We start from the raw sequence: 108,661 nt of genomic DNA on the forward strand, positions 1-108,661 counted from the left end.
CATCGCATTCGCAGTAGAAAAAATGAGGAATTATGGAGAACACAGAATTTTCCGCCCTTTAGCAACGGAGAAGCGAACCGTGTGTGGCCTTGTCGAAAATGCTATATCCTTTAAAGGGTATTTAAGGACACTGCATAATGTCAGATCAACCTCATTAGGCAGAGGTGTAGCCTACATTAGCATATTTCATCAAAGGAATATTTAGGTCGCAGATTAAATTCAGACAGCTGCCCCTGTGTTTCAATCAGCGAGTTGGTAATTTTTGTAAATGTTGATTCTTGAAGGACACGGGGACACAGTGGCAGTGTGACCTTTTTTACAGTCGAGTGTGACACAAAAGGAAGTTGTTTCAATGGAATTTGTATGGGTGGATTTCATTTATTGGAGTAGAAAAAGAACATTAAAAATTACAAATCAAGGAAATATAACGCTGGAATAATGTTGGAAAACGTAGACTGTTCTGACCAAATACAGAGTTAATTGGTTAATGAGATGAGCGAAACTGTCAGGTAAGATTACGCTTGTGATGAATAAAAATGACTTGTCCTGGGTGCAAATTATACAACTATTTTGAATGAATTCAAGTTTTAAAGAATTTAAAACACCTGCTTAATGATTAAAATATTTTCAAGCATAGGCCTACTCTGTCGAGGTTTGTCTGGCACAATGCAAATGATCATTTCGCGCCACTATCAGTAGGCTATAATAATATATATCATAACTAAAGCTTGTGCTGTAGGCCTATAATAAATAGATGCATAATGACATTATATAGGCTACTACGTGTAATGCTTTATCGTAAAACGCGTTTGCAGGTAAAAATACGCCCTACTTGTAATCTAACTAGAGAGAGAGAGAGAGAAGTAGGCCTATGTTCTTTAACTCTGACTCCCAATTTTTTTACGTTTCTAGTGCATGTTTAGGGGGTCTGACCCCCATAAATCATTCCTTTGTGGCAGTTCTTCTTTTCTGTCTTTTTATACAACGATGCAACTAAGCACCATCAGTGTAATGATCCATTCAGTTATATAATAGGGAGAAACTGAAATCAAACCCACACACAAGTCCACTAATTTCTTTGGTTCTTATTTTTTACATATTAAAATATTCGTAGTATAAATATGCCTCGAGGTTTAATGCGTTTTTATGAAACAAAGATCTGGCTCGAAATAAAAAGGAATGCTCCACACATTATTACATCATGAGAACTGAAATTGTACCAGGCCACGAATGTGAGTGAGTTTGAGTGTGTCCTCTCTCACCCCAACACCTTATGGTGTCCACAAGGTGGCGTTGTTTGACAGGTGACTATTTATTATCATATTATCTAGTGAATGCCACTGATAAGTTATTAGTTTGGAAATAATATATTAAAAATATGAAGCACAATAGGCATATAGCCTTCAGAAAGCTTAGAAATGGTATCACACATAACAGTTCAACAATAATTCTGATTCATAAAATATGGACATAATGTTATTTTTATTTGACTTGAATATTAATTTAAAATCTCTTCATACAAACGTCCATGAGAACACTGACAATCTTTATAATATAGTTCGTTATTTATTTGTGTTTAAATATCAAAATATCCAACTCATATGAACTAATGGAATATGTATAATAGTTACAGATATTCAAAAGAAGACATTTCAAAGGCTTTCTGTAGTCAAGCAAATTTAACACACATTAAATGACCTTCAGGCACTGACCTTATGATACTTTAGATATAAAAAAGAAAAGGCCAGGGAGTGATGACAAAGAAGTGAATATTGCCTTTGGATAAGAGAATGAAAAAGGCTGATTAAATGTTTAAGCAAAACAGCCGAGAGGCGAATGCAAGGAAGTGAAGAACAGGATGATGACAGATAGAAAAATAGATAGTGTGCACCTCTCCCGATCTTAGTGGAAGGAATATCCAGCTGACGGGAGACCTCCACACCACTGTGTGATAAATTTCAGCACATCTTGACATTCTGGACTGTGAGTGGTCTGAAGGGTGAAACAAAAACAACCATTATGATCAAAGCACCACAGGCGACCCTAGGCAGGATGGGTGGGGAAAAAAACAGTGAAGTAATGCAAAAATTGTAAATGCACCCGCAAGGATAAAAAAAAAAAAAAAAAAAACCAACGATGATGATGAAATGCATCGAAAGAGAGCATTTACATTTACTTCAACACAACACATGCTGATAAATTCAGTCCTGAGAGTTAACTTTTGATCAAGAGAGCATATTAATTATAATTTCAAACGATTGCAGTGTGCTTGAAGACTAATTGTGAAAGCTCAAAGGTAACAATGACTAATTTGTACCTTTGTAGCCATTAAGAATTTATTCCAGTCATCTTTATTTGCTGCCATCCCTGGTCTTTTGAACTCAATTTTGTTGCGCAGGACAGGGTAACCTGTGTTCCAAATAAAAAGAAGAAAAATTAAGAAACTTTCATGTTAGTTGTATAATTCTACTCTTAAAAGGAGCCCTTTAAAAGAGCTTGTTTAAAGGGATAGTTCACCCAAAAATGAAAAATCTTTCATCATTTACTCACCCTCGATTTTTTTTTTGAAGAATGTTTCAGCTGTTTTTGCCCATACAATGAAAGTTAAAGGGGTCTAAAACAACACTCATTGTATGGACAAAACACACAAAAGAAATTCCTTTTGAGTTCCACAGAAGAGAGAAACACATACAGGTTTGGATTGACATGATGGTGAATACAAGATGACAAAATTTTAATTTGGGGGTGAATTATCCCTTTAAACGAGCCAGTTTACAAGCCATTTAAAGGAAACATTGATCCAAGTGTCCCTGCACACACTGGAGCGTCTTTTGTGCAGACTGCCTCACCTGTGACGACGCAAGGTAGGGACCGGATGCCAGTGCCGGCAGCCACTAGGGAGGCTTCATATGTGCCCCTCTCATCCTTCGGCAGCACCTGCTCCACCCGCTGGTCCATGGACACAGTCAGAACCCATTCCCTAATCTCCTCCCTCTTTTCCACCTAGAACACAGCCAATGGAAAGAGCTTGCTCAAACAAAACAAAAACACTAGCAGCGGTGCAGTTTTCGTGGCGAAGGCTTACAGTAACATGCAGCTTCGTAGGTACGGGGACCTCAAATGGAATATCTGTATCCTGGAAGTCTGTGTGATCTAAAGCATCCAATGTGCCCTCGTCGATGCCCTGGAAATGTAGAAAAATGACAGAAATTAAATGACAACACTTAATTAATCAACACAAATGAATCTACACTACCATTTAAAAGTTTGGGATATTTTTGAAAGAAAAGGTTGCATTTATTTAATCAAAAATATAGTAAAAACATAAATACTGTGAAATATTATATAATACTGTGAAATTATATATTTTATAATGTAATTTATTTCTGTGATGGCAAAGCTGAATTTTCAGCATCATTACTCCAGTCTTCAGTGTCACATGATCCTTCAGAAATTCTTCTAATATGCTGATTTGCTGCTCAAGGAACATTTCTTATTATCATTAATATTGAAACAAATTATTCTTTTTGTGGAAACTGTGATACATTTTTTCCCAAGATTCTTTGATGAATAGAAAGTTCAAAAGAACAGCATTTATTTGAAATATAAATCTTTTGTAACATTATATATGACTACGTTCACAGGGATTTTTGAACATTCGTTTTTTTGGGGGATTGACAACCGAATTAACTTACAGGTGTGAGTCTCGCAATGTCCCGTTAACACAGCAACTTACAGCAGCATCTCGAATACTGTCTGTACGAATGTGCGACAAGTGCGAAAGTGTCAAGCCTGTATTCTCTTACCAGTAACCATAGCAACAGTGACCAAAGTAATATCAAAGATGGCGACGTCCATAAAACAGAAAAATCGTATCACTTTTGAGTCAATAAGAGTTCAATAAAGCCACGAGTTCATCCATCAAATCTTCATTAACCTAAAGCAGCTTTTATATCTGGGTGGAGAGAGGAGCATTTGAGTCGCACGTAGAACTCAAAACTGACGGGAGCTTCTCTGGTGGAGACTGGATCTAAAACCTTCAGATGACACACAGCTCAAATCTCAGTCACCGTAAGCTACCAAAACCACAGAACGGCTCTCTCTCACTGTATGACGTGATGGACAACTAGTTGTCCAGCCCGGTTCCGTTCACACAGCGAGGGTTTTATGAGAATGTGGTTGTGAGTCCTGGGCTCACACACCCTGGGGGTGTGAGTTCGGTTATAGAATGGGGTTGTCACTCCCGTGAATAAAAAAAATTGTGTGTGAACGTAGTTCAGGACTCAACTACAAGACAGACAAGCATATTCTGCTGCTGTCTTTACTGTTACTTTTGATATACTTAATGCATCCTCACTTAATAAAATGATTATTTCCTTTCAAAATAAAAATGCCTTTTGAACTTTTGAACACCTTTCATTGAATAACTGGGGCAGCAAGAAAGCTACCGGTCTACAAGCGGTCTGTAAAGTTTAAGTTTGTTTCCAACTAAAAGGTTGGTGGCACAACTGATGTTTTGCGGTCTCTGTAACTGTCTCATTTGAAAGATACTCATCAGACTGCACACACAAGCAAAAGCCTTTTACTTACATCAGCCAAATCCAAGAAGCGGTTGAGGAAGATAAAAGCCATGTTCTCCCATCCCACAGCCTGCATGAGAAATATTCATCAGTGACATGACATGCAGAACTGAAACAGCTCAAAATAAAAATGAAATGTTTAAGAAATATTTAAAAGAACTCCAGAAAGAGGACACATTGCTGCTTCGTCTTCAGAACGCGAGATAACGGCTCTGCGAATCAAATTACTGGAGCGAACAGAGGAGAATTAAGCCCATTTCCCAGGGCTCTTAGCTGCCCTCCTGTGTCACATGAATAGTTGAAGCAGCAATGTGAGTGTGTGTTTGGAGCTGGGCTCACTGTGAGTTCACCTTTGCAGCCAGGCCAGCCTCATAAAAGGCCTTGTCAGCTGGAAAGAGCTCGGTGTGCCTCAGGAGAGAGACGGACAACTTGGCAGCCACAGAACTCTGTAGACAAGTAAACATGTATGTAATTACATTGACACAGATAACATAAAAGAGAAGTGCTTTGACTGTTTAACATTTTTCTAAATAAAATAATGTGAGACGGGCTTTATTTTATCCATTGGCATTTGATTGGATGTGAAAAATAGGCTATGATATTATCGGTTAATGTTGTTCCTCTCCCTATGGCCATTTTTACATTAGCAGAAAAGTTGATGCAATTTTTTTATGAATGATTATGAAAACATTTTTTTTTTCTCTAGAATAACAAGCACTGATGAATCATGATCATGCGCAATAAGACTAGAGACATTCAAATTTCCAGTTTGTCTGTATGCACTACCGTTCAAATGATTTTTTATGTTTTTGAAAGAAGTCTCTCGTGTTGCTTATGCATTTATTTGATCAAAACAGTAAAAAAAAAAAAACATATATTCTGAAATATCCTTGCAATTTGAAATATTTTCTATTTTAATATAATTTAAAATGTAATTTATTACTGTGATGCTAAAGATGAATTTTCAGCATTATTACTCCAGTCTTTAGTGTGTCACATGATCCTTCTAGAAATCATTCTAATATGCTGATTTGCTGCTCAAGGAACATTTCTTATTATTATCAATGTTGTGTAACAGTTGCGCTGCTTAATGTTTATGTGAAAATCGTGATTCCTTTTTTTCAGGATTCTTTAATGAATAGAAAGTTGAAATGACGAGCATTTATTTGAAAAAGAAATCTTTTGTAACAATATGTATGTCTTCACTGTCACTTTTGATCAATTTAATGCATCCTTGCGGAAAAAAGTATTTATATCATAAAAAAAATCTTACAGACCCCAAACTTTTGAACAGTAGTTAATAAAAAGGGTTTAAGTGGTATCAAAAAGCATATACAATACTGTTTGCATATAATAAAGATCATCTTGAAGTGTGTACACACCAGCTGGTCAATGCCTTGGGCTGCAGAGCGGGTTGCGTAATAGTGAGCAACCAGCAGCATCTGCTCAAACTCCTCATGGGCTGGAGAATTAGCTTCTGAAGACTTGGTCAGGTTTTCACACTGCACAGCACAGAGACACCGTAAGATTCACCATTTCCCACTTGAGTATAGAATCAATACTGACTAAATCTCCCAAGTGTAAGCTGCCATAGTAACCCAGAGCTCACCAGCAGTAAAAGGACGTCCCTCAGATCGGCCCACATCCGATAAGCTTCTGCACAATCCCGGTCCCTTAGGCTCACCAGCTCCAGGAACATCCGCTTGTAAATGTTAAAGTTCTGCAAGATAGGAAAGAAGATGTTGCTGAGGAAAGATAAAACACTATATGCTTAGTTTGAGGGGACATTTAAAGGAAAAAACTTTCTGCTTTCTTTTTAAAAACAAAAGATGGACAAAGGATTTTAAAACATGGATTGATTTACCATGCATAACTGCATGTACCTGCGAATAAGCTGGCACACCGTGCTGGGCGTACAGGTCGAGCACTTTCTCTGCCCCACCCTCTTTGATCAGGTGAGTGGCGTATAGGGCAACGTACTTGTGCAGGATCTTAAAGTTCTGTTGAAGAATAATAAGGCAGATACTCTGTGAAAATGATGGCACGTTTTGTCTCCACACTAACACGCCTGGGGTGGCAGAACAGATGAATTGGCACCTGTTTTGAGGCTGTGTCAATACATTTCTCCCACTGTCCTCTCTCAGCATACATGTCCAGGGCAGCCACCACATCTACTCCAACCAACTGATTGAAAAATAAAGAAAAACTGTTAGGACAAATTAAGATTTAATTAAAACAATTAATAAATAAATAAAACTATTACAAATAATATACAAATTTAAATAATATGCATACAAATATCATATATTATCATTAATAAAATACTACCAAAACTAATAATTGTTAATTATAATAATGACTATTATTATTTTTGTTATTTTTATTATTAATAATAATAATAATAATACTGACTTATAAAGGAAAAGGAAAAATAAAGTAAAGTCATTAGGACAGATTAAGTTTTAAATAATTAATTAAATAATTTAAACTATTACCTATTACAAATAATTTTTAAAACAATTAGTTTGAAATATTTTTTTAATAATAATATCAAAATAAAAAATTGTGTTAATTATAATAATGATATTTAGTATTATTATTAACATTAATAATAATCATATCCCTTTAACACATGTCTCTCATGGCTTATTGCTTCAATCTATAATCAAAACTTTCTTCTCATTCATACACAATATTATAGTATATGATATAGCACCTCCTTGATTGGCTACGTTTTATTGTGAACATGTACATTTAACTAGTTTCCTCATTAACATTCTATCTTTCTTTTGAATAAAAAGCCCTGACCTGCATCATTCAGCGACAGTAAATGTAACTAAACTGCCAGTAAATCATTGCAATGAGAGGCAAGCGCTCACATCAATTTGGTGAGTCATATCTGTTATTCTAAATTGAATCAAGCAAATCGTCTCCATTTTTCTCCCCTCACAACAATAACTGAAAACAATGAAGTACCGGAGCGGAGGAGCTGCAGTCTGCGGTATTGTGCTATGCTCATTTAATGCATTCTTTAACCTCAACTTCCATTGCTAGGAAATAGATTTACATTTTTCAGGCTTAAACACGATTCTGACAGCTAGCAGTTCCCTGACATTTTGGGCCATGCTGCTCATGTGGTCGGGCGACATGAGTTCGATTAACAATCCTGTTCCCTCCCGCTCTCCCAAGGAGGTCTGTGATACCTGGAAAAAGCTATCCGGTAGCATTCTCATTTATCTCAATGGCAAGTAGCAACTATTCTGAGCGGTAAGTCAATTCCATGCTTTTATGAGCCGTCAAAAAAAAGAAAGAAAAGAAAATGCAGTCTTTGGCAAACCAATATAACGATATAGTCATATTTATATGCTGCTTGCAAATTTATTTTATTTTATATCTACGTTTGATGCTACTTCATATGCTTTTTGCCTCCATTATGGTGTAGTTCCAGCATCTACCACAAGGCTAACTGGCCCATGCTAAACAGTCCAAAACTTGACCCTTTGTCCTCTCCCCATCATTTAAAGTCCTGTATTTAATATATCTATCAATAAAGACAGATTAATCTGATATAAAGAACTTACAGAGTCAACTTTGCCTTGATTTTTCAAGTGATCTTTGTAGCGTTTGTCCACATATTCCTCTAGCCTGTGAAGAGAGGAAAGGTCATAAAAACTAATTAAAGGCAAATTCTTATAAAGAATGACATCACAGTATTCTCAATAAGGCATAAATATCAATTCTATACCACCAGTTGATCTTTAAGAATACACCTCATGCAGCAACCGGAAAGCATTTAGACTTGATTCCTAAACCTTTTTAGGAACCGTGCCTAAATAAAAGACAGTCAGAGATAAACAGCGAAGTCCATCTGCACCTCTCTGTCCTTGTGCTGTCGTGCACTTCATTTGTTGCACTGAGTGATTTTTCTGACAGCGAGAGAGTGATTTCACCGCCTCCCTCTTACATTGTTGGCTGTAGCGTTGTTAGGGGCGACCAGTCTGCTAAGGGCTCACCTTGGATCGAGCTCCTTGGCCACTCTTTTGGCTTTGTTCCATTCTTCTCCCTCAATGAATGCATCTATGGCGTTCTTAATGAGGTCCAGGTTGAGGTAGAGCTCAGCAGCCTGAAAAAAAAAAACATTTTGTACCTCAATAGGTCCACGGCTCAAGGACGCCGAGAATAGACGAAGTCTGTGAGCTTTTGTGTCATATACACTAAATATATACTCACACACATGGGCACACTAACACATTGAAAGTACCATTTTCTCTCTCAAAACACAATACTTTGCGAGAATAAAAAAAAAGGTAGTATTTTTGGCTTTTTTTGTTGTATTTCTGCTTAAAAAAACATCTAAAAATCTTTGAGGAAAATAAAAAACAAATGTCAATGTTGAGTTTCATATACTGAGTGTGTTTCTATACCTGAAAAAAATAAAACAAACATACTTCGCTGTACTTTCTGAGCTGAATCAGCCGTGGCCCGACAACCTGACTGACGTCCACAGCCTTGTCATGGGATAAAAATTTAATGGTCAATTCTGCTGCCTAAAGGACATGAAAAGATGAGAAAACCTCAGTAAAACTGTAGATGCAACTAAAATCCAGCTCTTAAGGAGCATAAAAACATACTTACAGCAGGTAAGTGAAATAGTTGACAAACATTTTTATGCAATTCATTTTGAAAGGAATGCACTAAATGAACAGACATTTAATGGAAATGGAGTACAGCTCTCTAATGGATGACACATACAACAGTCGGGGCAATTGAAAATTTGCAGTTGATCTAGGTTGAAAGATCAATGTTTTGATTCCTTTTTTTAGTTCAGCTTCTTGGCTGAAGCTTCAATAGAAGCATGTTTTTTTTTTTAGATTTGAGCCATTAGTCTAATATACTGCTAATGGTATTCTGTCTCTGTTGAGTGAACAAAAACTGATTTTTGCAAGACCTTCAAGCTAAATAATAAACCTAAACACTCAACACACCCTGACTTCAATGCAAAAAAATGATCAATCAGTACAAATGTATAAGGGATGCAGATGAAAACGCAATGTCTAGTCTTAAATTCACAGGGTAATTGAAACATCTGGGAACCTTTCAAAGAGGCAGACAGCTTTGTCAAAATAACCAAAGCTTTTATAATATTTATAAATATAGTTTTTTAATGTATTTGAAGAGCAGAGAAGAGTGTCTTAGTCTAGCATTTGTTGTTGAGTCATACCCAGTGTTGTGTGTAATGCATTACCAAGTAATTAATTACTATAATTTAATTATTTCTTCCTTTGAAAAAGTAAAGTAATGGATTACTCTGAATTTGTCCTTAATTTAATAATAGGTACTTCTGATATAATTGCATTAAATACTGTACAGACTATAGAACAATTCTATATAAAACAATAGAGGATTTAACATTAAAATTAAATGTCTTATGATAAAATGTATTTTTTTAAAGTAATACTTTGGTCAGTTCAAGAATAATTTGCGAAATTCCTTGTATTGTTCAACTGGTCAGGTTGATATGGGATTTAGAAAGTAATTAGTAATAAGTAATCCAATACTTTTTAGAGAGAGTATTGCATTACTAGCCTGGCTCCACCCTCCTACATACTTCCGCTCAATTTTAATTTTCCTTCAGTACTACGTGTGGGATTGTGCTGAATATTCTTAGGTTTTCTCCGGTCAATTTTTTACCGGGTCAATCAGCGAACAGAGGGAGTGGCTGAGAACGATGACGTTGATGTCGTGTTCTAGTTTGAGTCGTCAAACGTCACGACCAAACGTTAGCGATTGGTTATGGCAGATCCAGAGTGACTCTGGGCCGATCCAATAGTTTTAAACTTCAACAGAGGACCCGCCTTCAAGGAAGTTAATGCTTGTCAATGGAGCGATGCCATACTCTATGTACAAATTAAATGTACGAGAGTCTGGTGGGACCAGGCTAATACAGCAAGGATATGCAAATATATAAATAAAATGTATTAAAATGTAATTATAATGTAATGTGATCAATTTTGTCTTTTGTAGTTTGGTTTAATTTATTGTTGTTGGCTCTATTCCAGTCATGATTTAAAGTTTTTTGTTTTAACCTTTCAAAAAGTAAATATATATATATATAATATATATATAATAATATTCAAAATAGTATCATTAGTAAAAAATAATACTACTAATAAAAATTCTCAAAATAATAAAAAACTAATGTCTTACTGTAAGATGCAGTCGCATTAGTGAAATTTTACAGGCAAAAAAGCACAATTGTCTATTGTAAATAGTGTAGTGATGTATGAAGCAAGCAACGCTCACACAGGGGTCACTTTCAAACTAAGCTGCTTTCTATTAGTCAACACAGCAAATTTGAATGTCTATCTGAACCCGATTCCTATTGAAATTAAAATTCCTTTATTCATACCAGCTGGCACGTTCATAAAATAAATGATTTTTCTACAGAATGATTGAGAAAATTACAACACAATGAATATTTAAAAAAAAGCATGAAGTCAAAGGTCTTTATGAAGTTAGATTATATAGTGACTGCTGCCAGGTGGCTCTGAGTCTGGACTTTACCTTCATCCAACACTTCAGCAGCAAGTCCATGTTAGATGAGTCCTTAACTTTCAGATAGCAGTCCACGGCTCTGGTATACTCTCCCGTCTGTTCCCACTCCTGAGCCTGCTCAACCATACCTTCCACACCCCTGTAAACACACATATACACTTATTTCTCCTAGACTTGTAAGACATTGTCATTTGTTTACCATTTCCTGCTTTCCTTCCACCTCTATTAACCTCATAGTACTCATGAGAAGAAAAAACTCACTGCTTTTTCTTATTCTGCAAAAGCAATAAGTGATACCATTTTATTAGTGCTGGCTACATAGTGTGCTGATTATTTTGCTATGAGTGTTTTAATTAAAGACTTGAAACCCCTATTTATGAAAGGTCTTCAGACTTCTGTGCTTCAAATCTTGAGATGACATGGCGGTTAAAGACCATGAAAGCTACATGAAAAACATTCAGCTTTAAAAAAAAAAAATCTAGTAGCATGTTTTGTGTGCATAAATGTTTAGAAATGATGGCTTTAAAACTGCCGGGAATTGAATTTCACGGCTGTGAAGTCTAGCACTCAACCAGTATCACTTTCTGCCTCGTACTACGTAAGGTTTCGTCAGAATGGACAGGGGCAAAAGAAACCAACATGGCTGAAGGGACACCTAAAGAGACACACGTCCTACACCTCTGCCTTTGGAAAGAGAAAAAGACATTTGGGATCATAAAGTGACCAACTGAGTCAATCATAAAACACAACATGGCAAGAAAGTTCAGACTCTTGATTGAAAATAGGTTAATGATAATACAAGAAGCCTATATTACTGCTGAGTGGGCCTTGAACTGACTATGCAAAATGTTTCTCCTTTTCTTCCCAGGGAAGACAGCGAAGAAGCCTTTGATGTTTTCCCACAAGTCATTAAAAATAGGAAAATTATCAGTGGAGACGGATTTGCTGCGTGTCTGCGCGTTAATGAGCGGCTCATTATGGATTTAATTTAGGATAAAAAGCTGCCATGTTCTAATAAAGGAGGGAAGCCAAGCAACGAAAAGAGGATCTGAATGTAGTTCAGAGCTGCAAGCTTTTCCACACAACTGCAGAGCCCTAGTTTCTGAAGGACAACAAACAAGGGAGGATTTTCTGGTACAGCGAATGAGACGCAAATGAAAGTAAGGCAGAAAAAAAAAGAAACAGATAGTAGAGGAGTTAAAAGAGAGTTCTTTTACCAGTTGCCCTCACTCTCATATTCCTTTTGAAGGACGCTCAGCTTGCTGGGCAAATAGTCTTTACAGATCCGCATTGCATCAGTCCACATCCCAGCATCCTGGAAAAGGAAAATATGATTCTTCAAAGCCTGAACTTAATATTCATATTTTCATACTAAGAAGAAATCTTACATTTGTTTTTTTTATAATAACTATTTATTAAAATATAATTGTGATCAATTTTGTCTTCTGTAATTCTAAAGTTACATTTATTACATGTATTCTTGTTGGCTTTATTCCTGTGAAGTTGGAATAATTTTGGTTACATTTTTCTTTTTTAATTACAATTTAACATGTTATTTCAATGCAATTAATTCTATAAAAAACGAATGTCTTTATCAATCTTGCTGATACGCTGCTCATAACAAAAGGGATTTTTTTTTATTTTTTTCTATCAAACAAATAAATAAAACAATAAATAATGTAATAAGAAAATATCTCACAGAACTTTTAGAATTTTACAATCAGATAAAATATCATGAAAATCAATGATAAAACGTCACCTTTTGTGTTTGACAGAAATAAAAAATAAAATCAGGGAGAGTAAATGGCATTTTTGGGTGAATTATCCGTTTAACCTTTGGTAAGATTCTTTTTACATTTTGGTAACTTCAGAAAGTAGCTACTACCCTGAATTTTTCTTAAAAATGTTTAGAAAGTTTAGATCTCTTTATGCTTTGTGAGGATGTTGACTGCAGCATGGGCATTTTCAAAAGGCATCAAATCCATTGTATTCTACAATGAAGAACACTTTTGTTTTATTGTCTAAGTACAGATTGTGTTTTAAGAATTGGGAACTCTTACTTTGTAGTATTTAATAGCCAGTTCAGGCCTTTGTGCCCTAAGCAGGAAGGCCTCAGCTTTTTGGAATTCCTTCTGGTCAAAACAGAACTTGGCCTGGCTCACTAGAATGTCTGCCACACTTTCCGGATCATGAGCCTCTGCCACTCTCTGGGCATTACTCCAGTCCTTGTTATGGACGTGCCTGCAATAGAAATAGACACAGTCATCCATATTTCAAACCTAATTTTTTAGAAATTCAACAATACAATCTATATACAATGACGACATAATAAATCATGAAGTAGTTGGATTAAAGACATTGAGACTATTGAAAAACCAATGAAATAATTGAACAAAGTTTAGTAAAATATGCATGTTCTTTGTTGCACTTGGATATATATGGATTTATCTTTTATAAATGTAGTTTATAAAGTAAGTAATTTATAAGTAAATTGCAATGAAATAAATTTACCTATTGCCTTTTTCATTACTGCAAAGCTCAGTTAAGACTTAATCAGTATTTTTGTCTTGTTTTCCAGTACAAAAATATCTTAACATCGTCGAAACAAGATAAAATAACTTGCATAATAGGTTCAAATGAAACAAAAAAGTTTTCAGAGAATACGCCTCAGTTCATTTTTCTTTCTCCATTGGGAGATGTAGCATAAGCTTCACAAAATATTGTTATATTTGTGTTTACAAGAACAAAAAGTGGTTGGCCAAATATATAACATATACACTCACCGGCCACTTTATTAGGTACCCCATGCTAGTAACGGGTTGGACCCCCTTTTGCCTTCAGAACTGCCTCAATTCTTCGTGGCATAGATTCAACAAGGTGCTGGAAGCATTCCTCAGGGAGTTTGGTCCATATTGACATGATGGCATCACACAGTTGCCGCAGATTTGTCGGCTGCACATCCATGATGCGAATCTCCCGTTCCACCACATCCCAAAGATGCTCTATTGGGTTGAGATCTGGTGACTGTGGAGGCCATTTTAGTACAGTGAACTCATTGTCCTGTTCAAGAAACCAATTTGAAATGATTAGAGCTTTGTGACATGGTGGAAGTAGCCATCAGAGGATGGGTACATGGTGGCCATAAAGGGATGGACATGGTCAGAAACAATGCTCAGGTAGGCCGTGGCATTTAAACGATGCCCAATTGGCACTAAGGGGCCTAAAGTGTGCCAGGAAAACATCCCCCACACCATAACACCACCACCACCAGCCTGCACAGTGGTAACAAGGCATGATGGTTCCATGTTCTCATTCTGTTTACGCCAAATTCTGACTCTAACATCTGAATGTCTCAACAGAAATCGAGACTCATCAGACCAGGCAACATTTTTCCAGTCTTCAACTGTTCAATTTTGGTGAGCTCTTGCAAATTGTAGCCTCTTTTTCCTATTTGTAGTGGAGATGAGTGGTACCCGGTGGAGTCTTCTGCTGTTGTAGCCCATCCGCCTCAAGGTTGTGCGTGTTGTGGCTTCACAAATGCTTTGCTGCATACCTCGGTTGTAACGAGTGGTTATTTCAGTCACTGTTGCCCTTCTATCAGCTCGAACCAGTCTGGCCATTCTCCTCTGACCTCTGGCATCAACAAGGCATTTCCGCCCACAGAACTGCCGCTCACTGGATGTTTTTTCTTTTTCGGACCATTCTCTGTAAACCCTAGAGATGGTTGTGCGTGAAAATCCCAGTAGATTAGCAGTTTCTGAAATACTCAGACCAGCCCTTCTGGCACGAACAATCATGCCACGTTCATAGTCACTCAAATCAACTTTCTTCCCCATACTGATGCTCGGTTTGAACTGCAGGAGATTGTCTTGACCATGTCTACATGCCTAAATGCACTGAGTTGCCGCCATGTGATTGGCTGCTTAGAAATTAAGTGTTAACGAGCAGTTGGACAGGTGTACCTAATAAAGTGGCCGGTGAGTGTATATTATAGTAGTATTATATAATTTCTTGGAGTCATCAAATCATCTTTCTTTCACTGAAGTGACAATATTCTTGTGCCACAGTAGCAGTGCCAGCTCACAACTCCTGCATGAGCTCTACGAATCAAACACTCTCAATCCCAGCAACACCTGCTTCCAGTCACTCATTGCTTGTAATGTGAGAGAGTGCAGGAAATCTATCAGTAACCTAAGCAGACAAAAAGTTCTGAAGCGATGCAATCCACCCTATTGAGTGGTCTCTGTGTGTGTACTAAGGTAGGAAAGTGTGAAAGCTCACTCACATTAGCACAGCCTCCTTGGGTTTCCCAGCTTTGATGAACTCAGTCTCAGCCTCATTGAATTTGCCCTTAAAATAAAAAAATTACAATTAATATAATGTGCACCATCCGATCATTAATAACTAGAATAATAAACTCTGGGTATTGATAATAAGAATAAAAACTTGGTGTGGGCCTGTCTTAGAGTAAGTGTAGAGTAATATGTCATAATAACAAATTCTAATAGAGCAATATTTTCAATCAATTACACTTTATTACAGGCAGGTGGGAAATTAACTTTTAAATATTTTGCCCACTAGCTACATTGCCTGGTGAATGTTAATATTTTTTAGTAAAAAAATAAGTATTTTTTATACTTATTACTTTATACAATTATATTGTTCTATAAAATATTATTTATTTATAATTATTATATCTGTATTTACATGTATTAAATAAATTCAAGTAGGCCTGTATAAAATAACTATTATAAAATAGCTACTTTCACATTGAAGTGTACATTATAATAACCAAATCAGACATCTTTATGTTCAAAAACTGAACAAAGTGGCAAAAGATCCCAGTTTAAATTGCATTCACAGTCTCTGACCTTGAAAATGGACTCGAGTCTCGTTTTGGTTGTTTCTATCTACTTTACAATCACACCCCCATTTAACAGTGCAGAAAAGGGGAATCATTTCTCCCCAGTCAGTAATACCTGGTCCTCAAGGAACATGGCATTTTTTAGATGGATATCAGGAATCTTCTGTTTCATGGAGAGTCGGGCCAACTCAAAGGCAAAGTCAAATGAGCTAAAGAAGACAAAGAGCGTTTCGTTAAATAGTAAATAGATACCAGTTTTGCTATAATGCATTGGTTAATAGTAATCTGTATATACCAATTATACCTGAAGAGAATTAAAGGACAGAAACACACTATTAAGTCCTATCATTAGGTCTAGACTTAGCAGAGACTTACTTATTATCAGCTGCAAAGTCAATGGCGGTTTCCAGAAAGCCAAATTTGTTGAGCAATTTAACGGCTGCCTCTCCTCCAAGACCTTTTGCCCACAGGTAGGCCACTTGCTTATGAGCACTCGCTCCTCCATGGGTCTTTGCTATCTATGGTAAAGACATGAAGAAGAACTTACAATGTTTGAATTTCTCTACATTCTACATGCTATCAACTCAAACATCATATAAGACCATTTAGTGTGCACACACACCCGATAAGCTTCCTCCCACATATCATTGACTCTATACATGTTTACTGCGGCTTTCCAGTCCTGACCCTCTAGGTAGTGATACTCTGCTTCCTGAAACCTGGATTCAGCCTCTAGCTCCTGTGATAAACACAACAACCGTAAACATGTGGAGGACTTAGTGAGCCATGAGCAAGACTAAACTGCACCAAAAGATATTTGGGTGTTTTGTAACAATGTGAATAGGAAGAATAAAAGAATGGCCCAAATGTTAACATGAACCTTGGCCAGGTGAATGTGCGTTTCCTGAAGAAGGTCTTTGTGATGAATAGCGACTAAACGGATCATGTCATCATACATCTTGTTCTTCTTGTACATAGTGATGGCCAAGTCCGGTTCATCTACTGTGGTAAAAATCCTATAGACAGAGAGGTAAACAAAGATTCTTTAGACAGTGAACAAATTTAAAATATGTAAAAATGCACACATTAAATATCGTAGATGACAGTCTCTTAATTCAGAGTCAGAAAAAGGCTGTGTGTGTGTGTGTTTACCTTTCAGCTTCTTTGTACTTTCCCTCTTTCTCTAACTCTTGTGCTCTGCTGATATAAAGGGCAGACACATCCTCTTGTGTCATGCACTTCACAGCAAGCTGAGTTGGAGATGGACAGAGAGAGAACAAGAGAGGAGAACAAAATGATACATAATAATTCAAATGTAAATGGATCGTGATTAGTGATAATTGAAATGTAAATTGTTCATGATTTGAATTAAGAAAAAAAACAAATGCAGTTGTGTTCTCAGCTTCCATCCATCAGATTTATAATTACCACTACACTGATTTATTAGCATGTTGCTATGCCGTTGTTAGAGTGTTCCTGGTGGTTGCTAGGCAGTTGCTTATTGGCCAAAGTCAAAAACCTCAATGCTTATATACGTTTCGATTCTCTCATTCAATGTAAATCTATAGAATTTTTTTCAGATGTTTAATAGCAGACAAAAATACTGCCACTAAAATATACAGCTATTATTAATTAATGTACAATTTGCAGAAGGGCACAATGTGACACTTACCTTATGAGCTTGCTCCCATCGCCCAATCTGAGTGTACATATCTATAGCATCTTTAGTATGATCACCTTTCACAAATAGACGTTCTGCCACCTGTAGCTCAGAGAAATAATGAGTCAATAAATCAGCAATTCTTTTTCCAAAAGGTTTTTTTTTTGTCTTACCCTAATTCACTATGGTAAGCCTATAACTGAGTATATACATCATCTCGTCATATCCATAAATAGAGAAAAGTTCTCCAGTTAGGTTGACATGGAGCAACTAAATCTCCAACCTTCAGGGAACTACCCATTTAAAAAATGGCAAACAGAGTCTGCTGGCAAAAAGAAAATGCGACAGAGCTCGTAATAAAACGAGAATCAACATTGGCTTGGAGAAGGTCATTTCATTATGGTTGTTGTAGCGCTGGAATCGATTTTCAAGGAAGTACCATGTCTATTAATGGGTATAGCTACAGTAATGTCTTCAGCTAGTCAGCTTGAAATCCTTTCCATCTAAACTGGTTATATCTCTTAAGCCTCTTAGTAAATGTTTTATGAGCAGTAGATAACCATATTCATCCACACACTCACACAGAGCCGAAGCACAACCAAAAAAATGTTCTTCCGCAAAATGCATGAAGTTTTGTTTTTTAACCGCCAAAAGTTACATAGTGTACCTTTAATATTCAATAGCTGAAATGTGCTTTTTTTCACCTCAAACTCCTGTACAGAGGCATAGTGCTGGGCAATCTTCAGGTAATATTTGGCAGCAGTCTTGTCCTCCTGTAGCTCCAGTATGTGCAATGCTTTCTTCCACTGGCGTGCTGCGATTGCTGCATCTATGGCCTTGGTGGAACGTCTTTATTAGGGAAAGAAACATCAGTTATATAAGGACAAACAAAATGGCGCCTGCCATGGTTAGGGGTGGGTAGCCCTAATAGGTGACACCACAATAATAATAAAAATGTGGACACAGCAAAATTATAACGCAATCATCTCTGGGAAATGTTGTTAAGGCTATATGAAACGAATTAGAGCAGAAGGAACAATTTGAGGTTCTATATGAAATTAAAACTAATGAAAAAAAAGAAAGAAACACAACTATACATTTCCATTCAAAAGTCTGTGGTCTGTAAGATTTTTTTCTAATGTTTTTGAAAGAAGTCTCTTATGCTCATTAAGGCAGCATTTATTTGACCAAAAATACAATACATATTATTACATAAATATTATTACAATTTAAATAATTTTATAGACCGTTTTTTATTTAATATATTTAAAAATGTATTTAAAATCCTGTGATGGCAAAGCTCCAGTTACTCCATTACTCCAGTCGTCAGGGTCACATGATCCTTCAGAAATTGTTCATTTTTTTTATTATTATCAGTTGAAAACAGTTGTGCTTAATATTTTGTGGAAATCGTGAAGCATATTTTCAGGATTCTTTGATAAATAGAAAGCTCAAAAGGCTGTACATGTCAGTAGGCTATTCATATTTGTCTTGCTGCATCAACATTTTTTTAAAGAAATTAGTAAAACAAAAAGTATTTAACATATGGTTTCAATTCTTACAAAAACATATTAAACTGCACATTTGTGACAACATATCTGAGCAAAAGTGGTTGCATGCATAGTAATCTGTATGTATGCAAAAAAAATCACAGTGAGCCACTGTACGTGCATTGTGCATTTTTCTTAAATTAATAAATAATAATAATGAACTAAAGTGCACATTTTAAAGAGAACAAAGGAAAGTCCAAAAGAGGAGAAAATCTGACTGCACAGAGTTTCATGCATGCACCAGTCACTCTATACCTTGCATCAATGACTAATGAGAAAAATAAATTTGATCTGCCAATACTTTCTGAGACAGTGGTGCAGGTGTTCATTGCTAAGTCTGGTGCGGTATTTGGTTTAATAATGTTCATTGTGGAGAACGCTGACTCACAGCAGTTTTTGGAAACAAACATGGTCAGGATGTGTAGTGCCATTTTGTTTAGAACAGGGTAATCAGCGTCAGGCACCATCTTTCCCCAGAAAGTTGCAGGGTCACAGTTACCAACCTACTCTTTTAAAGCCACATTTTCCTGCAGTTCAATCAACTCCATTTGTAGTAATGCAGAATTTACCAATCTGAAGATCTGTTTGGCTTCTTCTGAAAACTTACAGTTGTCCTACAAGTACAAAATCATCAAAGCGAGTCTTAAAGTTCTTCATCAGCTTCTGCATGAAAACAGCATGGTAGGTCATATCTTTCTCTCCCTGGGTTTGCTCCAAAGGTTTGGGGAAGTGGACAATTTCACCTTGGAGATCAGTCTTGAAAATCTCCAATTTCTTCTGGAAAACCCGGACTGCTGTTATCAAATCACATACTTTGTTGTTCTGTCCCTGCATCTAAAGTTGAGCTCATTAGGATTTGATGTAATGTCTGCCAAAACTGCAGCTGTTTGCATCTTCTCTACATCTTCCAAAAACTGAGTTGCCTTGTCACTCTTTTGCTCTGATCTCCTCCCGAATGGCCCAAAAGCGCTCCAAAGCCATGCATTTGCTGTGCCATCTGACATTGTTATGCAGTACTAAGTCATCATAGTTGGCAATGACCTCTGTCAGAAAGCCTCTTAGCAGACGATGCTGAAGGGACAATGATGCTCTCAAAAAGTTTATCAGTTTCATTATTGTTGTCATGGCATACTCTGGGCCCAGATTGGCAAAAAAAATTGGCACAGACTGGTGTATAATGTAGTGGTAAGATATCAGGTCAGTGTGCAACCAGTCACCTACCTCTTCCCGTCATGGATGGAGCTCCATCTGTGGTGATAGAGACCACCAACTTAAAGGGATAGTTATACATCGTCAAGGGTTACTCTTTTGGTGTAGGTTGACTTGCGTACGGCCGTCTGGCGGAAGCTAGTTATTTTAGCCGATTAAGTTTTAAATATGGATATTTTCTTACACGAACGCATCGCTTCACTTCAGAAGGCCTTTATTAACCCCCCTTTCTGCGTACTTTTCTGTCCACTCGTCTTTGAAAAGGCAATACTTGTTATCAACTTTTCTTTTCTTTGAACAAGCCATAATCACATTCGCAAAGTCTATGTCTGATATCGATGGACGTTCGGTTTCTGTGTGTCTGTCCGTTGCTTGCTCACAGTTGCAACATTGTCTTTCACATGTGAAGATATTTACATATAATGATGCGTTTGGATGAGACGCGTATCTCTTCATGAGAACAATGTGCATAAACGCATGTAGTTGGATAGGACGCAGAACTCGTCATGGTATCCATTTGCAGAAACTCAGGTGTGGCGAGCAGGACGAGGTCGAGGGCCATGGGAGGACGGCAGGACGCACCTGAACCCCGTTACATCAGGCAATCAGATCGGACACGGTTTCTTCACTGATAGAGAGCGCGAGGCTGCGCTGGCATGCAATCATGTTTGAAAGCTGACTAAAATTATATTGTTGACTTCGATATTGTTTAATCCTCTTTGGTCAGTATTGCCCCTTTTCTGGGTCTGGACACGGCCCGCGGTCCGCCATTTGTATATGACTGCTCTAGAAACTCACCCAGCTTCTATGTAATGGTTGATAGCAGCATCCAATTGTTTCTGTTGCACTAGGTAGTCACCCCACACTTCCTCCAGCTTTACAACTTCTGCAGGAAAGGCAATACGAGCCAGATCGACCGCTGTGGAAGCACAGTGCAATCAGCAGATGTCAATAAAGGCAATGAATCTATAGCTCTAATGCTTTGCATTACAATTGGCTTGTTCCAATTGTAATGTAACACCCTATCCTGATTGTTCTTACCACCTATGCTCACCTTTCTTAAAAGCATTTCCCTTGCGGTAGCACTCCAGGGCTCTCTGATTATTTCTTGTCCTTTCAAACAGGTCGCCTGCCTGTTGAGTTCAATAATAATTAGAATTACAACAGTTTCCCTTTGGAACAATACCATGTCAGTTACTTGGGCGAGTGGATCTGCTACTCAGATGAAAGTTATGAATGCAAGGATCTTAACAGTAGCCATTTTGTCAAGACACATACCGCTGCAGGTAAAACTCACCCTCTCATAGAACTCTCCTTTGATGAGCGCAGCAGTGATGCGGCTGATGATGTCTTGGCTTGATAAGAGCTCATCTCTGCTCATGGCCAGCCAAGCAGCTTTGGCAGGAAGTCCCGCTTTCAGGTAGAGATTAACAGCACCAGTGAAGTCTCCTTCATTCTCCTTCACCTCACCGGCTTTCTCATTCTGATTGGTCTCCATTAGGTAAGAATAGTAACTGCGTCTCAAATTGTCCAACTCTGGGTGGCCCTTTATGGGATAAACATTTAATATTAGTAAAACGTAGATTTTTCAGCATCATAGACAGCTGCTAAATGCACATAATAAACTGCAACTAACCACATAATTGGGCATAGTTAAGATAGCAGCATACAAAGGCTTATCAATTTTTATAAGGGATGAGAAAACTCTTCCCATATCATGGGAAGTTGGGAACATGGATAAGTTGTGGGACATTCCCTCATCCTAATATCCATAAATAAACATGGTTTGTGTTGTCTATAATATGTTTAGTGCTGTTAATTTTTGACTGCCGACTGCATGAAACCATCACAAGAGACATTAAGAATCCAGGCAATAATTTTCTATATAGTTGGCCATGTGCAGTTCATGATAATATTAATAAATTGAAATGTTTGATTTTGTTGGACATTTTGTTTGCTTTTGTACAATAAACAATTATGGTTCTGTGTTGGATCGCCACTTGAGTTCTAATGCCCATCTGTATTTCTGGGCAAAACCTATTGAGAACCCCTGTTTTAAGCTAAATAAAATACCAAAAACTGTTGACAAGAAGTTATGAAAATTATGTTAAAAACAGATACCTTCGCCTCTGCCACTGCAATACATTCATCCCACATGTGGAGCTCCTGGTACATTTCCATCACTTCATCCACTGCATTCTGAAGGGTTACAGAAATATTACTCGGCAATCGAGAAATAACTAATTTTACCTCCATTTAACTCAATTGGTAAATAGATAAAGAAGGAAAAATGATTTTTAAAACTGCAATTTGAAAGTTTTAATTTTAATTAGGGCTGTCAAATGATTAATCGCATCCAAAATAAAAGTATTTTTTTACATAATATATGTGGGTGCACTGTGTATAATTATTTTGTATATATATAAATACACACACATGCATGTATATTTAAGAAAAAAATATAATTTATATATAAAATATTTATATTTATATATAATATAAATCATATATAAATCTATATACAGTATATACATGAAAATATTTCTTAAATATATACAAGCATGTGTGTGTATTTATATATATAAAATAATTATACACAATGCACCCACATATATTATGTAAAAAAAACTTTTATTTTGGATGTGATTAATCACGATTAATCATTTGACAGCCCTAATTTTAATGTTTTTAATTGATTTTTTTATTATTAATTATTATTTTTTTAAATAATAATTTGATTGTTACATTTAATGTTTAATTATTTTTAAACATAAACGAACTTAATACGTTTATTTGACATTTTAAATTGTATTCATTTATTTTAATATAAAGTGTTGAATTTAATACTATGGTAAATGCATTTTTAAGTCACAATCCTAGTTGCAGATATTAGAAATTGTTCCTTACCTGCTCCATGTAATACATCTCTGCAAGTTTAAAGTTCTTATCCAGCATGGCCAGCCGAGCTTTCACCTGGTAGTGGTCTGTACCATCACCACCCTACAGGAGAGTACAGTAACATTGCATTTTAAAATGCATAAGTACAACAACAGAAATGTACATTCTAGAAGTGTACAGACATAACTAGTTTGATGCAATACATACATTTTCCTTTGAGACAGCATCTGCAATCTTGTTGGTCTCATTTAAGAATCGGGCTTTGGACACATCCCCAAGGGCTGCAAAACACCTGCAGAAAACCCCAATACCACCTCAGATGAGAAAGAGCAAACAAATACAAACAACATCACACGGAGTATCATTTCACATTCGACCACCAATGCTGAAATAAGTCATGGCATTTAGATTGGACAGCGCTTATCGGTCATGATCAGATGACCAAAAGTGAGATCAAGCAAACAGGCAGTAGGAAGAGTATCCAAGCAATTTCTTCATTTGCATTCTCCTTGACGGTCAGAGCACTTTTTCTCTGCATGCTTTATGCAGATGAGCCTATTCATAACAAACCAATCCTCTCTAATTTAAATTCCAGCTTCAAACACTCTTAAAAATGCTTATACAGGAAAAGGAAAACTCTAAACATGCTCACTGCCACCTAAAGCAACTGGAAGCCTTTTTAAGAGGACTTTTGGTGCTTAGATCTAAAGCTTTTATCCTCCCGCACAAGCTCAGGTGAACATTTTTTGCCCTTTAGCACAAGATTACACACATTTTTCTTTAGGCAGAATATTATCTGAGACACATTTCAACATTTAAAGTGCAACACGCAGAGCAGCAGTGCAAAATAGCAGCTTTCTTTATGGTTCTTTTGACGAATGCTTCTGGCATGTATTGTAACATTTTATTATTTTATTCCTGAGATCCATTTATAATTTAATTTATTATTAATAATATAAAACAAAAAAAACATGACCACCTCTTCTCTGAACCTTGGAATTCAACAGCCTTTTTTTTGTCTCAAGTCAAATATGGTTTAACACTCCCAAAATCAAGTCTGAATTACCTTGTGACATGTTGTTGACATTTACAAGATAGTTCTAAACAATAAATGTTTAAAGGTTAGTTTCAATAAAATATATATTTTTAACTTATCGGGCAAGATATTTTAAGCACAGTGTGGCTGCAGTAAATACTATCATTTCAAATGATCAAGTAAAATTATATATTCATGATATGACCCCTTTAATAATGTATCGCTACTTTGTTGATTCAATGTGTTTTTATTTAATTTAGTTCTTCTGCAGTGCCAATGAAATGCTGCATTTTAAGAGCAAAAAAAAATAAAAAAATCAAAGATGCAAAAATAAATGCAGCAATGCTATAAATAGAACAAGATAATTGTTAAGAAAGAAGTATTGTGTTTACATAAAATGGTATTTCTGTACTGCCAGTACAAGGGCTTTAATTAATACAAGTTTTAAAAAAATTATGCCAAGATGATCTGTAAAGGAATTCAAACTAACTACAATATTTCCTAGTTGTCAAGGTTAGACACATGATTCGGACAGCTATGCTGAAGTCATCGCAGCAGTAGCTGAGTCATAGAGGTGGGTGGACTGTCTTGCTTGTCTAACCTCTCAGCGATGTGGAGCTGTCGTGCCTCTAGGGAGAGTTTACTCAAAGTCTTCCACATGGCCTCTGTCTCTGCCGACATCTCCAGGGTCTCTAGGAATGCGGTTGCTCTGTACGCACACAAATAAAAGTCCAGCTATACATAATTGAGGTCTAGTTGATGTTTTATTGCAGGTGGCTATGGTGTTTTGTTTTTACCTGTAATGGTCACCATCATCAATGGCTGTGCCAAATTCAATCAGCCCCTCATCTAGAGTGTAGGAGACAGAGTTAACCCCTTCAGTCACAATGACTTCAGTTTTGCCATTGGATCTCTCCAGGTCTACAATATCACCCTGTTGCCAAAACAAAGTTACATGATTAAACTCACAGTCACCTCAAACAAGAAACTAAGACAACGAAGAGTGAATTCATTCAACAAAATCTGTGTCTTATTCACCTGCAGTTCATTATACCACTTTATTATTTTTTTCTACTAATTATGGCTGCAATAATTCATCATGATCAAAAAAACAATGTTACACAACCATTACACCTTTTGGGTCAATAAGATTTTTTTAAAGAAATGAATACCTTTATTCAGTTAGAATGCATTAAAGTGAACAAACGTGACAGTAAAGACATTAGTAATGTTACAAAAATAAATCCTGTTCTTTTGAACTTTCTAGTTATCAAAGAATCCTGAAAAAGTCCATGTTTCCACAAAAATAATGAGCGCAACTGTTTTCAACAATGATAATAAGAATGTTTCTTATTTCTTATAGCACCAAATTAGCATATTAGAATGATTTCTGAAGGAACGTGTGACACAGAATACTGGAGTAATGATGCAGAAAATGTTTAAATATATTACCATAGAAAACGGTTATTTTAAATTAAAAAATTTTTTTTAAAAATTTAATTAAAATAATTGTCTGGGTGAACATGGGTGAGACTTCTTTAAAAAAAACACAAAATCTTACCGACCCCAAACTTTTGAACTATAGGAGTATATCAAGACATTTTTTGCTTTTTTAACAGCCAATTTGTGTCTGAATTGCAATGGTGGAGCAATTCTGTGAGTTGTTTCCATTGTTGCTGATTTGAATAGTTCCTTTAGTTAATCAGGTGCTTAAACAACATAGACAGAATGTGCAAATACAATCACTATTCACTCTGAGTGACCTGTAGCTTCAGCTCACCTTGAGGGGAAACATTGTGACCCTCTCTGGGCTGTCGATGGTGTACCAAACACACAGGTTTCCTCTGTTCTGTGCCACAACTACATCACTACCCGGTACCCACTGAACGTAAGGACAGAAACTCAGCATGGTGCTCTTCACGCTTCTCTCGATGTCATACAGGTGGAGCTGAACATGGAAAAAGAGACAAAAGTGACACATCGTTCTGATTTTATTAGCGATATTAGAGATAAAATAATAATGTTCCCCACTTACCCTTAATTTCTTGTCCCTGAAAAGCAGTTTACGCCCCGTTTCATTCAGCTCCAGCCAGTCTATCTTGGAGTTGTGGCTTATAGTGCCCAGATTATACCCACCCACCAGGTCCACTGAGAAAAACAGGAAAAAAGAGAAGGATCATGGGAGATGAATGCACCAAATACCAGATGCAGATTCTTTTCTGTTGATCCAAGGTCAGAAATGAAGCATTACAGTTAAAACTTGAAAAAGTAAGAGGCTTTTAGACAATGTTTTAAAAGAACAGATGGAGTATTTTCCATCCAAAAAAAAAAAAAAACTGTAATAAGTAGAATTATAAAAATTTGGAGATCCATTTACTGCCATGAAGGTCACCATTTAAACATACACAAAGACATGCTGCAAAAAGGGAGGCATTGCCTTTCATAAAGACCCTGTACATCCGTGCCCTAACAAAAAATCAATGAGTCTTTCATAAATCACGTTGTGTGACGCTTCCCTGCATTTCTGGCTCTTTGTTCACAAATAACCATTCTGATGGGAAGCATCACTTATGAAGGGGGGCGGAGAGGGGAGAAACAAGAGGAAAAACACTTTCCAATTTGCACTTTCTGAACAGGTTTTAAGCACATGGATCAGTGAGGGGGAAAAGCACTCTGCTGTCTGTCAGAGGAAAATAAATTGGATGAAAGTTGTTTCTCATTTTCACCACCTGAAGAAGAAACAAGGCAAGCAGGACAGAGGGAGCATGCCAGGACTTAATTAGCACAGGAAGTGGTCAGAGCCGTGGCAGATGGCTGGCGGTAGCCGGTGAATGAGAGGGCTGTGATGATGACACAGCAGGGTAACCGTCTAATTGAAAGGTAATGTCCGAACTGACTCAACATCAAAACACCTTCCTATTGACCCATAAATGATCATTTCTGCGGAATCAAATAACGGGTCATATGGAATAGGCGTCCCATTTAGAGTGGAAACAGACGATTATGTAATCAATACCATCGATGACATAATTTCTTTTAGCTGATGATGACAATACACTTAGACTGTCCTCTATGAGCTAATGTGACTATAATTCCGTATAATTGCGTGCATTTTTGAATTCACTCAATGGGCTAAATGTCTAAATTAATCTTTAATCACCGAAACTGTCGGGAGCAATAAGAGCAGGAAGACGTGATTAGTCAAAACTTAAATAAAATGATGTCATCCCTAATTACCACCTGAAAAGCACTATAGAAATAAATCTTGAGTTGCATACAATTCTGTCACTCAAAGTCTTAAATCATTCAAAAGTCATTTAACCGTATTCTCCTCAATGATAATGTGTTATTATCCTTCAGCTACTAAAATGATTATTTCATTTTAGTAAATAATAAAGAGATCATACCCCTGGCAGAAGTAATGGGCAATAACTTACCAATGGCAATAGTTTTGATGTCAATCAGGTAGGCCAACTTTTTGTTGTTCTCCACTCCCCTCTGCCTCCTCTCATTTAGACGCACGCTGCATACACAAACACACAAACCAAGGATTGAACACTTGTTGTGGGTGCTGAGGGACCTGTCAGTGCTCCATCAAGAGGAACCAAGCACTGCAATCTGACAGCACCTGAAAGGCTTTTTACATGAATGCTGATTTGTGATGACTAGGTCTGCACACTAAGAGCCAGCTGTATGCATCAACAGCAATAGTGGTTTTCAGAGCAGAATGACAGGAGGAAAACTGGGAAATCTAAGGTAAATCCCGCCATCTAGTGGTCAGATTTATACATGACTTTTGTAGGCAATGTAACCTTGTCTGATATCCGCTCAAAAATGTTGATTGCTATAAAATTATGTTATACATTAAATGGTACAACAGAAAATAACATAGGGTGGGGCTTGTATCATACATAAAATGATATAATGTATATTTTAATAGGAAATACAATTGCAGAGGCAAAGAAGGTTTTTACATTATTTTGATTAAGGATTATAAAACTAAAAGTGGTTAAAAAAAAAGTAAATCATTTTGAATTTACTTTGCCTTTAAACAATAGCTTTTGCTTTCCAAAATGTAATAACGGCAAACCTGATGAGGTGTGGGTTCATAAACTCTGTTCGAACAGATCCCAGGATTTCATTGCTTCCGTATTCCACCAGTGCCAGCTCTCCAGCATTGAAAATCATGCACACCTACCAGGAAATATAGCCATTTACAAGTAGCCAGCAATGAGTTTAATTATATCATCTAGAGCTGCATGACTCATTAAACCCAGTGGTTTTCCTTTGTACAATGCTCATAAACAACTGAAGCATCTTAATAACACACAATAACACCAAAAAGACTGTACCGTTTCATTTTCAAAGAAAAACTTTTCATTTCCCCCAGAGCCCTGCCACGCCACCTGAAATTGGAGAGTGATGTTATTTAATGGAGTACATCATTGTTGTCATCAACTTTTGCTTTCCACTACATTACACAGAAAGAAGCAGACAGACTCCACAGCCAAGGCACTTCGCCATTATCCTGTTTGTCACACTGAACTTTCTTCCAACTCCCATAAGAGCACTTTGGAAACTCAATTAAACATGGATTAACACAGTGAACCATTAAGCCCTTGAACTTTTAATTAGACATTTTAAACTTTTGTTCACCCAAAGAAGCCGTTGACTCTGCTAAAATTAAAAAAAATGCCCAGAAATAGATTAATCCAGACAGTTTGATCTAAATAGAAGCATTTTCATTCTGACAAAACTACACAACAGAAATAAAGCAACTGTAATAAATCAAACAAGTCCAAACCAGACATCCTACCTCACTTAGTTTGTTGGACAACAGGTCTCCCAGCAGCAGTGTGTCAGAGGTGTGAGCCACAAGATATCGATCCTTCCCCATGACTTTCACCTCATCTATCTCATAACCATACTGAGACTTCAGCACCACTCGTGTGCCAGAGGACAAATTCTTCACAATCACCTAGGAGGGTTTAAGAAACAAGGTTCTTTAGTTTGTAGGATGTAAACAAGATTAAAAACAACAGTCACTACTGAAATGAACAGAAACTGTGCACTTTAAATATCTTAAAGTAATGCTCACCTGACTTAGTCCTACATATGTCATCTCAAATTTGTTCTTGTAAATACTCCTGCGGAGACAGCAGTCAAACATCTCGACACCACCACACAGTGTGCCCTGCAATTTACAGAAGGACATTTAATTACACATCACCTCCACAGCCCCTCAGGTGTCCCAAGTGGCAAAGCTGGACCTCAACATCATTGAGCCAATGTTTTTGCCATCCTGCTTATGTCTTACCAAGTTACCAAATTATAAACATTGTGCAGACAAACTTATGAGCAGAACTGATCTGGGATATTTTCAGGATTAGTGATTAAATAGAAACATTGGGCCTAATTACACTTTTCACTTAGTGCGTTTTTACTGATCAGATAGCCATCCAAATTGTTAAAACTGTTTAGTTTACACTTGCAAATGTGTCTCCACAAGACGAAAATAAATCCGATCTACAATTCCCACGCTATATGCAAATTCAGTGTAGTTCACATCATCGAAAGCAAAAGATCTGCGCTGCATTTTATTTAGCATCAGCTTATTTCAACACCAAAGATGTGTCAGCAGCACTGGTGAGGGAATATAGTGTTTACCACTCACCACTTTTAATAAAAATTGCTATGTGCTAAGCTTTCATGGTGTCACACCGAACATTACATTTCATTTGTGGCAATTTGCATCTGCTTGCTAAAGAAAGATGCTTAACTTTTCATCACTTGTGGGCCATATCTGTGGCGATGTGTTGCAACAGCGCTGTCATATTTGACAACCAGGAGCTGGTATAACAAGCATTCACACGTTTATTTTTTTTTTTACCATTTTAGGAGTCGTCAAATTTACACGTGGTTTCAACAACCAGATGCATTTACACTTGTCCAGTTTCGTCTGGAATGTGTCTCAAACCGCCTCCTGAAGTGGTGATCGAATTGAAATTGTCTCGAAAGGGCATTTACATCTGTTCTTTTCAAGAGTGGATAGCTATCCGATCTGAGAAGATGCATGAAGTGACCAGTTGTAAAAAGGCGTTAGGATTTTTCTGAAAGACATTGAGGTTCGGAAATCTTTAAGAAATTGTCCATCCAGACTGACCACAGAAAGCCGAGAGCCGTCTTTCTTCCAGGATAGAGCTGTGATGGTGTACAGGTTTGGAATTTCTTTGGGAGAACCTTCATCCCAGGTACCTTTTCGAGGACTCCAATTGAAAACTCGCAATCTTAAGAAAAATGAGATATGTCAAGACATTGGCTGAATGTTTTTGTTTTTCGATTTAATGTGTTCTCTCACCTGTCATAGCTTCCTACAACTATGGACTGGCCACTGGGGCTAGATGCTGCAACTGTGAATTCCTTTTCAGAGTGATCTCGGCTGTAGTCAAATGTCTGAAGCACGTGGCCCTCCCTCCCATAGGCCACGATCTTCTTGTCACATCCAGCCACAATTATGCTGTTGGTGCCCCATGCCAGGGCATATGGTGGGCATGCATGAGTCAACAGTTTGCCCTTTCAACCATCAGAACAAATCAGTCATTAATTCGCTTGCAGATATAATATTTTAATTAACATCTGTATATTATGTTGTAAATACATTTCAATATAATAAAGCAAACTTTTTACCTGAGATTCTCCAGAACCTTCATCGTCAAAGAAGTACCGAACGACCGTTCCATCTGCATGACCCGAGAGGATTCCCTTCCCTGAGACACTGCAAGAATGGATCAAGAGAGATACAGTGTTGTTAAAATTCTAAATTGATTAAAACGAAAATAAAAAGAAATCTATATAGAAATGTTAAAAAAAGAAAACTTATAAAAATAAAAAAAAGCACACAACCCAATTACTAAAACTTAAACTAAAATTAAAATGAAAACTTAAAATATAAAGGCTAATTCAGTTTTGTATATAATAGTATACACTGATAAAGCAAAACATTATGAACACACACAGGTGAAGCAAAAAATGTTGATCATCTCCTAACATGGTCACATGTCAAGGTCTGGGTTGATCAGATGGTAAGTGAACAATCAGTTCTCGTAGTCAACATGTTTGATACAGGAGAAATGGGCAGGCGTAATGACCTGAGATACTTTGACAAAGGGTCAAATTGTTATGGCCTGATGAATGGGTCAGAGCATCTCTGAAATGGCAAGGCTTGTGGGGTTCTCCTGGTCAGCAGTGCTGAGAACGTGTGCACTGTTTACTTGGGGAAGTGATGCCTTCAGAATGCACTGTGGGAAGATGACAGCTGGTCGAGGGAGTGTGATGCTCTGGGCAATGTTCTGCTGGGAAACCCTGGGTCCGGCCATCCATGTGGATGTCAATTTGACACTTGCCACCTACCTAAAAGTTGCAAACTAGGTACATGCCTTCATGCCAATGGTGTTCCCTGATAGCAGTGGCCTCTTTCAGCAGGATAATGCACCCTGCCACACTGCACACATTGTTCAGGAATGGTTGAGGAACATGACGAAGCGCCTAAAGGCGTTGCCTTGCCTTCCATATTCCCAAGATCTCAATCTGATTGAGCATCTGTAGGATGTGCTGAACCAACAAGTCCGATCAACTTCAGCTCCACCTCACAACTTACGGGACTTGCCAGATACCACAGGACAACTTCAGAGGTCATGTAGTATCCATGGTTCTGCGGGTCTGCTCTGTTTTGTCGGCAGGTGGTCATAATGTTTTGGCTCATCACATCAGTGTATAAATAATAGTAAAATAACACTAAACAAACCGGAAAAGGGTACTTGGACAAAGAAGCAAGCATCATAGGATCAGGATTTTAAATAAGTATACATACTTTGTAGTTAGTGAGACAACATAAGAGTCTGTTCCATATATCGTGGAGGACTTGCTTGTTTTTGTATTGGCTTGTCGAACCTGAATTTGACATTAAACATTCACAAAATGAATCCTCACAAAATAGGAAATTCAGCTTAAGGTGTAAAACAGAAAATGCTATGCGCCACACACTTACTTTTCCCTCTGCAAGTCCAAATATTATTGCATGCTCTGACGGCCAAACCAGACATGTCACAGCACTCTATAGAACAACAACAAAGTTAATGCGCACAATATATAACACTTCAGCCTAATGATGTATTTTATTTATCATCAGAATACTTACTGTTTGAATAAATTTGTTGCAAATAACCTTTTTATCTCCCCTGGGAAAGAAAACATATAAAATAAATTAAAAAATAATACAATAAAGCATATATATATATATATATATATATATACAGATACACACACACATATTATTAGTATATTATATTAGCACTAATTATTAGTAGTATACTGAGATTACTTACCACTCTTCTCCAATTTTGTAAACAAATATGATGTTGTCTGTTTGAGCAACAGCTATCTTGGTTGAATCAGGGGAAAATGCCATGGACTTGACCACATAGGCTTTCTTTCCATACTGCAACAAATTAATCATGACTTCAAATACGTTTTCCTGCCGTACTGACATACGTATGGCACTGGCAGGATACAAAATTAATTTAGAATATTTAAATTAAATAAGTTGCTGATAACTTACTTTGGGGTCTGCAGGCTTTGTGGTAAATCTGTCTCTTTTCTCTCCCTGCTCATCATACAATATAACCACTCGGTCAATAGTGCACACTGCAAACTTTGCATTGTTTGAAGCCCAAGCCATACAGGTGACTTTAGCAGCTCCATCCTACAGAAAAGAAAAGACAATACAGACACAACACTAACGTTACTTTTAAAGCAGAGTCTTGGAGTCACTCAGATTTAAATAATATTCGTTTAACATTCGGAATAGTTTGGATTTATATTACTGTTTCTTTGCACAACTTAATGCTTTACTTGGTATCAGGCAAGATACATAAGCAGTGTTGCTAAGCTAAGAAGCGTTCTCATGCCTGTATTGATAGCGGACTGCTGAAAGCTAAGCTAGCGTCGCTAAATAACGTGGTAACGGTAAATGTTTTACCTGAGGCGTTAGAAGAGTCTTCAGGTACTTTAGCTGCATCCTTTACATTTATACAAGACTCAGTTATAAGGACGTATTTCTTGATATAGCCATGTTTTGGGTAATAGTTGTCAGGCTGAAGACATTTTGGTAAACATAGCTTTCTCCCTGGTTACCGTCGCCAAGGAAAGAACGTATGACGCAATTACGCAGAATGAGATTAAACGTGTTTAACTCTTTAAAGCCGTTCTATTTCAAAACATATAATAATAATTTATGGATCAATTAAATACTGTGTTTGATGACAGCTTTTACTAATCTTACATTTAGATTTAAAAAAAAATACTGGAGATGCCGGGGATTGAACCCGGGGCCTCATACATGCAAAGCATGCGCTCTACCACTGAGCTACATCCCCTTCCTGTATTAAATGCATGATTATATATCATATAGACTTTTATACACACACACACACACATATATATATATATATATTCAAAGGTATCATACAAATAACTGCATTAGTTTTAATACAGACATTTATTAATCACACAAATAATTCCTCATAATAACATTATCATGACATCAAACTGTGGTCACATGCTGTAATAATTACAGCATCATGTGACCACAGTTTGATGTCATGATAATGTTATACCAACATCTAAAATTAACTACACTAATGTGCTCTAGGACTAGGTGACAGGTCAAACAAACACCATTGTGACTGGAAAACGACAGATGTGACATATAAAGAACCTCTAGATAGAACAAGCTGTACACAAGATCCAAACTTACTGAAGCATGTTCAAGGAGAAGAACCACCAAAACAGCTATGTAAAAACACAGATCAAATTAGATCGGAGACATGCATAATCAGGTTTTTCAGAGCTTTGAGAGGATAATTCAGAATCTCTGGTTCATAAAAGACATTTTTGAGCTCATTCTTGGAGCAGTCTTTTACTTTTTTGAAGCCTTTGTTCGAGTCTTTATTCCACATTCCAAGAAAGATGTTGAGGGAGAGATAGTCTTGGTGACTGGAGCTGCAAATGGGATTGGAAAACTGATCGCCAAAGAACTTGGACACTATGGAGCAACATTAGTCTTATGGGATATCGACTCGGAGGCACTGGACAAAACAGCAAAAGAATTAAAGCAGGTATTAGATGTGCGAGTGTATGCCTATACCTGTGACTGCAGCCGAAGAAGTGAGGTCTACAAGGCTGCTGAACTGGTAAATAATTAATAATTTTATATATATAATTTATACTTTATACCTTTTAAAAAACATTTACAGTTTTAATGATGGGTAAATAATATGAAGGTGTATTTTTATGTTAAAAAATTTCAACAGGTTAAAAGGGAGGTTGGAGATGTGTCAATCTTGGTGAACAACGCAGGCATGGTAACAGGAAAATACACTTTTGTTGAAGCCCCTGACAGTCTGGTGGATAGAACACTAAGGGTCAATGTTGCTGCTCATTTCTGGGTAAAGTAAAATTCAGTGTTTTCTCCATGTTTTACATTCTTTAAGCCTCTGTTTTTATGTTATGGGAACAGTGAGCTTACCGTTATCTCAAATATTTGAATTCACAGACTTACAAGGCGTTTCTCCCAGCTATGTTGGAACGGAACCATGGGCACCTGGTCTGTGTGGCATCCCATGGAGGGTTGTTTGCAATGAATGGCCTTGCAGGTACATTTATAGAGAGATTTTAGAGATGTTGTACATCATTGTGCGACACTAAACTTTAGATATTGCACATTCATGATTTAGTTTTAAATTGAGGTGTGATTTAAAAATAGAATGGGATTTTCCAATACGTTTTGTCCACAGACTATTGTGCAAGCAAGTCTGCAGCAGTAAGCTTCGCAGAATCTATTGCACTGGAGCTGCTTGTCCTTAAAAAGGAAGGAATCAAAACAACAATAGTGTGTCCCTATCTAATAAATACCCAAATGTTTTGGGGATGTCAAACAAAGTAAGCCAATACAGTTTCCATTTATGAAACATTAATTAGAGATTTGTGCTCTGGTGATGCAGTAACATTGATATTTTATTTTGTTAAGGAGACCATCTTTTCTTCCAGTCTTGGATCAGAGACATGCAGCAAAACAGATTGTGGATGCCATACTAAGGGAGAAGATGTACTTGCTGTTACCCTCAAGTCTATATTTCTTGATGGCACTTAAGAGGTATTTTAGGCCTCTAAATACTTGTTATTGAAGATATAAAATTTGTTAATTTATATGCCTTTCGCCAACCTTTAATAATTAAAAAACAAATAAATCAAACAGTTAACAGAAAATAATTGTATTCAATGTAATAAATGTCTCAATAATTTTAATATTGCACAAAATGATTGGCAAGATTTAACTATATTATATATCAACTTGACCCACCTATTCATGTTCTTGCAGTCTCATGCCTGCCAAACTGGGCATCATCTTTGTGAACTTCTTTGGTGGGATGGATCTGATGGATCACTTCAGAGGGGTCCCTGTAACCATCAACAGCTACAAAAAGCCTCAGCGCCAACAAAATGACAGTGCCAGTGATCCACATACCACTCTTGTCTATTACAACTAGCAAAAAGTTGCAAAACACAAAACATTGTAAATCACCAGTGAGTAATATCAGTCTGCTCAAATGTACCTATGAACGGAGTACAGAATTGTTAATAAATTTCCTTTTTCTCTGTGGTCCATTTGTCTTCAAATTTTTACATATATATATATACAGTATATAAAGATTTACCTAATATCTTAATTTTTGAATGAAGGGAGTGTGTGTGGGATTCCATGCTATCAAAGCAAGCTTTCTATGGACTCTTTTCACAGACTGTGATGACGTGTTTTATTAGGTCATCAGTATTGTAATTCCTGTGCAGTTTTTAATATACATATATATATATATATATATATATATATATTTAATCTATGAACATTTACAACACTTTACTTATTATTTTATTACCTTTGCATCAAATTACAAAAAACTAGTTAACGCTGCTGTGAGGGTGTTTCTATTACAGTGGCTATGGGAGTGACAGTAAAGTTGACATCTTTCTCTCTTCTGACTGCATCTGTATGAATCTCTCTCTCTATTGAGTTTTCCTAATAAAAATTAAGATATTTAGTCTCTCATTCACTGCTATAGAAGTTTACCCAACTATTCCGCTTTTGAGAAACCTGGAAATGTGAAAAGGGTCGCTTCGAAATACCCTACCTTGAATTGAGAATACCAATAGTTCTAGAGCTGGCATTATATCTATTAAATATAACTTTTTCACTTGTGTAGTTATAAAAACACAATATAATTTGAGTTATATTTTTGGGGGTGGATCCCACTAGATTCCCTTACTACAGGTTAAAATCCACGAGATACATTATTATTTTTTATTCCCCGACCATGCCGAGATTGCCCACACAGGTCAAATAAAGAAGGTAACTTTGTTTTGGTTTTTTTAAAAGAAGGTAAAATCGGTGATTTTTGACAACAAAGTACAGCATTGGGTCAGGCCTTCCCCCTCCCTTTGACGTAGTTCTGACGCGTAGTAGTTTGTCACGCTCGTATAAAACCAACTGAAGTTCACACGCACGGCTCCACGCTGCTGTGACTGGAGCAGAGCGTGGACTACTCTAATTGACCTGACCTCTTTTGGCTTTAACCTAAATAAAACATCGTTACCGGCCAATGAGCTTCTTCTACATCAGGACAGCATGGTTTTTGGCCTAGACAGCGATATCTAAGATCGCATATATTTAACGTTACTCCGCATCCGGGTGAACATCATCTTGAGCAGCGTGGTTTTCACGTGGGAACTTCGGCGAAAAGGAGAAAACATACGCATTACGCACCACTGGGCAGCCACCTCGGTTCACAAACTTTTAAGCGCTAGATATTCGCTGTGGTTCTTTTTTGCTTTTAGAAGTACTAACACTGCAGCCATGTCGGAGAAAATTGCATCTTTAGTATTGGAGGACGGGACAGCATTTAAAGGCCGTCTGTTCGGTGCCGTATCCTCAGTGTCTGGTGAAGTTGGTAAGTGAAATCAAAGGAAATGTACTGGAAATATGTCTCCCTGTCAGCCCTATTTTCTTGCCACTGCTCCTTATAATACACTTGTCCCTCCTGTCCTCTTACCGGAAAGTGCTTAATAAATAAGATGAGCAGGAAGTAAGTTACACGTGTCTGATTTCGCGCTAAACGTTTTAAAGTGAACACTCACCAGTAGCAACTTCCTAGGGCATGCTGGCGCCACATCTATGACATCCCAGAAATTGTTTCTGGTTCAGTGGTAAATCGTTAGACAAAAGTTCGTGATCTTTTGTCTTGCCATATTATTTTTTTATATGTCTACACAGTAAGAATTCTGTAGTCACCATTATTTAAAATAAAATATTTTTCAATAGAAAAACAATATTGTTTAAAAAGCACCTCCAGTTTAGATAAGGATTAGGGCTCAACAATAGGAATTTCACTGGCCCCATTATAAAATTTTTTTATTTTATTTTGGCAACACTTTTTGTATGTGATTTTAAAAAGAAAAAGAAAAAAGAAAGAACAAGTAGGCGGTGTTTCCAAAAGTTTGGCCTGAATAAATGTTTTTCTTTGAAGGCTAAGACCAATTAAATGCAAACACATTTGCAGGTCAGAGCAGACGTCTGACTTGTTCTTGCTCATTATTCATTTAGACATGGATTTTTGCAGGATATATGACTGACAAAACCTGCCCCCAACCAGTAGTCATACTAGTATAGTCATGATGTTAAAATTTCAATAACCTGTAAAATTTCACTGTTCTTGATACAATTACATAGTACCACAGCAATTAATATTCTATTAAGGCCTCTTTATTAAGTTTAATTATAACAAATTCAAAAAAGTCAAAACAATGGTATGTTACCATACATACACACACACACACACACACACACACACACACATATATATATATATACTCTATACATTGATTGATGTTTGTACTGATGTACCAGTACTTTTGATATCCCTAAGTCATACATTGTGTGTCCTCAGTTTTCCAAACAGGAATGGTGGGTTACCCAGAGGCTCTCACAGATCCCTCTTACAAGTCTCAAATACTTACTCTGACGTACCCGTTGATTGGCAATTATGGTGTTCCTGAAGATGAGGATGGAGAGTTTGGACTCAGCAAGGTTTTTTCCTTTCTTGTATCCACATAGTCTTCTTAATAGTACATAATTCTTCTAAAACAGATTATTATAATACTACTGGTATGGTTTCTTCTAAATATTCCTCTTTGTGGTCTAGTGGTTTGAATCTTCCAGAATCCATGCTGCTGCTCTCATTGTTGGGGAGGTGTCAAAGAATCCCAGTCACTGGAGCTCCGCCAAGTCTCTGGATAAGTGGCTGCGAGAGCAAGGCATCCCTGGACTCGAAGGTCAGTCAGTGCAGGCGTCGCTTGCTTCGCTTTGACTTATACGAAGTAAAGCAAGTAATTTGGTTTAGATTTTAGCATTAATTGGAAACACAAATTCCTGTAAAATTAGGGGTTGACACTCGAAGCTTGACCAAAAAGATCAGAGAAAAGGGAACCATGTTGGGGAAACTTGTGGTGGAAGGAACTTCAGACAACAACATTCCCTTTGACAATCCGGACACCCGCAACCTTGTTAAGGAAGTTTCCATGAAAGTAGGTGGCTAGCTTTGATAATGTTTTCAGATCAATTTTAATATGATTTCATTTTGTTTAAAGACATTTTATTTCCTGTGTTGTTTATGCCAACAGGAACCAAAAGTTTTTAATCCAGAGGGAACAGTGAGAATCACTGCCATAGACTGTGGCATAAAATACAACCAGATCCGTTGCTTGTGCCAGAGAGGTGCCCGGGTCACCGTTGTCCCCTGGGATCATCTTCTGGACTGCAATGGTGAGCCATGGTGCTGTTCTCCACATATTGTCATGTTGAAATCACAATTTAACATGATTATTGTTGGGCGAAAGTCTTAATCCGTGATATGAGTAATGTTATATATCAGTAAAATTATCGATAGCCTACTTCAGCAAAAAACTAATTACAGAAGACAAGTTAACAGTCAGCAATACAAAAAGAACAAAGAAACTAATTACAAACAAAATGGAAAAATAAATACAACAGAAGAAGAATACAAATTAAATAAATAGTGCTTTAAGTTTTTCAGGAAGATGTACTAACAGTGGTATTCAGATAAGTAATAGCCTAAAACAGAAACTTAATAAAGTAATCAAATGTAAAATAACACTGCATAGTCTTCACTAAATACATTAAATATAGATTAATCTTTGTTAAAGTTTTGAAAGTTATTCATTCAAGAGCAGTGAGTGATTTTATCTTTGCCTTTTGTTGTTTGATTAACATTAATGACAGACTGAAGCAGTAATATTAGGCTGTTGTCACTTTTAGTGTGAATGCATGGATCCAATATACTGTTACACATGCGGTTTCTTTCTCAACTGTTTACATTCACTTAAGACATAACTGACTGTTTTCAAAGATATTTACCAAAACGACATTTTTGTATGCATGCTATTTGACCGTTTAGGCGGCTTCATGCGCTTTTCATGACACTGTTTAATATCAGTAACGTTCCGAAGTTTAACAACTCTATACTGCTTTTTACAACTCACGTATTCAGCTGATTTGTATGTTAAGTTTGACTTAGGGAGGAACGAAAGCGCACAGCTGAATGTGGCAGCAGCACAATAATCGCTTTACCTCGATTACCTTTTTCATAATTGTTGGAAGGCAAAATAAAAATCATTTGCGATTACTTGCACAGCCCTAGGAAGGATGTGTTTTGTTATTTTAGGAGAATGAAAATGTTATCACTTCGGTATTGCTTCTGTTTTTCTCTAGACTTTGATGGGTTGTTCATCAGCAATGGCCCTGGCAATCCAGAGTACTGTAAGGAGACCGTAGAGAACATACGGAAGGTGGCATGTGTGGAGAATCCCAAACCTGTCTTTGGGATTTGTCTGGGCCATCAGCTGCTATCTTTGGTCATTGGTGCAAAAACATACAAAATGAAGTAAGCAATCCATTCATCTTTTTCACTTTCCGCTGAGTATTAATGCAGATTTCTTATTAAAGGGATAGTTCACTCAAAAACTTAAAATTCTGTTATTTACTCACTCTCATGTCGTTCCAAACCTGCATGCATTGTTATTCTTTGGAACAATATTTTGAAGAACATTGGGAACCAAATAACATTGGAGAGGCCATTGATTTTCCATTGTATGGACAAAAAATATCTTCATGTTCCACATAAGAAAGAAAGTCATACAGTTTTGTAATGACATGAGGGTGAATAATGGCTAAAAAAATGTAATGTTATCTCTTTAATAGACATTTATCCTTGCATGTATTATCCATACATCAAAAGTAAAATATTTATTTCAAATGCATTTTAATGCCGTTTTAACACTTGCATCTACAGGAAAATTTAATAAAAAGGATTTTTTAAAAAATTATTCTTTTAATAGTATGTTATTTTAGCTATATAGCTAATATAGCTATATAGAGCATAATAGCTCTTATGTTCAAGATCTTTGTAGTTAAACAAGATGGTTACAGAAAAAAATATAGGATTTTTGCAGTTTTGCTGAACCAGACAGCAACACGCTAAGGTCAGTGGATTGTAGTTTTTGCAGAGGAACAAAAGACTGGTTCGTTGGCCTTTTCCATGCCATTCCAATTTTCATGACAAACCAACATGGTGTGAAATCTAGTTTATGCTGAGCTCAGCCGTCTAGACAGGAGCCACTGCGTTACTCCTGGGATAAGCGTTGTTGTTTTTCTAAGAGTCCTGGGATAGTTGTTTTGTTTGCATGTGCTCAAGGCTGTGATGCCAGTCTCAGGCATTCTTTCATGCCCTTTTCCAAAAGTGGATTGTCAGCAGGTTCATTCAGAGATGGTTTAGGTCTGTCAAGTAATGTATCTTCTTATTGTGAATCTTAAAAGATACAACTTCATTCATGGTCCCTATGTATTTTAGGTATGGTAATCGTGGCCATAACCAGCCCTGCATCCATAAAGGAACAAATCGCTGTTTCATCACGTCTCAGAATCATGGGTTTGCTGTGGATCCCCAAACTCTCCCAGAAGACTGGGATGTACTCTTCACCAATGCCAATGACCAAACCAGTGAGGGCATTGTTCATAACCACAAACCACTTTTCAGGTTTGCCTTCATTTCTCATTTGTGTGTATTGTTTATATTTACATGAATACAGTAAAAATGGGTATAAATGGTTTTAATGTATTACGTTGATGAAAATTTATATCTATTGATATCATTTTCAGTGTCCAGTTCCATCCTGAACACATGGCAGGTCCCACAGACCTTGTTAGTCTCTTTGATGTGTTTCTGGATACAGTCAAAGATGCAAAAGATGGCAAAGCTGGAAAATCAGGTGATCTGTTATCACGTATGCCTGTAAAGCTATCATAATTCTTGTAGGGTTGTTTGCATACTTGTTTGTCACTTCTGCAAATGTTCCTATAGTGTACTAATGTTTACATGACTAATTATTATTCATAAACTAATCTTTTATACAGTTAAGCAAAGGCTAACAGAGCACCTCACTTACCCTGGATCTCCTGACCCGGAAGCGTTTGTTCGGCCTCGTAAAGTTTTGGTTCTAGGTTCAGGGGGGCTTTCCATTGGACAGGCTGGAGAGTTTGACTATTCTGGGTCTCAGGTGCGTATCAAAGAAAAACCCTTGAGACTGTGTGGAGTGCAAATTAAGGAGTGCATCTCACAAGCCAGCTGTTTATTATTGTTTTCTCAGTTTCCTTCATTAATTTGAAACTTGCTTGGTCTATGTAAAAGAAGCTTCTAACTGAATATGGAAAGCCACCATTAAAGGATAAATCTAATCATCAGTGTAACAAATTAAACCAAAATTGTTCAACTTAACAAGCATCTTTTCCCCAAATACATTTTTTTTTCAGGCTATAAAAGCTCTAAAAGAGGAGAACATCCAAACCATTCTTATCAACCCAAACATTGCCACAGTACAAACCTCAAAGGGCCTGGCAGACAAAGTCTACTTCCTCCCGATCACACCAGAGTATGTCATGCAGGTAGGAGAAAGCTGTCCATCCCCGAGTAATTCACTAGGTATTCTTTTCATGACAGATTTTGAAAACTGAAATGATGCTTTTAACACAAAGTTTAGGTTTGACTTAAGAGCTTGAAAATTGAGCTCAACCCTCAATCCTTCTACCCTTTAAATAGGTGATCAAGAACGAGCGTCCAGATGGAGTGTTGCTCACATTCGGAGGTCAGACGGCCTTGAACTGTGGTGTGGAGCTCACTAAGCAAGGAGTGCTGGAACAATACAAAGTGCGTGTGCTTGGAACCCCAGTAGCCTCCATAGAGATGACTGAAGACAGGAAGATCTTTGTGGAGAAGATGGAGGAAATCAATGAGCATGTTGCCCCCAGTGAAGCGGCCATGTCTGTTGAACAGGTTAGCTCATTAATCTACTGTACATTAGGGAATCTCATAATGTTTTTATGTCTAGGACTTCCAGTTATGATGATTCATTTGCAAGAGACTATTTTCCTAAAATACTAAGCCTTATAATATATTTTCATGTATAGAGACCTATTTATGCTTTAGGAAATAATATGGTATTATAAAAGGCAACATACTTTTGCCAATACTAAATAATTGGCTTTTATTTGTCTTTCTACTAAAGCCAAAAAAATGTTAAATATCATCTAGAAAATATCTATTCTTTACTAAGTTGTTTAAATGTTTATATACACTCATACGTATATACTGCGTGTGTGTATGAATATACATGTGTATGTGTGTTTCAATGAATTTTTTTTTATAGAAAATTGTCCTTCGACAATACATTATTACATTATATCTCCATTATATTCTGCTTTTATTACTATTAAAATGGTTAGTAAAATTTTCTCAATGTATGCTTAGTCCATCTTTTTTGTGTTTCGGATAGGCAGTGGCTGCTGCTGAAAGACTCTGCTATCCTGTTCTGGTCCGTTCTGCGTTTGCCCTGGGTGGACTGGGTTCAGGCTTTGCCAATAATAGAGATGAAATGATCACGTTGGTTACCCAGGCCTTTGCTCACACATCACAAGTCCTGGTTGACAAATCGCTTAAAGGCTGGAAGGAAATTGAGTATGAAGTGGTGCGGGACGCCTATGACAATTGTGTTACGGTACGAGGCGCCTAGAACAGTGGTTTCCCTTTTCTGATATTTAGACTTATACTTTAATCCAAAATGATTAACAATGCCTTCACATTTTACCAGTATATATGGTCCCATGTTTTCTTTTCTAAATTGATATCTTTTCATTTAGGTTTGTAACATGGAGAATGTCGATCCTCTAGGAATTCACACTGGGGAGTCAATAGTGGTGGCTCCTAGTCAGACACTGAACGACTATGAATACAATATGCTGAGAAACACGGCCATCAAAGTTGTTCGGCACTTGGGCATTGTGGGAGAGTGCAACATTCAGTATGCCTTAAATCCTGAATCCGAGCAGGTAATTCAGTCACTTACAATCTTTACTACAATCTTTCAGTCACTTACAATCACTTACACTAATCTCATGCTTGTCTTGGCAGTACTACATCATTGAAGTCAACGCTCGTCTCTCACGAAGCTCTGCATTGGCCAGTAAGGCCACCGGTTACCCTCTGGCCTATGTGGCCGCTAAACTCGGCTTGGGAATCCCTCTGCCTGTGCTCAAGTGAGTTCTTTCCTTAAAATGAGCTATTATACTGAATGTAATTGTACATTTGAGTATTATTTTCAAAGTTGCTTAAAAGTGACTGTTTTCCAGGAATTCAGTGACGAATTCCACTACAGCCAACTTTGAGCCTAGTCTGGATTACTGTGTAGTGAAGGTTCCTCGTTGGGATTTGAGCAAGTTCCTTAGAGTCAGCACTACAATTGGCAGTTCCATGAAGAGCGTTGGTGAGCATCCTACATGGAAATAAATGGCAGCTGAGATCTGTATATTATCATTCTCAATATAGTGTTGTTATTGTTAACTAAAACTATTAAATTAGTTTTTGTTCATTTTAAAGTAACACTATGTAGTTTTTCAACCTTCATAATATATTTCCAAGACCCTTGTGATGGTCCATCGACTTACAATAGGTTAAATGACACGTCTGCCATAGCCTGACGTGGTCTGTATCGCTTTTACTTGCACTATGTAACTTCGGGTTTCGGGTAGTAACCCGAGCACAAAAAGAACTAAAAAATTCGACTGCTTTACGGCATACGTCACTTCCACCACCACTTCCTCAAATTGTCTGTGGCCTGGGAGTCTCCCGCATATTTATAGCGTCTCCCTGATCCCCGCACATTAGTTCAAATCTCCCGGAATCTAGAGCGCTCATGCGAGACAGAACATACTGCGTGCATAACATACATAGCGCGAGCACGGCAGAGAGGGAGAGAGCGAGAGACCTTGCGAGTGTGCCTCACGAAAGCTAGGCCTTTTATATTAGCATATATTACTATTCAAAGCCTTATTGCTCATTTGGTAAATGTGATGTTAAACCTTAAGTTGATTTGTTATTGTAAGAGGCACTTCTTAAAATCTTTGCATTTTAAAGGCCATTTATCTTTTTAAAATTGGTATTTTTTACAGCATACATGTTATTCAAATGTGTGCATTTTTAAATGGTGTAGTTTGAATTCTTTAAAAGTTTTAATTGACAAAATGGTATGTTGTGATCTCATTCAGCACTCTCTTCCATCTTAGGAGAAGTGATGGCCATCGGCCGCAGCTTTGAAGAGGCCTTCCAGAAAGCTTTGAGAATGGTGGATGAGAACTGCGTTGGGTTCGATCACACAATCAAACCAGTGTCTGAAGAGGTTTGTACTGAAGATGCAGATCCTCCATCTCACTCCCATGTCAGATGCAACAGGCTGAAAAAATTATGCATGAAAACAAAACGCTCTCTGAAATATTTTGTCTTGTATCTCAGGAGTTGCAGACACCCACAGACAAGCGCATCTTTGTTCTGGCAGCTGCGCTGCGTGCCGGCTACACAGTTGAACGTCTTTATGAGCTGACCAAGATAGACCACTGGTTTCTGCATAAAATGAAGAACATTGCAGACCACGAGAAGCTTCTGGAGATGTATAATCAGGATGAGAGTGCAATGCCACCTGAGGTCATGAGGAAAGCCAAGCAGCTGGGCTTCTCGGACAAACAGATTGCCCAAGCTGTGCAAAGGTACCCAGGAAAAGTGCTCATGCAATAACTCACAGATGTAAATGCTTTCTGCGTTTGATGTTTCTTTTGCAAAATCAAACCGTTTTAAGTTTCAAGACTTGTTTGTACCAGGAATAGTTAAAATGGCCTGCAGTAGAACTGTAGAAGAAAAACTGTAAGGTTCCTGCTCTGTCCCCCACTGCAGCACTGAGCTGGCTGTGAGGAAGATGAGGCGAGACTGGAAGATTCTTCCGGTGGTCAAGCAGATTGACACAGTGGCTGCCGAGTGGCCCGCCCACACCAACTATCTGTACCTGACCTATAATGGCTCAGAAAGCGATGTGGTCTTCGAGCAGCCCCATGTCATGGTGATCGGCTCTGGGGTTTACCGCATCGGAAGCAGCGTGGAGTTTGATTGGTGCGCTGTTGGGTGTATTATGGAGCTGAGGAAGGTGAAGCCTACCTGTATTAAGCGTAAAATGTGGCTTGAATTAAAGCAGGAACTATAAAATCATGAATTCGTGAAATTTCAGTGTGTATTTGTGAACTAATCTATTTCACAGATGGGATACAAAACGATTATGGTGAACTACAACCCAGAAACAGTCAGCACAGATTATGATATGTGCGACAGACTGTATTTTGATGAGATCTCCTTTGAGGTAAGAGATTAATGTGGATCTTGTTTATCAGCAGCAGTTGTACTGATAACTGAAATATCTACTTTAAATCTCCTTAGGGTACCAATATATTGTGCATCACTAATTCGATCATTTAACTGCTGATATTAGAGATTTTACTTTGGAATCTTAATTTTCCATATTAATTTAGATTAATTTTCAGTCATATTTATAGACAATGGCAAAGGCAATCTTTTAAACTCTTTACAGTGTTATTAAATTAATAATGCAATCTTTTGCAAATCTCAAAATGAATATCCATCTGTTATACTGTACCTTATAATGTGTGTAAAGTAGCATTTATTAATGATTAGTGCTATTTTAGTATCATTGAGATTGTGTTTTAATTATTTGAGTACACCTGCTTTTAATCACAGGTGGTGATGGACATATATGAGATGGAGAACCCAGAGGGAGTTATTCTGTCCATGGGTGGACAGCTGCCCAACAACATCGCCATGTCCCTGCATAGACAGCAGTGCAGGATCCTGGGCACCTCACCGGAGTTCATTGACTCTGCAGAGAACCGCTTCAAATTCTCCAGGATGCTGGACACAATAGGAATCAGCCAGCCCCGATGGAAAGAGCTCTCTGATATTGAGGTACGTTATAAAAAGAATTCATTCAACTTCAAGGAATACCAAAAACACTCTAAAAGTTCTTCTGTAATTGCTTGTAACTTCAAATGTCCCCTTGACATTTCTTTTGTAGTCTGCAGTAGGTTTCTGCAAGACAGTGGGTTACCCCTGTCTGGTGAGGCCGTCGTATGTTCTCAGCGGGGCTGCTATGAACGTTGCCTACTCGGATAGTGAACTGGAAAAGTTCCTGACCAGTGCTGTTGCCGTGTCAAAGGAACACCCTGTCGTTATCTCCAAATTCATCCAGGAAGCCAAGGTTAGTCAACACAAAGAGGGAGATGTTTTTATGGGGCTTTTTGAGGCAGTTCCAGTTCTTTGTAAAATATGTGTATATATGGGAGAGGCAGGAGTTAATTACTGGGTTATACAGTCATTTGGTGCAAAATGAAACATTGCTTGTTTGAACAGGTTTTTCACCAATGCCATCACCTGAGCTGTAAATCTTGTACAATAACTTCATTCCATGCCAAAAGTCTTATTTTGCTTTTCTAGTTGCTCAAGTTGGGAATGGAAGAGAAAGATTGTACTTCTCATATGACTGTGTAATTAGGCATGCACAATATATCCGTACCATACTGTTATTAACAGTGGATATTAATTGAGTCTAATGTTGTAATGCCTACATTCACTTTTTGCTTTTAAAATTATACTTTTTTTCTTTTTTTTCTTCTTTTTTTAGAGCAAATATTATAGAATTTGAATATCAGCCATTTATTGGTTAACCAAAAAATAAAAATAATTGGCCATAATTTTAATATCTGTGCGTCCTAAGAGTAGTGTTATTCTACTATTATTAACATACCACTATAGTATTTATTAATATTTAAATTATCTTTTATTTTTTATATCTTCAGTTTTAATTTTAGTTTCAGTTTTTTTTTTTATAATCGGCCATAATTTTAAAATCTGTGCGTCCTAAGAGTAGTGTTATTCTACTATTTACATACCACTATAGTATTTATTAATATTTGAATTATCTAGCTTTTATTTTTATATCTTCAGTTTATTTTATTTTCAGTAATTTTTTTATATGTATTTCTATTTAGCATTCATTTATTTTTATTAATTGTAGTACTTGTTACGTTAATTTATATTATATTTCCACTTTTTAAATAAATTACTATTTTGAGTATAAATAAATATATACTGTACAAAAAAATATAAATAATTTTAGTTAACAACACTGATCCTTAGCTGTAAGCTTTGAATTAGCTTGGCTTTCTGTAGTACTCTAGTGGTATTGCTGTGTAAGCTATTGTGGTGGCAAGCTTTGTGCACTTAATTTTGTGATGATATATGGCCATCAGGAAATAGATGTGGATGCCGTGGCCTGTGATGGAGTGGTCATTGCCATAGCTGTGTCTGAGCATGTGGAGAACGCAGGGGTGCATTCTGGAGATGCCACACTGGTGACTCCCCCTCAGGATATCAACCAGAAAACCATGGAGCGCATTAAGATGATCGTTCATGCTATCGGCCTGGAGCTTCAGGTCACCGGGCCCTTCAACCTGCAGCTCATTGCCAAGGTGTTTAATTGTAATTTTATTTTTTTTAATAGCTAGGAAGAGTATGTTTAAAAATATTTGCTGCTGAAACTAAATTGCATGTTTGTCAACAGGATGATCAGCTGAAGGTGATAGAATGCAATGTGCGAGTTTCACGCTCCTTCCCTTATGTATCCAAAACACTTGGTGTCGATCTTGTTGCCCTAGCAACAAGAGTCATTTTGGGAGAGGAAGTTGAGGCTGTTGGGCTCATGAAGGGGACTGGCATTGTGGGAGTTAAGGTAATGAGCTTCACAATGTCTGTTAACTCTTGATGATGTCTGTTTTTGAAGGGAATACCTGGAACTGAACTATCCCAGTGTTTTCCAAGATCTACATAAGCTTGATCTGTGTGTGGCCCTCAGGTTCCTCAGTTCTCCTTCTCACGGCTGGCTGGAGCAGATGTGGTTTTAGGTGTTGAAATGACCAGCACTGGAGAAGTGGCCTGCTTTGGAGAGAACCGATATGAGGCCTATCTAAAAGCCATGCTCAGCACCGGCTTCAAAATCCCTAAAAAGAATATTCTCCTCTCTATTGGTAGTTACAAGGTAACGAGTTACTTTACAGCATATGCTGACTCAGTTGACTCACTTGAGTTTGGTTGCGTATAAGTCCACTTTTTGTCCTTCCCTCACTATCTTTCCTGTCGTTTCCTTCCGTGTCGTTCACTTGGATGCATATCATTGCTTACTTTGCACTTGGTTGTATGTCATTGCTTACGTTGCACGAGTGCCCACTACTGGCGGATTGCTTTGAATTGGTTTTTAAATGGAACACCCTTGATCTCTTGGAATCTGCTATGGAGCTGATTTATTTTTAGTTTGTTTTGTGCACCATTCTATACGCTGATTTCACGCAGCCGCCATTTTGAAATCGAAAGCGAGGCTCCGGTGGGAAGAACCCCGGAAGTACAGATAGACAACAATGCCTTGGACTACCAACCTGAAGCTGCTGCTGCGATTTACACTATTGGATGTTAATATCCAATATAGGATATGTCTATAGTTCGTTCCTGCTTCTTTTTTTACGTTCTGAATATTATTTATATATATATATATATATATAAACTTTTTTTAAATGAATTTCACTGTATATAGTCTAAAGTATGAAAGAAATGTATGTACATTTTTAAAATAACTAATTTCTATATTAAACACAACAATAAGCCATCGCATTCGCGACTCTCCTATGATTAAAGGCGACCACTTCCGGTTTTCTTCCCACCGGAGCCATTTCATAATGGCGGCTGCGTGAAATCAGCGTATTGGCCGTATGCTTGTGTATTTTGTTTAATTCTTGCCAACAACCCAATCGTGTTGCAATGTGATCCGTGGATCTGCCTGAAGTGTACATATTGAGTAGACTCGCTCACTTGATCAAAATTGAGGGGTCGAGGGTCTGTCCAAATAAACTTCCCTCACCTACTTAGAAGTTGAACGCACTTCAAAATGGAGGTGGGGATTCGCCCGAGGGGAAGGGCTTGGGGAAGTTTTTGAGTGCATGTCTAAAAGTGGAGTTAAACGCAGCTGTGATTCTCTAGAGTTATTCTCTCTAATAATTTGTTTTCATAATCTAATTCACATTACTGAAAGCTGTGGTTTGTATTATTATTTTATTATTATACTATGGCAAGCATCACTATTAAGGTTAATTTATACTTCTGTGTTGAACCTACACCATAGCTATGTCATAGGCTGTGTAGCACGCGCAGCCTATGCTGTAGCTTGACCTGCACCTGTAATGTAATGTAATGTAACAACTCACTCTCATGGTGTTCCAAACCTGTATTTTTATTTAACCTGGAGTTTTTCTTCTGTTGAACACAGAAGATATTTTGAAGAGTGTCAGTTACCAGACAGTTGATGGTAGCCATTGACAATGGAAGTCAATGGTTATTTAAAATGTTCTTTTGTGTTCAAAAGAAGAAACGCATTTAGGTTTGGAACAACTTGAGAGTGAGTAAGTAATGACCGAATAAAACATTTTGGGTGTACTATCCCTTTAAGCAGTTGGGCTTCAAACAAATCACATAGCGATGCTTTAGCAACCTCCCAGATCACCTTAGCATCTGCATATCAGCATATTTAAAACCACTTGGAACACATTAGCAACTACATGGCAACAGCCAGGAAAGCTGTATTATAGTGCTGCACGTTTTGCACATTCACTCTCACTTTCTCTAGAGAATGTATAAATCAAGTTTCTGATTGTAATGGAAAAAATGTATTCATTTTAAATTCTTTCAGAATAAAAGCGAGCTTCTGCCCACAGTCCAGACTTTGGAGAGTTTGGGTTATAACTTGTATGCCAGTGTAGGCACCGCTGACTATTACACTGAACATGGAATTAAGGTACCGTGAAATAACACAACATACCATTACTTAAAATGTCTAGTGCTTAACTTTTTAAAAAAGTGTTTGAGCTTGCAAAATGTTGTTTTACTATTACATTTGTTTATCTGTCTCTGATCAGGTGATGGCAGTGGACTGGCCATTTGAAGAGGAGAGTGACTGCCATAATAAGGACAAACAGAGGAACATCATGGACTATTTAGAGGAGAACCATTTTGACTTGGTCATTAATCTGTCTATGAGGAACTCTGGTGGAAGACGCTTGTCCTCCTTTGTGACCAAAGGTTACCGCACTCGTCGAATGGCCATTGACTACTCCGTACCACTCATCACTGACATCAAATGCACCAAGCTGTTTGTTCAGGTGAGTAGTGACACTCTCACACTGCTGACGACCCCACAAAATTAAAAGTTTTTATTTGCTTTGAAGTCAATTACATGCTGTTGTACCCCTAAAAATTGACATATTGAAATGTATGTGGGGTTGGCAGGCGCTGGGGCAAATTGGTCGGGCTCCTCATGTAAAGACTCATGTAGACAGCATGACTTCACAGAAACTCATCCGTTTACCTGGTGAGTATGGCAGCGTCTCTTCAGATCTTATTGTTTTAATTTGTCAAAACAAATAAATTAAGATGGTTAATTGTGATGGTTGATGGCATTCATACTTGTATGTCGAAAGGTTTGATTGATGTCCATGTGCATCTACGGGAACCTGGTGCCACCCATAAAGAGGACTTCTCTTCGGGCACAGCTGCCGCCCTGGCTGGAGGAATCACCATGGTGTGCGCCATGCCCAACACTAACCCTGCAATCATTGACCCCAGCTCCTTGACTGTTGCACAGAAGGTAACATCAACAAATTACAGATTTGGTTGGTTATTAACATGAAAACAAATGGGCAAGTTGTTTATGGGCTATTTTTCTGTCATGAATATGTCAAGCTTGCCAAGGCTGGTTGCCGCTGTGATTATGCTCTTTTCGTGGGGGCGTCATCTGACAACGCTACTCTACTTCCGTCCATTGCAAGCTCTACAGCTGGTCTGAAGATGTACTTGAATGACACATACTCCACTTTAAAAATGGACAATGTTTCTCTGTGGATGGAGGTAAGAAGACCTGAGGAGGCTGAGGAAACCTGTTTGACAACAGTTTCATTTGAATTTATTATATTTTTATTTTAAATACATGTTTTTATTTTAAATAATTTTATTTTAAATAATTTTATTTTAAACCATTTATTTATTATATTTAATTATTTTTTTAAATACAAAATGCACAAAGTAAAAGCATAAATTTAAGTTTAAATTCTATTTATTTTAAATACGCCTTTGCTTTTGAATATTTCATTTATTATTTTATTTTTGGTGATGCAATTTGTCATGTCACATCTTAAGTATAATTTTCTTTGCATGCAGCACTTTGAAAAGTGGCCAAAGCACTTGCCCATTGTGGCACATGCTGAGAAGCAGACAGTGGCAGCAATCTTGATGGTAGCGCAGCTGTATCAGAGACCTGTTCATATTTGCCATGTTGCCAAGAAAGAAGAGGTAAGAATCCTTGTTATTTGTGGTGGTCTAAAAACTGCATTTTATTTTACCTTCATAGTCAAGTCTTCATTCGGTTTCTTTACATGTTCCTGTGATTTGAAATCATGCGTTGTTCCTCAGATTCTGATCATTCGAGCTGCTAAACAAAAGGGTATCCTGGTGACGTGTGAAGTGGCACCTCACCATCTCTTCCTGTGTGAAGATAATGTGCCTGCCATTGGGAACGGCAGAGCACAGGTGCGGCCCATGTTGGGCACACGTGAGGACATGGAGGCGTTGTGGGAAAATCTAGACATCATTGACTGTTTCGCAACAGACCACGGTAATAATAGGATCAGATTTCTCTGCTATGCCTCACATCTAAAGGCAAATATTAATGTTGGCTTGACAGTTTCAAATACACTAACCTGAGACCAAAATTGTTTTAAAAATTAAAATCAGCTTGAACATTAAAGCTACATCTAGACCCTGTACAGACCTTCGGCCTGTTCTTTCCCTAGTGTTCTATATCTTTTTCTAATTGATTAGACAGGCATACCTTCCTGTGGTTGATCAAAAAAACAAAACAAATAGACTTTCAAGCTATCCTCAGTCCTACAAGCTGGCACAGTCCTACATGATAATCTATTATAATAGGCTTTATTTTTTAGTTCAAACTACACCTTCAGATCCCTTTTCAAACTATCCTGACATTGAAGCTAACTAGACTTAAAAAATTTAAACTGAGTACATAAGTATTTTAAAGGGTAAAATACCCAAGTATTTTACTACATAAGGGCTAATTAAACCCTTCTTGTTGTCAGGCATACTTGTACAATACCATTTAAAAGTTTAGGGTTTATAAGATTTTTTTTGTGAAAAAAGTCTTCTGCTCACCAATGTTACATTTATAAAAAATAAAAAAAACAGTAATTTTGTGAAATTACTATTTACTAGGGGTGTGACGAGATCTCGTGCCACGAGATCTCGCGAGACTAAAACATGACGAGATTTCTCGTCGAGTGAAAAGCTGTCTCGCGATATCGCCATGACTGAGCGTGAGTGTGAGATTACCATAGAATATTCCACCGCTACACTCACATTCGCCTAAACTATCATTTTGCTGTTATTATATTATAAAATAATGTAAAAGTCTGCTCTGCTCATCCAGCACGAGTTGCCGTTGCAATCAGTGCAGCACGAATCACAGTTCACTGATCGCGTGAGGATGGCGGAGGATTCGTTGCGCAACATAGACTAACGTCTGATTTAACGTCCAGTAGAATGCACGCTCAGCACAGCTGCTCTCTATACACAGAGTACGCGCAATCACGAAAGTGAAAGTAAAACACAAGCTCCCTGATGTGCATTGCGCACAAATTAGGCCGCGAACATACAATAGTCCGTCTCCTAATACCCATCTCTGGACTGTTTATTTGCGGCTATGGTCTCAGTTTGCACTTCGAATATATTGAGAGAGTACTGTAATGTCTTAAGGACAACAGACAAGGAAGGCTCTATTTCTGAACTTATAATCGGAACGCAAGAACAACTGTAGAGACAAACACACCAGCCTCGTTTCTCTCTACCCGGCCTTTTCCGAACTCACCGCATTAACCCTATAACTGCCGGTGCAAAATAAAACAGCAATTTGAAAACAATTATAAAGAGTCTGTGTGCTAACTTTGATTATGGTTGCACTTGCACTTATTGTTTGCACTTAATAAGACTTCAAGGAGTTCAGTTAGGAGGTCACACACAGCCTCAATCAGAAATCAGCTCTTAAATGTACAGTAAGGGCTGAAGAGACTAATGTGAAATCATACAGAGAAAAGCCAGTCAATAAAAACCTTTTACAGTGCTTGTATATTGTTTTCTTTCAATGCATTTGATAATTCATACTCATAATGTATGTCATTTCAGGTCTACTTTATAAGATTATTAGTTAAACATTTCAGAATGCACCTGCATACTATTTTTCCAGTCATGAATTTTGTCATTGAGGATTTCTGAAAAATTGTGCAAAAATCTCGTCTCGTTCTCGTGAACCCAATCTCGTGTCTAGTCTCGTCTCGTGACATAAGCGTCTCGTCACACCCCTACTATTTACAATTACTTTTCTTATGAATTTTGTTGTACAGTTGTGCTGCTTCATGTTTTTGAAAACAATGATACATTTTTTTCAGGATTCTGAAAAAACAGCATTTATTTCAAATATAAATATTTTGTAACTATTTAAAACTCCTTTTGATCAATTTAATGCAACATTTTTACTTTTACTGCCCCCAAACTTGAATGGTCGTGTACATCAATTTATGATGGCCACGTCATAAATTGTTCTTGGAAGCTTATATTAAGTATATATTTTTTGCAGCCCCTCATTCAGTAGAGGAGAAGAACTCTGAGAAACCACCTCCAGGTTACCCGGGTCTGGAGACCATGCTTCCTCTACTGCTCACAGCTGTCAGTGAGGGTCGCCTTACCATTGATGACATCGTCAAGAGGCTCTACGAAAACCCCAGCAGAATATTCTCTCTTCCTGCTCAAGAAGACACTTATGTAGAGGTATTTCAGAGTTACAAAGTTCAGATAGTAAATTGCTGCCTGAAAACTCAATGTTTTTGATTTTCAAAGTGATGCTTGAATTTTCCAGGTGGACTTGGAGCAAGAGTGGACTATTCCGAAGCACATGCAATTCACCAAGTCAAAGTGGACGCCATTCGAGGGCATGAAAGTGAAGGGAAAGGTCATGAGGGTGGTGCTCAGAGGAGAGTTGGCCTATATTGATGGACAGGTAAAGAACTAATGGTTGTATACACTACCGTTCAAAATTTTGAGGTCAGTAAGGTATAGATGTGTAAAACTAATTTTGTTGTTGAACGAAATCTCTTATGTTTTTCAAGACTGCGTTTATTTAATTAATATTGTGAAATATTACAATTTAAAATAACTGTTTTCTGTTTTAATATTTTAAAATATAATTACTCCAGTCTTCAGTGTCACATGATCCTTCAGAAATCATTCTGATTTGCTGCTTTGGTGCTAAAAAAGTCTAAATGTTGTATACAGCTGAGCTGCTATAATTTGGGTCTTATAAATTTTTTTCAGGATTCTTTGAATAGAATGAACAGCATGTATTTGAAATGGAAATCTTTTGTAACAATGTATAAGTCTTTACTGTCACTTTCAATTAATTTGATGCATCCTTGCTGAAAGTATTTCTTTCACACACACAAAAAAACTTTTGAACCATAGTGTGTGTGTCACTTGGTACCTTTTCTCACAAATGTAATTACTAGCTGCCCAGCTAAATTTGTCTGGAGCACATGCTCACCAATTTCTAGGTTTAATTGTTCCTCTTTCTCTTAAGGTGTTTGTACCTCCTGGTTATGGTCAGGATGTGAAGTCATGGTCAACAGCCCTGCCTGGAACAACTGATGTGATAAAGGATGCTCCCAAGGTAACATTCAATAAATGTTCAACACCCTGAACATGCATTGTTCACAGTTCAGCTCTTGCTTTTTAATGTGTACTGGCTAACAAACAACCATGCTTGTTCATTACAGCGTGTGAGTGAGGCAATAACTCCTGAGCGCCCCCGTCAGGCAGCACCTGTTGATGTGGTCCGTAGCCGTGCCCCGAGCCCACGCCGTTCAGCTGGGGATGGACGCTTCATTCTCCCTCCTCGGATCCACCACGCATCTGATCCTGGTCTGCCACCAGGTACTATGGGCCTGCTGTATATTCGCTCAGAGATAGTGCATGAGTTTGTGTGCCAAATAAACCACTGTACTGACCGTGATCGGTTAACAGTTACTTTTTTATTTTGTTTGTCTGTTTGCGCTTGCATGTCCCATAAACTTGGTTCAGCTGAACTATTTGCTAATCTAAAATAACATTTCAAGCAAGACATGTTTTTGATATGCAGGTTTCAAAAGATCTACCATACAGCGCCAAAAGGCATTGGGTAACGTCCATGTGATGTGTATAGCTTAGCTTCATCAAATCAATATGTCTCATGATTCTGCAACTGTGTCTGAATTCATTCATATCTGTTTTTTCCATCTTCCTTATTTTCATTCAAGGTCATTAAAGAAAATTGGATGCATGCAAAATACTGCTAAAGCCAGATTTTTAAAATTTATTAATTTGGTGATTTTTACATATTGCATATTATACTGGGATAAGGCAGATATTTAAAAATGTGTGTTAGAAATGAAACTAACAAAACTGTGGTCATGTTGGTCACTAAAATAGTCACATGACATTTTCAATGTGCTGGAAATGTTCAAAAGTTACTGATACACACACTGAAATCATTTCACAAAGTCTTGACAATCAAAAAAAATCAAAAACAAATCAAATTAGCATCCGTATGCACTTTGTTTGCATGAATGCATTTATTATAATAATAACAACGAAGGCCGGGTTTCAAATGAGCTAATAATATTAATAAGTTATCTAAAAAGCAATTTCAGTTTTCCAGCTTTCAAATCGTTTTTTTTTGGAAAAATAAAAAATAAACATTTTACAAAGTATATTGGCAATTATATATGAAACTTAATTTTTTAATAATTATACAGTTACTAATCGATTTCTTCAAACTTTGTGCCTCAATGAAGAGCTGAAGAGGTGGTGTCATTTTGAGCACCGTATAATACAGGTTTGACATTTGTAGTGATGTTAACCAGAGCTTTGCCACCCTTACCTTTTGTTTTCTCTGCCAATCTGTGTTTGTTCTATTTGGCATATTTTAGCCTTTACAAAAGCATAATCAAAACAAGACATGATGGTCTGTTTATCTGTGTTGCCCGTGCATTGCTTGCATGCGGTTCCTTGTGATTCAGGTTGATCTCAATGAGCTCTTATGCAGTTTATTGGTGTAAAGTAAGATTGACTGCTACACACGGCAGTGAAATATTGTGTGCTGATTGTGTCGTTCTTTTGCTTCCATTATCAGAATTGGCTCCTCCAGCAGAGCCATACGCACACCCTCCTCCCCTGGCCAGGATCCTGTCACCTCAAGCTGGGCAGCAGCAGATCCTGCCCCACCCCCAGACCTCCCCGCTGCTGCACCCGTTGGTGGGCCAGCACATCCTGTCCGTGCGCCAGTTCAGCAAGGAACAGGTGACATCATGTTATCTGTCCTGTTGTCGAGTTCTGAAATATTGCTTTTGTGCATGTAACAGAATTGTATTTACAGTGATTCATCAATCTTTCCTTGTCTGTCTTGGGCTTTCAGATGTCCCACTTGTTCAATGTGGCACATACTCTTCGTCTCATGGTGCAGAAAGAGCGACCCTTGGATATTTTGAAGGTACACGTGGCTATTAGTAAAAAAAAATTGCCACTTATTTTTATTTTAAAATATCAAGTGATATTTGTTAAAACAAAAATAATGTAGTAAATTTGTGAGTCTGAATCTGGTTCTTTTCTATGCATGTCAAAAAGATTCAAATCAGCTCATGATTTGTTAGTTAGAATCAGTCTAATGACTCGCTTGTTGACCAGGGGCACGAGAAGTGTTTTCACGGTTGTAAATGTAACGCAAATTTTTGTTCATTTACATTTATTTATTTTAAGCATTTAGTAATTTATTTGTAATAAACACTTAAGTAGGCTATTTAAAAAGTGTTAGGACTATTTATATGTTTTTTAAAACGTATGCGCAGAGTGTGACGTCATATTGTGCGTGTGTGCGCGTAGAAAGAATTCGTCTGCAGCCGCTCTACTCCTGAGCGCAGGTCCACCGTCAGTGTTGTGTAAGGAAGGCACTAGGCAGGTTTTTTTATATCCATTTCTATTTCCTGTCGCTGTGCAGGCTGTAAATGACCGTGTAAATAGCCGAATAACCCTTTTATTTAAAGGCTTAATTTATGTCCCGTAGACCAGTCCGTTGCATTACGATTTAAAGCATTGTCAAAAATTTGATGTTCAGTCAAGTTCGGGTGTGTGTATGCGGTTTAAATTAGTGTTCTCACCGATACACTTGTTGTTGTTGTTGTTCGCGGGGTTTTGACGAGTTGTATAAACTATTTGGGTTCAGTAGGGAGTTTTTTTGGAAATAAATTAATACTTTTATTCAGCAAGAACACATTAAATTGATTAAAAGTAACCGTAAAGAAATATATAATGTTACAAAAGGTTTCTATTTCAAATAAATGATATTTTGAAATCAGCATATTAGAATGATTTCTGAAGGATCCAGTGACTGAAGGCTGGAGTAAAAGATGCTAAATTTCTTTAGCTTTACCATAACAGGAATTAATTAATATTATTACAATTTGTTTTCTAATTTTATTGTTTTTATGTATTTTTGATCAAATAAATGCAGCCTTTGTGAGCATTAAAAAGAGAACATTTTTGAAAAACGTTAAATCTTACCAACCCTCAATTTTTTAGTGTTTGAAGTAGGATTGGTTATTTGCTTCAAGGTGGATGGTGGGTCTCATACTAAAATAATTGTTAATATAATCATTAAGGTAGTAGAATGTAGAAAGTAGAATGAGCAGATTGGACCTTGATTCAACCGGTCCTGTAGACCAGTGTTTCCCAACCCTGCTCCTTGAGGCACACCAGCAGTGCACATTTTGGATGTCTCCCTTTTCTGACCCATATATTTCTGGTCTTGGAGTCTCTACTAATGAGCTGATGAGTTGATTCAGGTGTGATCGATTAGGAAGAGTTGTAAAATGTGTAGTGTTGGTGTGCCTCCAGGAACAGGGTTGGGAAACACTGCTGTAGACCACATTTAACTTTTGATATTTGATAGTGTAATTCGGTCCAATAGCAGAGTAGATGTCACTGGAGGATTTGTAGTTTATTACAGCCCATCTTGAACATTACATAAACCTCCCCCCAGCAGGAGTATTTAACTGCTCAAGTCAGCAGCAGTCTGGAGTCAGGATGGTGTTCAATCTGGCAGTGACGTGTCACAGTTTGAAGTAGATCTCTTCCTTTAGAAATGGGCATCTGTGGCCTTTGGAAACAGAACCTTTTGCAGAAGGAGATGAAATGAACATAGATGGAATAAGTTCTTGTAAACTCTTCATTTAATTGTGTTCTGCTCCTCTTCTCCCAGGGTAAAGTCATGGCCTCCATGTTCTACGAGGTGAGCACTCGCACCAGTAGTTCGTTCGCAGCAGCCATGCAGCGTCTGGGAGGTTCAGTGGTGCATTTCAGCGAGTCCACATCCTCCACACAGAAGGGCGAGTCTCTGGCCGACTCTGTTCACTCGATGAGCTGCTATGCTGATGTTATTGTTCTGCGCCACCCCATACCTGGAGCTGTAAAAGTGAGCCACACATTAATGATTTAAAAAAAAAAAAAAAAAGATATACACTACCGTTGAAAAGTCTTTTACGCTCACCAAGGCGTTTGGTGAACGTAAGAGACATTTATTCGATACTGTTAAAAAACAGTAATATTGCGAAATTTATTTTAAATTGTAATATTTTACTCTATTTTGGAAACAATTATGCTGCTTAATATTTTTGTGGAAACAGGGATTTTTTTCCTAGGATTCTTTGCTTAATAGAAAGTTCAAAAGAACAGCATTTATTTGAAATGGAAATCTTATGTAACATTATAAATGCCTTTACTGTCACTTTTGAGGAATTTAATGCATCTTCTATGAATAAAAATATACATTTGTAAAAAAAAAAAAAAAAAAAAAAAACACTGACCCCAGGCTTGTAAATGATAAAACTTTCAAAAGTTAATTTATCAAAAGTTCACTAAGACATGACATCTAAATTGACTATTTTCTTCATAAATATTTCTTGGTTGTTTGTGCACAATTCCTCAGTGCATGTTTTTCTAAAAGTATTATTATATTTCATGAAAATTTAAATTATTTTTGTTAAAAAATGAATTGATTTGTACCTCAGTTTAAACTGAAAAGTGCTTCTGGTTTGTAGAGTGCATCAAGGCATTGTCGGCGGCCGGTGATCAACGCTGGTGATGGAGTCGGAGAACATCCCACTCAGGCCCTTCTGGATATCTTTACGATCCGAGAGGAGCTGGGAACAGTCAATGGCATGACTGTGAGTTCACATGGGAAACATATTCTGTCTTAAACTTAGCTCATTAGCTTGCAATTTCCACTTGGAGATGAAGTGTGTTATTTCTGTTCCACTAGCATCATCAAACAGAAACCAACAAACTGAGAATCCCTTCTCAAACTCGCTCTCAAAGTTTAGCCAATGTTGCTGTGTTCTGGACAATATGCTCAGTTTTTAGAATGAGTTTAATAACTTTTTTGTTCTAATTTTTGGATATTTTTTTCTTAAATCTCAGATTACCATGGTTGGTGATCTGAAACATGGCCGCACTGTGCATTCTCTGGCTAGACTTCTCACTCAATACAGGATCAATTTGCGCTACGTGGCCCCCAAAAACCTCACCATGCCTGCTGAGATCATTGACTTTGTGGCCTCTAAAGGCATTAAACAGGTGCGTCACAATCAAAAATATGAATTCAGGAGTGGACTGTTACTTGGAGGCTTAATATTTGCATTGCTGCATTTCCCTTAAATGTGTCTGTCCACAGGAGGAGTTTAACAGCATTGAAGAGGCTCTCCCAGAGACTGACGTCCTGTACATGACGAGAATACAGAAGGAGCGATTCGCCTCTGAAGAAGAGTACAAAGTGGTGGGAGAATTTTCTGATGAGAACATTGCATCTTTTATTTCTTAAACATCATGAAGTTTTTATAAAAGATTGACTTTTTCTGACAGTGTTTCGGGCAGTTCATCCTAACCCCACATATCATGACGGGAGCCAAAAGGAAGATGGTGGTCATGCATCCTCTTCCCCGAGTCAATGAGATCAGGTTTGCTATTATCAGTTCAAAGCGTCAGGTTAAAATCTAATTTTCAGGAGGAGTGTCAAGGCAAATATCGGAAGTTACATAAACTGGAGTGCTGAATACAAAGTTTTTTGTAGTCTCTTGTAATCCTATTTTTTTTTTTCAGTGCGGAGGTGGACACGGATCCTCGAGCTGCTTATTTTCGGCAGGCGGAGAATGGGATGTATATTCGGATGGCACTTCTGGCTACTGTGCTGGGTCGGTGAAAGGACCATCATGGTTTAGTCTTGGACATTTATCAGTAAAGGGAAAAAAATTTTTGCCAACGTACGGATTCTATGGCTATTGTTTATTCTGTGTACCCTCTGTAAAACTCAAGTAGGTGTAATTTTTGAGGGAAAGTACCCAGATTTGTTGTTCCTTTCAGTATTGACAATACAATTGAAATTCCATATACTGACTATTTGATATAAATTAATGCAACCACAGTGGAGTGTGGTTAACCTAGTTCCATCCTGAATATCTGAGATCATTACATTAATGTAGCACTCTAGAATAGCAGGCTGATCAGTTTCGTTTCGTTTCATTTCAGAATTAGAAAAATCTTGCAAACATAGAAACAATTTTACCACTACATATCTTACTGTTACAATTGTTAATTCTGTATTTTGACATTCCTTTTGGAGACCAGACTTTTGTTACTCAATCCTCTTGGTGCAAATAGGTAGATATACAGTATTGTAGGAAGATTATTCTTCATTATGGAGTAAAACTTTTGTAATTTGTATTTTTAGCAAATAAAAAAAAATTGCAATCTCAGACCTTTCTCTGCTCTTTAATGTCATTCCACTGCAACATCATACAGTCTGCCTGCCCTATAAGCACGCAATGTACAAGTAGAAATAAAAGGAGACAATATCATCATAAAGCCCCTGAATATTTGCTAGACTGTAAGACTAAAACTTTTATTGGATGTTTTCTACACTTGACAACTTCACCAAAGCATTTATAATCAAAATGGTCCAAATCAAGGAAAAAGTCCAAGTACGCAAAAATGACATCTGTTAAATTTATATAAATTTACATTTAAATAAAATTAACATTGAAATCGACAATCTCGCCCCAAAATCTAACATTTCCATGGTGTTTTCATTATTGATTTTTAAATGAGTACAAAATCATTTGATTTGATTTATTATTATTATTATTATTATTTAAAATGTGTGTAAATAAGCCAAACCCCGCTAAAAGAAACTTAGAAAAATGATGGGAACTCGCGGCCTGCAAATTTACGTCGTTGCTAAACTGCGCTTCTTCTGACTTTTATTTTGAAAACTGAAATAAACTACATAACCCCTTGTTTTTCACATGATTTTGAGTCTTAAATTCAACCCCGCCTTATGTGGGGTGTGTTTAACCTGTGAAGTATTTTTGCTTTTACTGATAAAAAGGCTGTATTAACCAGCTACACCTGATAGAATACGTCCTGGACTGGAGTCGTTTCAGTAAATCAAAGTCAAAGCATCGATTACGTCCAATGGCATTCTACGGTCTTAATCCATAGAACGAGAGTCAACTCCGCTAAAGAATCGACTCCCAGATCGTGCCCTTGTGCGCGATTCCCATTTCAAGGGAGCCGAACATGCTGGAGACTTGGTTCAAAGAGTCGACTCCAGTAATCAAGAGCGTCCTCAGAGCGCTCTACGCTTTCAAGGCAGGGAGGACATGCATGCGGCGATAGCAATGAGGAGCTGTACCTAGGATATCTAAAGAACCATTCGGCTGAGTCCTCTATGATTCAGCCACAATTGACTAACACATTACCACCCTGTACAAGGTGAGTTCCAATCGACTGTGCTGAAATTTGCATCTTAAAATCCACACAAATTTGCTATCGTTGCTAAACCTGCTAATGCTAACTGCCTAGTCAGCCGTTTGCTTCATCGATAAAAGTAATTGCAAATTCATAATGGCCCTATAAACCAGTCAGCATCGTGTATGAATTTCATATTAGTTGTGTTATGAATGTACGTTTGCAAGAAGGTTTATATTCAAAGTGGTATTGTTGACATTAGGTATGAATTAGACGGTCGAATTTCGTTCCTCCCAGATCCAATAATCCCGAATAAAGATGAATAAACTCCACGTGTACCTGTGTTAACTGATCTTAGATATTGTTTCTAGTAGCTGTTGCCCAGGTCAAACCAAACGGGTCATGGTTAAAGTGAAGAGTGAAGGAAAAGACAGGGTCTGAAGGGGATAGTAATCTTTACTGGATTAAGACTGGATTATAGTTTTACAAGGACACTTGCCCGTTACAAAAGCCAGTAAGTAATGTAAATAAATGATGACTATGATAATAACTCGGGTGCATATGCACGACAGGACAAAAATAAACCTTATCAATGAACGCGTGACGTCACAAGACTCATCCCAGATGTTTAAATGCGGTGACTGGAGAGTTAACACGTGTTTTTGTTCAGATCTATTGATGTAGAACTATTGTGAAAGCAAATTATATCACATGTATTTCTAATAAATAGTTTTTCTGCTCCATTTTAAACAGTTGTTTTTGTTGTTTTGAGTAGTGTCATTTTTTAGACAGGTCATTATCTATTGTTCAATCTACCCAATAAGGGTTGGCTGAACAAGCCACATGTTTACCTGGTCTTTGAGAGATGGAGGTAATGATTTACTTCTAAACAGTGGGTTTGAGTTCGACCATTTAGATTGAACATTGATGTCAGGCCCAAACGTGTGCAAATGAAATATTAATACATCTTTATTATGTGAATTGAGATTGATTACATCACCCACTGGTCCTTTCAAAGACATCAAGTCCTCTGTTAAAATTAAAGTTTTAATGCCTTTCCATTGGTCATAAAGTCTTTCAATCTATCAAATGTTGAAAGAAAACAGCCAAGTACAGTGCTTCTAGAGAGGTTTAGATATTTTCTGCTCCTGGGCCACCAAAGCTGCATTTATTTGATCAAAATACAGTAATATTGTGAAATATTTTAATTTAAAATAACTGTTAATTATAATTATAATATAAATAATACAATTTTGATTTATGGTAAAAATGTAATTTATTCCTGTGATGACAAAGCTGAATTTTCCAGTCTTCAGTGTCACATGATCTTTCAGAAATAATGCTGATTTGCTGCTCCTGCATTTCTTATTAATATCAATGTTAAAAACAATTGTGCTGCTGAATATTTTTGTGGAAACTGTTATACTTTTTTCAGGATTCTTTGTTGGTACTTTTGATCAATTCAATGCATTTTTGCTGAATATAGGTATTACAACTAGATTTTGACTTCCAAAGCAACGTGTCTTCAAATGATTAGCAGATTCATGAAAATCATGTTGTTATTATTATTATTATTATTAGCTGCCTTGACTTTTAAAGGTATTGTTGATCATGTTTCTAACGATTTTGAACTGGTCTGGGAGCATTGGTGTATGTTTGTTGCATTAGTTTTGAATTGAAATGGCATATAAAGTTGTGTCAGCTTCATCATGTCGGACTGGTTCATTTTAGAGCATTGAGCCAGTTGTCATCATCTGGAAGAAAGTGACCTGTGTGAATAGTGATTTAGTGTGCGTTCTCATCAGACGTTGGCACAGCCGCTAGATTCATCCAAAATACACCGACTGTAGAGTTAAGCCTGAGATAAGCTTACAGCTTGATGAACAGAGGCTCATCTGAAGCTCGCACAGCTGCAGTCTGATACAGGTGATGATCGGTTAGCTTTCTAGTGCAACCTTCATTGAAGATGTGAATCTGTCTTATGATTGTTTTACCAGGCTGTTATTATATCTCTAGTTGTGTGATCATCTCTGTCTTAACTGGCTCTAAACTTTTCTTGAACGAACGAATAGAAATTATTTCAAGCTTAAAAGTCAGTGTGGCTTAGGGGTTTGCAACTTGGAAAGACTGGACTAGAGTGCAGCAGTAGAGTTTTGGATGTAATATTCTATTCATTTCTCCCCAAAAGAAATTGAGAGTGTAAACTTTCAAGCTTCTGTAAAAGGTGCAAGTCCCTTCTGTAGAAATCACCTCAGAGTTTAATTGCCAGATTTTTGTTGAAGAACAGTACTACTACCCATAATTCCTATCAGAGAAATCACTGTTACCATGGAAACAAACTGTTGTAAAAGACGTGAGCAGCAACCGCCCTCCCTCATGGAGCATTGCGGATGATGTATTCAAGTGTCTATTTTGCATTTGCAATAATAAATACACAAAATAATTTAAGTTTTGGTCGGTAAGTTTTTAAATGTGTTTTAACAAAGTCTCTTATGATCACCATGACTGCATTTATTTGATCAAATGTACAGTAAAAACAGCAATATTCTGTAAATATTATTACAACTTTACAAATTTGAAATAACTCTTTTCCATTTTGTATATATTTTGCTGAATTTTCAGCATCATTACTCCAGTCTTCAGTGTCACATGATCCTTCAGAATTTATTCCAATATACTGATTTGCTGCTCAGGAAACATTTCTTATTATCAATGTTAAAAACCTTTGTGCTGCTTATTTTTTTGTGGAAATCTTGATAGGTTATTTTTCAGGATTATTTGATGAATGAAAAGTTAAAAATAGTAATAAAAAAAAGTATTTGTGACGCTTTGAGCGCTGTTGAGTGGAATCGTAAACACCTCTGATTGGACATTGTGTTCAAGCGCTTATCGGATATGTCTGAAACAATTCTTTTGTGACATTATAAATGACTACAAAATGTGTGTTTTTGCCAGTTTAAACTTGAGAAGCATTAGTTTCACAATGGTGGTGATGTGGTTCAGATGAAAGTATTTCTCAGAAAGATCCATGTTCAGTGTTTAAACCACTTAAAATGGGCTTTCATGATCAGGACAGGTGTCATGTGTATACAAGCGTCTATTAGCCTTTGTCAACATGGGGTTTGTGAGATCAGCAAAACATAATCTTCTTTAGCAAAGGCGTTATGAGAATCGGGAAGCCGTTGTTCTGCCCACCGTTGCATGCTGGTACATATCCTATCATTATGAGTGCAAACATCTTATTTATGGTTTCTTAGTAGTGTTTAAGTCATTTCCTGATGGATTACTCATAAACATCCAAAACCTGCACCTGTTATTTCAACATCAACAGAATTCACCTTCGCCACACCTTGTACTTGCACAGTGTGTTGTTAAAATAGAGCCGAGTGCTTTCTGCTTGCTTTGGCTGTGTACATTGTTCCGTGTGTCAATAATGGGCTGCCGCAGAAGAGTTTGAAGAGCAGCTCCCTTTGGATGCAATTAATTTTTTGAATGCATCATTTTGTCTGTTTTTTCCTGTTGTTTAGCATTGAATCATGGCAGATGTCAAGCCACCCTCTGACAGGCCTCAAAGGAAGATGTCCACTACAGGGGACAGTTTATACAAGGTGCTGGGACTGGAGAAAGGGGCCACAGCAGAGGACATTAAAAGAGCCTACAGGTACCGGTTTATTTCATAAAACATATCGTTACTCTTTTTCTTTTTTCTGAAGAAATTGCCATGTGCTCTGAGACGCGACAGCCGTGTCCGATTCGTGAATGAGCTGATTCTTTTCAATGAACCTGGTAAATCGGTTTACAAATCGCAATGTATGATTCTTTTGCGATTTGGACTATTCTCGAGTGAACAACTCACTGATTCAATGATCCGTTGAGAGCGAGTCTCTAGTTAACTGAATACAAGTCTGACTCAAAATGAGCAGAGAACTGGGACATCCTCAGAACTTTGGTGCGCGTACAACTGATGGAGCGGAAAGTAAATTACAAATGATGAATTTTAGGATTGATTATTGTAAATGAAACTCATCTTTAGGTCACAACTGTCAGTTGTTTGTGAACTAAATCTGCTGTAAAATGGTAAGCTGTAATGCTTGAATGCATGTCCATATCACCATCTCAACGGCGTAGATTTTAAGTTTAAAAAACACAAGATAACATTAAAATAATCAATTTTTGCACTTGCATTCTTCCTCACTGCCGTAGCATCTTCAAATGATATAAAATTAGTATGTTTGCATAGCGTTCATTTTAAAATGTTATGCATTTATCCCTGTGACATCTGTCAACACGCATTACATATTATGTATCTGCATCCACTAATCTTTCTTACTGACTAGTGCTGGCTACTGACAATTCATAATGATGTTAGACCCAGCAATTCCCCCTCCCCCAGGTATTTTGAGCAGAAGGATTATATAAAATATATAATATAAAATTAATGTAAAAGTATATACCCTAAGTATATAAAATTACAAAACAAACATTCATTGATCAGTACTTTTTTACTTTTAATACTTAAGTACATTAAAATCTTTACTTTTGTACTTTTAATCAGGTAAAATTGGAAAGGAGTACTTCAAACTTTTACTGGAGTAATATTTTAAGTTATCTGTACATTACCTCAAGTACTTGACGTCCACCACTGTATATATGCAATACAACTATTATTCTGAACTGAATCAGTGTTTAAGGGACGACTCATTTAAGGCTTGTCAGTAAACACCCACTGTTATGATTGGCTAGTGCCATTGCATAGGAAACGGTATCAATGGCCACTCGCTATTGCATTTACACCTGGTATTAAAATGCGATCTGTATCCAGATAAGTTATCCGGATAATAAAAAACGCATGTTAATGCAAGGTGTAAATACGTTGTGATCGGATCTGCCTGACCACATCTGGAGGTAGTCTGGCTCGCATTGTGTTCGGATCTTTACTAGGTGTAAACGCAATCCGTACGATGTGATGGCATTTGTACCTGCCAAACGTCATCCTCTGCCCGCGAAAACCACACCCCTCAGAAGTAACGTTAAGCTAAACATCCACAGAGACCGGTTCACTGTCGTAGCATTCACAGTAGCCGCAAAAACAACAGCTGCAAACAGGGCCTGTCGTCTTTTCTGTTTGCTCCTAATAGAAAAACGTTGAAAATGACCCCTACTGCGACAGAGAAAAAGTAGAAACAGGCCAGGCGGTACAGTAATAGCATCTCTAACGATCCTACTCCTGCCATGTTGACAAACTACAGCTGATTTCCCGCCACCTCAGTGCTCACGCGCAGGTGTCACTCTGGAGGACAGAGATCCGAACTCAATGTGGATAACGAGAACGCATTAAAAATACAAGGTGTAAACGCAAAGGTAAGATCAGAACACTTATTATCCGGATAACTTATCTGGATACAGATCGCATTTTAATACCAGGTGTAAATGGGGCTTAAGTGTTTGGAAAGCATTATCCATATAGGCAGACAAATTAAGCATTATGAAATCTTACTTGTGGTTTGTGATGCAGCTGCTGTCAGATTTAATACAGTTGGCACTTCATCTTTCAACAAAAGCTTTTTTGTGAATTCTCCATTACACGCGTTTACCAAACAAAATGCTCTGAACAAACATATAATCCTCCTTCAGCGCAGAAAACGCTCTCATGCTCGTTTCTTGTGTGCTTTTTCCTTTTTCCTTGTGTGTTGGTTGGGAGCCAAATGCACACGAAGAAACAAAGTGTCTCTGAAAGATAACACTACAGAGATGAATGAACAGACCTGAAACAGCCTTTCGTGACATTTGAATTCTTAGGTGTAATGCAATCTCATGTAGAATACAGCACAGAGATTGGACTAAATGAGTTTCTTCTCATTAATAATGTGCTTAACCAGCCACTTAATAATGAATAAAGTCGCTCTGAGACCCTCACTGTTATCAAATGTATTTGCCTGTGTGATGTCACAGATCCCGCAATATCCTAACAAGCTGTTTTTGGAGCTTGATTAAATAAATGCTTTGTAATGAAGAGGACATTTTAAGAAACTTAAAGGTACAATATGTAAGCATTTTGTAATAAAATATCCAAAAATTACTTGCACAGTGTGATTATATTTCCTGCAGTTGTGTACTTACAATATCCCAAAAGTTCCCAAAGATTTTTAATTTCAGAGAAATTTCAATTTTAAATAATAAGCTGTACCGGACTCCCTGTTCACTTGTCGCCTGTCAATGGCGTAATATCCGTGTTATCCCTGGTTTCTGCTCGTACTGCCATAGTAACCATGGCGACAGACGTGGACAACTGCGTTACGTCTAGCGGCACGCTCACTCTGTTGTTGTTGTTTCGTTCAAACATTATGGACCATGGCAAGTAGACTTTGTGACAAAAGAAGAACTAAAACGAGGATCAATAGCCGCGTTTCCACTGCCGGGCCAGGGCCGAGCCATGCTAGTGCGTGCCAGAGCCAGTCGCGTTTTCCACTGTCACTTCCGGGGCTTGATCGGGGCTTACTCGGGGCCAACAGCCAGGATTTCTGGCCCGTCGAATACCTTGGGCCAAAGCGGGCCAGCTCGGGCTAGAGGCGTGGTCAAGGTAAAAGGCGGAGTTTATCGGTGTTATGGAACGTTATGATCTGAAGCAAGATGCACATTTCACTTTTTTATATCGCGCAAAATAATCGCTGCTCAAAATGGTGAATCGCCTGTACTGGTCTGTCGAAGATACCAAAGCTCTTCTGAGCATTTGGGCAGAAGAAAGGGTACAACGTCAATTTGACGGCGTGTGAAGAAACGAAGACGTTATAAAATACATCTATGCTGAACTTTCTAAGCTAAGCATTCAGCGAGCAACGCTTCAAGTTCAGGAAAAAAAAAAGTTGCGGGCGCAGTATTGTACAAGACGATTCAAACGCACAATGGACAAAGCGGAGCTCAGAGAAGGAACTTTCCAAATTACATGGTTCGACTTGATGGACGGTGTGCTGGGACACCGTCCCTCTGTTAGTGGCGATTCGCGAGACAATCTGGACACTATTGCAGGCTGCAGCCACGGCCGGTGAGTTAATATACATGCTATCTTCCTAACTTAAAAAATAAATAAATTCATAATACCCGCTGAAATGGGTTGGGTTGTATGACGTTTGATCCAGAAAGGCGTGTTAGGGGCGGGGTTTAGGGCAGCGCTGCGGGGCTACTGGCCCGGCAGTGCAAACGCAAGCCCGGTGCTTGAGGCCCGAGGCCACTGGCTCGGCTCGGCTCGCTGTTAGCCCTGGCCCGGCAGTGGAAACGAGGCTAGTATCATTGTGGCGTTTTCGAAATGCCGAGAGCTTCACGTCCGGGACTAACTTTGACTTGACAGAGCTCTTGCGTGTACTTTATTAGACAAGTGAGCAAATGTACATAAAACTAATCAATGTTATATAGCTCAACATGATGAAATGTTAGAATATGATCAGTATGTTATTCAAATGTTGATTAGCTTACTGCTAGTCTCATACAGCCAACAAACTAACACACAGAATAACATTATAACTTTCAACACACTCAAATGCCAGTTTAGTGTGATAGTGTAGACCAAGTGAAACAGCGCTGCGTTACCTCACAACAAGTTTCATTCGTCTAATAAACTGACTTGTGTGAGTATTAATACAGCACTTGTGGGTAGTTCGGTAGAATGAAATGTCCTTATTCCTTTATATCCACGGGACTCGTGTGTGGCGCAGATATCTGTCTCTCATTAGCAATCTCTCCCTGCTTCATACCACAGTCATGATAAAAACATCAATGTATTCACTCATCCATAAACATTATTAGATCCATCAGCTTGACAAGTTCCATAATTCTGCTGGAATTTTGCGTCATCAACCTACGCCTTTGTTATTGTAAGAGGTTAGCGACCCCTAGCTGCAAAAAAAATGACACATTGTAGCTTTAAGAATTTAGGAAGCAGAATGTTTTAATGGTACAAAGAACTCTTCTATGTCAAACGATCAAGGCAAATTTGATTTATGTCATGACCCCATCCCCTTTAATTTGCTATTTCAGAATTATTTTGAAATGGTTGTAAATTAATCTCATTAACCTTTTTATAAAGATGAAAGTACATTCACCAGTGCTGCTATCAAAGTACCAATTATTACACAAAATATATTACCTACCGGTAATTTTGTCTTGTCTTATTTTAGGATATCAATATTATTTTTTTCAATATATTTTACACTATACTCATTTTATACAAAAGTGATTTTAAAATAATTAGTAATGTTCTTTTCATTAACAAAAAAGTTATTTAAATTGCATATATATATATATTCATTATTTTAACAATTTACATTTTATGTACATCATTGTATTATTTTTAACATTATTACTAATACTTTAAATACAAATATAAGGCTTCTCTTTTTTTTTTACTTAGCAATAAGCATTTGAATTGATTCTGACACGAACTACTCCATTTTTTTTTTGTCTCCTTCAATTTGTTTGAATTTGTCCAGGGAACAAGTTTGGTGATTTATTATTTATTATCGTAATTATTATTGAAATAAACACTCATTTTTATGTACTTTGCATTGACCATGATAGAAGCCATATAATATCTGTTAACAAGTTTTAATCATTTCAATTGAGTTGTTTGCACTGCAAACAGGGTTTTACAAAAGATTCATGACACACAAAATTCTTTGTTTTTAAAGAAAACTAGCTCTGAAATACCATCCAGACAAGAATCCAGAAAACCCTGAAGCTGCAGACAAGTTCAAGGAAATCAACAATGCCAACTCAATCCTCACAGATGAGACCAAACGCAAAATCTACGATGAGTATGGTTCCATGGGGCTCTACGTGTCCGAGCAGTTTGGAGAAGAGAGTGTCAAATACTACTTCCTCATGTCAAAGTGGTGGTTCAAGGTGAGAGCTCGATTCCCTATAAACAGTTGCATGAAAAAAAAAAGTCATTACTGACCGTCTTTACTTAAACTCTACACTGACACTCTTTGGTGACATTCACTTACTCAGAGATGCAGTTTTGATGAAATGAGTTTGCTTAGCACGAAGAAAAGAAAAAAAAAAACGTTTAAAAAAAATCTCTTTTCTAAGAGTGAATTTTTTTAATATTATTGGAAATACAGCGATCAAAAATAAACAATGCAGACTGTGTGAACTCTGGGTTTCTGTCACCAGAAGAGATTAGTGGGCAATAGAAAACCTGAAATCGAGAAAAGAGCAGAATGATTTCAGCAGGAAATTGTCACTCCAAGCCACTGTCATAATCTGAGCAGAACAGATGTTATTTAGCAAGCTTTGTTCTATTTGAGATCTATACGTTCAGAATTTACTTTACAGATGATGGTGGCTTTTGATCCACATGCAATAATTTTCTCAAATAGGCTTGATACAGAAAGCAAGACAGCTGAGTCTGATCAAAATGCATCCGTTTTTTGTTTCTTTTTGATCTACAAAGCTATAAATAATTGCTGATGTGCTTTGTTTTTTTGCCAATCATTTCCCTTGTGTTTCAGCTTAGGAGCTATCGAAAGCTCCTCGAACTTTCTAGCATGATAGTGTCTGACCAACAATGTCAGTATAGTGACTGACCGACTAGGACTGAGTAGTAGCTGGTGGTAGCATCTTGCTAACGTCCCTGTCGCCGTGGCATTAAGCTTCCAACATGTGCCTTTCTGAGATCTATGATCTGAGGTTTGTTTTTTCCGCAGGCTACGGTCATGTGCTGTGCCGTTTTCTCCTGTTGCTGCTGCTGTTGCTGCTGCTGTTTCTGCTGTGGAAAGTGCAAACCACCAGAGGAGGATGACAACTACCAATACGTGGACCCAGAAGACCTGGAGGCCCAGATCAAAGCAGAGCAGGATGGAGGAGGAGGTGAGCCTTGAGTTTGTTAGGAAGGGGAGCATGTTTTGGTCTGACTATAGTAACACTAGGTGGATGACTGATGTATCGCTTATCTGGCAGTTTGTTGATGTCGGGAATTGTTCAAAAGGCTTATGAACTCCGGAATTAGCTGTTTGAATCACTCTGCTGATGAATCTTTCACTGAATTAACTCACTTAATCCGTCAGAATGGCCACAGGATCAACATCATTATTATTGAACTGCAAGTTATTACTTTCAGCAATTTGTGCTTTTTTGAATTTCTATATATACGTAATATACCAATCACAAGTTTGGGGTTGGTCCGATTTTATATTCTTTAAATAAATCTCACATGCTCACCAAAAGCTGGATTTATTTGATCAAAAATAGTCAAAACAGTAGTATTGTGAGATATTATGATTTTTATTTGAATATTAAAATGCTTTTTCAGCATCATTACTCCAATCTTCAGTGTCACATGATCCTTCAGAAATATTTCTTATTACAGTTGAAAACATTTTTGCTGCTTAATTATTTTTTTTGCATTTATTTGAAATATAAATCTTTTGTAACATTACAAATGTTTTTATGGTCACTTTTGATCAATATAAATCCATCCTTGCTGAATAAAAGCATTAATGTCTTGCAAAAAAAATATTACTGACCCCAAATGGAGTATAATTTTACTTTTCTTTTCATGTATAAACTTGTAGGCAGACGTTTTTGAAATTAATAACTTGCAGTTATATACACTGAATTCATTTATTAATATATAGCACTGCTGACTATATAATGTCTCTATTTTACAAGGGAAGACTAGATAGTCTTTGCTAAAGTCTCATCCGCAGTTGAGGTGGGTGATCATCCCTGCTGTCTCGGTAGAGACACGTGATGTTGCTCAGGTGGCATGTACAGCAGGAACAAATTTACCAGATCAAGCAAAAAGAATAAACATGCAGCTATTTATAACTCTGATTTTGCTTATATAGATGTCAGTGCTTTTGTTGGGTTGCCCTCTGAGGGTTGTTTATTATTAATGCTCATACTTGGAGAGAGGGATTTCAACATCAAAACAAATTGAAAAAAAAATAAAGAAGTTGGATATTTTCGAGTATAATCAGTTCTGATGGATCATTCTGTCTAGTCCTTTAAATATGGGATAAATTATATTACTGCGGACATGATGGAAGATGGATTGCCTCCGATTCATATAAAATTGAAACGCCACAATCACCCATCATCTTCAAATGTTGCACTACATTTTATATTAATAGTCCAGTCTTGTATTCCAGTCTAATCTAGTGTTTGAAATGACCTTAAGGTGTCTGCAGTTTATCTTCTTGTTGAATTTAATGAAGAGTCAAATGAGACAGGACTCATTGCACTTGTCTTGGCTGTGATCGTTCAAGATGCGTATGTATCAGTCAACTAGGACATTGGGTACTGAGCGCCTCTTGTCTTCCTGATGCTAATATGGCTTTTATATTATTTATAGAGTGCAAGCGCAAGGTGTTTGGTCAATTTTGTTGTGTCTAAATTTAGCACTAGCAAATGTATGACAGTCAAGTTAAGTAGACAAGAAATACTGGCATGTTGCAGTCCTGTAATATTGACAAATGTTTTGGAGTATTATATCTTTCGATTATTTTTGTGGTTAGGATTTTATTTACATTTCCTGTTATTCTTAAAGATGCCAACTTCAGTATTTTTAAGTGCCATTTTTTATATTTATGAATATTACAAAATGTAGACTATATACATTTTTATACAGAGTATATCATACAGATATTGCCCTTAATGTGAAGTTAGTGCAAACTAAGTGGATTTAAATTGTTTACATGTTTAAAGCTTACATTTAAAAGTATAAACCATCCTTTTTTTTCAGCTGTGAGAGAGTACATTACAATGAAATCTTTCATGTGACCTGTAATGTCAGATAATGGTTTTACTCTTTTACTCGACAGGTGAAACAATAATTATTGTCCAGCCTATACCTAGTCCTGTTCCAGAAATCTGCAGTGAAACTTTACCGGATTCAAAATGACTTGTAAGACTAAATATTTATCGCCAGCATGAGTCACTCCATTGTAAATGTCTACCTACAAAACCCTGTGTTTGTCCATGATTCACACCATTGTCTTTCACTAACATTTTGATTACTGTGCAGCATTTGCTGTTACAAAGGCTTCGAGTTAGTCATTGGATCTGGTTTTCAGACTTTATTAAACATTGTAAGGCCCAATTTCTTGACGACCTCGCTGAGGCTTATTAATCGGTGCTAGTACTTTCACAGCACATTCATCAGTAGATTCAATGTTTTATTTTTTAAGGAACTTTATGCACTGAAACACTATGCAATGAACTGAAACCCAAAGCCAGTGACTTGCATTATCTGGAGATCTTGAGTTGCGTTTGCTTTACTAGGCACATGCATGAACCTAAAGCTTTGCATGTGCGTGCTGTGGATGTCCTTGTTTTGCATGTTGTCAGGCCGAGGCTTTTTCTGCCAAGTACTTTGATCCTCCTGTAGGTATTGGAGTTTGATGAACAGGAGGTGGAAGGACATCATCTGACCATTTAGTTTATGATAGTGCCTGCCAGACCACACAGCTGAGAAATTAATAACTTTATAATATTTCATATATTAATTTATTAACATTATTAATATTAACAAAAATATTAATATCAAGAGTTATTCAAATATTGTAAATATATATATATATATATTTAAAGAAGCTAAAAAGGATGCATTTGATTGATCAAAGGGACATTAAAGACTTTTATATTGTTGCAAAATATTTCTACATTAAATAAAAGCTGTTTTTTTACACTTCTATTCAAAGAATCCTGAAAAAAATTTAACGTAGCACCATTTTCAACAATTATAAGAAATGTTTCTTAAGCATCAAAACAGCATATTTGAATGATTTCTGAAGGATCGTGTGAACACTGAACACTGGGGTAGAGTAATGATGAATATATTTTAAAATGTAATTTACTGCTGATGGAAACAGCATCAGCAGTAAATTACATTTTAAAATATATTAAAATAGAAAAGTGTCTAAAAAATGTAATACTGTTTCATAATATTACTGTTTTTACTATATTTTTTTTATCAAATACATGCAGCCTTTTGTGAGCATAATAGACTTAATTCAAAAGCTTAAAAAATCTCACTGGCCCCAAACGTTTGAACAGTAGTGTATACTATGTATAAGAAGATTAAAGATTATATATATAAGAAGATTAAAGTTAAATTCATCAATCTGGTGCTCATTGAGAGTTCAAAATTAAGATCTCCAACCCATGTTCAGTGTGCAAATTGAACAATGAAAAAAGTCAGTGAATTGACATTAAACTCACAATAACTCACAACACGTGCAGAGATGAAGTTCACTGCATTCATTTACTGTGAACTGAGCCGTTCTGAGGTGCGGAAAACACCGGGTCACAAACTGATTGTGTGAGAAAAGTGTGCACTTCGCTTTGAAACACGCAGCGCAAACAAATATACGTATTTAAATAAATCGTCGTCTTGTGCATTTTGTGGGCAAAAAGCCATATCGCACTTTCATTATTAATTCGTTTGACGTATACTTTGCCAAAGCAATGGCGCAAAACACAGTTAGAGACCTTTTATGTTATTATGAGACGTTTTAAAATATGTTTGGTTCATTGTGAAACTAACGGCACACTGGGAAACACTGGTTAAACATTACTACATGTTATGCGTTTTGTAACACAAATGTAATTAATGATGAGGAATTCATGAATTATTATTATTATCCTGCATTAAAACCACTATGTTAAAGGATCTTAGGATATGCCAGTGAGTGCGAGGATGAGTCAGCAGGAAATGGGATTTTCTGTTGGGAAGGTTGCGTCAGCATGAAGCAAAGCTGTCAAAGCAGGTGCATGTCATCGATAGAAACACAATCAACACGAGCCGTCTCGCACTGAGGCACCGCTGGCCTGTCATCGCAGCCATCTGTTCACCAATGTCATCTTCATCTCACCTTGCATCTCCATCTATAGCCCATTTTACCACCCCACTACTGTTTCGTGTCACACTTCTGTTTCTTTAGCTCTCTGTTATTTAAACAAGGTTTACAGTGTTTTGTTTTCATTTTTAATGTTTTGCTAGGAGTGATTAATTGCAATGAACAAATTGATTAAGAAATGTTCAATTTTTATTCTTTGCCGCACATGGATGCTGTCCGTTAGTGGGGCGGTGATTTGGAAGAGCTGCATCAGGGAAGGGAGGTAGGTTTCTTGGAGCAGAGCTGTGACCACCATTGGACATATTCCCAAGAAACAACATCTTTTGTGCTTCACTATAGAGAACAGTGTAGGCCTAGTGTGCAAATTTCCCGCTAGCGAAACCCACATATCATTCATACCTTTAAACCTATTGATAATGCGCCTCAGTAAAACTGTATGTTCTGTACCTCCTGCTGTCTAATCCTCAAAAGTGGTGGCTTCATGCAAAACTGAAACAATTAGAGTCTGCGTTTATCTGCATCATTTTAATAGTACCGATATGTCAGCTGATATTTGGACATTTTGAGATTATCGCCGCCTGTTGATAATTCTGCCGACTTGGAAGATGAAAAGAAGTGGTGGTTCTCTCGTCTCTTCTCTCTTGGTAGTATTAAAACAGCATGATACCAACAATCAATGGATAATGGATCCTGCAAATTTGATCTTTTTATTATACATAAATATACATACTTGTACGTCTTGGCATTGTCGAAAACCCATACATGTTGGCCACTGCTTTGTAGTTTTGCTAAAGTAATTGAAGGCATTATATCCAGATCCTAATTCTGTCCTTTTATTATTTATTTTATAGGCTCAAATCTCCCCATTTGGATCCAGCCCAGTTCCACCATCAACGCCTCAGAGTCCACGCATTTCACAGCCAGCCAGTCCGTGTACAACACCCAGAAATGAGCCACCCTTGCCTGGTCCTGGTCCCGGTCATCAGGTCGAGGGGGTCCTGCTGATGGACTCTAAGGCCCCTGATATAATATGCTGATCGCAGGGCATCACGGCACTAGGACCAAACTGTGCCACTGCGTCATACTCTGACTCTGACCCACTGCAAACGAGTGACAGTTTGCCAAAAGACAAGGAAGCCAATCTCACTTTATCTGTGTCTCCACTGGTGTGTATGTCTGTCTGTTTATCTGTAACCACACATTCATTTCCAAAAGCTATGAGACTGGTGCCATTGGGCAGTGCTCCAGGAGGGAAGTGGGTTTGCTTTTGGGGTGTTTCTTTCTGGTTCTGGCTATTTATTTAATTTTTTCTTTTGTTTTGTGTTAGAAGCATGGATGTGAGTGGAATGACCATGTGAGTGCATGCAAAGCAATATCAGCATGCCTCTACTATACAGCATAGGAACGTGTGCAAAACCCCTCACACTTCTCTTCATCCAAAAGTGGAGCCATAACATGGCAATTTTTTTAGTTTGCTTCTTCAGACTGGAGTTTTTCGTTCTCAAGTTACATTTGCATTGTTGCATATCGTTTAAGATTGGATCGGTCAATCTTAATCAAGTGGCAAGACATAGCTGCGTAACGTCTCTTTCTGACCAAAGCCAAGGCAGACGCCTCAAATGTCATCTGATGTGCCGTGCTTGGTATTCCAAGCCGTGTGCAATGGTCGGACATTTTCTTAAAATCAAATCGCTTGAATATGCTGGTGAAAGGTTTTTTTTTTTCTTCACTTTTTTTCCCACTACCTTCATAGGAGGCTTCTTCTAATGCAAATCTAATGGCTTCAGCCCTTATGGCTACTTATCAACTGAGAAAGCAAGAATATCTGTAAATGTGAATTTTTTTCATTTGTTCAAATGGGATCAACCCTGCTTTTGATGAACGCCATCCCAAATCATCGAGCAAACCTACGCTTTCCTCGTGCCCTTAGGTATATGACAACAAAACGCAAATATTTTTAATGATCTTATTTATTTTTAATATATCAGAATTGAGATTGTGTATGACATGTTCTGACTCAAATGATGCACTGTGTAAACTTCGTTTTGAAATTTGGGATCTGCAAGAGACTAGTGATTTTAGCAATAAGGAAATGCCCATTGTGTTAAATGTGAAAGACTCAACCATAGTCAGGTTACTGTTAGAAACCCTACATTAGAGTCCGTAGATGCCAAATGTTCTCCCTATAAATTGTTGTTCCGAATGCCATAGTATATACTTGGATTGTACAGCATTTTGTTTCTGTGTGCAAATAGTAAAGTATGTAATAATTTCAAGTAGTGTATGATCATCTGTCTGTTCTGTTTGTTATTTTGGGGGGGCATTTTCTTATAGCCAAGACGTTTTCTTTTTTCCCGTAAAAACTGGATATTGCTTTCAGAGAATAAACTTTAAGATAAAGAGATGAGGGCAGTCATTCATTAGAAAGCATTGTGATATGATCTGCTTCCAAACCAACTGTTACATTTTTTTTCCAATGGTACATTTACATGCTGACTGGATCATTTCATTTCAATGGACAAGGCACATAACTGCAATCAATTCTTTTTTTTTTATTTGTACTTTTTTGGCACTTTGTTTTGGGTGCAAATGATTTTAAAGCATTTGAAAGGTTTTGGCCTCTTCACCAGTGCACATATTAAGTTTAATGATGCTGTGCGTAATAACTTTGTTGATGAGGAGGGGGGAAAGCCAAGGCTGGTCTGAATTTTCCAATGGCCAAAACTAAGCTAAGAACCACGGCACTACATTGTCACTTTCCTCCTGTTTTATTCAACATGGTTCGTAATGCATCACATATTTAATTGTGTTTATATTATTGAATCTGAATTCATTAAATAAATGGGGATTTGTAAAAACTTGCATTTGAGTGATTCTTATTGTGAACTAGCTTTTCACAAGTTTACGTCCATGTTGCGATTACATGGCTGTCAGGTTTTCATTTTTTAATTGGTACTATTAGGCTGTGGTTGGAAATGAATGGTAGCGTATGTCTGCTATCTGGTTAACTTCACACTGCTGCTTTATGTGCTATAGTTGTACCCATAAGCTTGTAATCAGCTTAGAGTACAACTCCACACACTCATTAACAGTCCTTACAACATACTTAACAGGAAGTGCAGACTCGGATTTAATAATGGTGAGGGTCATGTGGAAAGGTTTGATTCCTGTGTGTTACGACAAGTTTCAATGCCTTTGCTGAGAGTGGGCCAAAAATGATTTGTCAAATTTCCTGGATGTGGGGAAGGTCGGCTTCTTTAAGCTTTAAGGTATAGCAGCCTGTGGTTAAATTGTGAACACAGTTTGTATGCAACCCTGTTAGCAAAGGCTATATTCACAATATAGCATGGCCTGTCAGTAGTGCTTTTTTGCTTTTCTAAAAGCCATAATGACAATATTAAAATGATAGTTCACCCAAAAATTATAATTCTGTCACTTCAAACCTGTATGCATTTCTGTCTTCTGTGGAACACAAAATAAGATATTTTGAAGAATGCTGGTGGTAACCAAGTTTTGGTTAATATTGACTTCCATTGTATGGATAAAAATACAACAGACAAAAATCTTTCATTTTTCACAGAAGAAAGTTCTGTTTGGAACGAAAGGTGGGCAAGTAGATTATTTTAATTTTTGGGTGACCCATCCTGTTTAAGGAAATGTTTTAATATACACTCACCTAAAGGATTATTAGGAACACCATACTGATACTGTGTTTGACCCCCTTTCGCCTTCAGAACTGCCTTAATTCTACGTGGCATTGATTCAACAAGGTGCTGAAAGCATTCTTTAGAAATGTTGGCCCATATTGATAGGATAGCATCTTGCAGTTGATGGAGATTTTTGGGATGCACATCCAGGGCACGAAGCTCCCGTTCCACCACATCCCAAAGATGCTCTATTGGGTTGAGATCTGGTGACTGTGGGGGCCATTTTAGTACAGTGAACTCATTGTCATGTTCAAGAAACCAATTTGAAATGATTCGAGCTTTGTCACATGGTGCATTATCCTGCTGGAAGTAGCCATTAGAGGATGGGTACATGGTGGCCATAAAGGGATGGACATGGTCAGAAACAATGCTCAGGTGGGCCGTGGCATTTAAACAATGCCCAATTGGCACTAAGGGGCCTAAAGTTGTGCCAAGAAAACATCCCCCACACCATTACACCACCACCACCAGCCTGCACAGTGGTAACAAGGCATGATTGATCCATGTTCTCATTCTGTTTACGCCAAATTCTGACTCTACCATCTGAATGTCTCAACAGAAATCGAGACTCATCAGACCAGGCAACATTTTTCCAGTCTTCAACTGTCCAATTTTGGTGAGCTCTTGCAAATTGTAGCCTCTTTTTCCTATTTGTAGTGGAGATGAGTGGTACCCGGTGGGGTCTTCTGCTGTTGTAGCCCATCCGCCTCAAGGTTGTGCGTGTTGTGGCTTCACAAATGCTTTGCTGCATACCTCGGTTGTAACGAGTGGTTATTTCAGTCAAAGTTGCTCTTCTATCAGCTTGAATCAGTCGGCCCATTCTCCTCTGACCTCTAGCATCAAAGAGGCATTTTCGCCCACAGGACTGCAGCATACTGGATGTTTTTCCCTTTTCACACCATTCTCTGTAAACCCTAGAAATGGTTGTCCGTGAAAATCCCAGTAACTGAGCAGATTGTGAAATACTCAGACCAGCCCATCTGGCACCAACAACCATGCCACGCTCAAAATTGCTTAAATCACCTTTCTTTCCCATTCTGACATTCAGTTTGGTGTTCGGGAGATTGTCTTGACCAGGACCACACCCCTAAATGCATTGAAGCAACTGCCATGTGATTGGTTGATTAGATCATTGCATTAATGAGAAATTGAACAGGTGTTCCTAATAATCCTTTAGGTGAGTGTATATATTGTGTATTTTTGCACACCTAGCATGCCAATCAGCATCCAGGACCTGAACTGTAAGTTTTATAATATAAAAAATGTGTCTACTGTACAGTAGGGGCCAAAAGGAATGTCTGGCCTTGGAAAATATACAACATCTCCCTTTATTAGAATATTATTTAAAGTGTGTTTAATATGTAAGCATATTATTGAGATGGGAGTCAATGAAACATGCCAAATTGTGCTGATATAACTTTTGGCCAGGCTGTCAAACTAAGAAATTATGAGCACATGCAAGAGAGAACCAACTAAATATTAATAACTGCTTATTTTAGTCTTTGTATGTTTTGCCTGTGAGCTTTATTGTTTTTCTGTGCACTTTTTCCTTGCATAGTAAAATAAAACCTGTAGCAGTATTTACTTTCTTTTAAAACAAAAAATATATATATAAATACATTCAAAAAAATATATATTTACTTCATATTTGGATGGTTTAATCAAACTTGTAGGGTCATTAAAAACAAATATCCCTTCCAGACTTTTGGCCACTAGCCTACGTTTCGAAATACAATTTTAACAATATATATTTCTGAAGTAGATTTCTTTAGTAAAGAAACCAACTAAAATGGACAGTCAACAGTAATAAGGAACATTAGAAATAACGCTTCTCTAGAAATCTGACATTTATGCATATAAAAATTTTATATGATTCAAATTGAATTTAAATAAAACGTTTGTATGATGCATAATGCATTGCATTATTGTCAACGTCTAACATCTAATTGTATAATAGTTTTTGCTGCCATCATTTAGTACATGGAATACATAAAGATTTGTTTTGCAGGTGACCATGTCATTTTCATGTTATCCAGTGGCAGAATTCAGGGTGTGTTTGATGCACTTAATTTTGTTTTAAGTGTGTAATGTCATCGGCGCCAGCTCAGGCTCATGGGCCCGGTTGTCTCGCTGGGCTTTGAGCCGCGTACGCCAGCTGCTCTGTCTCCTCCTGCCATTCCAGTCCACCCTCTCCTCAAGTTACCAGAGATAACACAGCTCAGAGAAATCTGTCCTCCTACCCCTCCCTCACTTGGCCCGGGCCCCTATGATAGAGCGCTAAGCGGGGACTCTTAGGGATATCAGGGTGTGTGCAGTTTTGAAAGTAACCCAAGCCAGTACAAACACAGCCCAAATATATCCACAGCCACTCTGCGGTTGGGGATCGAATGGGCATCTGGATGAAGACTGGCACTAGTGTAGAGGCAAAAAGAATAACAGAAGGAAAGAAAGTTTAGGATCTTACTTTTGTTGGCTGAAAGGTGTCCAAAAAGCAGTCTGGGATGAACTTCAATTTGGGCTTGAAAGCAGGGTTGGGAGACTCAAGTTCAATGGAGAACTTGGAGAAGCAGCTCATTTGCCCCATTTGTCTGGAGATATTCACTAAGCCTGTGGTCATCTTACCCTGCCAGCACAACCTCTGTAGGAAGTGTGCCAATGATGTTTACCAGGTATTGCTTCATTCCTATTATAGTGTTCTAGTGTCCTATTTGTCAGGTTGAATGGTCATTCTCTGTGTCGCATCCCGAAACTCCATAAAGCTGTTCAGTTTGAAGTCTTAAAGGGTTCACCCAAAAATGAAAATTCTGTCATTAATTACTCACCCTCATGTCGTTCCAAACCTGTAAGACTTTCGTTCATCTTCGGATAACAAATGAGGATCTTTTTGATGAAATCTGAGAGCTTTCTGTCCCTCCATTGGCATCTACACAACTACCACTTTGACGCTTCAAAAAGTTCATAAGGAGATTATAAAACGAATCCATATGAATCGAGCAGTTTAGTCCAAATTTTCTGAAGAGACATCGCTTTGAATGATGAACAGATTGAATATAGGCTTTTATTCACATATAAACATTCATCAACTAACACATCAGTTGTGGTAAACAGAAGCTTCAGCAAAAACCAATGAGGTTCATTCTCGTGTTACGCAGCACGTTTGAGCTTCCGCAAGACGTTTGTTCTCATGTGTCAAGCAGGTTCGGTTTTGCAGGCAGCATCTGTTTATGTTCGCTGAGTTAATATGTGAATAAAAACCTAAATTAAACCTGTTCATCATATAAAGCGATCGAGTCTCTTCGGAAAATTTGAACTAACTAAATTCATATGGAATTCATATGGATTAGTTTTACAATCTCTTTGTGAACTTTTTCAAGCGTCAGCGTGTAGCTGCAGGGGGACAGAAAGCTCTCAGATTTCATCAAAAAGATCTATATTTGTGTTCCGAAGATAAACAAAAGTCTTACTGGTTTGGACGAAATGAGGGTGAGTAATAATGACAGAATTTTCATTTTTGGGTGAACTATCCCTTTAAAATCTGGAAGAGATTTGGCATTGCTCTTTGGATTTTGAAAAAGTGGTTTTGGATTTATTAGTAAAAGTCTGTGGTTAAAATTACTTCCACATTTTGTTCTTCAACATAAACTACCTAATTAGCCAACATGAAAGTTGCTTAAAGGGGTCATGAGCTGGCTTTTTAATTTTTTTTATATTGTTGTCTGAGGTCAACTTATGACGTTCGCTTGGTTTTTAAATTCAAAAACATCAAAATGACTAAGTAATAGGCTATTTTCTACCTTAGTTTTGAGCCTAGCTCAAAAACGCTCGGTTTTTATGGGCGTCTTGCATTGAAGACTTGGAAGTAAACGCCCACTGCTGTGAGTAATAGTTTTGCTTATAATGAGTTTCGTGTAATGCGCGAATCGGTGGGCGGGGCTAACCCGTCCGTGTTGAAGTAGGCGTTGATCTTCTTCTGCGGGGGTGGTGTTTTATCCTCTTTGTCGTCATAGTTCCCCACTTTGAAAAACGAGTCGTTTGCTGAGCCTGATGTCAATAAAAGCTTTTATTGGACTAAGGACGTTTTCAGTTCTGAAACTTGGATAGGATATTCTTATATGATGACCTCTTAGATGTCAAAAGCTCAAGGAAAATTTGATTTCTCAGTTCATCACCCCTTTAAAACATATGGCTGCAGCTACCATAAAGATGTAGGCTAAGTGTAAGGTCTTGATTTGGGCAACTGTTGTATGACCTCATGTAGAAACTTGTCAAATTATTGGCAGTTATTTTGTCTATTTTTGCTCCACCAAGTAAATAGTTCCAAGTCAAAGCAGAATCAGCCGCATATCAGAGCAACAGTGGTGTTTGGAATGAACAAATCGCTTGAGTGAATGATTCAATGACTCATAAGGTGTTTCTCAAATGGAAGGCTGCTGAGACTAGTTCAGTCCATCTTATGTTTATAGGCTAGAGTCCTCGTCAAAACAAAAGATAACATCTGCTTTCATGTCTCAAAACATTATTTTTTATTTACATTTCATAATAAACTCTGACTCAAGTTTATTTTCGTGATTAATGTGTGCAAAGGACTGTGGGGGATTTAAGGCATGTAGGCCTACATCCGATGCACCCTTCAAAACAGGCCAAATGAAGGACAACGAAAGGCCTTCTAAGTATCCTTCAAATTGAGATGGCCTTCATCAACGTTTGATGAAGTGGCAGCCGAGATATGCAGCCTTCGTGGGATGCAGCCTTCCGTTTGAGAAACACCCAGACCAGACAGCCACTTGTGAATGAATCGTTGTTTTTTAATTATTCGGTTGAGTGGGTGATTTCACTCAATCGCGTGACGACATCTAGTGGCATATCGATGTATAACCTATTTTTTACAGTCTATGTGTAGGTAGGCTATAACCAAACCTGCAGAGAGGGCCACTGAAAATGCCACATGATCTTGTCTGGAATATGCAACGACTGACAAGCTTCTTTTTTTTTTTTTTATGGAGGAAGGAAACAATTGAAAGTTAGGCTACATAAGATTGTAAAAGGTTGATAAACAGGTAAAGACTTAGAGATTAGAAAGTAAGAAAAATAGGATCATTTTCCCCAAAAGCAAATTCATAATAGCCTATTTGACCATGTATAGTAGGGGCACCTATTTTTTACAGTCTATGAGGGGCACAGACAAGCGGAATGATACAATCAGCAGCGAAAATTGTCAGTTGATGCTGCTCAATCATTCAAATTCAAGGACCGGATCTGTTATTGACATTCGGTGACGCCGCCGAGAAGCTGTTTATATTTCGTTGTGTGCTGTCGTGAATTTGGCATTTAACTTGGACATTTATATTTAAAATATGAAACATTTGATGTTCCCGAAGTTATTCTATTCCTCAACCTCAAGTTTTAATATTTACTTAAAAGTCATTTTTGAGTTGACTACTGTTTTGTGAGATTGAAACAAGACCTTAGAGGCAAAGCAGACAAATAGTGATTAATAACCATTAATAATCGAAAGGTATTAGTCAAGGCATCTCATCATCAAGATGAGGTTCTCATTGGAGCCATTAGTGTTCCCTCCAAGAGTGGGTGACGTTGTTGGGCCAGACTTTACCATGACTGAGAGCTGCTATCCATCTATATTAATTCTCATCTTTCCCTTTTAACAATTACCCAAAGATAACTGACAGACCAATTACAGCGTTTGGTGGACAAAGGCATCCATTCATTCACCTATTAATTTGGCCACACAGCAAGTCTGCTCTTTTCTTAGTCCTACTTTATTTTGTATATTAGCCACATGGAAGATGAAACAATCTTGATGGAATAACTATATGTGAAATGCCATAAATGATATATTGTTGACTCATCCATTAGCTTACAGAAATTACACTGATGTGTGCAAACGCCGATTAACTGATGTTTTACTAATATTCTTTAACTGGTTTAGGCCTCTAGCTCTTTTTGGCAAAACCGGGGCTCTACCACTCTGTCTACAGGGGGACGTTTCCGCTGCCCATCTTGTCGCCATGAAGTGATATTGGACCGGCATGGTGTATATGGCCTTCAGAGGAACCTGCTAGTGGAGAATATCATTGATATCTACAAATCAGAGTCTACCAGGTCAGTTTCAACTTGGAGTCATCTCCAAAGCACTGGCTTTTTCTGGCCCTGTTCCAAGCTCCAAGAACAAGCATTATCTGTTTTGGAAGCACTGATATGAATGATAGCTATTTGTTGTAAATAATTCAAAGCAGTCCTTGCTGTATAGAGATCAAGCAATCCCCCCGAACTGTGTAGCAAAAATACACTGTATGCCAACTAATTAAAATTTGTTATAAAAGTCTAGTGACACGCCACTAACCAACACTTGTTCTGTTTCATCAATGAGGCTTAAACCCTGTGTAGTGACACAAATATATGTGATTTACCCACATGTGGGAGATTTTCTGCCACGCCATGTAAACACAACAGAGACATGGGACCTGAGGCTCTGGTGACTGCTGTAATCCTTTGCCAAAACACTAAATATAACTAGGACGCTTTATCCCTGTGGCAATAAACAATGTGTCATGAGACCTCCCGTGAAAAATATGCGTAATTGGGTATAATAAGACAGATAGACTTTGAGGCCTTTTGTAACAAACGCTGAGGTGCTTATCATGAATACGTAATGTAACATGGTTAGTAATGTGTCTTTGATGGAAAGCAGGTCACCTGAATGTAGAGGTTGTATCAAAGACACAAAAGATCAGTTGTGTGTGTATATGCATATATGTATATATATACTATGTATATATATAATATACAGTATATATATATATATATACAACTGATCTTTTGTGTCTTTGCAACAACCTCTACATTCAGGTGACCTGCTATATATATATATATATATATATATATATATATATATATATCCTATATAAATTGACGAATTGTTTCAAATTGACTTTTTTCTTTCCTATTTTCTTTCTTAATACTCTCAATAATTCTTAATAATTCTCTCTCTCTCTCTCTCTCTCTCTCTCTCTCTCTCTCTCTCTCTCTCTCTCTCTCTCTCTCTCTCTCTCTCTCTCTCTCTCTCTCTCTCTCTCTCTCTCTATATATATATATATATATATATATATATATATATATATATATATATATATATATATATATATATAGGCCTCAAAGTCTATCTGTCTTATTATACCCAATTACGCATATTTTTCACAGGTCTCATGACACACACATATATATATATATATGTATATACACACAAGAAAATTTGGGGGAAAAATCAATTAAAATTTACCATATTTTTCTTGTGATATCAGCTAGGTCATGTTTTCTCAAGTTTTAACAATAAACTCTGAAATACATCACATTATTGAAGTAAAATGTGTTTATTTATTTTTATTTGTTTATTTAAGTTATTTCAAGGAGATTTCAAGAATGTCTCCATTTTTTGACGTAAACTCATAAATGCTAATTACAACTTATAAATATATCCTGTAGTAATATATCCATTCACCATAATATGGTTTCAGATGACTACCCTATCAGCAGACATCCACTGGATGGCAGTCTTTCATAAACATATTCTGTTTTGAACAGGCCTGCTGCCAACACACTGCACACACAAACCATCTCTTTCCACTTGAGAAGACAGATTAGGACAGATGCTTGTTGAAAAGGTCTATGTGAGTAATGTGCCCATTTTAGGACAGAATATCATATTAGTTGCATCAATCACTTTTAAACGGAGCACCTGCTGCAAATGGCTTTAACGTCAGATTTGCGCATCAGCTCCCGTTATAGTGATTCACCTCTGGGCAAGTCACAAAGAAAGAATGCTTGTTGTTGTGTGTAGTTTATCATTACATGCACAATTTAGAACCAGTGTCATTTGCTATTCAGAATTGAATTAAGGATGTCTTTTAAATTTTGAATTTGAATAGAGGTAGCAAACTGAAAGAATTATTTTGTAGAATTGTAATTCTAATTTGAATTAGAATTATGCAGAATATAACTAGTTTTATTTTTAGTTTCAGAATTCTAGAATTTCCATCTCACTTATACAGACTTATTTTTATATAGTTATGTTAAAATAATGAGCTGGACATTGTGTTGTGCTGTATGGCAAAATTAAAATAAAATTTGATTGCTTTGATAATTGTTTTACGGTATTTAACTGTTCAAAACTTTTAGGTAATTAAACTGTATTGGTCAACAAAAAAAACATTTTTTTTGTTTATACTGTAAGGTGCAGTATGTGACTATACAGAAACGGACTTTAAAATAAAGCTATTGTTTGCCACTGTTATTGCCCAGAAAAAAAGAAACCCTAAATTTAGAAAAAGATCAATATTCACTTTTTTTTTGACAACATGCTCCAATTGCACGTTAGCTGTGTCATTAAATAGAAATTATTAAATAAAAATGTAATATTATATTATATTTAATATTTATTATCATAATTACTTTTTCCTCTGCAACCTAGGGTCAGCGCCTTGCTAAAGGGCAATGCAAATCTTTAACCTTTCCACCATACCATAAATCTCTTTCTGTTTTGACTCTACAGGTTACTCCTGCCCAAAACAGACCAACAGCAGCTGATGTGTGACCAGCATGTGGAGGAGAAGATCAACATCTACTGCCTCACCTGTAAGACACCGACATGCTCCATGTGCAAGGTGTTCGGGGCTCACAAGGACTGCGATGTGGCCCCACTGCCGGTCATCTACAAGAGACAAAAGGTAGAGGATTTGCATACAGTATAATTGACTTCCTCAACCAGACAATCTGTTTTTTTTTTTTAAAGTTTGTTTTACTTAGTTTGTGGTGGTGTGAATGACCTTAGAATAAAACACAGGCTGTTTTGAGGCTGTGGTGTGACACTTAGAACTAGACAGATGTGTTTATAACACGCTGACCAGCAGGTTTCACACATTGCAAGGGGCTCGATCTCACCAAACTTCTCTCGCATCAACACCCACTCACATGTGAACACACATACAGTACACAGACCACCAGCAGCCCTGACTCCTGCCTCAACCAATGACTGCTTTTTCTTCAACCTGTGACCTACTTTTTTTTTAGTTTTTGCTGCATCTAATTTGTCTAACAAATGAGCTATTTATGTTTTCTGAAGAGATTAATCAAGAAGTCAAATTTAAAAGAGCCCACCCAGTCTGTATGATATTCTGGTCCCTAAATATGACTCTGAGTCGGATCCCTCCTTCATATTAAAGGGACACTATGTAACTTTTTTGTTCAAAATCAACAACATTTAAATGAGTCAATACATCATCTATCCTTCTTCTTCTCTGTAACTGATTAACTTTTATTTGGTTATTAAACTGAACTGAATCAACAATGACTTGAGCTGAACAAAACTGACTTGAACTGAATAATGACACTATTGCTTTACATCAGAATTAACTGTTTATTACTGTGAAGCTGCTATATAAATAAAGGTGACTTGACTAAGTATGAGCAATTGCAATGCTCTATAGCAAGCACCAATAATAGCACATCACAGAACAGACAATACGTCTTACATACTGTAGGACCAAGATACTTATGAGATTAAGGTTGTTAAAAAGGAAACAAACAAAACAAATGTGTAGCATCAGAGCAGTTTTGTCACTTTCTGATGCTTTCTTAACCTACATGATATTGAGCTCTTGACCTACTGCACCTCTTGTGAAATGGCTAGTAATGAAGGTCTTCATACCAGGGTGCAACTGGCCCTGAGAAATGAGTCACTCCTCCCTGTTGTGTTTGAGTCATAGCAGCTTCTTCTGGTCTTTACCTTTTATTTGTCAGTTTTGTCCTCTGTAAGTGCCTGTTCTCAGCTCTCTCTCTCTCTCCCTTCAGCAGCTACCAGATGAACAATGACTAAACGTATCAGCCTTTCCCAATAGAAAAGCATGTGCATGGTGGACACCATATGTCAATCTGTTATTTGCAGTGTTCTTATGCTGAAGGTCAGTTCTCATCGTCAGAAATAGTCTCTTTCTTCTTGTAGTATATCTACTTCTGTGACTCTTGGTTTTGGGGAACTGGAACAGAATGACGTAACACTGCTGGATCATATTGGGTGGTCAATGCCCAAAACCGGCTCCCAAACCACCATCATTTTTGCCAGGTGGCTATGATGACATTTTCTCTTTTAGTCATGGCCCACTATAAACAGTGAATCACTCATTTCAAATGCAAATCAGCTAAGTTTGATCAGTCATGACGGGTAACATTCCTACAATCTCGGCTTTTAGTTCACATGCTGTTCTCTTGTCTGTAAGTGTGGTTATCACAAGTTGCATAGCCAAGTCTGTCATGGCTTTCTTGTGAAAGATGACACGTTGTTGAGTGCATTGGTCATGTGCCCCCCACCCCCCCTTTTTATTTTATGAAGACCTGTCACAATTGGTTATATTCTTCTGTTTTGTCTCAGACAGAGCTAAATGATGCCATAGCCATCTTGATGGCAGGAAATGACAGAATACAGACCCTGATCTCACAGATGGAGGATATTTGTAGGAATGTCAAGGTGAGAAAGAAATGTTACTGTAAACCACAACAATTATGATATTGTGTGATAGGACTGGGTGATATATTGAATATTCAAGATATATTCATGATGATTTACTTCTTGCATTAAACATTTGAATCTTCTTTGGCTGCAGTGGCTGTTTAGTTAAAATGATGGATCCTCTGATTCGCAATTTTAAGCCATTTTAGGGCAAATATTTATAATGTTACAAAAGTATCCTGAAAAAAAATGCATCCATCCATCGAGAGAGAATTTTTTGCTATATTGCCCATCTCTAGACAGTGATGATTTGTAAATATTTAAAAAATGTATTTACAATTTTTTTTTTTTTACTATTTACTTCAAACTAAAACAGTCGCTGGTAATCTTTTGTAGGAAAATGGTCGTCGACAGAAGCAGCACATCTCTGATAAGTTTGATGAACTTTTTGCCATCCTAGAAGAGCGTAAAAGGGAACTAGTAGAGACTGTCGGCCGTGAGCAAGACCAAAAACTAGGCCATGTTCGCTCCCTTATCCGTCTCCAAGGAGACCACTTAGAGATGTCCATCAAACTGGTGGAAACAGCCGTCCAGTCCATGGAGGAACCTCAGATGGCTGTGTTTCTGCAGGTACAAATTCTATCTATCTGTCTGTCTATCTATCAGGTTCAAAAAAAATTTGTCAACAAATTAAGAGTTAAAGTTTTTTACAGAGGGGTTATCTCTTTTTATCACTGCATAAATCATAAAATACTGTCAACAGCCAGAAAAAGATTATACATTTTCACCACGTTTTTAGGAATAAAATGTTGCAGAAAATCAGTTGAATGATATATGAATAAACCAGTGGCTTGCAGTGGTGTTTTAAAATGAGGAGGCAAAGTCCTCACAGTTTTTTAAAAAACATATATATATAATGTAAATTTGTGTCCCTGTTGCATGTAGTTTGTACATTTTCCTGGTTAAATAAACATTACATAAAGACCAAATACAATTCTATTTTGTATTTTTACACTATATAATTATTGTTCTAGTTATTAAAACCAAGTATAAATCTCATCAAGTTAGTGTTTTTACGCATTTTTACATTTATTCCAAAATAATAACTAAAGGCAGTAACAATTTAAACAATATATTTTATTTGTAAAATGCAGTTCAGCTGTTCTTCGTGACAAAGCAGTGATAATCTAAGTGGGTGAGTTGTTTACTTACTTTTCTAATTAGTCATTTAGGCCCATTCGCGAACGAAAACAAGATGCAGGATTTATCGCACAAATCAATCATATCCAGCCATAACAGATCATATCCAATCATTGCAAGGCAAGGCAAGGCAAGGCAAGTTTATTTATATAGCACATTTCATACACAATGGTAATTCAAAGTGCTTTACATAGAAGAAATTAAAATAATCAAAACAAATAAGAATAATTAAAACAGTTTAGAATAAAAAAATAAAGTACAGTAAAAACAGTTCGACGAACAGTGGCACTGTGCTCATTCAGTAAATGCATAGCTAAACAGATGTGTTTTGAGTCTGGATTTGAATGTGACTACTGTAGGAGCACATCTGATCTCTTCTGGAAGCTGGTTCCAGCTGCGGCTGGCATAATAGCTAAAAGCAGACTCTCCTTGCTTAGAGTGAACCCTTGGTATTTCTAGCTGATTTGATCCTAATGATCTGAGTGATCTGTTAGGTTTATATTCAGTGAGCATATCTGCAATATATTGAGGTCCTAGCCCATTAAAAGATTTATATACCAGTAATAATACTTTAAAGTCAATCCTAAATGTAACTGGGAGCCAGTGTAGAGACCTGAGGACTGGTGTGATGTGTTCATGTTTTCTGGTTCTGCTCAGGATCCTGGCAGCAGCGTTCTGTATGAGCTGCAACTGTCTTATGGTCTTTTTAGGAAGGCCAGTGAGGAGTCCATTACAATAATCCACCCTGCTGGTGATGAAAGCATGCACAAGTTTCTCTAAGTCTTGATTGGAAACAAAGCATCTAATTCTTGCAATATTTTTCAAATGATAGTATGCTGATTTAGTTATTGCTTTGACATGACTACTGAAACTAAGATCTGACTCTAGAGACACACCAAGATTCCTGACTTGATTTTTAGTTGTTAGACCCCTAGCGTCAAGGTATGCGCTCACCTTGAGAACTTCATCTTTGTTTCCAAACGCAATGACTTCAGTTTTGTCTTTGTTTAACTGAAGAAAGTTTTGGCACATCCAACTGTTTACTTCATCAATGCATTGGCACAGGGAGTCAATGGGGCTGTAATCGTTAGGCGATAGGGCTAAGTAGAGCTGTGTGTCGTCTGCATAGCTGTGGTAAGAGATTCGGTTCTTTCTCATTATTTGGCTCATTGGGAGCATATATAGGTTGAACAGGAGTGGTGCAAGAATTGAGCCTTGAGGGACTCCGCATGTCATAGACGTCCACTCAGACTTATGGTCTCCTATACTCACATAATAACCTCTCCCTTCTAAGTATGACCTGAACCATTTTAGGACTATCCCAGAAACCCCAACCCAGTTTTCCAGCCTGTCAAGTAGTATGTCGTGATCGACAGTGTCAAATGCAGCACTGAGGTCGAGTAGTACCAGCACTGATAATTTCCCTGTATCAGTATTTAAGCGAATATCGTTTATTATCTTTATGAGAGCTGTCTCTGTGCTGTGATGCGATCGGAAACCAGATTGAAAATTGTCAAAGTATACATTCGAGATTAAGAATTTGTTCAGCTGATTGAAGACAACTTTTTCAATGATCTTGCCTATAAAAGGAAGATTTGAGATCGGTCTATAGTTGCTTAATATAGTCTTATCCAGATTGCTCTTTTTCAGGAGGGTCTTGACAACTGCAGTTTTCAGGGAGTTTGGAAAACTACCAGAAAGAAGTGAGGCATTAACCACTTTTAGGAGATCTGCTTCTAAACTGTTTAACACACTTTTGAAGAAAGATGTGGGAAGTGCGTCAAGGGCGCAGGTTGATGTTTTAAGGTGCTGTACGGTTTCTTCCAAAATTTTGCCATCAATTTCTTCGAAAACAGACATAGTAACTACTTTCTCAGGTTGTGGTCTGATCTGTCTGACCCCAGTGCGGCTCAATGATGTGCTGATCACCTTTCTGATATTCTTAATTTTCTCAGAGAAGAAAGAAGCAAACTCACTGCACTTGCCGTCTGAGAGCATTTCACTGGGAATCTGGCTTGGGGGGTTTGTCAGTCTCTCTACAGTAGCAAAAAGAGTGCGTGTGTTGTTTAAGTTGCTGTTTATAATATTTGAGAAGAAAGTCTGTCTAGCTTTGCCTAGTTCAATATTAAAAGCATGGATGCTGTCTTTGTAGATGTTATAATGGACTACAAGTTTTGTCTTCCGCCACATGCGCTCTGTTTTTCTGCATGTTCTTTTCATATTTTGCACCGCTGTTGAGTTTCTCCAAGGTGCTTTTTGTCTACCACTCTTCCTGACTTTCACAGGAGCAATATAATCTATTACACCTTTAACCTTTGAGTTAAAAGAATCAAGGAGAAAATCAACAGAGTCAGCAGATATGCTTGGTTTTAAAGATATGGCCTTCATAAATAGCACACTAGTGTTCTCATTTAAGCATCTCTTCTTGACAGACACAGATCTAGTTTCAATGGCAGGAGAGATCAATATATCAAAGAAAATACAGAAATGATCAGACAGTGCTACATCCTTAATAACAATCGATGAGATGTTTAGACCCTTACTGATAAGTAAATCTAGAGTGTGTCCACGATTGTGTGTGGGTCCATGTACATGCTGAATCAGATCAAAAGTTTTTAAAACAGTTTTGATTTCTTTTGCCATATTTGTATCATTATCTATGTGAATGTTAAAATCTCCAGTAATAGCAAAACAGTCAAACTCTGAGGAAATTGTTGATAACAGTTCTGTAAAGTCCTCAGCAAAGGCTGGAGAGTATTTTGGAGGCCTGTAAATAATGATAAGTAAAATGCGTGGGGCACCTTTTAACACAATACCCAGATATTCAAAAGAGGGGTAGTTACCAAATGATGTTTGCTTACATTGATAGACATCTTTAAAAAGAGTAGCTACTCCTCCACCTCTCTTACCTGCTCTGCAGACACTCATAAAAGTAAAGTTAGGAGGGGATGTTTCATTGAGGACTGTTGCACTGCAGCTGTCTTCTAGCCAAGTTTCATTTAGAAGCATAAAATCCAGGTTGTATGTGGTTATTAAGTCATTGACTAGAAGTGATTTATTTTTAAGTGAGCGGATGTTTAATAGTGCTAACTTAACAGTCTTACTTTTTGTTACTTTTGTCTTAGTTTGGCGTGTAATAGGCACCAGATTAGATGGGTTTGCTGTACGGCTTTTGAAGGCCTTAGACTTTCTATCATGTAATCGAACAGCAATAGAGAAAGATACAGGCACACTGGGTTCCCGCTTGTTCTGTAAACATTTGAGAAAGTTACTGTTTTCATAGCGGGCACCCGGCACATATCACTGAGAGCTGGTATCAGTTGTTTTTGGTTCACCTCGAGCCGATAGAGGAGGGTGTGAGCCCTGGCGTTTTTGCAGAGGCCGAAGAGCTCTCACAAGCGGAGAGCGAGCTGGGCCCGCAGGCTTTCGTGGTTTTGGGGCCTGCCGTTTTTTGGTTGATGTCTGGGGGCTTGCAGATAGTTTGGTTCCAGCAAACACCAGTTTTTCCATTTTCTCTGAGAAGCACAGAAGATGCTGTGGAGATGCTGGAGATAGGGATAACGTGTCTGGTGAGAGGGTAGAGGCTGGAGGGGCTGTTTCTCTGGTGTTATTGGAGGCTGTAAAATGCTGTCCTGGTTTTCTAACAAGTCGTCCTTGGGAGCTGAAACTTGGAGCAGTTCTAGTATGTCACAGTCTGTCTGTGGTGAGCTCTGTGGGCAGGGCAGCTGAGATTGCCTCCTCTCACGTTACTTCCCCCCCATTCATTCTCAATTACCCCCCACCAAACCCAGCGCACACTTTAAGGGGTCTGTTAAAAGTCAATAGGCTCAGGGGAGGCACGAGAGACCTTTTTAATGTCATATTTTGTAATTTTTTTGTTTGTAGGCCTAATATCGATTATTTTCTCGTCCAATTTTTTTGAGGAGACTCGCCCCTGGAACATAAATATGTAAAAATAAATAAAACTGAAAAGTGCTAATGAAGTGGAAAACGGCCTTTTAAGATATGTATTGTACTTGAAACCTACAGATGCAAATAGATAGTGTAAAAAAGTTTTTCATTCCACTAGTCTGAAACAATGTTATCGAAAGCCAAATAGCCCAAAATCTCATAATTGACCAGTGCATTGTTTTTTTTTCCCTGTAGTTTGCAAAGCTACAGACATTACCTTGTCTTAAATGATCTCTTTCTACATCTAACTCACGCAAACCTCTGGCGGTACAGGTGCTTGTGTATGTGACGTGGACTTATTGAGCTGCGTGGAGCTAATGCTGCAACAGGGGCAGAGCTGGTTGCTTTCAGAGCCCCCAGAGATGCTTGATGCAAATGACCCAGCCCTTGCTTATGCTGTTTGCTGATCGACACTGTGCCTGTTGCTACATTTAAAGCATCCTTTAATGACAAGGCCCATGGAGGGGGGCTGGCATTGATTAGCCAAAACCTCCCACAACTGGGGACGTAGGAACCCAGACCCCTGTCCTTTGACTAGTGGCTCGAACGGTCAATACTTCACCATGGCTGAGAGCTGCACTCTGCAGAAAGAGACTTTAAACATAGGTGATGGAGAGGTGAAATTGTTTTTTGAAACAGCTTTCACTATAAAGCATCAGGTGCAGGCAGCGCTGCTCTTTTTAACTAGCACTTCTCAGTGCAAACAGAGTGTCAAAGGAGGCTGCCTAACAAGTGTCTGTGATTTAGTATGTGCGCATGAAACTATGATGAAGAGGACTGGGGGTTTTATGTTTTAATCTGCTGCCGAATCCTCTCGTCCTTAAACGAGTGTTCTTCTTTGCTGTGTTCACAGAGTGCAAAAGAAGTGTTCAAGAAGTAAGTCAGCTATGAGTGATGTGTTTTGAAGTGTCTAAAAGGGATAGTTCACCCAAAAATAAAAAATTCTGTTATCATGTTACATGTCGTGTATGACTTTCTTGATGACCGAATTTTCATTTTACGTTGAACTGTCCCTTTAAACTAAACCATATTCAGCATGTGTGCTTCATCAATATCTGATGCCTCCTAAAGACTAACAATCATGATTAACAACATCACAGACAATGACTCAACCAGCCTCCCACCCCTAGCAACCCACTGTATTATGCATTGGTTCATAATATTCATCTACATCAATATTGTGGGAAAGATTCTGGATTTATTGAAATCCCTCATACTACCACTTATTTATCTTCTGACTTCTGCGTGTAATTCAGCTCCAAACGCTTAATGTTTAGAGTTTTGTGGACCCACTGTATTATTCAAATGTATTTTCAAATGTAATTTAGTCCTGTGATGGCAAAGCTGAATTTTCAGCATTATTGCTCCAGTCTTCAGTCACATGATCCTTCAGAAATCATTGTAATATTCTGATTTGCTGCTCAAGAATAATTTCTTATTATTATCAATGTTAAAACAGTTTTGCTGCTTCTTTTGTTTTTGTTACATAAATGTCTTTAATGCCACTTTTAAGCAATGTAATGTGTCCTTGCTGAATATAAGTATTCATTTCTTATCTGCTAGCACATTTTTTTAATGCTCCCCCAACAGACATTCTACTGACTATAAGTAACTTTGCAGTCAGTACATGTCAAATTATTCTACTCACCCGAACCCTAACATCTAACTATAACCTAACAGTCTACTACTCAACTGACTGGTAGTTGACATGTATCTGCAAAGTTACTTATGGTTAGTAGAATGTCTAAATAAAGTGTAAACAAAAAATCTTACTGATTCCAAACCTTTGAACTGTGTATGTTAAAAGAAATGTAAGATTAAAATGTAAAATCCATCAGTGAATTACGCTGACTATTTTTCTCTTAGTCTTTATCAGTATTTCATTGTTTACTAGTTGAGGATTACTTTTATCATTTCCTTGTCAAGCACAATATTTCAACTCTGCTATGGGAAAAATCAATGCAGATTTTTTTTCTCTACAAAAAGTTGAAAATAATGTAATATGTTGCGATTTTGTAAGTCTATATAGCCATTTTGGCCATTCAACCCTATTTTTTTTTTATGTAACAGATTAAAAAACATTTTTTAAGAGAAATGGTCATGGATTATTAACTTTTTTTATAATGTGCCATTTGTTGGGGCACATTTATCTGTTCAAATTATAGTAATAAATAACTGGCACTTTACAATGCTGTAACCACATATTTAGAAATGGCGGTAATAGTGGAAAAAACATGTTTACTTTGAGCATATTTGGGAAAATATGATTTGCAAGTTGAATGACATGAGCGTTCAACGTTGAGATCTTCACAGGTATTTCCTTCCGTAAATGCAAGTCTTCCATTGATGCTGCTAGCTAATTGCCTCCAAAAGCAACTTTTCTTTGCAAAATGAAACTTTATGCAGCGTGCGCAATAACGTATGAATCAGCATTCATCACATTTCCCCCCAAAACCTCTAACTGTTTCGAAAAATGCTTACGCTTACAACACTGTCTAGCTGTGTCTTATGTTTCATGCTACCCTCCACCTGCGGAGACTGCGAGTGGTGCCTCGTGCACCTGCGTCACCAGCAGCCACGGGGAGACGGAGGAACTGGGACCTAACGCTATCCGTCACTTTTATATTTGTCCGAGCAACTTCACCGCTCTGTCCTTGACAGGATCACAGATACTGCCAAGGCCACCAACATTGAGCAGACGGAGGCAGGCTTTGAGAGCATGGACCACTTCACCATCAACACGGAGGATGTGGCCGACATGCTGAGAGGCATTGACTTCCAATCAGGTAAAGGCTTCACACCTATGATGACATCATCTTTCTCATATGTCCAGTTATTTGCATTGGTAAGTTGAAGTTGCATTGCAATGTATTTAGTGATGAAACATACTTTTGTTGCAGGTGAAGACGGAGAAGACGGCAGTAATGAAGCTCCTGAAGACCTGACCAACTCACCTGGTCAGAGTGGTGAATCAGGGAGATGCTAACTTGTTTTTAAACCCAAGGTTAGTTTCAAAGATGAAATCATGGCCTTAAAGGGATAGTTCACCCAAAAAATTCTGCATGGCCTCATGTCGTTCCAAACCTGTATGAGTTTCTTTCTTCTGTGGAACGCAAAAGGAGAGATTTTGAAGAACATTGGGAGCCAAACAACTTTGGAGCCCATTGGCTTGGATGGATAAAAGGACATTTCTCAAAATATGTTCTCTTGTGCTCCATAAATGAAAGCAAGTCAAAAGTCCTTTAAGGGAATTAGCCTTTATTTATTTATTTATTTGTACTTTTTCCAATGTTCTAACATTGGTACATGATGGTCTGAAAACCATTTAACCAACCCTATAAAGCCTACTGTATCATATTTGATACACACATTTCTAAGGCTTTTAAATGATCAACATCTTGTTGAGCACAATCTACTATATGAACGGATTTTTTTCTGAAATTTGTAGTGTAATTTTATAAATGTCCTCCTTAAGGTTGTGGTACATGTGTCTTTTTGCTGTGAAATCTTTTCTGATTTTTATTCAGTAAACGTAAGAATAACTTTTATATTGTTAGTAATATATTAGGATGAATACTTATTGGACTGAAGCAACTTAGGTTTACTTGCTTATCCATTCATCATAAAAAAAAAAAAACATGTTAACATGTATCAAATATGATACATCAGGCTTTTGATGAAGGTTCGTGTGTACATTTCTCGATCATCGTTGTATTGCATAGCATTATATGTTTTGCCCCCACAATAAAAATTACAGAGCTTTGATTTTAAAACTAACCATTTAAATATCATCTTACATTATCGGGAGATCTAAAGTGACAATTGATGTTTATTTACTGTATATGCATTTTATGTAAGTAGTCTGCTATACTGTTATAAAGATCTCATTGATTTACATTACAAGCTATCAGAATGTCATCTTATTTTTTGCCCATATAAATATCAGCATCTGCACCAAATTGCTCAGTTTGGCCGTCTGAATAAAATTAAGGTGTTTTTCCTCCTTAAATATGAGCTTTATATTCTTCTATATCATACTATATGAGCTATAAAAGCCTGATGTATTAAATATGATACTCAGCGAAACACACCTGCAAAGGTTTTTATTTATTTAGATGTTTTTAAATATTTTGTCTAAAAGTTTAATAAACTTTTCCTATTTAAAACATTAGAATTTCTGACTATTATTTCATATGTCAGGCTTTACAGGGTTAAAGTGTTTCTCTTCTCTATTAGTGTGAATCTGGCAGATCATGCAGACATCTCATCCTGTGACGTGAACATTTTTGGCAACAGTGGCACTCATTGTGTTGAGTACACTCGTCATCTCCTATCAAACTCTATTAAAAATTTGCTGACTACAGTCTCTGTAAGGGGTCCATAAACATTTGGATCTGGTGAAATGTTGATGTGATGCACTCCACCTGTGTGAACCTATACATAAAAATCACCTATAAAATCACCAGTTATTAAGAAATTGCAAATGGCTGAGAAAAGATCATTTAGTATCATTTGTTTGCAGAAGCCACTTGGTTTAATAATTTTATATCTGATACAGTTTGCTTTTTTAGTGTGAAAAACATAGGTGATGGAGAGGTGATGTGAAATGTAAAACATTTTCTTAATGTGAAATATAAAAATATGTTTTTTTCTAAATGTGAAGAAAATTTTAATAATACAAAGGACCTTTTTCCACTATAAAGAACCTTTTGTCCAATGGAAAGTTCTTCATGGAACCATCAATGCCAATAAAGACATTTTATTTGTAAGGAGCTGTTGAGCTCCAAAAATGACAAAAATCACTTTAAAAGTCAATGAAAGTTGTTCTTATGACTCCATGTGCTTATATGAAATCATTACCCCTTCTGAATCTCTTCATTAATTCTCAGTCGATGCATCTTTGCTTGTCAAGATCATTTGATTTAAATTTAAATCTCTTTCTCACTGCCTCTTTTTCAAGCCTTCATGCAGCTTCAGAGGACTTGGAATATTGGGCATATGTTTAAAGGTGCAGTAAGCGATTTCTGAGAAACGCTGTTGAAAGTGAATCAGACTGAGCACCCCAACACACTTGTAGCCAATCAGCAGTAGGGGGCGTCCACTCATGATTGGGGAGGACAGAGAGTGAGCAAGAGGGAGATTTGAAGAAAGACTGTAGAAAGAGAGATGGCTGAGAGACATTGCAAAAATAAAAAGGTCAGGGGAACATCACTGAAAAAAGAAGGGTCATGATCAGGGAAGAGCTTTAGGACCCATATTAGAAAAGCCGGTAACGCTTTAGATTACAGCCCGGAAAGTACTGCGTAATTAAAGCAATTTTACAGCGTAACCTTCGGTAATTATAGTGTAATGTACTTACAATATAAGTATAAGGGAACAATATTTTAAGTTTGGGGAATAAAGGGGTAACAACCAGGAGAATAAAAAAAATATTTATACTGTAAGTATTATAGAACTAAGGGGTAGGCCTTATTCTACTATTATGATATAACAATCTTACATTTGGGATCAATTTAGCAAGAACATATATTGCGTACCTTTTTGAAATAATGGTGAACCAGTACATACTGTATAGCCTTTATAAATGCATAGATATGTACCCTGTAATTTTTAAAATGTCTTTTTAACAAAAGTGCACTGAAAACGAAAACTATTGCAACTTTTGCTTAAATATTGTGGAAAGATACTCTTGTTTCATGTAGCTTGTTACCCTCTTGTTCGATGTAGTTACAGGGTAAGTATGACATTGCGGGCTGTAAATTAAAGTGGTGCTTGTTACCCTCTTGTTCCATGTAGTTACAGGGTAACAATAAAAATGCATACACACAATCTTATATCACTGACTCGGAAACCTTTATTTATTATACGAGTAGGCTACCACTTACCCTGTAACCACATGAAACAAGATATATTTCCCAGTATTTAAAAAAAATTGCAATAGTCTTAGCGTTTCTTGCCTTGAAACATGTTAGCCCAACTTAAACATCTGCACTTTTGCTATCAAAAAATAAATAAATAAAAGTATAAATGCATAGATATGTACCCTGTAATTTAAAAAAAGCCTACAGTATGTATTGGTACACAATTATTACAAAAAGGTACGCAGTGTTCTCGCTAAATTGCTCCCAAATGTAAGATTGTTGTATCATAATAGTAGAATAAGTTCCCCTTAGTTCTATACTTACAGTATAAATATTTTTTTAATTCTCCTGGTTGTTACCCCTTTATTCCCCAAACTTTACATATTGTTCCCTTATACTTACATGCAATACTTTATAGGTACACTATATTTACCGAAAGTTACTCTGTAAATTCCTCTTAATTACACAGTACTTTCCGGGCTGTAATCTAAAGCGTTACCGAAAAGCCTGAAAAAGGTCGCCGAGGTTGCGTTGTTTCAGCTCCACACATGAGTATTATTGGCTTTGCTATGTTTCACAGAACCAAGATATTCTGTTGTTGTAATGTTTGCTATTATAACAGAACAGGTTTGGGTGTAATTGTTTGTCTGGAGCTATCATCATGTATAGTATGTTCATTTTGTTCTTCCTTCTCGTTCGTCATCTTCGCTTTATTTTTCGTGAAGCATTATCTTGCATTATCTTGATAAAGAGACATCCACTCATGTTCATGCGTTTTGGGGGCGGAGCAATGAAGGGAGGGGTGTGTGTTTAGGGCCATCTTTAGGGTGGTGCAGTGCAACCGCACGGGGCCCCGTGCTTTCTGGGCCCTTGCGCCAATTGCAAATGGACCACAATGGGCCACTCTCAACGCTTGTTTTTTGGGTGTGTTTATTTGGGTTGATTTCAGATATCAATATATATTTCTCAGAAATTGCTTACTGTACCTTTAATGTGCTTTTTTGTCATTTTTGGAGCATGACAACCCCTGGTGCCCATTCACTTTAATTGTACAGACAACAGTGTGATCATAATGCTTAATTCATCCTTTTATTGTACAGCATATACACGTTTAAAAATAATGGTTCTAAAATGGGTTTTTCACAGTGATGCCATTTTTGGTTCCTCAAAGAACCTTTCAATAAACAGTTCTTAAAAGAACCATTTTTTTTCTTGGAGTAAAGAACAGTTTAATAATCTAAAGAAGCTTTTGTGCAATGGAAAGGTTCCATGGATGTTAAAGGTTCTTCATGGAACCATAGATCCCAGTAAATAACCTTTATTTTTAGGAGTGTGTGAGTAAATAGTAAAAACTTACCAACCAAGGTGTAAAAGTTGTTTCAAAGATTCATGCTTTATACAACTTGGAAAAATAGTATTTGCACAAAATACGTATCCTGTTCTTTAAGAGGTGGGTATCCTGTAATGCAGGGGCATCCCCATCTCTGCAAGCTTTCTTGAAATAACCGTTCCTCTTACTTCAATTTAAAGGTCAGAAACCTCTTTAAATCGGGCAGCGTGGGCCAGGACAGCATGCGGCTTTCTCTCTGGCACTTTACTGATCTAATAAGACTGTGTCCATTGAGTAAGTGCAGCGTTGAGAACAGGGCTAAATCGCAGTGGCAGGCACTCTGCATCTTTTACCTCTTGGCTTCTGATGGTCCATCCACCCCCACCTGTGCTGGAGCCGTGAGTCCACTTCCACCCATTACTTAATAACCGCTCGTCTCTGTGCCACCAGCTATGGATATATGGCAGTGGAGATATATGACGTGCTCACGGACGCTGACCTTGTCACTCGTGCTGTCAGCTCACTGATCAATTCATGGAGGGAAGGAGAGGGAAAGAGTCATTTGGAGAAGCAGCATTCGGTCTAAGTGTGTGCAGAACTACACCACACATGGAGTGTGTCCACTCGGAATGAGGATGGATCTTATTTTGAGGACGTGGTGCGTCACAAGCTGATGTACCTGCCTTCGCGTAATTTAAAGCTGCAATTTTTCCTAGAAAAAGATTTTTTTTTTTTTTTTGCGGGTGTCAGAAGCAGGATGAAGAGGCAATCTGCGGGATGAGATGCGACTTGTTTAACCGTTACTTGAGCTTAATATATCATTTAGAGTTTCCTTTCTTTATTGTATGCTTAAATGGCTAAAAAAACAGTTTATGTAACACGTTGTGCACAATGACACGTCCTAAAAACAAGTGTGTTCAGTCAACATATGTTCTTGCCAATGCAAATCACACACTGTCCTCTCCCACTTGCCCCATTTATGACTAAAATAGACTGAGTGTAAGTGGAAGATTATGAAAGATTTAACTCATATATTTTATTTTTCATTTCCAGGGTATTTCCTGTACTGACTTAAGAGAGACTATAAGGAGGAGGTTTTATTTAATCCTTTCAACATGGCAAGAGCTTCTTTCATCTGGCATTTTGTGGCCCTAAGACTCTGAGCTATAGTTCAGTGAGAGGAATTACAAATGTATTCATAGCTTTTACATTCTGGATGTTTAAAACTGTGTTTATGATGCAGCTTTTGGTCTTTTTGGATCACATAACTTTAGCAGAGTTGATACCACTTAAAGTTAGAGAACGTATGAAACCAGAAAACATGTGTGGGTTGTCCAAATGATATATTGTTTTGCATTCTTTTGTTGGTAATCTATTCATCAATATTTTTCATTTTTTTCACTTTGTGTTTTCATTAAAAGTGGTGAATGATGTGTATAACATGGGCTGATATTTCTGTATTTATCTACAAATACACCCAACCTTATTTCAAAATAATGATTAATGATTCATTTGAATTGAAACTCTATACCTAGCTCAACCATTAGTATCACATGTAAAAAAAAAAGAAAGAAAAAAAGGCTTTTGGAATTATTACCGTTACAGCCCTTCAATTCATGATATGCATTTAACATTTCAAAAGAGCATAGAGTAATTTCCATTGTGACATCTCACACTCACCACTTTGTGTTTTTATGTTTTGTGTATTGTTAATTCAACCCGTGTCTGCTGTGATCATTACCACTTGAGGTTTACATGTTTGCAGTTACTTGTAAAAGGCATGTAGTCTCATTTATTTCTGCAGATTCATGTTCAAAATACAAAGTCATGTTTATGCATTTAGGTGCATGTCATTTACATAATGATAAGCAATATACAATGTACAGTATATCTCTAGCACTTTGTAATATTGTCCAACATTATTGTCACAAACGTGGGTTAGCCTCTTGGTTTGAAGTGCAAAGATCATTGTTTCCCACCATGTTAGGATAACATACTTTTGCACTTATACAGTGAGCATCTGGGATTATATTGGCATTATTACCAAAGTATAGCATTTTATGTCATGAGAACACTCCCGTTGGCAAAGTAAGAGGTTGCAACCAAACCAGCCATACAAAAACGACCCACACGTCCAGTGGCCCGTTTACACGTGGACAGTGAGCATCTGACGAAAACCATATTATAGAATTAGCAATAATAGGATTTGTAATAGTTTAGTAGTACTGTACTTCTTCCATTCATAACACTAATAAGGAGGCCAATAACTTTAAACACTAAAAGGGTACCAGTCAATTGTAGATTGATTGATTTGGTAACATATGAACCCTCCTGCACAGCATTTAGAGGTCCTGAACTGGTCTGTTGTGGCTTTTGCATGTGGTTTCCCGAGTTCTGAAATGGTCCAGAGGTCATGGAGACAGCAGCAGGTCACCAGAAACTCTTCTGGCTAACAGATGGATGCCACTCTTAAAAATAAAGGTTCCACATAACCCTGATGCCACAAGAGAGCCTTTTTGAAGAACTTTTTTATTCTGTAGTTCTTCAAGCCGGGTTGGTTTAAAGAACCCACAAACCAATAGCCTGATTTGAAGATGATTTTTTTGTTTTGTTTTTTTAATCTCCAAAAAACCACAGCCAACTCAACAACGACAAAGGAGGTTATTTGCTGAACCAAAGAACCACTGAAGAACCTTTATTTCTAAGAGTGTGGGTCGAGCAGGAGGCATCGGTGAATGTCGTAGCCTATGCTTTAGCGAGAGTTTTGGGGGTGTGAAAGAGTGCATTGAGCTTGTTCTTTACTCGCCGATTGAAAGCATCATCGTTGAACTACAGCTACTTCCCAACCTCATCTAGATATTTGCGGTTGAGTCCCGCCTGTTCCCTTTGATTCTCGTTCCGCGCCATTTCTATCATGTTTCTCAGCAGGTGGAAGGTGAGGTCGATGGAGATCGGAGGGTCGTCGTTCCGTTTGGAAAACTCCTCTAAGCTGTTGTCCTCGTGAGGAGAGCGCAGCTGCGCCGTGGGGAAGTGCTGGAGATGCAGGACACCACCTGCTTTCTGCGCTCCGACGGTTCTCTGCAAATACTGAAGGAGTTTTTCGCCCAGCAGGAACGACACGGCGTCGTCTCCAGCCCTGTTTAGGAGCACGTCGTCTAGCTGGCTGCTCATAAAGCTCATTTCGCGGGGTCGACAGGTGCTCAGCGGGATGTGGGTGGTCAGTAAGACTGAAGTAATGAGCAGGACCAAAGGGACGGGCTTCATGCTGGACACAGCCGCGCGCTTCCTGAGGAAAACAGGTGTGTTACTTCACATCAAAACAAAACTTTAATACATGCTGACAATGAAAATACTTTCTGCTGTTTTAAGTAGGCTATTAGTAGTATAGATGACAAAACTGACATTAGCAAACGAGTTATTATAAATAAATCAAAAAAGCTTAGGCCAAAACAAAGAAAAAAAGTTCGTTTTTGTAGTAAATAGACTTCTATAAAAGTAGGCTATCGATTATAAAAAAATAATAGATACATTTTGAGAATTCTTTAAAACATTTAGATTTTTAGACAAACGTTCCCCCCAAGTATTGATGTTAATTCCACAAATAATTACAAAAGGTTCATTTTTAAAATATAAATTAGATTTTTTTTGTATTATGTAGGCTAATATAAAAGTATTAATATATACAAAGTTGTAAGTCGTACATCAAACAATACCGGTGAAGAGTTAAAAGAGTTTGTAACTCGTTTATAAAGCAAGACATTTAAATCGCTGGTCCACGGTTTAATAACTATGATGATCGTCAATATCACAGTAAACGTCTAGCCTATTTGTACACACCGTTGTGTTTTAATTAAAAACGAGAAAAAACCGTCAACTAATATTATAATAATACCTAATCTACTCTGATAGACAGATAAACCGAATCTTGAAGAAATCCAAACAATCAGTTCAATGAATGAACAATAATGACAGTCCTGTACAATATAAACACTACGATCTCGTTCTCGAACCTAAGCTTGAATGGCCTCAGTCAAGAAGTTGAAAGCAAGTCATATAAGGTAACTTACTCGATCGTCTTCTGTTGCTTCAAAGGTACTTGTGAGGAAGAGTGTTTGCAGACAGACTGGAGTGGAGCTCCTGTAGCTCAATGGTTATATACATCACACACCGCTCCATTGACGTCAGTGGAGCTGCATAAACTGCTTGTAAATGAGGCAATTCTGAACTGGAAGGAAGAGTGGAGTAAAGGTGCTGTAGATCCGAAGGACAAGGTGAGGCGGGTTTTTTTTTTTCAGCATCTGAAGTTTTCAATCAGCAAAGATGATCTTGATGCCGTTGCAAAGTCATGAACTTTCAAAGAAAATGTATCCGAAGTTGGAACAGACAGGTGATCAGTGGATGGTGATACTTTTGACTATCAAAATATTTGTTTTTTGAATGCACCTGAGCAAAGTGAGCTGTCGTGATGGATTTCTGCATGGATGGTCATTTGTGGTCAGGAGGAGAGCAGAAGCGCGCGACGGGGACACGAGACTCTGTCCAAGGTGCTGAAATTCTTCAAGACGCAGCCAGACCTCACTGGTTCATTATATTACAATAAAACCATTTCTTTGCGTGTTTCTGTCTATACTGGGTGAAGTGTTTCTACGTTTGTTTATATATATATATAAACAAACAAACAAACGTAGAATATATATATTGCAACAGTAATGGAGAAACTGTTAATCTTTTGATAAATTTCACATCTTACGTTGCAATATGACTGTTTAAGAACACATACAAATATTTTTTCAAATAGCCTATAAAGTTATAAGGATTTAGAAACATTGTAAGAACAAGCTAGAGTTATAGTAGGCTATATAAGCCATATTCACAATATAAATAACCTACATTTGAGAACTTTACCATATAATTCAAGTTAAGCTCTGTAAATAATAATACTGACAATAATAATAATATAAAAAATACACCACATGGTCATGAATTAAAAAAAATTGTGACTGTAAAAAGATAATGTTTTAAAGCGTGGCTGAGAAAAAATGTGTTCAATTGCCAGATGCAGAGGTTTAGTCACTGTTGAGTATTGTTTCTGGCTAGCCGTCAATTCCCCAGTGACGCAGCATTAACTGGACAAAGATATTTATATTATATAAGCCTGACACTCTCTCTAAAGGAAATTCCTAAACATGGTTTTAACTTCCTCATCAGTGAGAAGGGACAAATAATAAAGCCAATATATTTCTTAATGTGATTTAATGTTTTTG

At 37.4% G+C, this 108,661-nt stretch overlaps 6 protein-coding genes and 1 non-coding gene across 13 annotated transcripts; 4 read left to right on the forward strand and 3 right to left on the reverse strand.

The window, feature by feature from the left end:
• Positions 1-1,463: 1,463 nt before the first annotated feature.
• On the reverse strand, positions 1,464-33,558 carry ift172 (intraflagellar transport 172). Its single transcript, XM_056269164.1, has 48 exons — positions 33,390-33,558; positions 32,970-33,113; positions 32,737-32,849; positions 32,550-32,589; positions 32,400-32,465; positions 32,223-32,302; positions 31,040-31,127; positions 30,711-30,925; positions 30,516-30,639; positions 29,451-29,546; positions 29,169-29,330; positions 28,705-28,758; positions 28,443-28,546; positions 27,790-27,875; positions 26,388-26,500; positions 26,133-26,300; positions 25,150-25,286; positions 24,954-25,061; positions 23,524-23,608; positions 23,326-23,418; positions 22,540-22,617; positions 21,716-21,964; positions 21,473-21,551; positions 21,217-21,337; positions 18,364-18,508; positions 17,672-17,761; positions 17,152-17,249; positions 16,880-17,015; positions 16,622-16,738; positions 16,375-16,517; positions 16,115-16,208; positions 15,421-15,485; positions 13,196-13,376; positions 12,353-12,450; positions 11,145-11,274; positions 9,029-9,127; positions 8,594-8,703; positions 8,162-8,225; positions 6,678-6,764; positions 6,464-6,580; positions 6,190-6,300; positions 5,963-6,082; positions 4,931-5,026; positions 4,591-4,650; positions 3,086-3,184; positions 2,850-3,003; positions 2,318-2,409; positions 1,464-1,992 (listed from the first exon to the last, which is right to left on the reverse strand). The coding sequence occupies exons 1-48, from the start codon at positions 33,426-33,428 to the stop codon at positions 1,903-1,905; spliced, it is 5,238 nt and encodes a 1,745-aa protein (XP_056125139.1). The 5' UTR covers positions 33,429-33,558; the 3' UTR covers positions 1,464-1,902.
• A 156-nt stretch (positions 33,559-33,714) lies between these two features.
• trnaa-ugc (transfer RNA alanine (anticodon UGC)) lies at positions 33,715-33,786 on the reverse strand. The gene has a single exon. It is a non-coding gene; the product is annotated as a tRNA-Ala (tRNA).
• A 320-nt stretch (positions 33,787-34,106) lies between these two features.
• si:dkey-221h15.4 (uncharacterized protein LOC563950 homolog) lies at positions 34,107-36,071 on the forward strand. The gene is made up of 6 exons (XM_056269382.1): positions 34,107-34,602; positions 34,723-34,857; positions 34,965-35,064; positions 35,206-35,350; positions 35,439-35,564; positions 35,790-36,071. Exons 1-6 carry the CDS (start codon positions 34,237-34,239, stop codon positions 35,956-35,958), a joined length of 1,041 nt encoding a protein of 346 aa, XP_056125357.1. The 5' UTR covers positions 34,107-34,236; the 3' UTR covers positions 35,959-36,071.
• Positions 36,072-36,967: 896 nt separating this feature from the next.
• On the forward strand, positions 36,968-61,777 carry cad (carbamoyl-phosphate synthetase 2, aspartate transcarbamylase, and dihydroorotase). Of its 2 annotated transcripts, XM_056269378.1 has the most exons (44): positions 36,968-37,413; positions 38,410-38,549; positions 38,665-38,794; positions 38,904-39,046; positions 39,143-39,284; positions 40,251-40,422; positions 41,389-41,574; positions 41,697-41,806; positions 41,952-42,094; positions 42,348-42,479; positions 42,634-42,867; positions 43,367-43,588; positions 43,731-43,919; positions 44,002-44,126; positions 44,220-44,353; positions 45,153-45,265; positions 45,379-45,629; positions 45,814-46,060; positions 46,172-46,270; positions 46,666-46,890; positions 47,000-47,182; positions 48,234-48,452; positions 48,545-48,712; positions 48,836-49,018; positions 50,717-50,821; positions 50,943-51,185; positions 51,313-51,394; positions 51,504-51,670; positions 51,766-51,930; positions 52,240-52,371; positions 52,492-52,693; positions 54,725-54,915; positions 55,004-55,144; positions 55,721-55,810; positions 55,917-56,073; positions 56,279-56,317; positions 57,311-57,477; positions 57,593-57,667; positions 59,432-59,644; positions 60,270-60,395; positions 60,649-60,804; positions 60,902-61,003; positions 61,090-61,184; positions 61,327-61,777. In XM_056269378.1, the coding sequence occupies exons 1-44, from the start codon at positions 37,320-37,322 to the stop codon at positions 61,424-61,426; spliced, it is 6,732 nt and encodes a 2,243-aa protein (XP_056125353.1). In that variant the 5' UTR covers positions 36,968-37,319; the 3' UTR covers positions 61,427-61,777. The 2 variants fall into 2 exon arrangements, with proteins under 2 accessions (XP_056125353.1, XP_056125354.1); XM_056269379.1 differs by lacking the exon at positions 56,279-56,317 and having other exon boundaries at positions 61,327-61,775.
• Positions 61,778-62,843: 1,066 nt separating this feature from the next.
• Positions 62,844-79,691, forward strand: dnajc5ga (DnaJ (Hsp40) homolog, subfamily C, member 5 gamma a). Of its 5 annotated transcripts, none has more exons than XM_056269384.1 (7): positions 62,844-62,997; positions 66,501-66,634; positions 71,655-71,868; positions 72,675-72,837; positions 74,793-74,875; positions 77,053-77,091; positions 77,681-79,691. In XM_056269384.1, the coding sequence occupies exons 2-5, from the start codon at positions 66,510-66,512 to the stop codon at positions 74,870-74,872; spliced, it is 582 nt and encodes a 193-aa protein (XP_056125359.1). In that variant the 5' UTR covers positions 62,844-62,997; positions 66,501-66,509; the 3' UTR covers positions 74,873-74,875; positions 77,053-77,091; positions 77,681-79,691. The 5 variants fall into 5 exon arrangements, with proteins under 5 accessions (XP_056125359.1, XP_056125361.1, XP_056125360.1 ...); XM_056269386.1 differs by having other exon boundaries at positions 72,675-72,832; positions 74,791-74,875; XM_056269385.1 differs by lacking the exon at positions 77,053-77,091.
• A 3,203-nt stretch (positions 79,692-82,894) lies between these two features.
• trim54 (tripartite motif containing 54) lies at positions 82,895-105,137 on the forward strand. 2 transcript variants are annotated; one of them, XM_056269381.1, is made up of 9 exons: positions 82,895-83,205; positions 86,484-86,656; positions 89,103-89,277; positions 90,978-91,073; positions 91,452-91,685; positions 97,060-97,082; positions 98,868-98,992; positions 99,107-99,210; positions 104,451-105,137. In XM_056269381.1, the coding sequence occupies exons 1-8, from the start codon at positions 83,038-83,040 to the stop codon at positions 99,190-99,192; spliced, it is 1,080 nt and encodes a 359-aa protein (XP_056125356.1). In that variant the 5' UTR covers positions 82,895-83,037; the 3' UTR covers positions 99,193-99,210; positions 104,451-105,137. The 2 variants fall into 2 exon arrangements, with proteins under 2 accessions (XP_056125356.1, XP_056125355.1); XM_056269380.1 differs by lacking the exon at positions 104,451-105,137 and having other exon boundaries at positions 82,896-83,205; positions 99,107-99,443.
• Positions 105,138-105,980: 843 nt separating this feature from the next.
• On the reverse strand, positions 105,981-107,639 carry uts1 (urotensin 1). Its single transcript, XM_056269389.1, has 2 exons — positions 107,465-107,639; positions 105,981-106,683 (listed from the first exon to the last, which is right to left on the reverse strand). Exon 2 carries the CDS (start codon positions 106,659-106,661, stop codon positions 106,233-106,235), a length of 429 nt encoding a protein of 142 aa, XP_056125364.1. The 5' UTR covers positions 106,662-106,683; positions 107,465-107,639; the 3' UTR covers positions 105,981-106,232.
• Positions 107,640-108,661: the final 1,022 nt, after the last annotated feature.

This window comes from Rhinichthys klamathensis, unplaced genomic scaffold (genome assembly GCF_029890125.1).
Source record: "Rhinichthys klamathensis goyatoka isolate OS25496 unplaced genomic scaffold, OSU_Roscu_1.1 h1tg000281l_1, whole genome shotgun sequence".
In the NCBI taxonomy this organism is placed as follows: Eukaryota; Metazoa; Chordata; class Actinopteri; order Cypriniformes; family Leuciscidae; genus Rhinichthys; species Rhinichthys klamathensis.

Coding starts and splice junctions, on each gene's coding strand:
- ift172 (XM_056269164.1), bottom strand. CDS start 33,428: ATGCAGCTAAAGTACCTGAAGACTCTTCTAACGCCTCAG. Junction 32,590..32,736: donor TACAAAATTGGAGAAGAGTG/GTAAGTAATCTC, acceptor TTTCTTTCCCAG/GGGAGATAAAAAGGTTATTT. Junction 21,338..21,472: donor GGGAAATGCTTTTAAGAAAG/GTGAGCATAGGT, acceptor GTGCTTCCACAG/CGGTCGATCTGGCTCGTATT.
- si:dkey-221h15.4 (XM_056269382.1), top strand. CDS start 34,237: ATGCATAATCAGGTTTTTCAGAGCTTTGAGAGGATAATTCAGAATCTC. Junction 34,603..34,722: donor TCTACAAGGCTGCTGAACTG/GTAAATAATTAA, acceptor AAATTTCAACAG/GTTAAAAGGGAGGTTGGAGA. Junction 35,065..35,205: donor TGCAATGAATGGCCTTGCAG/GTACATTTATAG, acceptor TTTTGTCCACAG/ACTATTGTGCAAGCAAGTCT.
- cad (XM_056269378.1), top strand. CDS start 37,320: ATGTCGGAGAAAATTGCATCTTTAGTATTGGAGGACGGGACAGCATTT. Junction 42,868..43,366: donor CGGCCATGTCTGTTGAACAG/GTTAGCTCATTA, acceptor TGTTTCGGATAG/GCAGTGGCTGCTGCTGAAAG. Junction 46,891..46,999: donor AAGAGCTCTCTGATATTGAG/GTACGTTATAAA, acceptor TTTCTTTTGTAG/TCTGCAGTAGGTTTCTGCAA.
- dnajc5ga (XM_056269383.1), top strand. CDS start 66,510: ATGGCAGATGTCAAGCCACCCTCTGACAGGCCTCAAAGGAAGATGTCC. Junction 66,635..71,654: donor GACATTAAAAGAGCCTACAG/GTACCGGTTTAT, acceptor TTGTTTTTAAAG/AAAACTAGCTCTGAAATACC. Junction 72,838..77,680: donor AGAGCAGGATGGAGGAGGAG/GTGAGCCTTGAG, acceptor TTTATTTTATAG/GCTCAAATCTCCCCATTTGG.
- trim54 (XM_056269381.1), top strand. CDS start 83,038: ATGAACTTCAATTTGGGCTTGAAAGCAGGGTTGGGAGACTCAAGTTCA. Junction 83,206..86,483: donor GTGCCAATGATGTTTACCAG/GTATTGCTTCAT, acceptor TAACTGGTTTAG/GCCTCTAGCTCTTTTTGGCA. Junction 97,083..98,867: donor GCAAAAGAAGTGTTCAAGAA/GTAAGTCAGCTA, acceptor TGTCCTTGACAG/GATCACAGATACTGCCAAGG.
- uts1 (XM_056269389.1), bottom strand. CDS start 106,661: ATGAAGCCCGTCCCTTTGGTCCTGCTCATTACTTCAGTCTTACTGACC.